A 144,179-nucleotide genomic window follows, 5' to 3' on the forward strand; every position below is an offset into this window, starting at 1 on the left:
ACTAGTATTTAATACAGAGCAGGCCAATCTGAAGCTGCCTGCCTACTTAAGTATGCAGCAAAATACATTCCCCCCGCTCCATCCCCTACAACTCTCTGCTTCACTGTGGCTGAACGGATTCCGGGACACTTCTCTACGTAACTGCAAAACTGACTACACAGACACTGACATTCATATTATACACACAAAAACCAGAACAACACTTGCTTGTCTTAATAAGTCGAGGGTCATTTCTATAGAACTAGGATTGCCACATTTCAAACAGTGGCAAAGTTGTTGAGCTATTTTTATATGGAATCAGCAAAAATGGCACTGCTGACATGGACAGCTATACATCTGGATTTCCCCAGACATTTGTCCAATTTCTGCCCAGACACTGCTGCCGACTGCAGTATTCCGGACATATGGCAACTCTAGTAGAACATAGGCCTTGTTTTGAATAAGACCAGCCTTTCCCAGCTTGATGTCCTCTAGGCATTTTGAACTACAGCTCCCATCAAACGCAGCCAACATTGCCATTGGTCAGGGATGATGGCAGTACTGGTGTACGGTCAGTAGACTAAGGGGACTAGGCTAGACCCCTAAATGTTCCCCTGGCGCCTCCTTCCCAAAGCCCGGGAAACTTCTGCCTGGCTTACGGAGGGAAGCGATGCTCATGCACATAATGTCACACATGTGCCCCGCTTTCCATTGCCTCGTAAGCTGGTGGCTCTGGCCCTAATTGCTCCCCTACAAAAAAATTCACCACATGCCACCAGAAGGGAGTTATAGGCTAAAACATTAGAAGGGGTCAGGTTAGAGATGGCCATGGGCATAGCCAGAGGGGGGCAGGGGGGCAGCTGCTACCCCTCTAAATCAAGTAAGTAAATAAAAAATACTTAGCTGACCAATTGTATCACAGTTCTGCCCCTGCCCAACAAAAGTCCTGCCTCCCCCAACATAAATCCTATGGAGATGGCTGAAGAAAATGATGCACACTAGCAGAAAAGAATCTGTTTTTATTCTGAATCTGAAACTCAATTGCCTCCAATGGAAAGAATGCTAATCCAAGATCCAGCTAGAGAAGAGCATTTTCGTAGGTTTGCTTAAAAGATGAATTTGTGGTGACATCTTAAGGTCAATGTTGTCTTCTCTAGGCTAAGCATTTATGCTAAGTCTCATAGGTTCGCTCCTGCCTCATTTTTTTTTTGTTTTTGTTTACCAGCACAGAGACCTTGTGTGTGGTGGTTTTAAACAATCCTACTCTCGAGAAGCTATGAAACATTTACTTGATGCTCAGGGAGAGAATACCTTCAATATCTCCAGAAATTTTATCCACCTTATCCTTGGGATGGCTCAAGTTTAAGTTAGTTGAACTTGGGTCCCACTGAAATAGCTACTTACGACTCATTTCCTGTTGATTTCAGTGAGACCTGAGTGCAATTCACCAACTTTCCTAACCTGTACACACTCACTTGGGTGTACATCCCATTTGAATGTACTTCTGATTAGACATTTATGTGTGGTATTGCACTACTAGTCTTGATCAAATCACCTGTGATCTAAGAAAGGTTGTCCACTGCTATTGACCCCATCTCTGTGAAGCCCAAGATCTAGAGATCTCTGCAACAGTGTGTCCTCTCTTTGTTCATCCTATGTACACTTACCTGGGAGTATGCATCACTCAACTAAAGGTGACTTGCTTACGTGAGTAAACATGCACAGGATTAGGCAGCAAGTATCACAGCAGCTAGGGACGCAGGTGGCACTGTGGGTTAAACCACAGAGCCTAGGACTTGCCGATCAGAAGGTTGGTGGTTTGAATCCCCATGACAGGGTGAGCTCCCGTTGCTCGGTCCCTGCTCCTGCCAACCTAGCAGTTCAAAAGCACGTCAAAGTGCAAGTAGATAAATAGGTACCGCTCCGGCAGGAAGGTAAACGGTGTTTCCGTGCGCTGCTCTGGTTTGCCAGAAGCGGCTTAGTCATGCTGGCCACATGACCCAGAAGCTGTACGCCGGCTCCCTCGGCCACTAAAGCAAGATGAGCGCCGCAACCCCAGAGTCGGTCACGACTGGACCTAATGGTCAGGGGTCCCTTTACCTTTACTATCACAGCAGCTATAGGCTAATTCAGCCACTGGTTTTATTTATATACCATTTCACCCCAGTAAACAGCAATGTGCTTGAAGTTATTCACATAATTCCAGTTTATTTCTCTAATCAGAACTAGTGTCCGAAAAATCCGCATTTTCTGATTCTGAACTTCTTTGTACAGGTAATTTTGTCCCTCAACTCTGTGTTATTTCACTTGATGCATGAGATGGGGAGAATCTGAGACAAGTGAGCAGCAAGAAGAATCCAAGGAGCAACATGCCAGGCATACTCATAAAGTGGACCAAAATACCCGGGTCTTTTGTGTCAGGCCCCAGATCTCTGTCCCTTTCCCCTATTTTCTTAAAAAGCTTTTGTGGCTATATGCACTGCCGGGTGCAGTGCTGATGAGACCCCCCCCCCCCAACATCTTAACTGAGTCAGTGGCACATATATTAGCACATGCAAATGTTATGTAAATTCATGTCATGGGCCCGTGCCCACAGCTCTTTAAGCACCCAGCACCTCCCCAGCGCCGCAGCAAGTTGCAAGTGCTTTTCCATAATCACGATCCAAGAGGGTTGCTTGTTTAACAATCCAGTCAAATGAAGCTGCAATTCTATCATCGCTAACATTAATCTATACTTGAAATCTGGGATCTTAAAGAGATTTATAGTACAATGAACTGTCTGCAACAGTATTATTATTATTAAATCTGCTGAAAGAAGTGTTCCACTAATCCTTCTGAAAAAGAAAATATTTCACTTTTTAAAAAAAAATCCCCACATTTCCCCACATATATATAGCATGTTTACTTGCAAGTAAGCCTCACTGTGTTCCAAGTGTGCGTGCAGGATTATAAGTAAGAGCACTAGTACATAGTACTGAGCTATTTCATTTCACACGAGAACCATTTAACATGCCATTCCCTCACCGGTCACTAAAAACAGGGCCCTGTTCCTGAGATTATAAGGTATCGTACCTATAATCACTAACCATCTTTTTACAGGGAGATTGGGTCAAGGCTGAAACACAGAGGAGAAGATTTGCACCTCCACTATTGCCAATCCCTGAGTTTAACAGCAGGTGTCATGTCTGCACAGGTTTCTGTCGCACAGCAGAGGAATTGTTCCCCGTGGCAATTCGTTTTTAGCGTGCAAACGTGGCAATGCCTGCTCTCACAGCCCTGGCCATGCGAAAGGCAGATACCATTAAACGAGAGGCAAAGAAGTCTTTAGAACGGAGGGGCTCTGGAGCATGTAAGCTCCCAACCAAGTGAATTACTGCAGGCAGTGTATATGAAATCATTATATAAGGTGGCATGGCTACATCACGGTGGCACTGCAGTTGAAGGCATTTGTGTTTCCCTTACTCCTCTGAATAAATTCAGATGACAGCCCCATTTCATTTCTTCATTCACTTTGGAGGCCAGATGGCATTAGAATCATTTACTTCACCTTGTTGTGTTTAATTACTACAATCAACACACTATTTTCCAAATTAATCATAACAAAGTAATTTCATTAGTAACACAGCAGGCTGTTGAATTATTAGCATCATAACAGTTTGCAAACAATTAAACTTTATTTGAACCTTAAAAATTTGCAGCGTGGAACATTACTGTAAGATCTAATGGTGGCAGAGTACAAACCCACAGTACAGAGCAAATAATCAAGCAAAATGCTGCATAAAATATGACTTACAAAACAGCTCTCTTAGTATTCCAAGGAACGCAAAGGAAATATAAGTAAACAATGAGAACAAAGCAATTAGCATATATTGCAACGTTTTCTTCTGTTTGAGACACATTAATGGGGGATTCTCCCCCCTAAAAAGGTTGTGGTATTTGTCAAGATTTCAGAGCAAACATTTCACCCCTTTTATTTTGCTGGGTTATTCCAAGGCATGTCTACTTAAACAGTTGGATGCAGTACCTTTGAAATATCTTCATTTGCAATGTGCGTGTGTGTTTGCTAAATATATCACTTTATACTGAATGGGGGGGGGAAGGTTATGGAAATAATAAAACTGCTGCTGTCTATATTCTCCTATCAATAGGAAAAATTGTTTGAAGATCTGTCATTCATCAGCTGGCTAAGGACTCCCTCTCCTGGATTTACATGAAAAGGGGAAGGGAGTCCTCCAAATATTTTAAGTCGCAAAAGATTCATCTGAGCGTGATGGTGGGGGATGGGTTTTCCCAGAAGCCCAATATGCTGTGAAAGTCTACTGCCATCTACTGGCAAACACTGGCAATACAGAGAAGTCTATTTCTCCCCCTTAGATCAGTGCTAAGCAGCACTGATGTAATTTCTGGTTTGTTTGACTAGCACTGCTTCTCTGGGATTTAAGCCAGCTCCTCCACTAACCTGAAGAAGTCTTTAGTCCTTTGGACTGGATTGGAAGACAGTGCTTTGGCTTGTAAAGCAGACATGTTTGAATGCTCCCCCTCCCCCAGCAGGAAAATATCACAAGAGAGCTGCATCCAGAAAAACAGCACATGTCTACTTAGAAGTAAGCCCCTTTGAGTTCAGTGTGGGACTTGCTCCCTCATATGTGAGTGTAGCAAAGCGTACCAAGTTAATCACGTTTAGGTCTCAATTAGCTACTAACTTGTGAACATTCGTTTCAGTGGGAGCATTTTTTGCTTCTTTTTGGAACGATTTTTTGCTTCTTTTTGGAACATTGCAAACATGTTCAGGAGCGACAGCACACACATCTTTTTCATGGTTTCGCAGGAGCTGCTCCCTGCCCCCGCATGGCTCACACTCTCAGTTGGTTTTATGATATGTCTCAGTGACATGTTGGTAGATCATTACACAATCCCTCTATTACGCATGTCCTGGTTTTCTGAGGATCATCTATAGGACTCACCGAGGAAATGTGAAGACAACAGAACCAGAAAGAGGAAGAAAAGATGGTAATCCCCCCCCCTCTAAAAAAAAAGAGGAAAAGCAAAGATTCACAATACTCAGGGTTGCTGTTGGGGGTTGTTGTTAAAAACTCTACAAAGGCACTGCATCTGGCGCAAGGATATGTAAGAATGTATCCTAGAAAGTGCAACATAAAGCATCTATAATCGAAGACTGCTATATAGATAGACATATATAATTTCACATCATATATAATTTGCTACCACAGTGTCGTCGACTTTTGCATTTTAAAAGAATGTGAAAGTAATAAAAAATGTAAAATACCACTAAAGTAAAATGTACCGTTAGGAAAAAGAAAGAAACCAGAGGAATATTTCACATCCAAGACCCTTTGCTGTGTATAAAACGCAGAAGCTTAATTTTTGGAGATGTCTTCTGCGTCCCTTGTGTTGAGATGAATGTGAGACGAATATTTCACATCCAAGACCCTTTGCTGTGTATAAAACGCAGAAGCTTAATTTTTGGAGATGTCTTCTGCGTCCCTTGTGTTGAGATGAATGTGAGACGGTCCAGAATCTCTTGTAGATTTCCCTGACATTCATTTCAGCTGCAGCTGCTCAGGATACATATTCTGTGTGTGATGCCCGTTTTGCAAAAGTATAACAAATGACTGAACGCAACAGTTTTTAAAAATAACTCCAATGCAAAATAATTTGAGTCCTACGATAAGCAGAGATTTTCTTTTTAAAAAGTTTTGCTTAACTTATACGTCAGCACTCACAATAAACATTAAATATAAAAATACAGCATTAGAATCAATATGTAGAAGTGCAATATATTAGGGTTAATGCTCTTGCTAAAATCTAGGCACCTGCAGATTTGCATTGGCATACTTCTATGCCTGGCTTCCCGTAATTTGTAGAATCCACCTAATCAGAAAGAAAGAAAGAAAGAAAGAAAGAAAGAAAGAAAGAAAGAAAGAAGCCCACAGTTAATGCGTAAGAAAATACTCACACCACTTTGAAATGAATGGCAATCCTTGAATACTATACCTAACACCAGTGAATTAGTTTCCCCCATGGATGTGGATGAGCACACGCAAAACTGCACAAACAGTCACCACCGATCTAGACTACAAAAACTAAAGGTAAGAAGACGCAGACAGAATGCTGTGTTTGTTCTGCATCGTTTATCTGCAGCGTTCAGAATTTAAAAGAAAAGATGGGGGCAGGGCCTTAATAAAATTCACAAGCCCCACCTTCCCCAATTTTAGCCAGATTGTGCCCATTACAGACTTCTAAAAACCATAGATCAAGTCAGACACAAAAGGTAAGGGGGCTAGGTCACCTTGCTCTACTTATTTCCTCTAGGAACATAAATTCTGTCCATCCGTTGTATTGCTTGGCCAACAGTAGCCATCGATGGCAAGCTGGGAATCACCCTATAAAAGCTCTTGTGGCAACTATCCCACCAATGCAGAATAACTTCCCTACATGGGGCCATCTGATTGGCTGCATTTGCTGTATCACGGAGTGAAACCCAGAGCTGAATTAATTTAAAATGGCAGAGTCCAGGAATAATCAGGAGCTGTTTTGCCTTGGGATAATAATAATATAAAGAGGAGAAACATTCACAGACAAGTGGTATTTGCGATTTGAAGCAAGCCATGACCCCCAGGCAGCGTTAGCATTACTGGTGATGTAAAGAAATCCTAGGAAGCAGCACTTTCTGTTCTCTGAGTGGCCTGAAACCCATTCATATAAGATCATTCCTATAATATGGCATTTGGAAACATGGAAGCACCCTGACGGTATCATCATCATCATCAGGCTGTTGTGTATACGGAATGTGGCTAACAGAGCTTGCCATAATGGGAATTCTAAAGCAAAAGAATGATAATTTTAAAAATCACTTTGACTGGATCACGCTCAGAATTTGCCTTAAGATAGTTTCAGGGGGTATACAGACATCCCATTAATTGAGCCACTATTTGCTGCACCCCCCCCCCCCCCGGTGCAGCAGCAGCACCCCCCCCCCCCAGTTTTTGTACTACAACTCTCTTCAGCCACAGCCAGGCCTGCAGCAGTATCTAGGCTACCACCTGATATCATAAAGCCCCCTTGTCCCCCTGTCCCATCCTGGAAGCAGTTTTGTGCTCCTGGGTATGATATTGTTACAACTAAAAATATTAACACTAGTTCCTCTGAGAAGAAGTGGGGAATAGAATTATGATTACTGTTATGGTTACCATTATTAGAATTAAAGTTTACTAAATTTACAGGTGATGCTTCTTCCTCTGTTTAAAAAGGGAAGCTCTGTGGAAAATAAGAAGAAGGACAAGACTGGGTAGTGAATCAAGTGTTCAGTTTACTGGTCTGTATGCCACTTATGTTGTGGCAGCAAGAGCCTCATCCTGCAGAAAGAAAATCCATTGTGACTCCTGCTTCAACATTCCATCTGTGGGCACCCTCAAAAAATTGAGGCTGAAATATGGTGAGTCACCCGGGAAGGATGGGACGCATCGTGGAAGACGTATTTCCTCCCATTATACAATAGTTTATTTTATTTCACTTAAAACTACACTACGGGTCCATTTTTTATTTTGTTTTATTTGCTGCAGTCTTTATTAACAGAACTCCAGCGAAGATTCCTGGAAAAGAAATCTGTATGAAACAGAGAGCAAGGAACATATAAGCCATTACAGAAGATTGAATTAAAATGTACTTACCCGGGCCTCTCAAATATCATACATCTCCATTATGTAGGCTCTAGGCACCAAGCCAATGGTTCCTTTCATTTCTCCTACCCACCAGCCAAATCTACCGTACTCCTAATTGAAAACAATATGCAATATTAACCTTTAGTCTGATATAAATGCAATAGAGTTTTTGCATGTGACTCCTTAGGTTTCCTCCTTATATACAGTTACAAAAGCATGAATGGAAAATTAAAACATTAAGGAATTGCGTGTGTGTGTGTTTCTGAAGCACTTGAAATGCAGTTAAGCAAAACAGGAAATTACATTTTTAAAGACTATCTGTTACTATGTCCTAGAGAGAGAGACAGCGAGAAAGAGAGACGAGAGAAATACTAACTACCTATAGCAAGACAAAATTCACTCAATGAGCAATACAGAATGTGATTGTACTAATGTCTTGTTTTGTAGAGTTTGTATATACGTCTAGTTGTTGTTTTTAACAGTAATATCCAAACCATGCAGTCTTCATTGGCCTTATTTCATTCCTGGTTACCCACTTGGCTTTTCCTCAGTTAATGGTTCCCCTTGAACTTGCTGGTTTTGCCTGCTTTGCTCCCCCCCCCCCCGCCCCGCTAGTTTGACGGAGAAATAAACCAACGATCTCTGGCTCAGCATTACGTCTAGATCATTTCACGCCAAACACATCACGATCTGGAGCGAAGGTTTGTTCTTGGCTTACTAACTGTGGTTTGAACAAAACTTACTAAAAACCCAGGATTGGATGGACACAATACTAACCAAGAGATCATGGTTTGTGTCTCCCACACTCAAACGGGGAGCAGCAAAGTGAGCAAGATCAAGAAATCATTAACTGTGGTTTACTGTATTGTGTGAACTGGGCCATTGTGTGTTGTGTGTTTTGGTTTGGTATTATCACTGGTATACTTCTTCTTCTTCTTCTTCTTCTTCTTCTTCCTCCTCCTCCTCCTCTTCTTCTTCTTCTTTTGCATTACGGGTCATGAGGCTCATGCGGTGAATTCCCCTAGAATCAGGGAGCCTTACTCTGCCTTCTTTTTACATTCTTTCATCCAAAACCATATCAACAGCTGACATTTGAAAACTAATACTTTATAATAAGGTATGGAGATCAGCTGGGAGCCATTCAGTAACGCAGTCTTAAGCTGTAAAGAACCTTGGTTAGTTAAGTTCACATATATGCCAAGTTAAGTTGACGTAGAGGGGCGATGCTCCCCACACACAGCCTCCATCCCTTCTCAGAATTCACCATTGCTTTATGCGGAAAATTCTATCACAGTTCTCATATGCCTGACAGGTGACTAATGCATTTTGGTTTGAAATTTGCTTAGGCGTAGCGAGATAAATCTGGAACAAAACAAGTATATGATAGTTTAAGGAAATAATATTTTCCAAAAGCAATACCAAGTAAGAGCATTGTGGGATCCAAATTTAATTTCTGTCCCTCTGAGGTAAATATTGTTAAGATCAATCCTAACAGCAGCTCAATAACTTCCAGCTGCTGAAATTGCCCCTTCGTACGCTGCGTGGAGCAGGCAGCAGTATGAAAACAGAGAGCTCATTCCAAAATCAGGCTGACAGTGACCACATGAGGGAAGAGGAAAGCCGAAACACAGAGAGACTTTGATATAGGAGAGTGCGTCAACCTTCTGCTGCAAATGTAGAGAATTTCTGCAGAATAAAGCAAGCTGTTTTCTTCCTGAATCTAAGCATTGGTGGCATTCTGAATGGATTCCGGCATGTATGTGAGATGCAAATTTTACCTGTCCTTTTCTACAGATTATATAAAAAGGATAAAAATTATACCCAACCCTTACAGGGATTTCTTCAACAATCTGGTTCACTCATGCCATATATATTATCCCCAAAGTCCATATACTCCCCACCCCAACTCATCCATCTCTCATAAATGCACGTCTCCCAGTCACTTCCACCCATGAGCCTGGATTGTGCTGTTCAAACAATCCAAACTACACCTTGCTTCCTGAAATATGCCACACTTTTTTTTTCCATTTTCAAAGGGCTTCTCCTTAATTTATAATTTGACATTAACTGTTTAGTGTGAAAGCAGAGGAACAACTTCTGCAGGATTTGTCAAGTCTGAATCTGTCAAGATATGGTCCTGGTGCCTCTTTTTAAATTTAAAAATTTAGATGTGGAGGGGGGAGGAATCAATGAAATCAAGGCTATTAATGGCTACTCAGGTCGGTGGGTAGAGTCCAGTGCTCAGATTCTGCTTTAGGGCTTCTTATGGACATCTGTTTGGCCACTGTGGGAAGAGCATGTTGGAACAGATGGGCCATTGGACTGACCCAGCAGGATCTTCCTTTACTCTCAGATAAAAAGATGTATTCTGGCTAGGATGTGGTTATACAGGATGTTTTACACGTTTTACACATAAGTGTAAGTGTGTGTATGGTTGTGTGTGCATGCATGCGAGCCCACACAGTAATACCCTAACATAAACAAGATGGCAGAGTTTTCATGATGGACCCAATCTTTTATTTTATGCCTAACTTTGCCTGGATGTTAAAAACAAATACGCTAAGCACGTTAATTTAACTGAGCACCTACAACGAGAAGCATGGCCAGGCTCTGCTTCGGAAGCCCTGCACCTTCAGGGGAACAAGAGAAGACCCAAGGCAGAAGTGGGATTTCGCTTTTACCCATTGGAGTGAATGATGCTGGTTCATCAGCGCATACAGCAACCAGGCCAACAACTCTCCTGCTGCAGTTTCGAAACGATTGTTCTGGGGCCAAAACCCTTAAAGGCAAAGAGGAGCTTTGCCGCCTCACCAGGGGTTCAGATGTTCCAGCTGTGTGTGTGTGTTTAATAAACACATGTTTCATCCCACATTAGGCTGCTTAAATATACAATCCATGTCCCTGCAGACTTAAAGAGCGAGCAATCACTCACAGTGCCAGCCCTCACCTGTGCGGTAGGGAATGGTGCCAAGAAAGCTTTCCCAAAAAATAAGAGAAAGAGGAGAAAGTCGGGAGGGGGGACCACTTTCTGAACACTAGCCGTAGAAATCGTTCATAGATGGGGCAGGGAGCAAAACAACGTGAGGTTTGCGGAAGGCTGCTTTAGTTAAGTGATCATTAAAGGCTTTTACGACTAATGGCAGAGAATAAAAGCAGTCTCCTAAATTACAGAATGGAAATATCCCATGCAGACATTTCAGGAACTTGGAAATAACACATATTTTGCAGTGGTTGGGCGAAAAGAAGGCTGCTTCAGAAGAATCCAATTAAATTAAATTTAAAACCAAATTTCTCCTCCTTTTTGAAAACAATTTCTAGCTGCTAGGAATATACAGTTTAATGCACTTGCGTGAAGCTAAACTTGAAGATGAAGTGGCTGGTGATGTAACAGTCTAGTAAGCTAATTTATGGATTGGCTGCAGACATCGGCCCAGGAAGAGGCAGAAGCCTGCAACCCAGATGCTTTTATTTTATCATTACTATTCTTGGTATGAGCCTCACGAGCAACATGAATCCCAATTAGAGCATTTGTAGTATAAGCAAGTAGGAATGAAAACACAGGCCCCGCTTGATTGGGAACGCCATATTTTAACCTTCGGCTGGAGTCGTTATTGCAGAGACCTCTTTCTAACCGGTTAATGTATTTACATCTCTCTCTCTTTTTTTAAAGAGTGCTTCTGACTTTCATATGCACACAAAAACCAATTTGATCCTGCTCTTAGAGCTCTGTTACAGATACATTACTTACAAGTGACTCTAAAGGTAATTGATTCGGGCTACTCTGAGAGTCATATATGCTAGTTATTGAACTAGCACGCACATATGGAATAAAAAAGCCTTAACATTCACCTCCAGGGAAAATATAAGCATTAGGGTAATTCATATATTCTAGGTTCCTTGAAAACCAACAAGCTGCCATGCATTTTGATTCACGGCTTGGGGGTCCTGCGTAAGTGGAAAAGCACATACGCTTGTGCAAGGCAGCCTCTCCTTGTTCCCCTGTGCCACACATCCCACTGTGAGGGTCTGTCATGGGCAGGGGAATGCAGTGATGGTGAGCCAGCAAAGCTCTGTTGCACAATCAGAGATCAGCTCAATCTACTCCGGATTCAGCCATTTATTATTTGTACATCAACTCAGCAAACAGCAAAATATGACTGATTGCATTATATCATAATGCAGGTAAGACGCATGTAGCCACTCCTTCATAACTAAATGCTAGGAGACAAAATAATTTATGCTATGGAACAGCTCCATCTCATTCAGGAGATTGCAAAGATTCTTGCAACACTGCCAACAGCAACGCTCTGTTCATTACTGGGAGGTCTCTCGAATTTAAAAGCCAGTCTTTATCCTACAGCCAGTGAATGACAGCATCAATCAGCAAATTATTTAATATTTGTGGGGAAACAGCACCGTGAGAGCCTGTTGTGTAAGCTGCTTATTTATACCTTATTCAGGTACGAATAAGCCTACTATCTGGTATTCCTCAGCATATGTAGGTGGAGTGTATATTCTTCCCACCAGCTCCAGCTTGGGCAATTGACTCCACTTCAGAGAGACTGATAAAATAATGAAGAGTCCTTTAATCTGCAGGAAACCATTCCAGTCAATTTATAAGAAATATTGCATTCCTTTGTAGGATGTGTAATTATTTTCTATTAATCATGCGCTATAAAGCTACATGATGTGGTTATTCTGTTATCGCTAGGAAGAGGCCTGCAGTCAGCTCCTGACAATGTTAGGTAATTATGAACACAAAGCTTCTTTCTCTTTCTGTAGAAATGCTATCAAGATCCAGGAGCACTGTAATGCTTTATTGTATGAAAATAACACTCGGAAGAAATTAAAGAGCCACATAATGAATGGCTTAAAGGCAAATGTGTGCATGGCCGGGAGACAAGGAGGGAGGGAGGGAAGGCAGAAAAAAATACTTTAAAATTTTGTGGAAGGAAAACTAAGGCACAACCAGCAGTGACATTTTCAAAATAAGCCATGCACCCAAATTTCGTCTGGAACTATTAGCTATCCTTCCTGAAGCACTTAATGCAAGTATCTGGCTACCTGAAATTATAGCTGTGAGTCAGAACACAGTTACAACTGCTTAAATCTCAGTGACATATATATATTGGTTTATTTAAAGATCAGTTTATTTCTACACCTGCGGCTCAGCCCAAAAAAAGGTTCCCAGAGCAGCTCACAAAGATCAGTAATCTGTAAGCCCTTGCTTATCATTAGACAGAAGACAGAAGGGAAGGATTGGGAGGAAAGCAAATTTAGGCCCTGGATCTTAAGTACAACCTTCTACCTGGAATGGAAACAGTTCAAAAGAAGGAGGAGGAGTCAAAAGTTGTTGGTCTTTGGGCAGAGCCAATAGGATGATCCTGCTTCCCTCCTCTTGCTCAGCTGCTGCCCAATGGAAAACAGCTGATGCAAGTGACAAGGAAGTTTTTAGCTGGCTTAATTTCGTGTAGGATTTTGCCGCAAACTTCAGTACAATCAGAATCTCGCTAATATAACAGAACTAAATAAACAAGCAACACTAACGATAAAGTAGTTTTAAAAAAAGAAATGGCATGTGCTTTTTTAGTATAATAGAAATTGCAGGTTTTCTACAATTACCACCAAAAAAAAAAGGTTCACGTGGATGAATATAGGAAGATTTACGTAGCAACTCTTTAACATAAAACTAAAATGTGCACTAGGCAACAGAGACCCTGATCTTACGAAGGTTACCCAAGTAGATAAAATGAATTGAGTATCTTTGGAGAATTTGTCCCGGACGCACAAAATCCCATCATTTGCCTTCATAATATGAATTTCCAGAGCCTTCTCTCTGCAGGCAGGTGCGAGGGTGTGTATAAGGCAACTCAACAGCAAAATGCAGAACACGACATTTTATGTTACTAAGTTGCTGAAGTCACAAGTAGCTTAAGTTAATATACTCAGTTTGTGATTCAAACTATACTGTGGTTTGAAATGCATGGGAAAAGAGCTGCTGGGTGGACAGCCCTGACTTCCAGCCAAGGCATTGGTTTAGATTGCCTTTTCAAACTGTCTAACTCTTTGATGCTGTGACTCAAAGAGCTCATCAAAAGCCTTTTGATTATACAACCCTCTCACACCCTGTAACACCTGAGTATGAACTTGCCCATCAAAAACTTCCTAAACTTGAGAAGTCCATGCCAGAAAACAGGGGTTCTGGTCTTTCCTTCTCCTTGTTTTGTAAACTTTCTACTTTAAACTCTTCTACTTGCTTTCTACTTCTAAGCATGCATCTCTGGTGGTACAGAGGACTGCTAAACAGTAGCGTACCAGACACAGTGAGTTTGAATGGAATCTAAATGACTAAGCTTGAGATTGAAGCGATTTACAGCTATGATTCAAACTCATACAGGAGCCCCGGAAAAGTTGGTTGCTCTATTATTATTATTATTATTATTATTATTATTATTATTATTAAGAGCAGCGGAAACAGAGAGATCGCAACAACACAATTCAATCACTCCGTGGCTGAGTGGCACTGAAGTTTTAAACCAGGTCCAAGAGAAACCCTGTCCACTGACATGCACTAGATTCTGTGCTGAACTATTTTGATACAAAGTCATCCCAAGTCTAGATTGGATTTAGTAAAGCAACACATTAAGATCAACTCTAAGTATCTTTTTACAGTTTATAGAAGTATCTTTCTGCAACGTGTGATTTGTACACAGTTGTTTTTAACCAAGTTTCAAACCAGCAGTCAGTTCAATAGCACAGAAATATCAAATATTATCTATGTATTTATCTAAAAAAATGTTGATGAAATACATAACCTACAGATATATTCCAGAGTAAGTGGATAATGGGCATTATGCCTGCTATTATACAATACAAACCTGGATTTCTAGCTCTGATATAACTGGAAGTGAAAGACTGTAAACTATTTTAATAGATTTTTGTTTGCTTGCTGGACAAAGTTGCTGGTTAAGAGAAGGGTTTTGTTTTTCCCTAAAACTACTTTGGTCATTACTGTGTACTTCTACTACTAAAAACAGGAAGACAATGTTGAGCATATTTTTCGTTTATAAGCAAAAGCTCCAAAAAGATGTTCAAGCAGAGTTGATCCTATACTTCATTTTTTAAGGATAGCTAGCCTTGTGGTACATGGACATGTGCTGAATTAGAAACAGGAAATAAGCAGCAATAATAATTTCTGAACTACGGCACACATCATCCCAGTAAATGTTATTGATTGCTCTGAAAATAGGAGTGTATAAGTCTGGGTTGGCAGAATATCTGGCTATAAGGCTAGAATAAGGCTATATTCTGCCTGAATCCAGATTTGTGTTATAAAAAGAATAAGGAGGGGCCTGCTAATATACTTGACATAATCATTTGCACCTGGCACATAAAATTATGCCGTTCTACAATATGAAATTATCTCATAGCAAGATAGCGCACACCATCCTTACTGCATAATGTGGGCCACAGTGTCCCTAACAAAGGCTTGGAGCAAAATGAAGACTTGTACATTTCTATCAAAAGTTTATGTTTGAAGATGAAGAGTCCATGCTGCAGGTATTTTGGAGCATGCAGCTTGTGAAAAGAACAACAGGATCTGCTACTAAGCAATCTTTTTCTAAATGAAAAGATTTTTATTCCTAAAACGATGTTCTTTTAGGGTCCCCAAAACCTACATTGTAATTTATATTCCTATTTTAAACCTGGTTTTAAAATTTAGCCAAAAGTAGGGGAGAAAGATTCCTTTAAAAAAAAAAAAAAGGTTAGTTACAATATTTCAAAAGTGAATACTGATCCTCCCCCCTTGTTAGAATCCTCAGTACTGTAAACAACAAATTACATTATGGAGGTAGGAAACCACCTGAAGATTTCTTTTTTCTTGCATAAAAGTCAGGATAAAGCAAACACAAAGTATTAACTAACAACACAACACTTTATGGTACTGGGCATGAGATCAGAAACGTATGGGAGTCTGCGTGCAGTCAGAATGCTCCTATATAATATTGCTATTAAGTTTAAAATCAAAAAGATGATGGGGAAGGAGGAGACTATAACCCTGCGAACTTTACACATATAGGAAATATATGTGAAAACACAGAATATAAACCTCTGTAGTACTAAAAAGCATTTAAGACCAGTCTTGTGCCCAGTTGCAGTTGCCACTGTTTGCAATAAGATATGAACAAGATGCACAAACAAGAGGAAAAGTTGAAGTGTGTGATCCGTTTCGAAACCTACATAAGATCCTACTGTTTCCATACTTAAAGTGAAGTTGTTTCCAAATATTTCTTTAAGGGAAGGGAGGAATTTGTCAAGACATGGTTAGGAAAAATCATTTTGTTGATCATATTTTAGGAACAACACCCACCCACAAGGATGTTACTGGCAGAAGCACCAAAGGTATGTTTCAGCTCGTTTCATAACTGGCCTTGCTGTTATTTAAATTTCCTCTGCTGAAATGCTTTCTGCCTTCACAAGTACTTTATCTTTCAGCTCACATTGCATTCTTCCCACAACATATAATACTTACCTTTAATTCCTTATCAGCAGAGTAAGATTTCCTGAGGATTAATGTCAAGGGGGGCTGATATACGATCAGAAAGTAATAAGCAATAGCTGAGATCAAGCCAAAGTTGAAATTTATGACACCATTTTGGAACTGCAGACATTAATGTCTCCCAACACCTGCATCTCTCATTTTCAACCACTAGATGGTGTAAAAAAATGTTTCTTTAAAAAACAAAAAACTGCCAAAGAATCATCCAAGTGCCATAAAACTGAAGCACCAATTTAGAGGGTTAAGAAGTATTTGTTCAAATCCTTCAGCTTAAGCTGTTGTGGATTATATTTTACTGTGTTTATATTCTTAACAAACCCTTTGTCTGGCTGGTAACAGTCAGTTAGACCTTGAACAGTAGAGGCAGATTATTCCCTAGAGTTTTACTTTCCAAAGTCCCTGAATTCAGTGCTGACTAGAGACCTCACTTTGCTGAAATAGCAGCAGTCAACAGCCAAAAGCGTGTTGAATTTTCATCAAATTTCTTTGGAAAATTGGAGGGGCAAATTCTGAACATAAAACTTTCATAGATCGGGAGCAGCTACAACTGATCAAAACCAAGGTGTAAACTTTTTCAGCAAGGGGCCGGTCCACTGTCCCTCAGACCATGTGGGGGGCCAGACTATATTTTGGAGAAATAAATGAACAGATTCCTATGCCCCACAAATAACCCAGAGATGTATTTTAAATGAAAGCATATATTCTACTCATGTAAAAACACCAGGCAGGCCCCACAAATAACCCAGAGATGCATTTTAAATAAAAGGACACATTCTACTCATGTAAAAACACCAGGCAGGCCCCACAAATAACCCAGAGATGCATTTTAAATAAAAGGACACATTCTACTCATGTAAAAACACACTGGTTCCCAGACCGTCCGCAGGCTGGATTTAGAAAGCGATTGGGCTGGATCTGGCCCCCGGGCCTTAGTTTGCCTACCCATGGTGTAGAAAATAGATAGATGATACATAGGTAGGTAGGTAGGTAGGTAGGTAGATGAATCAAGATACTACATAGGATTGAAGGGAAAGAGAAGGCATGTTTGCTCCACCTTGTGTTTCTTTGCAAAGTGGAATGCTTTCAGTTCTGCATCAAATGAACCACGAATTTGACTGGTGAAAATCAAGATGCAATTCCTTGTAGGAATGTTTTAAGAGCTGTAGCTGTTTAACATGTTAGTTAACACACTTAAGAGAAAAGTACAGTAAGATGGTGCTATAAAATAAAAGTGTAAGGCTGCAATTGTGCACCGTTTCTTGGGAATAAGCTCTGTTGGAATACAATGCAGAATACATCCAGAAAAGCATGGACAGGATTACAGAGCACGGCCACACACCTGGAAGCTAGCTACTGCATTTAACAAAGCAAAAAGAGTGGATTAGATATGCCAGGTCTGGATTTTGGGGAGCTAAATTCCGGCCGTGCCAAGGACTTAGCAGGTGTGCCTGGGAAAGAACAGTTCCCCATCTGTAAAATGGGAATAAGGATGACCTAAGAGTCGGACACGACTATACGACTAAACAACAACAACAACTCTCATAGTGTTCTGAGGGCAGCTGTGCAACAGAGATATTGCAGATCATTATTAATAAGTTATTTTGTTACATCAGTAACAAAGCAGAAGAGGTACACTTAGTTCTAATGAAACACATCTATTTAATTAGAAATCCTTTGCACTTTACAGGCGTGGGAAAGGCATGGTAGGGTTGCCACTTTTGTTCTGGCAAAATACAGGACAGGACAGGGCGGGGCAAGGCGGGGCGGTTGGGAGGCAATTTTTTTTTTCATCTGGTGCTGAAGTGACTTCAAAGCAATCCATTACAATATACTGCAGCCTATCACAATGGCCCCTCTGGAATCTGTCTGTCTGTCTGTCTGTCCCTCTCTCACACACACAAATTTGTAAATCTGTCTGTGCTTGGCTACCCAGAGCTTAAATACATGACCTTTCACATACCCTTTCAAAAACATGCATTTGGAGAGGTTCCCTAACCTGGGGTGGGAGAGAGAGAGAGAGAGAGAGAGAGAGAGAACCTGAAATACAGGACAAAACTTTATCAATACAGGATGTAACATTTTACATTGAAATATGGGACAATCCTGTATTATACAGGAAGAGGTGGCAACCCTAGCAAGAGTATGCTATGAATATTGGCTTGCCAGTTCTACAGACAGCAAGGATGGGGTCAAGAAGCAATTGCTCAAAGTATCGCCAGGTGTCCAGGCCACAGCCATGGCTCATTGTCAGGGTTGCCCCTCTAGTTTCTGCAGAGCAAGAACTGAACATTTTCTGGAAAGGGGGTCTGCTCATTTGTGGAGGAATTGAGGGGGGAAACGACTCTTACGTGAGACTAACTGCATAATTCCGTACACGGCTCAAAAATAAAGTCCTGTTCTGTTTGCAACTTAGAGGCGCTGTTACAGTGATCTACTTTCCAGAATAGTTAAATGTTGCAAGAACGAAATATTAGTTTGATGCATACTGACGTTAATTCTGCCTCCTTCAGTAAATGCAGGGGGGAAATTGCACTTTTGCAGAGTGATTAACAGAAAAGAGAGGGAGGGGAAGCAATGTATGGAAAGTCAACTGAATCTGTAAACACACACACACACACACAGCCGCTGGTTACTGCTCTGATATGAAAACAATTCCAAAAATTCCGAGTTCAGCACATGCAAGAACTGCCAAGGAAGAGGATGTAACTTGTACGCACACAGGAGTTGACAAAGCTAACTTTTACATGCAATTAAGTGCATTGTCTCCGAGGGAAGCAGAGATAAACATGCTTTAAAGACAATTCCTGTTGCACAATACCACTTCAGATGTGATTACATTCCATTGACAAAATAATTAATGGGCAAGGAACTTCTGACGGAACGTGAAGGATGTAAAGGAAATGCCAATTTCCCGACACTCTTGAAAACTGCACGCTTTTTTTCTTTTCTTTTTTCTTTACTTCAGCTATCTCCTTGTACCTATCTATTCTCGGTAGGATACAGTACCTTGCTGAGAATGTAGATAGCGTCTCCACGTTTGAATGTCAGCTCATCAGGAACATCACCGGTACAGTCCCACATACCTTGATAGAAATTAGCATAATCGGTTTTTTTACTGCCTGGGGAAGGAAGAGGTGAATACATTAGATTTGTCAGCATATGTGATCTGGGGTTTTGTTATCAAGGTTACAAATACACCACCGCTCAAAAAACCCCAAAGATCGACCGAGAAACATTTTCCAACTTTCTTTTCTGTCGTAGGAAACCACCCCTTCGTCTCGTAAGTACTACAGCAAGAATGAAAAACAAGTTCCATTTCTTGCAGTCGTCAAACATGTAGTCACATTTATTTATCTTTTTTTAAAAAACAAGTTATTGCCATGGAGTTGCACATCACAGATCTGCTACTTTATTTCACGCAAGCAGCTATGAGTTTTCCCATAGAATAGGGGTAAGATGGCTGCTGACATTAAGAAAACCTGTGACAACAGGGCAAAACAAGCACTTTGCAGCTCTCCATGTCTTTCTCCTGAAAAAGACAAACTTCCCCTCTGAAAACTTCTCCCTTTTTTGAGGGCTAAAGCTGAAATATTGTCACGTCGGTAGAGCCAACCTTGCTGAAGTTGCATTTTAAAAAAATATTTGTGTCAGCACCAGCTTAGGACATTAAGTTCCGGCTAAATATGCAACACACACCACAGCCGTAAACTCATCCTTCTAAGAACATAAGCACAATGAATGTGCTGCGTTCAAACTGCCATACAGACCATTAACTGATTGATTATTTTAGCACTGTTTGCTCTGTAATGCCACCATAACACAGTAATAAATGCTTTGTCATATGCTTGCCATACAGAGAAGCACTTACTGGAGCACAGAAATTCCATGCGGTTGAAATACTTGGGAAGCTTCTGTGAACACAGGAAGCTATTTCCTGTTTGCGATTCTGTAAGAAGCGCATCGGCCGAGTTTAACACAGCAAGAATGCAAGAAGCCCCGATGAGGCAAGCAGGGAACATTATGCTCACAAGACCCACAACAGATGCGAGTGTGCTAATAATCTGCATCTTTCAATTCAGAGATAAGCACTCCAGATTTAATCGGATTAAGGGAACGCTGTCTTCATTTTGTTACAGATGCAACAAAACTGCCATACTGAGAATCACGAAAGCGATCCAGCGACACTTTCAAGAACTCAAAAATCATTATTTATATCCCTCCACATACAATTGTGTATAATTAATGGTTATCACATCTGTAAAAAAAGCCTCGCCAAATGTAAGCTGCGCACTGCATTTCAGAAAGCGGCGCCGTTTTCTAATCATGACGGTGATCTACATTTAATCCCCTCCAGTATTAAGATGTCATAATAATATCTTCCAATGCTACATTCAGCTCAGCTCATGGAAAGTCATAGGCAGATGTTTCCCTGATCTGCATTCGACTCGAGGCAGCATTTCCATTTTCATCACGTGGCCTGAATTCTAAACAGAACCGGCTTAACTTCTGTTGTAAAACGCTAGAGGGCACTCAGGGCGGCAGTCTGCACAGTGAGTGGGATTGTGCATGCACCACTTATTTTTAGCCATTTCTTTTTTCCTCCCCCCACCCCCATAAGCAATTTGCTTGTTCTGTGTTAAATACCTATATCATATTTCATTAGGATATTTTAATAGCTTATAAATGTAGAGGGGGGGGGGAGAAATCTGATTTGTGGAATGTAGTTCCTATTCCCCGCCTCGCCAAAATCGTAAAATAAGAGTCTTAAAAATAAGGTGGTTGGGCTTGATAACGCCTGCATTTATTATCTTGCATTTAATCATTCCCAACAGGGTTCTAGAGCTGCTACAATATGCCGTTGCTTTCTACACAAAATGTCTCACAGCGATGCACACTTGCAAAAGCGTACATACAAATTAACATTGAAAAGATTAAACAACACCAGTAACTAAAAATGCTCAAGCTAAAATATTTTAAGAAGGGAGAATCCTATCCTACTATAATAAGGTGAACACCAATACAGATAAGGGTATATCTGTATTGATAGGTAATGAACAAGGGGTTTGATATCGAGATCAATATCAACTAGTTCTTATCTGAAATCAGAATACAGAATCATAGACTCATAGAACTGGAAGGGACCCTGAGAGTCATCCAGTCCAATTAAATGTAAACTTGGCTCCATGAATGTAACAATATTATTAACTGTGGCTTTATCATTTTGAAATTTTTATTATTTTAAATTTGTTCTGCCCTTTATGATGATTTAAGGTGATTTTGGATACAGCCGTCGAATGCTTAATAATGATTATTTTTTTAAAAAATATCTTTTTTATCTTCAACATCGTATCCTTCTGTACAGAGATTGCAAGGCATTTACCTACTAAGAATGCAAAAAATTGCTCTCAGTAAATTGAATTCTGACAGAGAGTTAGAATTCAGTGCCAAAACCGAAGACCAAGCAGGCAAAGCTGCTGTACAGTTATTTGGATTACAGACTCAACGTTAACAGGATTTGACAGTCAAAACCTATGCTTGTCTACTCAGGAGGGCCAGAGTTCAGTGAGAATTACTCCCAGAGAAGTGTGTACAGGATCGCAACCTTAGATATGAAAATAAGGTACGTGAAGAAACAACTTTTCCCCGCATGCCTATCTAAAAGCCACATTTGTCCATGAGGGGACTGTAGCACAAGTAAGGAATTGCTTGTGATCAACACATGATGCCTGGTTGTTCAAGCCACACAGGTATACAAATAGAAAACTCTATATATATTATTGTTGGAAGGTGGGGGTAGTTTTAATGTGAAAAACATCTTACATTCTTAAGTAAGGTTAGAACAAGTTCATGTCATGTGATCCATAGTAAGGCCGAAATATTCTTTTCCAATTCACGACCCTACATAACAAACAAACTTCTAGCATTACATGTTTAACCGTCCAGAGAGGATCAGAGGTCACTGCCGTACTAAAGTGTTAGAACCATTGCTTGAAATGAATTTCACATCAGGGAATAATTATTATGGTTCTTTATTTCAAGGATATTGTATGAAACGTACTTATATTTATAGGTTCGCTCATAAAAATTTAAGACCATGCTAACAAAGGAAAACAGTAATAATTCACGATGGGGGCAGGTCACTTTTTCAGCAAAGAGACTGCTGGAAACATGAACTACGTTGTCTATTATTTATGTGCAATAGCCGTCATTTGCATAGAATTTGCATGACTGTCAGGGCACAGCTGTTGCAGAAACTGCCACTCTGGGACAACTGTACAATTTCTGACGTGGGAGTTAAAAGCTCGGAGGATGCTTTGTAAGTTACAATCACTTTGGAAAGATTAAAGTTTCAACTCCTTAAAGACTTAGCAAGTGGGGGGAAATGGTTTGCCCCCATATATACACAAAGAGACTTGTGAGGAAGAGCTAAAAGCATTGTGGAGGGTAGTTGGTGAGGAAAAGGCAAGGGGAGTTCATGACCGAAGTTAATAAAATTATGTATAGTGAGGAGGGAGGGGAGAAGACTTTTTCATCCTCTCTCATAACTAGAGCAGAACCTGAAGCCAGAAAATGAAATGAACAGCAGGTTTAGGACAGGCAAGAGAAAGTCATCACTCGGACATCACACTAAACCATAGTTTAGCATGAAAATAATGAACCATGGAATATGCTCCTCTGCTGTGCCTACAAGATGTTCACTATCGATTTAGATTAACCCTAGCTTGTTGTGTTGCCTGAACCTGACAAATGGTGCTTAATCTTAACTATGGTTTGTTAAAAACAAGCCAACTTCAAACCATGGTTTATGAAGGTAGCTTGTCTAATCAAACAATAACATTAACCACAGCTTTTAGTGTTTGGAAAATAAGATGAACTGACGCTTACTTGGGCGAAGCATTATCTAGACCTATTTCAATCTGGGTAACACCACAGGAAGACTATCACTTTTATGCCCCGTTGCTGGAAGCTACTGTGGGAAACAAGATCTTGGATTAGGCTTTGATCTGATCCTGCAGGCTTTCTAATGTGAACAAAGAAAAGGTAATTTGGCCACATGTTGCAACAAATATGTGTTAATCCCATCCTTTCCCACTGTCAAATCCCTTTGGACTGTTCCCAGCGCTATAGTTCATGTCAGCAAAACCCAAATGTAAAGAAGAAATCCTAAAAGGTTCTCAAAATAATCCAACTGCAAGGAATAGATTGCATTCAAGTTTGGGCCTACTACACATGCCAGAACCTTTAAAATTCTTCAACTTCGTGGGTTCTAGAAACAAACTTGTAACTTTAGAACTTGATAACTTTATCAGGATTCATTTGAACAAACATCCTGAACGTTGCATACAGAGCCTAGAAGTTAAGAGGCAATTGTGGTATGGCAGTTTCCCAGCACAGCCTTCATGTGAAAGGGATGGCATTTTATTATTAAACTGATTTGTGTTCAAAGTTTACTAAGGCTCTAATCCCTAGGAGTCCAGGCATCTGACCACTGGGCCCATCCAACTCAATATTGTCTACACAACTCAATATCGTCCACCCTGATTGGTAGCAGCTCTGCAGGGTTTCAGGGAGGAGTCTTTCCCAGCCCAACTTGAAGATGCACCTTTACCAGGGAGTAAGCCCTGTCGAACATGTTGTGACTTCCTTATGAGTAAACATGCATAGGAGAGGCTACAGTTTTAGAAAAGATTCTGGCACTCGCTTTATAATGGCTGAGAAACGGGGCTGGCCTACATCGCATTAATTTGGGAACGTGTCTATTTACTGGAAAGCTTCCGTGATCCCGTTGCCAAGGTTACGCTGAGAATTATTATTTTTTTAATGCTTGTTTTGTAGTGGTCCACTCTGACAGCAACATCTGATGACTCACCCCCTTGTTTCCTGTGCACGGCAAACCCAAACCCAAACTGTCTACAACAACCTGCTCAGATAGCTTCCTGTGAGAGGCCGGAAATCAGGCCTGTTTCCTCTCCACACACTATATGAGGAAGGGCACAGCCAAGACGCTTCCTGAACACACTCCTCGTCCACCCTTTCTGTGACAGCCGTGGAAGAATGATGTGGAGGAATATGACGAGAAAGATAACCCTAGGGCTCATTCCTTTGTAGGGCCCAGCTGCAACACTGAGCCACTTGCTCAGCTGGTGTCTGGGGTGTAAAGAACTGTCCTGATAAGGGACAAGCTCTGGTTTTCGAAGTTAAAAACAACACGGAGCTCAAAGTGGCAAGAGAGTGAGCTCCCAAAGTAGAGGTTAAGTTGATTTTTAAGAGCGGCAAAGAAGGCTGCTCCTAACCCAAAGGCTTCCTATGCTGTGTCCAGTCCCCACCCTGCTCTCCCAAGTGTAGTGCTAATTTGCACGGGGCAAGTTGCCAAGGCACAGCAGAGAGAGGCCATTCTTCACAGCCCTTCATGTCCTTTTCTGATTTTTTTATGCTGCCGTCACTTTTCCATTCTGCTGTCACCGAGCACCAGCATTTCTTAGCCCAGTTCATTTGCTTTCTGTGGTATAATCATATGCAATGAAGATATGCATGGCCAACATTTAAACAGGCTGCAGATCAATTAGTGGTCTTAAGTTTATCTGATTTTTATCAAAGAAGACAGAGCTGCGGGTCGATTGTCAGAGCCTGTGTCAAGATGACCTTTTCAGAGACGTCTACATTGCTGGTCCCCTGGGCAACTTGTTGTCCCCTGTTAGTCTCTGAATGACAGAAGTCTGTTCTGCTCAAGCACAAAGTATACACAGATGTCTATATTACATTCTTATAGGTTTGACAGGAACTGCATGTTGTATCTATAAACTGTCCTTTAGCAGTGACACTTCCTCAATGATGATAAGCTAATTTATGCAGCTAAATCTCCTTTGTGAAGAAATGAAAGCTAATTGAGTCATTACAAAGTAATTCAGGAAGGAATACCTTGTATAAATTGGCTTACTTTATAAATCCTTCTCAAGCGATTTTCATGCATCCTAAATGGTGCTATTCAGATTCCGCCCCCCCCCCCTTTCTCCTGCCATAAGAAATCAGTTAAACTTTCAGAAACTTCAAGGCTTTTATCTGTGCCGAGGGCTGGGATGGGCGAGAGGCAAACACCGAAAAGTAAACGTAAAGCAATGGAGGCAAAACACAGGCTGGGAATCCAAAAGGTACCTGAAGGATTGCTAAGGTTCTCTTGGCTCGGTTTCCTTGACTCTTCAGCCTTCACTGGCACTTTGGCCGGTGCTTCTTCTTCTTCTGCAGACACAAGCAATACGTTGAACAAACATGTTAGTCTACAGGAATTATAGCCCACGACAGTTTAGAAAATACAGAGTGTGGCTGAGGCGGCGTAAATTTTGTCTGTCAAGGAGGCCACAAAGTCAGCACACACAGCAGGGTTGAAATGTGGTCAAGCACTTGGATGTCCCTCTTAAAAACAAACACCCCAGTTTTGAACTAGAAATATAACTCGAGTGCCTTTAGATCCAATCCTTCTCCTCCGAAGCAAAGAGAAGGCGACTTGAAGAGTCATTATCACTGGTTGGCTTCTCTAGTTCCAGCGCTGACACAGGTTTTTGATGTAATGAAGCTCCCCACAAGGCGATACTTCTCACATCGTTTTCACAACGCCACCATATTGCTGTTAAGTTCGCTTTCATACCAGTGAAAGCTAGTAGCATATCAAGGCAGTGCTGTGCCAAGCCATTTTTCCAGAAGCAGAGCTCACATAGCATCCTCTGCACTGAGGGAAACCAATTCAGTGGACCAATTCAGACACTCATTCCTGACCCTTCTCAATTCCCCACACTGCCACGGCCCCATTGTGCTCCCTGAAGGAAGTTGTTATATGGCAGGGCCTATCCCGCATCAAGGAGACAGGCTTGAAAATCACAGTTCTCCCTGATAAAATCTAAGGTATCGCCATATGCAACAAGGTTCACCACATAAAGAGTATGCAATTAAGTCAACAAGAGCTAACATTTTCATTTCAAAAGGGAAAGCCTAAAAGCTTAATGGGCTCCAAGAAAACAAAAAACAAAGCAAAAGCGGTTGAAACTAATTTACTCTTTTTTGTGCCACTGATTCATACATTGTCAAAGCAATTTAGCTGCTGCTAAACTATGGCCACATTCACACCATTTTAAGCATTTTAGTCTATTTAACACAGCCCGATTGATTAAACATAACCACAGCAGAAATCCTAGAACTCAGAAAACAAAGCAGCAAGTATTCTGACCAAATTATAATTATAATTATAATTATAATTATAATTTATTATTTCTACCCCGCCCATCCAGCTGGGTCTCCCCAGCCACTCTGGGCAGCTTCCAACAGGTTAAAAATACATTAAAACATCAGTTATTAAAAACTTCCCTAAACATGGCTGCATCTTTACACCAAGCCTGAAACTCAATAAGGAAGGAGCCAACCATACCTTTAGGATGGTTTTGGCCAATGTGGTCCCCAGATGATGTTGTTGAACTCCAGCTCCCATCAGCCACAGCCAATATGGCCAATGCTCAAGGAAAAAGGAAGTGGTAGTCCAACAAAATCTGGGGACACTGTGGCTGCTCTTGCATAAGCCTCAGCCTGGCATCCCAGGAGCAATGTGCACATACCACACCACATACCTAATGCTTCAGGGGTAAGAAGACCCCATCGTTCAGAAGTACCCCAATTACTTCAGATCACAAGGCTGCTTTAACTATCACTACAACCTCTGCACCCAGATTCATTTTGTTGAACCCTACGTACCCAACCACAGTTACCAGACACTGTCTCATGACACAACCCTACTCCTGGATTAACAGAGGATTAAAAAAAAAAAGTAAAGTAAATTGGGTGACAGCATGTTGTTGACTTCTCATTTCAAACTGATGAATAGAGATTTTTAGCAGCCATGAGACCACTCATCTATTTAGACATGTTTCACACTTGTCAAATGCATGCAAGGCAGAGTACCAGTTCATAATACCTGCTCCACAACACCCCAAAAAGAAGAAGAAGAGGAGGAGGAGTTTGGATTTGATATCCCGCTTTATCACTACCCGAAGGAGTCTCAAAGCAGCTAACATTCTCCTTTCCCTTCCTCCCCCACAACAAACACTCTGTGAGGTGGAGTGGGGCTGAGAGACTTCAAAGAAGTGTGAGCAGCCCAAGGTCACCCAGCAGATGTATGTGGAGGAGCGGAGAAGCAAACCCGGTTCCCCAGATTACGAATCTACCGCTCTTAACCACTACACCACACTGGCTCTCAAGAGGCTTGTTATGTGCTGCTTACCCACAGAAAGCAGCAATTGTAGTTTGGATGTTAAGGGCACAGATTACTCAACATAGCAGCTTTGTAGATCTCAATTCCACTATCCAACGTAGACAGATTTTATGTTGGCACAAGACTCCACAAGAAAGCCAGAATGGGTAGATTTGTTATGGAAACCATATTTAGACTGACATAGCACATTCAAGGTTCAGCTGGGGCCAATATGTTGTCCTGGGATTTGGAAATAAACCCACTTGCAATTGCCGTTCGGCCACAAAGCTCACCGGGTGGCCAAGGGCAAGAGAACAACTAGATAAGGATTTTGTACAGATAAAATGACATCACTTCATACAAGGGAAAGTGCTAGGGGAATGCTGACAAGTGGATACAGTTTCCTTTTACCACACATTTTAGAAGGCTAAGTAAGAACACAAAGACAAGAAAAGAAATGTCTTTCTATATACTGTTAGGGGCACCAGGAGGCACTCTCATCCTATGGCTTATATCCAAGGAACAAACATGCCCTGTTAGTTATCTCTCCTTTCCACTGGGTATCACTGTTCCTAATTATGTTACACTGCATAAGCATCTGTTAATATGCAGCACACTGGAGGGAAAAAGCTTTTCCTAATAAACCCTATAAAACTATTCTACTGCGGTATCAAGGCCAACAGTTCTCACCAGCTTTAAGTTTCTCCAGAACTGGAGAGGGTAAAAACTTTTACAATATTTGAATTTAACTAAGGAGACTAGTGTTTCAAAAATGCTGATCTAGCCCTCTCTTCCACTGCCCCAATTCACCCGTAGTAGTAGTAGTAGTAGTAATAATAATAATAATAATAATAATAATAATAATAATAATAATTTATTATTTATACCCTGCCCATCTGGCTGAGTTTCCCCAGCCACTCTGGGCGGCTTCCAATCAAGTGTTAAAAATAATACAGCATTAAATATTAAAAAACTTCCCTAAAAAGGGCTGCCTTCAGATGTCTTTTAAAGATAAGATAGCTACTTATTTCCTTCACATCTGAAGGGAGGGTGTTCCACAGGACGGGCGCCACTACCGAGAAGGCCCTCTGCCTAGTTCTCTGTAACCTCACTTCTCACAGTGAGGGAACCACCAGAAGGTCCTCGGAGCTGGACCTCAGTGTCTGGGCTGAACGATGGGGGTGGAGACACTCCTTCAGGTATACAGGACTGAGGCCGTTTAGGATTTTAAAGGTCAACACCAACACTTTGAATTGTGTTCGGAAACGTACTGGGAGCCAATGCAGATCTCTCAGAACCGGTGTTATGTGGTCCCGGCGGCCACTCCCAGTCACCAGTCTAGCTGCCACATTCTGGATTAATTGCAGTTTCAAGGTTACCTTCTAAGGTAGCCCCACGTAGAGCGCATTGCAGTAGTCCAAGCGGGAGATAACTAGAGCATGCACCACTCTGGCAAGACAGTCCGCAGGCAGGTAGGGTCTCAGCCTGCGTACCAGCAACTTTTAAACAAATTAGTGCAGATTTCTCAGATGTTAGATTCCAACTCGCCTCGTCCCTGCCAGAATGGTCAAAAATCAGGGATGATATGAGCTCAACATCCTGGGGGGGTCCCCTTCCCTGACATAGATGGTGATTTTCAGTTCAACACAAGGAACTGTAGATGACTACATAAAGGACAACAGGTCTCTTCCTATCTTATGAGAAAAATTATATGATCTAAATTTTGATAGAGGCCAGCAGATCACGGACTATGTTGCTTTTTTTCATCAGATGCATGAAGCCCATCTTCCTGGGTACACTACAGTAGTTATAAACAGGGGAGCAAAACTGCCATGAAAGACAAGTAGAAATATCTTGTGACTATGGATGGAGAAAGAATTTGTTTGGTTCACTTTTTGCAATAGACTAAACCCAATCTCAAACTCCAGAATTTGCTTGCAGATTGGAATGTAGCTCCCAGCTGGATTGCAGACTTTTCCAGATTTTGCAATGCATTTTTGGCAGACCAAACAGGTATTTTATTTATTTAGTGCATAAACTGTATATACCACTTGGCTGTAGAAAAGAACTCAGAGTGGTATACAAGATGCATATTTTACTGGTGAATGTGCTGAGAAGCATCTACTTCATGCAAAAAGTGTGCACAAAATGCATATAATGGAACTGAATGACTAGAATGCTACAAATACAGTTAACTGAAATAAAAAGCAAAAATCATATCAGGTAGTTGTTGTTTTGTTAATGTCCCAAGTTAGCTTTCTAGAGCGTACTTCTGTCACGAGATCAGTTATGCCCAAGATAAAGATGTATTTGAAGTAAGCAATTCAGTTTAGATTCCCGTCAAAAGCTCAAGTATTCATTACTAAGATACCTCCATAAGCCCTTATTAATAACATGGCTAATCACAAACAAGCACTATATTGTGCTATGCTAGCTAAGAGACACCATGTCATTGCACAATATTAATTAATACCTTAGATAACAACAGTTTGTGGGTTAATATATTCTACTCAATACTTTTAGCAACAGTAAACACAAACAGCTGAGCTATGCAGTAAAATCCATCAAGCAACACAGATGGTTATAAGGTTTTCATTATGTGGTTTCCATAGCAATCATCTTGCAAATCTGGAAGATCCTTGCAAATAAGCAGCTTGTATTTACATGCCTTTCAGCCGCACTGTGGAAGTCTTCTACACATAGAGTTGCTATTCCAATCGCATTAGAAGGGTCATTGGGATAAATTTTGATCAGCCACTACTACTGCTGATTTTTAAGACAATTTGCCTTTGTAAGAAAAATGCATTGGTCAATAATTTCATGCCTGTAGTGTATAAAGGTGCATTTTTATTTTTATTTGAAAGCTCAGTGTCATCTCAGCCACTTTAAGAAGTACTCAATTTTTTGTTTCAAAACTGATCATACTAGAGAAGGGAGAGCCTTCTCGGGAGTGGCACCCCAGCTTTGGAACTCCCTCCGCTCTGAGATACAGCTGGCACAGATGTTGCTGAGTTAAAGATCTGGTAATTTGTCCAGATTCTGCTTTGCTGGAGCTCTGGGTAGGGCCTGAGAACAGAAGAGTGACCAAGACTGCCTCTCTCGTGTCCTCATTGAACAAACTGTTTGCATGGGCAACACTTCCAAGAGCCCATTCTCCTCAGCTAACTGCAAAGATTTCTGGGGGTGCGGTGGGGGGAAGCAGACAAGTGCTACCTTGGTAAATAAGTACAAAACCTTCTAAATTACACAAAGGGTGATACAACAGGACACACCTAAATCTATTTTATGTCAGGTCCAATGCAACAGCAGCTATTTCATAGCTGCAGTTAAAAATATTGTGCTTGTTTACTCTCAAGTTGTAATTTTCTGGATGGCTGTTATGACAAATGGCTATTGGAAAAGTGCTTTTGCTCATCCTGTAAAAGAGTTGTAGAGGATATTATCATCACCGTATCAGTAGCTTTTTACAAAAAATAAAGTGTCAAAGCAACTAAACAGGATAAAATACTACAGATAAAAGCAAAAAACAGAATATTTAAAGCAATGAATAATGCAATGTAACTAAAATGCTCATCCAATAACATAATAATGAGGAGGAATCCAATTCACTCCATTAAAAGATTAGTACCACCATAGAGGCCATATTAGTTAGCCAAGGCCTAAATGAATAGAAATCTCTTAGTCTGGTGCCAAAAACCCAGCCTGTTTTCCTCAGGAGAGCATTCTACATTGTTCACTATATCAATGTCCTTTTTATAAAGATCCTCATAACAAATATTTCTCACACCTACCGAGTTTCTGTATTTTTTGCTCTTTGACCATGAAAACTATGTTGCTTTGCAATTATACCTCATTTGCATTGGAAGGCAGTTTATGAAGGACTAAATTTGCGGTTCACATCCAATGCTCTTGATGTTATGTTATGTTATGGCTAAACAAATACAAACTATTGCCCACAAGAAAGCCAGAGTCTCCTCATCCTTCCCTAATTTCCAAGGTAATAAAATACTTCCCCAATATTTCAGACATTGATTTCCCCTCTAAGGAAAATTAAATTACATATATAAATATGTAACATTAAACCACCATTTAGAATTAAGTTTCACTGCCACTCTTGTTTTGTAGATAAATTAACAAAAATTTAATCCTGTTAGTGTAAATAGATTTGAGAGTCCACTTAGTTATGTGTGTGTATGTACCGTATATGTATGTGTATATATCAAACACATAAACATCTACACAACATTTTTTTGGTGTGTTCTGATTTAAGTGGGATTATTTCTAGGCTTGCCTACTCTAACTGTTCAGAAACCAATGGTTTTATTTTGTGTACCTATGTAAAAGGGACATTAAATCTTATCATCTTGTTTTAAAAAGGCCCTGAACGTGTTAGAGTTATAAATCTAGACACACACACACACTTATGGTTCTCTGTCTCTTTCATTTCCAAGGGGTAAAGAGGGCGAGTGTGTGGCAAAACGTAGGAGGCTCAGGAAACACTAAACTTCAGAGTGACTGCCACAGCTCTCTGTGGGTGGCCAGAGATCTGCAACATTTCCATGGACAACTTAGACCATCAGCAGGCATGGTTAGTCTCAACTCCTGCTGGCTTCGCAGGGTGGCACATCTTTTGAAAAAGCAATCAGCGGGGCTTTGAATAAAGCATTTCCTGGCACTTCCTGAAATGATTTCCCCCTGTAAGACAATAATTTGGTCCTACATAAGGAAAGCAGAGTTAATTAAACAAAGTCAAGAATAAGGTGACTGCTGAGAGAGGTCAGATGGGGTGGGTGGGTTGGATTAAAATAAGAAAAAAAATAAAGAAGAGGAAACCTGCCATGTAGTAATTATTTACCCATGAAACAGCTTTACGTAAAATGCCTTTGTTCAGTTCTTCTATGTTGTATACACTTGAAGAAAGAAAGCACCCATAAAATTAAGTCAAAGCAAACACCTGTTCTTTGAGCACACTACCCCTCTCCTCGTTTAATGCAAAAAAGTCAGAGAAGCAAATTCATGAAAAATGAAGTTAGTCTTGACCTTACTACTTTCAGAAGACATCTCAACATTTGCAGCAGCTTTTAAGAAATCTTGTAGAACTCATTATTTTATGCTGAACATCTCAAGAGTTAAAGTGAACACTCATGTGAAAAATGTGAATTAAGCCAAAGAAAAAACACATTGAAGTCCCTTTGGTTCCGATGATACAGGGAGGGAAGCAGCATTTTTTAACTTCCTTATTCAAAAGTAAAATCATGTTAATAGCTTATAGTGAGCTCATGCCAAACAATTACAGTGGTACCTTGGTTTACGAACTTAAATACATTATTATTAAATACAAACTTAATACATTCTTAAACTAAAGCATTCTTAAACCAAGGCGTGCTTTCCTATAGCAGCGGGAGACTCAATTTACAAATGAAACACACTCAACATGTTCTGCTTCCAAGGCAAAGTTCACAAACCAAATCACCTACTTCCGGGTTTGCAGCATTCTTAATCCAAGTTGTTCATAAACTAAGCTGTTCTTAAACCAAGGTACCACTGTAGTCTGTAGCAGTCTGTTGCAGCAAGCAACAAATTCTTGTGGCACCTTAAAGTCTTAACTAATTTATTGTGGCATTAGTCTAAAGCAGCAGGAGGAAGATGTACGCTCACACAAAATGGAAAACAGTTGCCTCTGTTATTGTTGGTGTGGACAACAAAATACATTCTGAGGTAAACAAGGAAGTTAGAAGAGAGAATATATACTTATTGAAGCATACGGACAATTGGAAAGACCTGAGGCAACAGGTCTTTGCCTCAACTCTTTTTGAGCATCCTTATCAACACCTTCTGCTAGAGACAGACCAGCAATACTGAGATGAATAAAGAATGGCTCCTGACTGAGTTCTAGAAAGACCACACATGGAAACAGATCAAGACACAAAAAACTGGAGATACCACAAGTAACACCGGGGACTCTCTGCTAACATGCACACAAATCCTAATCTAAACACTTCCTAAATCAATAGGGACCATAAACGCTTAACTTCAGAGGGCTATGGAATTGCCTGAATGGCAAAAGGCAATTAAGCAGATCTCTGAATCATTGTTAAAAGAAGTTCCAAAATGCCTGCATGTAATGGCCGATTCTAGTACTATGGATACTTTCAGACACTTTTTAAAAGCACATGATGCTTAGCTGTAGTACAGGTTGGGTTTTGATTTGACCTTTATAATGCCCTCTTGAGATAACTCCCTCTAACTTATTAGCTTCATCAGCTAAAGGTCATGAACACAGGGGTGATTATATGCACACAATTATAATGGAGAATGTGGCGTAACAGCTTGTAATGAAACCTTAAAAGCAAACTTCTTTTTACACATTACGGAGATTTAAACAGCATTTTTCACAGGAATAAATAACATCACGTACAACCAAATCTCCACAAGGACCTACTTGGTCAAAGACTTGCATAGACTTTGCTCAGTTCAGATTGTGGCGATAATAGATAAGATTGGTCATTCCACAAGGTGAACACACACAACATTTTCCTAAGCAGATTTCCTAAGCACTTAGTGTGTTTGGGTAATGTTTTGTTCTTGCTGATATTTCCCACTTAGGTCAGTTATCTGAGTTACAAACCAAAAAGTCATTTTCATACATGCTTGGTCAGTCTCTGGCTGCAAACACACTTTACATTCAAAGCACATCCCATCAAGAAAACAAAGAATCATGGGTACTGCAGCATGTTAGGAGTGTTGGGAGTTGTAGCTCTGTAAACTAGAGTTCCCAGATTGTTTGGGGGGGGGGTTGCAAAAAAAAATTAAATAGTTCAGCCAAGAAGCTGCCTTATTCATATATTGCATTGGAGAAAATTTCAGTTCTACCATCCAATCTGAACAAAGGTTCCTATATCATGATTTCACCTTTATAGATTCCATTACAGGGTCAGTATTCAGAGAACTGTGAAAACTAATTCTGCAAGTCTAAAGTGAGCTCTTGCACTTGTTTCCTTCCAACTGCAGCTTTGTCTCCTGTAGTCAATGCCACATGGCAAATCGCTCTGGAAGCTGACGCAACACTCTCAAGCAGTTTGTGACATGGCATAGAGATGGGCAATTCAGTCTTGTTGTTTTAACACTCGTTGATCCAGTGCAACACCTTTGGTGAGCCTAAGCAGGTCTTTGGATACTAGCCCAGGATATGCAAGCACAGCGTAGTCATTCTCCTTCTTGCTTCCTAGAATGCCTCCAGCTCATATTCCATATACCACTGGCTCCCAGTGCTTGGCATTTCAGCCAAATCTATATGGCATGATCAAAACTGGCAGCCGCAATTGCTGGATGCGCTGCCAAGCATTCCTTCTTGGGACTCAGTCCATTCACAAATCAGAAATGCAAACAGCATACGGCATATGTGCCAGGCTTCTGCATTTGTTAGGCTCATGGCGAGAGGAACCATTGATTTTTCATACAGATAGATGAATTCCCTACTGGATGCCTGCCAAACCGCAAACTATAAAGAGTCCGCCATCTCAGTAATGTTTTGCCTCAACTCTAAACTAACTTTGGCCCAACTTCTCAAACATCTGTTTCCCTTGATGCTTGGCATTTGCAATCCACACTCCTAATGTGTAGACGAAGCGCCTGCAAATGTGGACTTCTGTGTGCACTTTACTGCAAGGCAGAGTATAAATAAACGAGAAGGTTCTGTGAGTGGTGGGACTCCACACACACACACACACACACACACACACACACTGCAGCCCTTGTACCTGCAAGTAATCAGTGTGTTGGCACAAACAGATTGGCACCTCTCCAAAATGGCATTTAAAATAGCGGACATCAAGCAGGTGGAAACCGTAAGGCAAAAGGAGGAACAAAATGGCTCTTATTAATTTTAACTGCTCCTCTCACAAACAGCTACTCCCAAAGATTTATGACCAGCGATTTTTCACATGTTTAGAATCACCTGGGTCAAGCCCATATGTTTCGATTTTTTAAAGTGTTTTGAAACCCTGACAGAAGACGGCATTCTACCTTGGACCTGCAAAGAACACAAGACACTGGAAGTCAAAACCCCTTTTAACTGAAATGCATTCTACAGGTTCAAAACAAAACGGCATGAATCCAATGGATCCATAAAGAAACAAGACGTATATAAAATGTAGTTCAAAATGTTAGGGTTAACTCCTTTAACCGCTGGGTGTCATTCACGCATGGCAACACAAAGCAAAGCACAAAAAGTTCTGCTTCACTATAAACTGAAAACAAACTTATTCACCCCAGTGTGTTTTGTGTCTGCACATCATACCTTATACACAGATTTGCAGTGATTTAGAAATGTTTGCTCACCAAGTAGTTCAACAGATTTACATTATGAACTATAAACTTCATTCTAAAATACAGCTAATGAATTACAAGGGTAAATAGTTTTCATAAATAAATGGCCAAGCGTGCACACACGTACACACAAAAGCCTGCAATAAAAAGTTGCCCTACTTTAAGAACAATTTGTCATATACAATATTCTGTGCCTTAAGCATAATATTAGCAGAATGAAGCAGAAACTAATCATGTCATGTGACATCTCCCATGCATATCTATCGGGAGGTAGGAATCTTGATTTAAGAGTCATTCATGAAAACTAAATATCTCTAATTGTGACAAATATGACTTGGCAACACAGATAGCATCAGAATGAGCCACTGTACCTCCTACTTTGTGAATAATTTGTGGGTTTAGAACACTGAATTTTGTTTCCTGTTCTTTGGGTAGATTCCTTTCTGAATTCAGGGGAGAGAGGGGGAGAGAGAAACCCAAAGCAAGTTGTTTCAGTGTGACTTACTACAGTAAAGGAAACACAATGCAGTTTTTTGGAATGGTTCCACAGGAAAGGTCTGGTTCCCAGATGTTTCTCTCCTAGCCACTTTAGCCATTTTAAGCAACTAATGTTTATGCATTCCCTGCATAGACAGCACAGGGACCAGAGATTCAACCAGAGATATCATTTGCCATACTTTCATTCAGTGTCAATATAATTAGACACCGCTGCCATTTTCTGCCTGCTTGAAATTGGCATCACCACGTCCTACAAATTAGCTTGTTCCCCCCTCCCCCATCTGTATTAAAAGAGTCTAGTTTATAAACTAGCTAAAAGTTGACTCATACAACAGAAGCAAAAAGTAAGAATACATAATAGACAGCAAAAGAGCTGTTGGCCAACACTCGACAATAATTTCAGTCTAAATTCTTCTGCAACCCAGTCTTGTGATCCCCATCTGAACCCACATACCAAGAACATATGCTTGCACTATACCAGCCCTGTTGTGGAGGCAAGACACATATTCACAGAAAAGGGGTATCTTTTCTTTCTCTTACAGCACAAGTTCAGATATCTGCCAAGTGGCTGCTGCCACTTTAAAACATGCCACTCTTTGTGGTGGAGCAAAAATTGCACTGCTGTGTTATTAGGTAGCGGCTATTCCCCTTCAGACTATTTCCAGCACTTGAAAAGCCATTAGCTTAATCTAACCCTTTTTGTGTTTACTATCCCCTAGAAAGGCACTTAGCAATTTCCTTCCCAGCGGATCCCTTAAGCTGCCTCCCCTCCACAGACATACAAAAGAAAAAAACCTGAAGCAGAGAGCTTCTAAAATATCAGGTGTACATTCTCATTCCTCCATGCATGCATACTGAAAGACATGGCAAGTGGTGATGCCGCTATCCGCAGAGAGCTCAACAACAGAAGTGGACTGTGGTGGTTTTAAGGCTTCGGGTATGGCAGTGTTGAGTATGCTAATCTAGATGGGCCCATGGTCTGATTCAGTACAGGGCGGTATCCTATCTTAATCATTTATTAATTTTATGCATCACCCTTCTGCCCCATGGACCCCAGGGCTTAGTACTATGGCTTCGAGAACACTCTGTGGGGCTAGCTTTTTCGGCGACAGCTCTGTTCAAGGTGCTCTTTCATGTGCCTCCTGTCACTCATATTTGTCACCTTCTGCCCTCCAGTGTTTTGTTTAGGTAAGGTGCTAACTGTACCCATGCAACAGATCTCCGATGTGGGTTTTCTCATTGGTTTAAAGCAAGAGTGGGGCAACTTTTTGGCTCCATGGGCCACATCATGAGCAGGATTGGCCTCACAGCCAAATCTGACAGGTCAGTAGGGTTGCCCACCTGCCAAAATCCCCTCTGCAGCTTTGCAAAGTGACCTTTGAACAAGCCTCTCTCCCCTTTAAAGGGAGACTGGTTCAAAGAGCATTTTGCTCGGTTTCTCCTTTAAATGGGTGAGAAGCAGCATGGGTGCACCCCACCCACTTAAAGGAAAATAGATTAAATTCTGCTGCCTAGGCTGTGCAAAAGTCTGATATTCTGGAGCACTAATGTTCAAGTTTAAGACTGTTTTGTTGCATTGCTTCTTAATCACAAGACAGCTTTGCTTGCATATGGAGAAATATTCTATTTTGGGCACATAGTGTGCCAAAGCTATTCATGAATAAACAAAGTGTTGTTAATGTGTAACATGAAGCCAGCTGTCAAAAATGTAGTCAACAGTGAAAAGGCTTCAATATAAGGAAAATTACTTTTGTCTCTCTAGAATGACAAGATTCTCCAACTTGGGATTCTCCCCCCCTCAATAAAACAGCCAAATTCTGTCACACAGCATTCACATCATATTGGTTTTACAAATCTATAGTGTCAAAAATGTTTTCGCGTTGGTCCATTCGAAGCAGTAAAAAGGATGACTGATCAGAACGAGTAATAAGCAATCTTATTTTAATAGGAAGCAAATGTGTGGGAATATGATGCTTGGTCGTTTCTATTTTTTTACGGTTCTTTCAAAAGTTGAACTGCATGCTTATGAAGAAACCTCTCTTTTTATTGTGCAAGGGGATCGCTTTCAAAAATTACAGGAAATAAGTATTACCAAAATGCTTTAAAATGATAAAAAGCTAAATGGTGTTAATTTGAACATTAAAATGCTCATCTGCAGACAAAAGCTGCTTACGCAGGGTTCTTCCCCCTAACCATTCAGAGGTCATGCAGAATGGCCACGAGTAGCTCACCTTGTTGCTCCTCCCCATAGTGGTGTTGCTCTAGTTTCTGGTTGCTCTAGGAACAACACTGCTTTGGGAAAGGGCTGCTGCAACATCCTCCCACATGGCCTGGGGAGGTCAACTGAGCAGCACATGGCAGCTCCCATGCATCAGTAAAAATGCAAATAGGGAGACCAGAATCCTGAAAAAGTTTCACACAACAACTGTGTATGCAGTGTTAAGTAGCTAGATTCCGTTTTAAAAGGGAAAAGCTTAAAGCTATCCTGCTGTTTTGGGGCAGAAATAAGGAATTGTATTGGGAAAGCAATGTGCTCCTTGTTCAGGCTATTAATAATTGGGGTGGGGGTGGAGGATAACAAGCCACTATTACTCAGCCTAACCCACCTCACAGGGGATGCGGGTGGTGCTGTGGTCTAAACCACTGAGCCTCTTGGGCTTGCTGATCAGAAGGTCGGCAGTTCGAATCCCCACGACGGGGTGAGCTCCCGTTGCTCGGTCCCAGCTCCTGCCAACCTAGCAGTTTGAAAGCACTCTAGTGCAAGTAGATAAATAGGCACTGCTCTGGTGGGAAGGTAAACGGCATTTCAGTGTGCTGCTCTAGTTTTGGTGTTCCGTTGCACCAGAAGCGGCTGTCGTGCTGGCCACATGACCCGGAAAAACTGTCTGAGGACAAACGCTGGCTCCCTCGGCCTGTAAAGCGAGATGAGCACCACAACCCCAGAGTCGTCTGCGACTAGACTTAACTGTCAGGGGTCCTTTACCTTTTTAACCCACCTCACAGTGTTATTGTAAGGGTGAACTGGAATGGGGGGGCCTATGCAACCATGAGCTCCTTGGACAATAGCCAGGATATTAATGTAATAAGAAATAGATCAGCAATGGATAGCTCAGTTGGTTAGAGCATGGTGTTGATAATGTCAACAAGGTTGCAGGTTCGATCCCCGTAAGGGACAGCTGCGTATTCCTGCATTGCAGGGGGGGTGGATGAGATGATCCTCAGGGTCCCTTCTAACTTGTATGTTTCTATTATTCTAAGATACGTCACAAAGGTTTTTTGGATACTACAAAAAGCACAAAAAATGTGGTTTATTGTATCACAAGTTAGGAAAAGCTACTTTTTTTCAGGGGGTAGGATGATTATGCCATTGCATCACTTGGCAGCAAGATGCTCTGGAGCCAAACACGCTTATGGACTGAAGCTGCAAATGTCACAGGTTTTATTACATTTGTGACTGATACCAAAGTCCAATTATTGCTGACATTTGGGGTTTGGGGCTGAAATCTTGCAAAGGTCAGTGTGAACAGTGAAGTAATACTCCCTTGGAACATTTCTTAAAAGGAAAGCTGAACGGGACTCCCCCAGGCACAGAGCAGCTTATGATGGCTACTCTGTGTATTACTTAGCAAAACCCAGGACAAAAGCGATAGGATATAATCTGCAACAAATGGGGCAATTATTGTATTATCTGAACAAGCAGCTTAAATTATACATGCTGGGAGAAGGGCAAATCTTGGGACGATCGCCGCAAGTAGAAAATCAAATCTGAGTCTGTGCTGTGTTTTACAGTTTAATTGTAATGCCTTTTATTCAACATTTAAACAGAACATTGAGTGCTTTAGGTGGAAGAGATGCTTTTAAGTACACCTAGGGGGCTTTAACATGCCTGGTGTAATGTTCTCCCTTTAAAAGACAGACACCTCGCCCCACCCAAAACTCCCGTCTCAATATGCAACATTACAGTTTGTTTCTAAAAGTTCTATCCCAAAACAGGTTTGCTGTGTAAACGTGGGGTGGGGCTGCCGTTCAAAAAGGGAAGGAATCCATTTGGCATGGCCAATGTTCCCTCGGATGCATTGAATAAGTTGCACGGTTCTTTGAATCCAGGCCAAAACAAGCTACGTTGGGTCAAGACTGGAGTCTGTGCTTCAATATTCAATTTCTTTGCAAGCCTTTTAACCCAGCGTAATTCAATTCCACCCAAGAGAATGTCCTTTTAACTTTCCTTAACAAAACGTAAGAACATCAGAAGAGCCTTCTGGATCAGGCCAGTGGTTCATCTTGTTCAGCCTCACCGTGGCCAAACAGATGCTTAAGAGAAGCCTGCAAAGCAAGGCCTAAGCACAACAGGACTCTGCCCACCTGCAATTCCCAGCAACTGGAATATGGCATCTGACAGTGGAGGTATGACATGGCCGTTGTGGCTCTCAGCTGCTGATAACCTTAATCCTCTTTGGATTTGTTGAATCTTCTTCTGAAGACATTCAAGTTAGTGGCCATCACTGTCTCCTGTGGGAGCGAGTTCTATCATTTAACTATGTGCTGCATGAAATAGCACATTGTTTCACTCTGCCCTGAATCTACCAATATTCAGCTTCATTGGATGCCTACGAGTTCTAGCACTATATAAGAGATGGAGAAGAACTTTTCTCTATCCACTTTCTCTATGCTGTGTATAATTTTGTAAATGTCTATCATGTCACCTCTTTCTCTAAACTAAAAAAAATACCCAAATGCTGCAGTCTTTCCTCCTAGGGGAGCGGCGCCAACTCGTTGCTTGTTTTACCCTAAATCAGCCTTTCTCAACCTGTTGTTGAACTACAACTCCCATCACCCCTAGCTAGCAAGGCCAGAGCTCAGGGATGATGGGAGTTGTAGTCCAACAACATCTGGGGACCCACAGGTTGAGAACCGCTGCCCTAACTGGAACTGGGCACACTTTGTACTTTATGAGATGTTAAGCAGAGGAAACTCAGCTGACTGCAGGTACACCTACTCTGTGGAGGAAGCAAATGCCTGCCCACAAAGCAAAACCTGGAAGGGAATGAAATTATGCCTCCTAATTCTCTAAAAACTGAGAAAAGGCTCAGAGCAGCCCAAATGCAGTCTGCTTACAAATTACTGGTGTTAGTCCAAGTGAGCTCAAGGGAACTCTGGAATGCGACTTTGGCTGAGAAGCAGAGGCAGCCCAGAATCCTGGTGCTGTTGAGAATAATATTAGTCAACTGCAATAAATTTACAGTTACCAGAAAATAAATTAGTCATCTTCCCCCTTGTAAAACCAGATTTATGGCGCAAGGTATCAATAGATTAGTCTCCCTTATCCAATAAACAGCTCCTTACTTAGCAAGAGAATTGCAACACAATCCTATGCAAGTCTATTCAGAAGTCCCATTGAGTTCTGTGGGATTTACTCCCAGGTCAATGTGTACAGGACTGAGGTCTTATCAATCTACAAGACAAGCTAAAGATTTTAATGAAGCAACAAATTGGTACTATGCATCAGTCTGAAACTATTCTGCTCTATTCAAGGGAAAAAAATTGTTTCTACAGAACATCCTGGTATTATTAGAAAGAACCATAATATCTGGGAAATGTGGCACAACTTTGAGTTCTCTCTAGTGCTGAGTACCCATGTTTAAAAAATGAACTGAAAGATTCCCCCACCTCCTTGTTTTGGCAGGAGGCTGTCTTTGAAATTATACTCCATTCTCAGCCAAGCTTGGTGCAGATGTACAACTTAGCTGTGATGAAGGTGACAGGGAGAGTGCCATTATGCAAAAAATAATGATGGCCCTTTTTACCTTTTACCTGGGTTAAGTGGGCCAATACTCATTGCTTTAAACCTACGGTACTTTAAACAGCTAGTGAAGTTCAAAAGTAATGTGTACAGGACAACAGCATGGTCAATTATAGTAGAAGGGTGAGACTAAAGGGACCAAGTCATAATTAAATTAATGTCAATATGGATGCTAGGATCAAATATTAGGAAGAACTTCCTGGTGGTCCAAGCTGTTTGACAGTGGAACAGTCTGCCTTAGAAGGCGCTGTACCCTTGGTTAGAAGTTTTTGAGGCATATGGCTACCTATCAAGGGTGCTGTAGTAGTGAGTTTCCTGCGCTGGCAAGGATTTGGTTGGACTAGATGACCTTTCGAGGTCATTCTATGATTCTGCAGGAGAGGCAGATGCAAAACACTTGCCACCACAAATAAATCACAAGAACTGCAGTAGTGATTGGACAATTGAGGAAAGACAGGGCAAATGCCCCTGTGAGGAACGGGTACTAATAGTAATGGAAAATCATGTCCAAAAAACATGGAGTAAATTTGCACCTGATGTTTGACAGCACCAGCCCAAATTGCTTACATTTGGGTAAATTTTATTCAGTCTTGAAGCTTGTTGAATGTAATGTGGTATATGTAAAATACTGTGTATTTTTTCACATCTACTTCCATAACTGATCAGGAATTTACTTTAATAAATCTGCCTCCCATTATACCTGGCATTTCTTTATTTTTTCACACCTAGTTTTGTAAATTGGACCTAATACTCCTCCTGTTAGGCGAACAGCTGGCATTAACTTTTCAAACTTTGCGCAGTCTCTTAAGTGATCCATATCATGTCAATGAATAGTTTAATATCTGTCTTACTCGGCAATACTGGAGGGAAAGGATCAGTGCTCAACCCATATCCTACTGGATAGCATGACTTAATTATGCCTTCTTTAGATATTTTTCAAAGTTTAAACATTCCAAAACAGTCCCAAAGCTTCATATTACCCAACAGCTCTTTCCTTTCAAACTGTGCATTATTGCATTGTGGTCAGTGGTGAGAATTCTGGGCTCTGCCTTTCTTGAAACTTTCCTCAAAATGATCTTAATAATTGATACATTCCAACCATTGGGTAGATTTCAAATTTGCAACATTCCCTGTGTTGTTGTTGTTGTTAATTGAATTTATATTCTGTCCTATACCCGGGGGTCTGTTTGAGATTTGTTACTGTTTCTCATTAACCAAGTTTTAAAATGAGCTTACATAGCAGCACACCGCTTGATACACCTGCTGATAAAAAGTCTACAATAGTTTTCAGTCTGTGTCTTTCCTTATACACTGAACTTATTTTGGTTCCCTAGAAAATATAGCTGTAATATCTGAAACACATCAGATGGAAGTAATTTATATTTACCAACTTACCTTCTGATAGCATTCTATTATTCTAGAGCAGGCATGGCCAAACTTGGCCCACCAGATGTTTTGAGACTACAGTCCCCATCATCCCTGACCACTGGTCCTGTTAGCTAGGGATGATGGGAGTTGTAGTCCCAGAACATCTGGAGGGCCAAGTTTTGCCAAGCCTGTTCTAGAGCTATACCCCACTCTCCCCATTACATTTACAGTAATAAGTGTTGCAGCTCTCTATATTCAAGATCTCTTTAAACCGCAGCAAGGCGGACACCTCATTTCCATTTATTTACATCCCTACAGACCCTGCCCTGCCACTTTCTTCTTACTGGAGTGAAGTTCAGCACTAGGTGCCAAAAGGAAGGTTTGAATGAGATTTACATCTGGACGTCAAGATGCAGAAAAAACTTTTCCGTAACTGAAAAATCCAGAGAAGAAATCATGGCACGATCAGATTCATGCTGGGTGCAATTAGAAAAAAAGTCAAGCCAAACCCCACAAGTACCTTTGTTGACAGCTCCTCTCTACAACCCCAGAAATCAAACCAAAACACACACACACATCCTGTGTTTATATGCAGGGATTTTGAGATCATATATGAGGGAACAGCTGATAAAAACAGAGAGTGTGAAGAAAAATGGTTAATGCAAGTGACACAGCGAATAAAGTGGGGAGGAATGAGTGACTGCGTTGGTGAGACAAAGCTGTAAGGCACGTCAACGTTTTAATTAAAAAATTATGTAGCAGAGATGATGCTAATGAGCCAATAATCTCAAGAGACCATTTCTACAATTCCTGTCTAGTTTCAATGCCCTTATTAGCCCAAAGTGAATAGTTCTTTTTTTAAACCTAGTAAAAAAACAACCCCACCATACTTCTTTAAATACCACAAGTGTCTGGCATTAATCATGGAAGACCATGTGGAACTGAGGCTGACACACTATGACTCACCTAAGACCAGACAGTTGAGCTTGGTTCAGGTCTGCCATAGCCAAGAACTATCTGCTAGAATCAATTCTTTCCACCAACCCCTTCTGTCCCTTCAGAGCTCTACATGGCATCTCCACTATGCAACCCAGGCTCTCCCCATCCCAATACCTGGAAGTTCTTCATAAATATCTTCGTCTGGCTCTGTGCTTGGTTGTTGAGAAGGAACGCCACTTTCCTCAATGTCATCATATTCTTCTTCATCCTCCTCAAGAATATCTGCAGATCCCATGTCTGTTTAGAAGAATGCAAGAGCTATTCAACAGGTACCCACACAGTGAACTCAGCCACAAGGAATGCGAAAGAAAAGCAAAATAATTCTGACGCTTCCATTTTAAATCCAAGGAAATTCAATGCCCCAGTTCTAGCTTATTAAGAGACGCCTCTGAAATGCAGATGTGACTGTTTTTATTTAGCTAGCACCAACTGAATAAAAACAGGCACATCTCTATTTCAGTGGAATTTAACTCAGTAGCATGTCCTCAGCTTATTACTATGTATATTTCTTAGGAAACAAGTCCAGCCGAGTCTACAATAACTTATACCCAAGTGCACAAAGGATTCCTTATTCACACTCACACAGAAAGCTGAAATCAGGAAACGTGTTACACAAAAATGGCCACAATGAAATGCCAAGATCAATAAACAGAAAATCTATTAGAAAGCGGTAACGATTGAAATTCCAACATGCACTGTAAACAAAGGCTCTTTTCAACAACTGGCTTACCTCGTATTGCGTGTCTCAACGTCTTCACCCATTCCACAGCTTCCTTGGAAGTAGCAGCTGTAAACTGTTCAAAAAGTTGATTTTACTAGTAGGAATCATGAGCATAAAAATACAGCCAGCACAATATCAGTAATGAAAAGAAAGTAACATTCTTGTCACTTCTTCAAGGCACCATTAGCAATTCTTTACATGTCTTCTGGTACTTTTCTTGCAAGGATGCTTCTTATAATGTACAGTTAATTTTGACAAATTTACGTAATTGAAGCAGAGGATGATGGATTTGGAACTCTGATCAGCAGCTGGCAGCTGTGCAGGAAAAAAAAGCTGCTTCTCTTCATCAATGTCAAAAGCAGGACTGATGAACAAAATTCGCCCTTGACAATTAGAAGACACCCATGAATTTCTTTAGACTGCTGGGTACAGTTTTCTTAAAAATGTTCTTGTCAGATTCCAACACAGTACCTGACAACTTAATTAACTGCCTTTCAACTGCAATCTCAGATATTTAAAACTTATTAAACTTACATTCCACACTGATGCCTAGCTGATAGATCTTGAATCACATAGCTGATATGTGCCTTTAACTTAGATTTCCTTCCCCGTCCTCTAAGCAATACAAGATATGTTTAACATTTGGGGGTTTTATATATATAATATTTACATTATTATTCATCCAAGCGCAGACCTATTAGATAATAGATATTTAAATAAAAGCTGTGGAATGGAACAGCAGATAAAAATGGTATATTGGTTGTTCTTATCCAAAAAGATAGTATAATGTTTAATCTATTCATATACATATATATGAATGAATGTACAAGGTAAGCAAATCAAGAGTTACTTTTTCTTGAACATGTCGGGAGTTGTTTTATTGAAACGTTAATGTCTTCATAACTGGAACAGTAACAGTTTTTATCAATTTAATTTCAAGATGACATAAGAAGTCCAACCTGATAAATGCGTTTATCAGGAGCAGCGATTTCAAAACAGCAATCTTTCTTTCCATCCTTCCGAAGGGTATTATTCATTCTGACGGTGTAGCCATCTATAGCAAATTCACCTTTCTGTTGTTTGTCTGTCGTAGATAAAAAGCAAAGATAGAACTTCATTTGCAACGCTGAACGTGAATGGCACGGCAGGTTATCATTTATTCAGATTTTGTATTCCATTTCATGAATATTCGAGAGAATAGGTTAGACGTTATTAGCCGAATGGTTTAGGTGATGCTATAAGTGATTAAAAAAAAGAGAAAAACCTCTCCTTTAAAGAGAAGGTACAAACAAAGCACATTTTTATGAAAGCTGCCTACAGAATCCCCCAGGATGATACTTACAGATGGTCACATTTAGTGAGAAGTACATGCAATGATTTCTGTACCCAGGGAGAACCAAGAACTGGAACATGGAACTTGCAAGACAAGTGCATCATAAATCAGTGTCTCTTTCTGGTTCAGTAGCCACTGGAAAAATATGTCCAGTGAAGAAGAACTTACTGATCTCCTTGGTACATCTGCCCCACTATTGCATCTCAAAAAAGAAGAAGTGAACTTCAGAGGCTGTTAACAACAACTGTAAAAAGGGGTTCTTCACCTACTGACCAATGTGAAGGAATCTAAAGGAGCCTACAAAATGCTCAGCTTATTCTGACTTCTTCTGAAACAACCCAAAAGCCAAGTAGCAGCATACACAACCATTTCAAGATAAAGGTACCCTCAGGACAAACAGAAAATTGGTTTGGAGACCTCTTTGCATAGCCTTCTTAACATATTAAGCTATGGTCTGGGGGAAAGGGTGAACACTAAACAGGGTTGAAGTATACTGATGACCCTGCTATTTAGACAAAAGCAAATCAAGCTAGGAAACTTCTGAAATAGCTCTCACAAATTTGATTACCTATCAGTATAATGTTCAGGGCCTACACGTGCAAAGTACACTGGGGAGAAACAAAGAAGCATTGTGCACATTATTCTAAGCCAAACCATGGCTTAGCACAAACATGCAAGCTGCTAACGAGATTGAGGCCACATTATACACCTATGAGGTAAGCCAGCCCATGGTTTAGCACATTGTCCAAACCCACCTAAGCTTACAGTTGGTCCTGCTCTAGACAAACCATGAGCTCTGGCCAACATTTGTTCCATGGCTTACCACTTGTGGCTTTTCAAACCAAACCATTGCTAAGCTCAGAGCAGCCCTGCAGCAGCAGGACCAAGGAAGGAGAAATGCAGCAGGGATCTCTCTAGGAACCTCTGCATTTGCACTAAGTCATGGACTGGCTTAGCATTACAATACTAACCACTTCAATGAGTGAACTAGTACGTTTCCGAGCACAATTCAAAGTGTTGGTGCTGACCTTTAAAGCCCTAAACGGCCTAGGCCCAGTATACCTGAAGGAGCGTCTCCACCCCCATCATTCTGCCTGGACACTGAGGTCCAGCTCCGAGGCCCTCACTGCAAGAAGCGACGTTGCAGGGAACCAGGCAGACAGTCTTCTCAGTAGTGGCACCTGCCCTGTGGAATGCCCTCCCATCAGATGTCAAAGAAATAAACAACTATATGACATTTAGAAGACACCTGAAGGCAGCCCTGTTTATGGAGGTTTTTAGTGACTGATGTTTTAATCTTTTTAAACTTTTGTTGGAAGCCGCCCAGAGTGGCTGGGGAAACCCAGCCAGATAGGCGGGGTAGAAATAAATAAATAAATAAATAAATAAATAAATAAATACCAATATACATAAGCTAACTGTCCTGCATTTTGCAACAACACCATGCAAACCATTCCTGGGTCTAAATAATCAAAAGGAAAACATTTTAACATGCATCAGGAAATAAATAATCTCCATTAAACTTGTGGCATGCCCGTGTTGTACTAGCTCCAATTGACTAGAGGAATAGTTAGAACTGTTCTTCCGCTATAATTCACCAGCAAGTTTCCATGAGATCTAATGCCTGCTGCCAAATCCTCAATATCCCCCTTTTCTTTAAAATCAGCACATTTCTAGACCACTTATGAGGGTTCTGATCATACCTTTTAAAATGTGCAAAGTCTCACTTCCGGGTTAGCGCGATCCGATTAATGGCGGATTCCCTCCGAGCTCCGGAGGGAATCGGCTCCATTGCAGACGGGTCTTACCGCGACGGCGACGCGGGGACCCTTAGAAACCGCAGGCGCGGAAGCCTGCGGACCTGGTGACTCGGCGGGCACCTAAAGCGCCCCCCCGACCCACGAAGAGCCTTTTTAAAGGCTGCGGAGAGGGTACGGGGAGCGGCGTGGTGCTGTGAGTAGACCGCTACTGCAGTGGAGCGAAGCCGCGAGCCATGGCCGGAGACCGCTGACTTTCTTCCCTGAAATTTGGACTTTAACTAATCCGTGAGTAGATTGGAATTTGGACTCAAAAAAAACTTTATCCTTGAATTCGGTACGATCGGGGGATGTGCTAAAGGGAAGTCCGCACCCCCCTGCCTACAGAAAATTTAAAGCAAAGATCGGAGAACTAAGGTGGAGAGTTCTTTCTTTGGTGTTTTGCAAAAGATAATATCTGTGAATTTGACAGAAGAAGATTTGCGCTGGAGAGTAAGAGTGGATTTTTAGAAGTTTTTGTTTGAACCTCCCCAGACCCGGGGGTGTCCTTTATGTGAGCTGGAGAAGAAGGAACGAGGAGTTTGACAGCTGTCAAAGGAGCTGTCAAACGGGCAGCGAAAGTTAAAAACTTTATTACTTAATACTTTTTGGACTTAATTTGTTACATTTGAACTAAAGTGGTTGGAAACAAAGTAGGGAAATAACAAAGTAAAGGATTATTGGAAAAGACTATTAAGTAACTAGAATCCCCCTAGGGGAAACATTGAAATATTACAATGGCGGCAGATGGAAAATTACAGGCAGAGTTAGAAAGAATGTTTTTTCTTGTGGGAAAACTGCAGGAGCAGACCACGGTCATGAGTAAACAACTCATAACCTTGAACTCTAAAATAAATGACTCTGCTGTAGGCACAATGGACTTGACTGGGGAAAAATCTGCAGCTGAATCAGAAGAGATAGTTTTGGAACAGGGGGAGTGTGAGCAAGGGCCAGTACAGATGGAGACTACCAACCACAAGCCTACATTGTTAGAATACAAAGAAGAAGAAGACCCTTGGACTACAAATCTGCGAAAGATGTGAAAGAGGAGGGAGGAAGCCCCTGGATCATCTGGAATATTTGAATTTAAAAGAAATAAGAAATATGACTGGGGCTTCCTATTTGAGTATGGATTGGTTGATTTTCTGCAGCAGCTGATGTCAAGTACTTTGGATGGAAGAAATTCTGATGAGACCGAGCTGGAACTTCCTCGAAACCTGAGGACCAATGAGGAGGGCTACCAACAAGATTTGCAAAGAGGGACTGACAAGGACTTAAAGGCCTCAGATGTGAGGAATCCAGGCTAAAAACTGTTGTTGTGGATGTGGAGACATTTGGAAGGGACAGAAACCGGGGGGGGGGGGAGGAGAACTTGTTTTTAAATCTTTATGACTTTTGTGTTTGACTATTATGACCTATTTTTTAAGATTAAAGGGAAATTCGTGGAAGGAACTCGAGTCGACCTTAGAAAAGGCTTTAATATTTATAAGAAAATTGGATAAGTAAAATCTGGCCAAGTAAATGGTTTTTTAAAAATATATATATATATATATACAATAATAATATGCAAAGGATGAGAGATATGAATTTGCTGAGTTAATTTAATTGAACTAGGATGTATGAAGGGGGGTGGGGGGAGGTCAAGAACTGGGGTTAGGAAAGTAAGGTTATGAAACTTTATACGTGTTGTCTTTGTCTATGTGTGTGTATGTGTGTCTTGATAAAATGTGAAAATTTAATTAAAAAATTTATTAAAAAAAAATGTGCAAAGTCTTATAAAGCTCTAAACTGCCACTCGTTCACGCAAATTCTGCAAATGCTCACATATCTATTTCAGAATAAAACCGCAAAATGGTCAATAATATAGGCGAAAGAGTGCCTATATTCTTGACTTGAATAATTTACGTTGAGCATAGAATCCAAAGTCTGTTAGTGGAGATTATTATCAGCCTAAGGCATAACTGAACTAGATTGAAGAAGTAGCAAATGTGGCACAGCAGGTCTGTATCAGGGAGGATTACAGATTATATCTCAGACTAAGGTGGCAAGGAGAGAATTTTGCTGCCTAGGAGGTGAACGGACATATAGGACAGCTCTTCACAATAGAGGAAGGCCGAAGAGTTGACCATTCCATTTCTAGAAATGATAACCTGGGATGCCATTAATATAACGTGAGAAAATAAACCAGGGCCTGCTATATATATCTCCTCTTGCAAGAACTAAGAATCATTTAACAAAATAGGCAGCAATTTTTTAATAAGTTGTCAATAGGTTTTTCCCCACACAATCAAAACCCCATTGTATGTAGCCAGGGGATGTCACTAGGGTAAACTGCATAGCTAAATTCAAAGTAAACTAAACACAAAGAGGGTTAGATAAAGTCATGAGTGACAGGGTCACCAGTGGCTACCAGACTAGATGGCTAAGGAATACAAACATGCTCAGTCACCCCAAATACCTACAAGTACAAGAAGCTGGAAGGAATGAGGAAAGTTGCCCTGTGACTTCTCTTACATTTCCTCAGACATACCGTATTTTTCGCCCTATAGGACGCACTTTTCCCCCTCCAAAAATGAAGGGGAAATGTGTGTGCGTCCTATGGGGCGAATGCAGGCTTTCACTGAAGCCTGGAGAGCGAGAGGCGTCAGTGAGTACCGACCCCTCTTGCTCTCCAGGCTTCAGGAAGCTATCCGCAAGCCTTGCAAGCCCGGCGGGAGGTCCCGCGGGCTCGCAAGGCTTGCGAGCAGCAGCCTGCAGCCGAAAAGCTCAGGGGACAGCGGGGAGGCGGAGCGCCGCCACCCCGCTATTCCCCGACGTGATCTGGAGGCTGGCGGGGGGGAGAAGCAAGCTTGCTTCTCCCCCCCCCTCTGCCAGCCCCACAAGCTCGCGGGATAGCGGGGAGGCGGAGCGCCACCACCCCGCTATTCCCCGACCTGATCTGGAGGCTGGCGGGGGGGAGAAGCAAGCTTGCTTCTCCCCATCGCCAGCCCTCAAGCTCGGGGGACAGCGGGGCAAGCCGCTGCCCCACGGAGGCTAGAGAGGCTGTCCCTGAAGGCAGAAGAGGGAGACGGAGCACTCTGTCTCCCTCTTCTAGCTTGGGGATGGCTGTGCAAACCTGGGGGGGAAATAAAATTTTTTTCCTTGATTTCCCCCCAAAAAAACTAGGTGCGTCCTATGGGCCGGTGCGTCATATAGTGCGAAAAATATGGTAAATGGTGCTGCCTACTACCAGAAACAGCTGTTTTGTCCTTAAGGTAAGAGCATCTACTGGCAGGCACCCGATAGAGCTAAACTTGGTTTACTGGCAACGGTATCCACATACAAAGCACACTCAGCCTTCTTACAGAAGTTCATTGATAGGTAAGAAGGTAAAGGACCCCTGGACGGTCAAGTCCAGTCAAAGGTGACTATGGGGTTGTGGCGCTGATCTCGCTTTTAGGCCAAGGGAGCTGGTGTTTGTCCACAGACAGCTTTCCGGGTTATGTGGCCAGCATGACTAAACCGCTTCTGGCCCAAAGGAACACTGAAACGGAAACCAGAGTGCACGGAAACGCCATATACCTTCCTGCCGCAATGGTACCTATTTATCTACTTGCACTGGCGTGCTTTCGAACTGCTAGGTTGGCAGGAGCTGGGACAGAGCAGAAGAAGCTCACCCCATCACGGGGATTCGAACCGCCAACCTTTTGATTGGCATGCCCAAGAGGCTCAGTGTTTAGATCACAGCGCCACCCCTATCCCTAAAGTTCATCGATAATACATTGGACATGAAGCAAAACTCAAAGCAATTATTATCTACAAAACCTTCATGGCATGCCTGGAAAACGTTCAGGAAAGGGCTCTTTTCCTTTCCAATGGATATAATTTATTTATATTTTGCAGAGGGCTGCAACATCGCAATATATCAACAGCTAAACATCATGATAAACTGATATATCTCAGTGTCTGAAATAAGAATGGAGCTATGGAGAGGCACCTGCTGGTTTTGTGTGTGTGTGTGTGTTTTTGCATTGTGATTTTTGCATAGCGCATGTGCGTGCACACACACATCATGATTTGCGACATATTGCCAGGTCAAAAATTATGAAACCAATATCACGCTATGGACTTCAAACTGGTTTTGGATGATATAGCACCCAGCCCTGTGACAGATCTCCCCTCCATCTATGTGTGAGCGAAGAAACAGCAATTTTGAACAAAGACACACACACAGAGGAGAGAAAGCATATTTGCATGCAAACTCTTGCTTCAGGATAAGAACAGAAATCGTGCTCTGGCGGTGCAGCAGCAGCAGGGGGCCCCATTAGCTAAAGTGGTGCTTCAGGTTAAGAACAGTTTCAGGTTAAGAACAGACCTCCAGAACAAATTAAGTACTTAACCCGACTGTATTTCCTAACTATTAGCTCCATTGACAAAACATCTACTAGTCAATCTGGACCATTAACAACAAAACGTATGGCCAGCCAGCAGCTATAACAATAATTACTTGTAAACAACAGAATTAAATGGTGCTACTAACATTCTTACAATGGCCTTTGAAAACAAATTTCGCAATCATACTGCCTTCCTAATAAGACTCACAGTGGAATCCTAGTAAAGATTCATCTTCAAGCTGCAAGTAGTTCCAATTCAGCCGAGAATCATTAGAAATTCAAAAAGCAGTTAACCATTTTCTGTAATAAAAAGTTCAGTAGATCTGGGTTCTTTTCTACCTCAAGGGAAACTGCGATGCTATAATTATGAATCAAATTTATTTTTCTGCCTCTGAATTCAGCCCTAAACATTTTTTAACAGGCAGTACTGTAAGGGCATTCTCCGAAACACCTGCTGCAGATAGAAGGGAAATGGACCTGTGCTGAAACAAGGGAATGTCTTTCACTTTTCATGGTAGCATCAGTCACTAGTTTGAGCCTTCTTAATTGTTTTTCTTTAGTCTTATTTGAACTCTGCTTATGTCACAAGGCAACCTCAATGAGGAGGACAGATCTACCGGTCATGCCTAAATAACATGAGTTCTCTGCCATGTATGGTTGTTAAAAAACAGATTTCCTTAACTTCACACTCTAAACTGTCTGCTCACACAGTGCTTCTGCAATTAGTGCCACTGCAGTTGTTAAAAACATCCTTGAGCTAAAGGATGTTTGCCAAGTGCCAGATTTGGTATTTCCTGAATGAGACTTCTGCACCAGAGACACAAAGAGTGTTAGCATAGCAAACATCTCAGAAAAGGAACAGCTGGCCTTTAATATTAATTAATTTGATGTTTACACTGCACACACACAGATGTGCGCACACACATTTCTGGAGGTGTCCCCTTCATCAAATCTATGTCTAAACACACAACAGAACTCCTAGAAGACAACACTCCTTTCCCATGTATGTTTAGTTTGCTGTGTATATCAGTCCACTGTGGGTATATAACTACAGTAAGCCTCTCGCACAGCTATATGCAAAAATGCCCATTCTCAGATTTTTGTAGTAATCTAGAAGCAGGATGTATTGGTGTGCATACTAATGTCAGCTTTTGGGGTGGCCTTAATTTTGCAGCACACCTCATGACATATCTATGAAGAGTCTCTCTCTCCCTCAAACTTTTGTATAGCAAGTAGTGTGTCTTGGTGTACAAGTAACTTCTTGGGTTGTTTTCAAGCAACAACCATTTGGAGGCACACTCCCCAATAATTTCAACAACATGTGTACCAAGTACAGTGGTACCTCAGGTTAAGTACTTAATTCGTTCCGGAGGTCTGTTCTTAACCTGAAACTGTTCTTAACCTGAGGTACCACTTTAGCTAATGGGGCCTCCTGCAGCCGCATGATTTCTATTCTCATCCTGAAGCAAAGTTCTTAACCCGAGGTACTATTTCTGGGTTAGCGGAGTCTGTAACCTGAAGCGTATGTAAGCCGAGGTACCACTGTATGCTCAAAGCAGTGGGGTGGCAGTTCCTGGGCACACTGGCCATTTTGTACATGTGAAAACCACAGATAAAGCCAGCAAGAAAATGCTGGCAACAGGCTACAATGGAGACAGGTGGTTCTTGAGCCCTGTCTATAAAGTCCTGGCTGCCGTTATTAGTTATTAAGAAAGGAATTCGTGAGATGCAGGAGGAATTGCAGGAGACTGAAGTACTTGGAAGAGAGCCAGGGAGCACTAGATAGCCCAGTGGGCACTGCTCACTTTTGTGAAAGTTGCCAGTGTGCACATGCCAACTCATAAATGAGAACTGCCTCCAGTTTTTTAACTACTGCAACCAACCATCTTTCATCCGACTTCTCTGAAATTCAGAAAACATCTGCCCCTCACCCAAGAGATCTTCTCTACAAAATTTCACAATTATAGGACAAACCACTTTTGGAAGGGGCTATATAATAAACAGGAATTTGTAATTTTAACATGAAATGAAATACATCCTAAGTATAGAGGTGTTCCCACAATGCAAACTGTTCTGCCTTGCAAATTCAAGATTGTCATTAATTCCATCTGGAAGTAAATTGAGACAAGAAGATGGTAAACAGGTACGAAACTTCAAAACCACTTACGGAGGGGAGGAGAGAAGAAGAAACAACAAAGGAAACTAAGTGGGGATAATGCTAAGGCATCTTGAAAACTGATCAAAGTTTTTTTGGGGGGAGGACCTATCTGAAATTCCAAAGGAAAGAACAGAAGAGATAACGACAACATATAGCAGATACAGTACATTCATGCCATCTGGAAATGCAGAGACAAAGGCCATGAATGTTGCACGTGAATCCGGAATGCCTCAAAACAACAGGGAGACCCTAGAGGTCTGCAAACAGTCAACCGCATTGCACTGGATTCTAAGATAAACCACAAATTTTTACAATACCTTTGTCACTTCCATAATAGTAGAAGACTGTTGGAGTCAGAGCACACCACCGCTTTTGCCACTCAAAGCCAAGAAAGCTGTGGTCTGCAATTAACACAATCTATATTAGATGGGCATTCTACACAAAATTCAGTAACACACTTCATAGCTGTTTCCATTACAGATTTTCTTTTTCAAGGATGGAACTGACTTCTCAATTAAAAAGCAGAAATGTAATATTGGAACAAAAAATTTTAAGCAGTGTAAATAAACAGTAATATAGGCTTTATTTCTACTGTATTTTTTGTTAGTCAAAATAAGGGTATATAGGTAAATATATGTGCTAGTATGATTTTTTTGTGTTTGTGGAGGGGAGGGGAGAGAGAGAGAGGGAGAGAGGGAGAGAGGGAGAGAGGGAGAGAGGGAGAGAGGGAGAGAGAGAGAGAGAGAGAGATTTTCCTAGGACTTTCCCCCTTTCCTTGAAGTATCAGTAGGTGGTTGAAGAATGGCAAAACTTTAGACAAGGAAAAACTAGCTATTTTTCAACTTCCAGCATAGTGAGTTAACAGTTCCAAGTACATCCTACCAAACCTTTCTTGATCTTTAAACACTGGCCCAGCTCAGTCTTGCTTTACAGCAATCTTGTATGATGGAGGGACTACAATGCATCCCCTTCAGAAGTCTAAAATTTGAAGAGGCAGGTTACGCAAATTTGTGCATCTTCATATCATTTCCAACTTAAATTTTGCTTCTGCAGCTTGTAAGGTCTTAAATCCATAAGGGTGTGGGGGGGGGACTCTTTTCTTAAAAGAACTGCATCCAGCAGTTCAGTCTACAGAATTATGCTTAATCCTCTCTGCACTTCAAGGTGTTTAGCAATACCTACTGAATTTGGGAGTTAGTCTAGCTACAACAGGGAATGTAATTCTTACAATATATAATTGTGTTTCTTCAAATTAATGGGTTCTGTCTTATATGATATCATTCCCTTTAATTGTTGTCTAGAATAGATCACATGCTGTTTCAGACACAGATTTATAAAAATATTTAAAGATGTGCCCAGCAAAGAGCAGGGGTGCCAACTTGAATAAAATATTGAAGGGACCCAGATAGGCCCTGCCCTGCATAATTGACAAGGCACACACACCCCATTTGAATGGCAATGCCTATTCATGGCCCCTAGGAGTTGGCTCCTATGGGAAAGAGCATAGGAATCTCTTAGGACTGGCTAAAATTCTCACTGTGACCTGGCATCCCACCCCCACCCTCACTGTAAGACTTCACAGCCCATGCTGGTTCTTGAAAGTCGTGAGCTGTGGGAAAAGGGAGAAGGAAAGAGAGGATTGCGATGATCCAAAACAGCACATTCAGTCCCATGTTGACTGCAGTGCCCCACATCTTCATGCTGTTCATCAAATTCCACCCATTTTTAAAGGTCTCTTTATAGCACTCTCAAACTTTTCAGGACTCTCCAAAGAACGCCACTCATTTCGTGGCTTTAGTCTTCTGAATACTTCTTGCTATTCCACTAGCTAAGAGTTCTTCCCACCTGTGCTACCAGTGACAGCAGTTGCAATGGGGAGCAGGAGAGAGAAGCCATAATTTAACTTTTCCAAAGCTGCTTACCTTTTCTGCGTTTTTCCAGGTACCCAGATTTTAAAACACACTGAAGGTCTTGCGCTGCAACTGGTAGGAACTGATTCCCTGAAAAAAAGAGAAAAAGTAGTGGGTAGTATTTTTAAAAAGCATTGGCAAATCGTTATCAAACAGGGGGAAATATAACCACTAGTTATTAGTGAATGTTCAGTATATTTGTAGACATGGATCAGTCCCACTTTTAAGCCAAGATGGTGGGGCTTATAAGTGTGAAATTGTTGTATTCCATTCCCTCTTCCAGGCAGCCCTCCTTCTGTGGCTTGGGAGTAATTTCCTGTGTTTTAGGAGGAGAGACACTTGGTTAGGAGCACTCTACTTTCCTCAAGCAGCAGTGCAATTGCAGGAGACAGCATTCATAACACCAGTTCCAAAAATAGCCTAGAACAGATACTAGTTACTACACAGATTGGTGAAGTAAAGAGTGCATCTGAGCATGCCTGTCTTTTACTATAACCAAGGTCCACAAATATAAAATTAAGCACATCCCCAAGTCTTATCAACAACTGGGGTGCATCCTATACTGATGTTTAATTTTAGAGACAGTGGGCATTTTTCTTGCTTCAGAAAAAATATGTAAAACATCCTTTCATAGAGTGTTTTCACTCAGCATTATTTTAGGAAAAAATATTTCAAAAGGAATAAAAAAAAAAGCTTATGAATAGCACCAAATTAGGGAAGATTTAAGCAATCAATTAATTGACACCGATTTTTCCCCCATCATGACAGCTTTAAATAATAGTCCTTTGAAGATTTGTTACATAAGTAACATTAATTACACCTTAAGATTTAAGATAACATACACTATGAATAATTCTTGACATCTTTTATTAGTACTTAAAATCATCTTTCCTATACCAGGCATTGATGGACACCTGCCAGTTGTCAATTTATACCACTAGGGTGCTCCAGTAGTCAGCAGAATTGAGACAGAACTCTTGAAAGCACACATTTCCCCTCATTTTTTTTTTAAGCTTTACCATTTTACCATTGGTTGCCTCTTTGCTACACTTCAACAAATACTGCAAATAATTAAACAGTAATTAATTTTCTCCCTTTAGTTCCCATATGCTCCTTTTTCTACATCACAGTAGTTAAGAGAGGCATTGCATGGATTTTAAAGGATCAGATGGAGTGCAATTGCAAAGCAGGCAATTACCCAACTGTCAGCAAATTACAATGATCACCAAGAGCTCTTGGCATCCAGATCCAGGTTGGCATTGGGCAACATGAATAATCATTTCCCAGCATGACACTCTAGGCAATCATGTCATTCACAGCATTGTCTGCATGCTTTTGGGTTACTGGAGAGAAATTTCATCATCAACATGGAAAAGACTGGGGGAGTCTCTGGTTATGTCATCTGGCAAAGAGAGCAAGGACTTCTTTGCACAATCTGCTTAAATCAAACCTCATGGCTTCTTGTTTCCAAGGCATTGTAACAGTGCTGCTACAGCAGGCTAGCCATATATTCAAGCTGGTACTGCCATAATACATTACCTTTCATATCTTCTTTCCTTAACCCCCCCCAATGAAAAAGTACAATATTTCCGCCCTTCTACTATGAGGCGCAAGTTGAATAACTTCCCACAGTTATGAACCATTAACACCTTTTTGCTGAATACTGCCAATAACAACAAAGTTTCATTTGTGTATTGGTAATGCACTATTTATTTTGACAGGGTTCCACAAGTGGCTAAGCTTTTCCGAGTGGCCATGCACATAAGTAGTCAAATGACTGGTTGCATTTTTATTTATTTTTTGTGCTAGCCAAAGGCCACTGCAACATCCGAAGAAGGAAGAAGGGGGGGGGGGGACAGCAGTCGCTACATTTGCAGTAAAACCATGATCAAATCCACCAAAATTTCTTGTTATCCAGAATAAGAAGTAATTCTCAAATAAAATGTGCGAGTTAGATCTCAGAGCCTCTTTTGCAACTGACCGCTAGTCCATCCAGTTCTTTCCTCCTAATCTTCCTAGCTGCCGGGGCATAGAGAGCCACCTTATAAGTCACAGAGTCATCAGTATCACTCAGCAGCCATTTCACCCTGCAAATGAGGACGGTAAATTTCTCCTTCATCCCTACCCGTCAGGTAGCAAAAATTGTCTGGTCTGAGATTACTTTCATCAACATATGACTCCTTCTGCTCTTTTAAAGGCTGGTTGTGGGCTCTCTCCTTGTTTAAATGAGGATCAAATGAAAGCAAAGTAAGTCTTCCTTCATCAAATGTACTGTAAAGAAAGGGAAATAAGCAAGGATTGTGTTTTTCCCGTTTCCCATTTGCAACTTTTGTGACATACCTCGGGATGCGAATGGGATCCGTTCCGGAGTCCCGTTCGCTTCCCGAAGCAAACGTAACCCGTGTCCGCGTGTCGCGTTTCGGCGCGTCCGTGTATGTGCATGACATCATTTTGAGCGTCTGCGCAACCCGGAAATATTCATCCCAAAGCGTATTTATCCCAAGGTATGACTGTACTACAATACTTTCTGAAGGCTCAGGGCAGGTCACAGCATAAACATACAAAATACATAATAAAAACAAGAACAGAAGAAGTCAATAAACCCCTCTCTGATGACACATTTAAAAGGACATAGAATATTAATTAGCCAAAGGCCTGGTTGAAGATTTTTATTTTATTTTTTTGCCTGACGCCTATAGATGTTTAATGAAGGGCCCAGGCGAGCCTCCCCAGGGAGAGCATTCCACACACAGAGCTTTTAAAACACGTGATGTCCAACAGCTAAATCTTATAGGAGTCCATTTTCCCCTTCTTAAATAATCATATCCTTTGTAAAGCAAATATATACTCATTTGCCATGCTGCTTTAAAATGGTTGGTTCTGGGGCGAAAGTGCATGGCAGTGTTTTATCTGGACTGTGTAGCCCAAATGCCAACTTTAGTTGAATATAAATATGACGCCTCAAAAGGGGGACTTGTAGCAGCTGACAATCTTAAATCTAGCATGGCTAGAGGATAAAAAAATAATATGTCTGTAAGCTCCTATAATACCCACGACAAACTCATTAATATGAACGATGTTTGCTTCACAAGGCACACTATACACAGCACAAGGGATGCCGTCTTCATTTTGAGAAGCAAATCAGTAATCAATATTTGTAGAAGCAAGCTAATCCTTTGTAAAATCACTGGTTTAGTGATTGAAGAGTTTGCTCCATCTACACAGTTAATCCCTCTTCATCTGTTTGAGCCCTCTATTTATTTCAGCCACTTACAATGGTAGCTGTGTCAGATTAATACATCTCCACATGCTAAACATGCCTTGACAACTGACAAAAGCTTACTACTGTCAGGATAATCTCTACAAACACGGGGATTTTTCTTAGCGAGCCAGAAGGCAACATCCAGAAATCAAATGTTTGCAAAGGGTCTTAACTTCAAGTGACATGGCCTGCTCCCACATCACCAGTTACAGTAGCCACCTTACCACTGAATCTTTTTCTAGCCCTCGTGGACATTTTTTCTTTAAACTGGAAAGATGTGAAACTGCTTAAGTCATAGGAAGATTTTTTATTTTTTACCAAAGCAAATACTTCATATAAGAGATGAGCCTCCAGATGAACTCTCATCAATCCCAACCTCTCCAGCCATTCCATTTGGAGGTGATGGGAGTTATCTGGAGGGCAACACATAGATGACTGGTTTACGGCATGTAAAAAACTTTTTAACTATGCATGTCAGGGGGTTGGAGTAGATGACCCTCGGGATCCCTTCCAACTTGGCTATTCTATGATTCGATTGAGGGACAACCTTAAAAAGAAAAGAACAATAACCAAAATTAAACTAAAATCCTGAAAGTTTGCCACCAACAGAATTCATGCAAATGATGCCTACAACATTTGACCTACTTCTTTTCCTTGAGAAACCTGGCATGGCAAAAGTTATTTCAAGATAATGGCACTTGTTCTAGATTAAAGATTGCCCTGTAAAACAAAACAGCATAAACTCCTGAGCTGAGGATGGACCCTAAGGGAAGAGGCTGCAAACTGTCACAAAAAGGAAGCAAACCAATAATTCCTGCAAAACAAAAATGCATTGCAAATTCATTCAAGAGTCGAAAACCATGTCAGATTAAAGCAAACACATTAGGTCAGTGTTTCTCAAACTTGGGTCCCCAACTGTCAGTGGACTACAACTCCCATCATCCCTTGCTAGCAGGACAGGGATGATGGGATAATGTAGGCCAACAACAGCTGGGGACCAAAGTTTGAGAAACACTGCTTGGGGATTGTATGTTACCAAGGTGCAGTGAACACATTGCACAGTCTCACATACTGCATAGTGCTTGCTTACAAATGAGCTTTCATGCTTGTACACTTTCCCTTGGTCCTCCAGCCCTAACCTTCCTCCTCTGCAGGTGTGGAACATCTCATGTGGGTGTCCACGGTTGGAAGAGTGGCCAGTCAGCACAACAACCCTCTGATTTCCTGGTGTGCTTTCATTTGGGCTACAGAGATTGGCATAGGTGAGATGAGCACACAAGACTGAGGGCAGGCAGCCATTGGGGCTCTCTACATCACGAAGTGACACACCTGCGAGTCTGAACCCTCCTCTGAAACCTAGAGTTCTTTTCCTCGGTTTTTGGAAAGAACTTCGTTGCATGATGTGAATGAGGTTGCAGGGAGTAAAAGCAAAGTTTATCATCATTACAGATCTATAAATATTGCTGTTGGGGTGTGTGTGTGATTTGGGGGGGGCTTCTTTCTCCCCCCTTCACATTTTTACACAAATCTCTCTCCCAGATTACAACCAGAAGCAGCTCACCCAGTGAGGCGAAGATGTACTCATAGCTCCTTGCAGCAGGAGCACCACTGTCACTCACCACCTCATGAGACACTATGGGCTCTGCCCCAATGCTAGAACAGAAAAGTGGAGTAGAGCAACAAAGGAGAATGGTGAAATCCTGAGACAAATACCTGAGGTACCTCAGATTGCTAATTATCCTAACAGGGATGGCTAATCTGTGGGTCTCACTATGTTACTGGCCTCCAACTCCCATCAGCTTGAGCCAGAACAGTCAGTCAGACCTGTATTCCAACAACATCTGGGAGGACCACAGATTGGCCACCTCTCCCTTGTTCTAGAAGATTCTCTTCTTTCACCCAAAATATCCCACCATTTACACAAATGACCTCAACTCTAATAACAAAAATGGGCACTGTTAAGGAAGTGGAAGCAACTGACAAACAATGTGTAGCCCGCACAGCAATTGTATGTTATTTGAGCAGCCTTGTCCCTGGCGTTCCTCAGGAATTCTAAGAAACACCCCCCCCCCAAAAAAAAAAAATGGTTGCAGTTTTGAAAAGTTCAATCTGCCATCTTGATTCAAAATGGCACCCGATAGTAACCAAACACAGATGAAAACCTGCTCCTTACTCTCAGGAGCCATCGCGTGAAATTTAGTTACACTATCTGAAGAAATGTCCAAAAGTATAGCAAACAGACAAGTTTCCAAGATATATAGTACATATACACACACACACACAGAGAGAGAGAGAGAGAGAGAGAGAGAGAGTTAGTTTTACTATTTTCACATGAATACAAGCAACAAGTAGAAGATTAAGAAAAATGTTAAAAGACTAGCAAGGTTTATTCTGTGACTTGGAGAAACATAAGGTGCCCATAAAATGTGTGTTCCATCTCCTTTTAACATGACTCCTATATAAGGGAGTTTCAGTCTTGCTGATGACTTATGGGTTTTTACATAGCTCTACCAGACAGATGTTCATGCTTAAGGCCTGGCTGTAAGACGGAAAGAGGGGAAACAGCTGGAATGAGCAGCAAGCACCAGCAAGCCAAGTGACAAAAGAGAATGCTGAAATCCTGAGGCAAACCGCAAGCAAGAGGAAAACACCATCTGAAGGATTGTTTGAAGGTGCCTGCTATTCTAGAAATTTATCTCTTCCCCTCGTCCATCCAAGTTACACAAGCATTCACACCTGCCTCCTCCTCTTCTAATAAAACTGGCCATTAGAAATGCCGAAGCGGGAATATCTATGTTTCCCCCTTCTGGTTCGCTGTTTCCATATGGCGATAAGGATATGAAACAGAACCCAGCACATGAAACCATGTCCAAAGCCTTCATGAAAAACAAACAGTTTACACATTAAAAGAACTTGCTCAAGTTAGTATCAAGAGAAATATGCAGAATGAATGCTGGACGCCATATACCCTGGCAACATTTAACAACATTACATGTGCCAACAGCATGGAAAAGATGAGCATCCTTTTCAGCTCCTGGGAGATTGCTAAATGCTGCATATATTTTTATATCCCCCCTCTCCCCTTGTGCAAGCAGAAGGAACACAAAATATTTGTTTAATATGCACAGATACTCAGGATCCCCATTCTGAGCAAAGTATGAACTTCGTACTAATTGCAAGCAGGTTTTTTATATTCTTCAGTACACTAGTTTTTGGTACATAACTATATTTAAGTACCAAATAAGAATATTGCTAACGTTTCAAAGCCATCATTAACTGGCCTTCCCCAGGTCCTACTGTTGTACCGATGTTTGCCATCCTGATGCACCTGAAACTTTCTCAATCTTCTAATAAGGATCAGAAGTGAAGTCACCTGTTGGTCCTAGTCCAACATCCTGTTCCCACAGTGGCTAACCACATGCCTATGGGGTGCCCCAAAGAAGGACCTGAGTGCAGCAACCCTCTGGCCAGTTGTGACCCCCAGCAAATAGCCATCCAAGTTGGTGGCCATTGCAACATCTTCTGGAAGCAAACTGCCACAATCTTATGATTGCATCTCAGCAGAGTTGGAAGGGACCCCGTGGATCATCTAGTCCAGGGGTCAGCAACCTTTTTCAGCTGTGGGCTGGTCCACCGTCCCTCAGACCATGTGGTGGACCGGATTATAATTTGAAAAAATATATGAACGAATTCCTATGCCCCACAAATAACCCAGAGGTGCATTTTGAAGAAAAGGACACATTCTACTCACGTAAAAACACGCTGATTACCGGACCGTACGCAGGCTGAATTGAGAAGGCGATTGGGCCTGATCCTGCCCCCGGGCCTTAGGTTGCCTACCCCTGTTCTAGTCCAACTCCCTGCAATGCATGCATATGCACCCACATGGCGATCAAACCAATGACCTTGGCGTCAAAAATAAGATAAAAAAAGAATGATAAATGCAAACATGGTTGAGCAGGGATTCAAAGCCGAAAGCACCACCTATTGCACACTATTCACTATTTAGACTGCTCAGAAGTAAGTCTACTGATTTCAGTGGGACTAACTCCCAGCTAAGTAGGATGGCAGCCTTAATCACGTATAACTTTCCCTGAATATGTGCCCACTAAACAGAACCATTTAATATCCATTTCAGTGGTTCGTAGTCAGGTATTCTTTTCCTCAGTGTCAGGACTTCTTATGCAAAAGTTGGCACTTGAATTTTCTGGCTTTTGTATTCTTTCCACACCTCTTCTTTCCCTTTTGTTTCATGTGCGTGAAACTATAAGCTGTTGTTTGAATTTGAAAACTGCCGTAAGTGCATTGGAAGAAAGGCAATATATAAATATAAAGAAAGAAAGAAAAAGAACAAGCAGTGTGAGAAGTTCTTGCTTCCCAGATCCCCAAAGGACCTCGGAAGAAACCCGATAAGCACTTTCCCCCTTGTCAATCAAGAAAAAAATCTGGCTGACTAAGCGGTTTTTGTGCTTTTCCACTTACCACCTCTGCAAGATGCCATAAGGCAGAGAATCCTGGGTTAAAAGGACAGAATTCCATTTTTATGAATGGAAACTAAGGGGGGGGGCAGAGTTACCTAACTCAAAATAGGCAAACAACTGTACAGTCCTCCTTTCCTTTCACACAACAGACAAAGGCCAAACACGTTTTCTAAAAGTGGCAACATATACATTATCAAAATAAAATATTCCCAAGGCTCGATTACTGCACGTTCAGAGTTAAGCAAAGAGGTGTTTTTTTTACTGAGTGAACTAAAGCAAATTCATCATTCTCTAGGCAAAGGAGGGAAATTCTAGCAAGATGCAGCCCTTGAAACTAGCACTAAAATTAGCAGATACTAAAGGCATAATTAGATGACCACTTACAAGACAGCAGTTTCGTTGTACTGAATAGGAGAATACCACTATGTGCAATATGCAATATGACCCTTCAGAGTCGTTTATGCTATAATTTGCTGCTCCATATCGCCGTACATTTTATTAAACTCTCAAAATGCTTCATTTTTTTGCCCAAAGATCAAAATGCATTTGCATTATTTATCTATTCCCCATCCCCCACACAAAGCATCCACACTTTCTGGGCTTTTTTTCCCATTTTTTTTCATTTTCTCAGCAAAATAATAACTCTTTGGACCTTGCAGGCAGCCAAGTATCAGGCTTTAACCATCTGTCAACTGGCTTGGATTCAGCAAGCATGCTCCCATAGTTTGGGCTCTAATTGTGTTTAATGCTGCACTAATTATTTCAATGGGGAATAATCTTGTACAGTCAAAGTTGACTCATTTTATAAACTGGAAGCTCCTCAGCTATAAATTGGCAGGTCTCATCCTTCATTTCTCCTAAGCGTTGTGCCAAGGGGGAATAAGTATATGGTTGCTCTGTGACCAAATGTCATGTGCTGGGCAGAAACATTGATCCTGGCTATTAATCACTCCACAAGCCCTCCCAGTAATCAAAGGGCACAGCTGCAGTGATATATGACCAATGTCAAAGCAGAAAGCCCTTTACAAGACTGCATGCCTACCAGCTGATGGCCAGTATGTAGTACAGTGTGCACACTAGCCAGCCCAAAATGCCCAGGCTAATTAATCACCACCTCTAACTGTTCATACTATCATTAAACACCTTTATTGGCTGAATTATCTGAGGATTCTTACCCCGTAATTGCTTAGGTCTGGAAGCTATGAACCTTCTCACCTGGATACACAGAGCTGACTATTACCTGCTCTGGACCACCCCCTGGCCTTTCATTCTCTCCTCGGAAGAGTTTGCTGACCCAGCAGTGAACCAGTGACGAGGAGAAAATTGGATACCTTTCCAACCGATCTTAGGATGGTTCAGTTTATTGGGAGAACTAAATAATGCCGGGGAGGTGGGGACGGGGGGGGGGGGAATAATTGGATGAGCTTTAAAAATCTACTCATTGGGACTTCTATTCTCAGGGGGCATGAATGCCAAGTGCAGAAGTCAGAGGTGCCAACTTAAATTAAATATCGTGGGGGCCCAGGTAAGCCCTGCCCCACATAACTGATCACATGACGCAGTGCACACACACTATTTGAATGGGCATTCCCATCATCTTTGTGGGGGCCCAGCACCCTCAGATATTTTATTGTGGGGGCCAAAGCCCCCACTGCCCTTAGGAGTTGACTACATTTTTTAAAACCTGAAAGCCAAAGAAATGAAGATTACAACGAATGCATCGATTCAGGCCAGAATCTGTCTGCCAGAACCAACTCAAGGCATCAGCACCAGCACTAAAGACTAAATGACTCCGCAATGCTGGTTATCACTTGCTGCAGATCTGGAGAAGGGCTGTAGCTCAGTGGTAGAGCATCAGGTCCAATCCCTGTTATATCCAGAAAGGAATGGTAGAGGACCCTGACTGAAACCCTGGAGAGCTACTGTCAATCAGTCCGGATGATACTGAGTCAAATGGACTCAATGGTTTGACTCAGTATAGGGCAGCTACCTGGCCCAACATTTACAGAGTTAAAAATACTGGATTCTTTTCATAACATCTCCCTTTGAATGCACTTGGGTTTATATGGAGCAACCACTAGTTCCATTTTAGAAGACATAAAGAAAATTGTGACAACCCAATAATTTGAAACCCATGGTTCTTATTCATTTCCTGTTACGTGATTCTTGACAACTAGCAAAAAGTTGAGTTTCGCCAAACGAATCAATTCAGTTTTGAATGAATCACAACGTGCAGCTCCTTGTGAAACCAATATTCAGGACACCGGTTATGGATACCTTAAGAGCCACGGTAATCAATGAAGAGACTGTTTTGGAAGCAAACAACAGGTGGAGGCAAACAGCATTCTGGAAAGAGTTGAAGGCATTACCATAGATGTGTCATTGCTTGTGGTATACACACTTATTGCTATGGCCCCACTATCATCTCTGGTCAAAATAGAACACACATAAATTGTTTTTCAAAAACTTGCCTGGCCAAAAAAAATGATGTGCTTGCATACCATGGTCAATGATGCTTGCTCCATTCTACATAAATATTGTCTCTCTACAAACAGCTTGCAGTAAAAGAGGAACCCCAAAAATATTGTATGGGATTAGAACTGATTAGTCAAAGAATGCCAATAAAGGCAATACACTCATACCTTAGTTGTTGAACGCCACCTTGGTACTCGTATGTTGCGGCTCCCAAACAATCGAAACCCGGAAGTGAGTGTTCCAGTTTTTGAACCTTTTCTTAGAAGCCAAACATCTGATGTGGCTTCCGCTATTGTTTCCAGGATGCCTGCGCAATCAGAAGCTGTGCCTTGGTTTCTGCACATTTTGGAAGTCAGATAGACTTCCAGAATGCATTCTATTTGAAAACCAAGGTATGACTGTACAGAACTGTAACTGCACTGGCAGAGACTCTCCTCCCTGGAAGAGAGGGGAGTGGTTGTGGGCGGGAGCCCGAGCTCCACCCCTAGCAGGGGGCGTTAGCCCCTGCCTCCCCCATTCACCTGCTGGCGCCCACACCCATCGGCAGGCACCCAACCAGGTGCCTCCAAGGGGGTGTTTACAGCAGCCTATATGCTGCGGCACCAGCCCCTCCTCGGCCTCATTTCCTCTCCGTCGTCCCGTCGCGAGGGCTAGGTGTGGCCATCGCCTATGCCTTCAATTTTTGGGTATTCCGTTAAAGGAATCCAGCGGTCGTGTACTCTGTCCGATGCCTGCTTGGCGGGAGGCCATGGCACGACCCTCGGTGACATCAGGGGAGAGCCTATAGTTGGATTAGCATCAACAGGCTCCACCTACTGGTGAATAAACCCCCTTGTTTTAGACATCCAATGCCTAAGCCAATACCTTTCCACTGCTGTAATCAATAAGGTTGTGGCCTTTTCTTGCCCATTAACCTTATATCACGTGTCCTTGTGTATTCTTTCCACATTGCGGGGGTCGGGTCCTCGAACCACAATAAGGGTTGAGCTTTTCTTCTGCTCAAATCCAATGTACTGAGCTGGAGTGAGAGCAGGCCACAATGTTATGGAATAACCACATTCAAACACAGATTTTGGCACTGCAGACAAGGATTTTTAACAGACTGACACCATTGTCGGGGAAGGGGGAAATATGATGGTGAAATGAGGATCCACAGCACTGTCCCTTCTCAAACCCTGCAGTGTAGAAAGTGGCAGCACTTTATTTTCCCCTTGTTGACATTAGAAGGGGCAAAGCTGACATTAGAAGGGGCTCAGAGAGAAGTAAACCAGGCCTACTGTGGGGTAAAGGTAGACCGGAAGTTACAAGAAAGGAAGTAGCACATATACATACTGTGCCTACCATTCATGAACCCAAAGCCCAAAATGTGGAGAACCACTGGCCTGTGACCCAGTTGTGGCCCACAGCGCACTGAAATCACAGAACTATAGAGTTGGAAGGGACCCAGAGAGTCATCTAATCCAAACCCCTGCAGTGCAGGAATCTCAGCTAAAGCATCCATGGCAGATGGCCATCCAACCTTTGCTTAAAAACCTCCAAGGAAGGAGAGTCCACAATCTCCCAAGGGAGGCCGTTCCACTGTCAATCAGAGCTGCAATTAATTGATTAGTGTGTTGTGTAGTGTAGTCCCCCTCCCTTTTAATGCACTTTTGCTGCTTCTGTCTTCCTTTCTAGGCAGCAATTCAATAGGTTAAGCCATTTCTGGTATGAAAATACAATTATGGAAAAAACTTCATCATGACCGTACTCTCTATTGTGTTATGCCATGCCCCGCAAGGCAGCCATTTTGTGACTGGCACTCCCGAGCACTCTCTAGAAATTCAAAATGTGCCCCTTGGTTGAAAAAGGCTGGTGACTCCCTGGGTCTAAACTTACTGGCAAGGCAAAACTTACTCCGGGAAGAGCTGACCCAAGACATTTTGGCACCTATGGCAGATCCCAAAATGGCGTCCTATTCCCTGCCAGGGAAGAAGGGGTCAGATAATAATAATAATAATAATAATAATAATAATAATAATAATAATTTATAATTTATACCCCACCCATCTGGCTGGGTTTCCCCAGCCACTCTGGGCGGCTACCAAAAGAATAAAAAAGTGATAAAATATCAAACATTAAAAGCTTCCCTAAACAGGGCTGCCTTCAGATGTCTTCTAAAAGTCAGATAGTTGTTTATTTTCTTGACTTCTGATGGGAGGGCATTCCACAGGGTGGGCGCCACTGCCAAAAGGCCCTCTGCCTGGTTCCCTATAACCTCAGTTCTAGCAATGAGGGAACCGCCAGAAGGCCCTTGGAGCTGGACCTCAGTGTTTGGACTGAACGATGGGGGTGGAAATGCTCCTTCAGGTATACCAGGCTGAGGCTGTTTTGGGCTTTAAAGGACAGCATCAACACTTTGAATTGTGCTCAGGAATGTACTGGGAGCCAATGTAGGTCTTTCAGGACTGGTGTTATATGGTCCCAGTATCCAGGTTATTGAGCAAAGGGCTTTCCCATTTACTGCTTCCTGGTGCTTTTAACTGGAGAGGCCAGAGGTTAAACCATAGACTCCTGGAATGTACAGCATGTGCTCTATAGGTACGTTCATTTCAGGCATGAATTTTACCCGCGATCCTTGACATTTAAAGCATCTCTTCTAAGTACCAGGAGCATGAGGAAACTTAGTATGGGGAGCAGGGGGCGAGATGAAACTTTCCCCAACAATTTGTAGGTATCGAGAAAAGATTTCAGAACCTCAAACTTTAATGAAAGCTGAAAATTACTTTTCGGCAATCTGACAGAGAATTCGAAGAAGAATTTTTTTTAGATAAATTACCTGGCGACAAAAAGTGCTTTGAGATCTTCGCACCCAAAGTAGGAAGTGCTTTTAAGACAATTAAATTATTTCGCTTCGGGCTCTGTCTTTTCAATTTGAGCTAATGACACCATTTAAGGATGGTCCATTTAACTGAGGGTCTTTTGCGAGGCAGACAGACAGAAGGCAATCTGGAAGTGTTTGGTAGGATTTTTCCATATTTCAGAATTTAATACTGAAAGGTTTCCATCAAATTCTCCCATTCAAACATTCATCACCAGAATGAAAGTATAATCTCACAAGATAAATGTGTGGCGGGTTTTAAAGAAGTTTCTCCCACAATTTTTTTTTTTTCTTCCCTCAAAAAGGAATCAATTTCATCCTAATGGCAATTATGCCACTGTGGAATAATAACAGTATCAAGTTGGCTCAGTCTTTCCTCCTGCCTCTAGAGTGCGCCCAAATCACTCCTATTACTTCTGGCTTCAAGACCAAATTTCCTGTTTCTACTCTATCAACATGTATATTAGTTTAGAGTTTCTAAAAGGAAGAGACTGCCAGTCCTGTGCCAGGCATTTACCATAGGATACATACCCTCCAACATTTCTCGGATGAAAATAGTAATAATATTCAATAATACTAATTTAATAATAATAATAATAATACTTTTACTATTTATACCCCGCCCATCTGACTGGGTCGCCCCAGTCACTGTGGGCAGCTTCTAATATATATAAAAACAGAATAAAACATTAAACATTTAAAAAACCTTCCCTATATAGACATACCTTGGAAGTGGAACAGAATCCGTTCCGGAAGTCTATTTGACTTCCAAAACGCTGAACTTCCAAGGCACGGCTTCTGATTGGCTGCAGGAGCATCCCACAGCCAATCGGAAGCCATGCCGGACATTCGTCTTCCAAAAATCATTTGAAAACCGGAACAATCGCTTCTGGTTTTCAATTATTCGGGAGCCGAAATGTTTGAGTTTACAGGCATTTGGCTTCCGAGGTTCCACTGTACAAGACTGCCTTCAGGCGGCTCAGGGGTCGGATAACTCCATAGCCTCCAACATTTCTCCAATGTAAACAGGGATGCCCTAAGGAAAAGCAGGACATTCTGGGATCGAATCAGAAAACAGGACTGCTTCTGTAAATCCAGCACTGTCCTGGGAAAATAAGGACACTTGGAGGGTCTGAGGACAGTGACAATCGTATGCTTCTTCAAAGCACTTGTGTTGCATCTGCTCTTCTGATTATCCGGGAATCCAAACAGACGCATCATCACCAGGGTGTTTCGCATCCACACACAGTGCAGTGGAAAACCTAAGCCCCATGTGCCCTGTTCCCAAATGTTGTCCCTTGCTTCAGAGCACAACAGCCCTGCTCTGAAATGCATAAAGAGCTCCACCGTCCGTTAAGGTTTATGTACTTGCTTTTTTCCCCCTACCTGCAAACACCACAGTGTTCCTTTCTTGTAACTGCTGAGGAGAAACAAGCATACGTAGCAATTTCATGAGCACATCGCACCACCCACAGCATTGCGAATACAACAGAGCAGCTATTAAGCAGAAGTCCAGATTAACATGAAAGAGAAGATGAGGTGTTTTCTCCTGTCAGCAGTGGGAGAGCCCTGCTGCTAGTATGTGCCGCACTACATCATTGCCAGCATCTGCCTGCTCATGTAAAAACATGAAAGTTGCTGATTCTGAGGCAGGCTGAAATTAAAATGTGTTTCTCCCCCACCACACACACACACACAATTCACCAATACCTCCAACTGCATCATGGCTCCAGTCTGGTCTCGATTCAACTTGATTAACGCTTGGCGTTTTCACTTTGCAGTGATTAAAAAAATAGGTTTGCTCAGGATGCAAGAACTCTTATTTAAAACACCACAGACGATGCAGTTCCAGGTGTCATGCAATTACTATTGGGATGTGCCAAATTTGTTGTTGTTGTTTATAGAACACCGGGTAAAACAGAAAAATCGGAAGTGCATATACGTACACACAGAAGGCAAGGAGCCATTGCAGTATAGCGGTTTAAGAGTGCTGGACTAGGAGCTGGAAGACCAGGGTTCAAATCCCTACTCAGATATGAAGCTCACTGAGTGAATTTGGGCCAGTCACTGGCTCTTATCGTAGGCCTACCTTATAGGATTTGTTGTGAGAATAAAATAGGAGGGGTGCAAAGCATGAATGCCACCTTGAGCTCCTTGAAGGAAAGGTAAGAAATAAATCAAATAAACAAATGAATAACCACCTGCAGATATGGCCACGGCTGTTTAAAGGAAAGCCAGTCCCACCCTCCGACATAGCATGGCCTCAGAGGGTATTCAGTAATGTAAACTGCTACTTTTCTGCGTTGCACTACTTTCAAACGTGGCACAGTTTGCTCCTCGGTCTACAAGCAATCCCAATACCATTTGGGGCTCTTGGATGCTCCTGATTCCGCCTTGTACAGCTAGTGCCACATCCTCGTAGCACATTCAGTAGCTTCAGAGTCTTTGGTGGTTGCCATCAAAATGTACAGAAGTGCTTAAAGGGATCACAAGTTACAAAATAAGTGAAAACCTCAAGGTTAATGACAATTACAAAAATACAGCAGGGAGCTCCTTAGGATGAACGTGATCGAACACCATTCGCATGAGAACATAATGTGATTTTGCTGAAGGAGATACCAAGAGCCACCCAAATCTGCCTTCTCCAACCTCACACCGTCCAGATGTTTTGGAATGCAGCTCCCATCAGCCCCGGACATCTGCAGGGCACCAGGTTAGCAAGGCTGACCTAGTACATCATCCTGTCTTCAACAGCCAGCCAGAGGCCTCTGGGAACTAACAAGATGATTGTGAGTATGATAGCAGTTCCCTGTTTGTCCACACCATCTGGCATTCAGAAATATGGTGCCTCCGTTTATGGAGTCTTCATTTAGTTATCATAGCTAATAGCTGTTGATAGACCCACCCTCCATGAACGTATCTAACCCTTTTTGATGTCATCTAAGCCAGTGGCCATCACCACATATTGTGGTAATGAATGCCATAAGTCAATTATGTGTTGTGTGACAAGTGCTTCCTTTTTCTCAGTCCTAAACCTTCTGCCAACTGACTTCATTAAATGGTGCTGAATTCTAGCATTGTGTGAGAGACTCCAATTTCTTACCAAACATTTTCTTCACAGCACTCGTTGTTTCATATAATTTTGACTATGCTTTCCCTTATTTTACTTTTTTAAAAATACGAACTAAAAAAGGTCCAAATGCCTTTCCTCGAAGGAGACCGGTATGCAAATAAAAACCAGATGGCATTAATGGAAGTCAGCAGAACAGAGCAGAAAAGTGATTCCTGACATAAAAATAACCACAAAAGAATATATAAGAGCATTGCAAAGGTTTACAATAGGCGTACCAGTCCACCTACCTGGATGGATTGAACAATGACATTTTGCATAAGGAACTATAACTTGTCCCAGCCAAGTGGAATTTTATTATTTATTATGACATTTATATCCTTTTCTTACTTTGGTGAAATTCAACACCCAACTCAAGTGTTTTCATGGGTTGCTATTTTAACTTCATATTAAAGTCTTGAAAATTAAAAAAATAAGATTAAAAAAACCAGTACTAACTTGGAAGCATAATTGTAAAATTCTATTGTGTGTTATATAAACTAGTGACATGCCCACCAATCAGCAGGAGGGGTGGTGCTTGCAGTACGGTCCAGCTTGCCATTTTAGAAAATGGATTTTCCAAACGGCAGAGCGATAGGACTGGTCAAATGCTGTCAAAAAGCAATTCTGCTACTCAAGAGACTTTCTCTTATTACTTTTCCCTAGGGGGTGGGTCAAAAGAGGCGCATGCCTTATACACACACACACACACACACACACACGTGTCTCCAACAGCCACTGAACTTACTAGGAGTTCACCATGCTGTTTCCGTTTTATATCTCCAGGCAAGGCTAGACTGCCTTCCCCAGAGGAGCCATCCTTTCCTCCATTTTGCTCTCCCTGTCACCCAGTAGCTTCTCTGCTCATCTCCAGATAAACCCAGTGGCTATTCTGTTTCAGACGGCATTTGGGGACGCAGGAGGAAGGTGAGCTAATCTCACTAAAGCTGTCATAATAAATGGAATGAAATATGCGTTAGAAAGCTCTGCCTTTGAAGGTCTGGAAACAACAAGAGGCCTCATGAACACACCTGTATACATGTTTGTGCATGCCTACCCAGACAGCCACCTCTCTCACAGCAACACTGTTCAAATGTCTGAAGAAAGGCCCAGGATTTGCTCCCCTGGCACAGATAGTCAGCACTGTCAAAACTGACAGTGCTGACTATGTTGGCACTGTGCAAGAAGTGGTTCCCGATTCAGTGCTAGGAAGGATGTTTGAGGTCCCAGAAACTGTACACAGACCCCTTTTCCTCCCACATGTGGTTCATAATCCAAAAGATGGTGCATTAATGCAGTTCTGCCGATGTATCATCCTTGTTCATTCAGGGAAACTGTCCTCTGAAGAGAACATAACAAACATCTGAAATCAGAAATCTTCAGTTATTTTTGCTCGCAAAAGACAAGGTGGGTTATCTTATGCAGCCTGAAAACAATACAAAAGGAATTTCCAAGATGGAACAGAGTGCGCTTAGGACGCTGTTCAGAAAATCAAGTTTTACTGATTGTTAATGAAACTGAAAAGTCTAATTAGCAAGACTGGGGGATTTAACCTCAGCATTTTGGCCAAACACCAAGTTGGTTAATTACATCTTCCTAGCCAAAAAAAACCCCTTTGTCACTTTAATTAGATAGGCTATTCCTCATTTCCTGGCTTTAAAATGTTCTCGTGGGTTCACAGTACCACTGCGACAGCTTCCTAAGTTCTACCCAAGAGGCAGCTGCGTTTGATGTTAACACAATGATAATATATCTAGATCACAGATTATATCCTAGGAAGCACTTCAAAATATTAGTATCGTGTTAACTGTGTTGTATTAAAATACTCTGAAGAAATAACTCACTAAAACACATACAACTACCCACATTCCACAAAGCGAAACCTAATTGGTGCCCAAGTGCATATGTGGGAACCCCTCAAAGGAAAAGTTCTTTTGTGAATCAGAGAAGCAGGGAGGCGGGGGAAGCTTCTCTGAATTATGCTATGTAAGCTCCTTTCAAAGAGGCAGAAAAAAAATCAACCAGCTAATTTTCACTTCAGCATACAGTAATAGCACTTCAGTTTTAATACTGCATTGTTATAACTATAAACAAAGATGGGGGGGGGAACCTTTCACATTGTTGACTAGCAAATAATTTTACACGCCATTAAAATGCTATGATCTATGCATCTCTTACCGGTATTCAAAGTCTAGCATGACAGTTCTCATTTTCTTTTTAGAAAAATTAGTAAAGCTGAAATAGTTCACATCAATGCTAAAATATATGTCAGAAATACATGTAAAGCTAGTGAGATGCGCCTAACTTTCTACCGTGCAAAAATAAAACCGACTAGCTGCATAATCCTGCTCAGTTGAGTTCAATAGGATTTTACTCCCAGATACGTGCATTGCAGACTATATCAGCTCCATACCGTGTGTGTGTGGGTTTGTGTTACCCTACAAAGGGGTTTGGAAATACACCAGTCCTCTTTAGCCAAATCAAGACGTCTGTATTAGTGATGTACTCTGATAACAATTCCAATAAATTAGTATTTTAAGTGGACTCTTATATATTTAATCCTGTCTTTATTCCTGTGGCTGCAATTTGTTTTCACTGTTTTTAATACGGAATTTTAAATTGTAATCTGCCCTGCGAGCTGCTGGTGAAGGAGGAGCAATAAACAAAATAATAATATTTACAAATGGTTTCATGTAGCGCAAAACTCCTGTCAGATATTGCAGAGCCATTGTAATGTACAGAATTACTTTACTATTTTAACTTTGGAAATCTTAAACATTTTTTAAAAATACACTGGGGTGTGTTCTATAGATTCCTAAATTTTCAATACTAAAATCTAAAATCAAATATTCAAGTCCTATAGTAAAAGTAATAATCTCTCCCTTACCAATCCCTTTTAAATATGACAACAATATGAATATACACCCCATGTGACAATGCGCTCCTTGTTCTGTTATAATCGAATTATTAAGAAAAATCACAGTGGCCGAAAAGAAAATTCTTCCAAAAAATTTGACTATGAATACACCGAAAGTCAGAACACAGCTGAGGAGTGAAGAAAGCCATAAAGCTATAAAAACCAGTGTGCGATTTCCTGGTCTGGCTTGTTGAGGTCATAAAACTCAAAGCGTCTTTCCCAAACCCTCTTCACTCAGTTGTGCCTTAACTATTTGGGTTATAAATACTTTTCATCTCCTGACACGTTTTTTTCCCAGAGGCTCCATTTCCTGTGGAAATTGTAAATTCTTTACATATTACCATAATAACCAAACACATAGATGCAGTATTATTATGGTCAAAGAGAACTGAAGTGCTACGCGAGATAACACACATGGGTATTAAAAGCCTTATTGTGAGTGGGAAAGGTTAATATCTGAGAAAAGCTGTTTCAAACTGTGATGAGAACACATCATTTTGACTTTGCCGGTAAAACATAGCGCGTTATAAACTCGGCAGCTAGAAACATACGACCTCAACGCTCTGTCTGCAAACATCTTCACCCCAACCATTTTTTTTCAGCAACAATGCAACCACTAGAAATCTACAAAGGACAAATACAAAATTGGTTGTAGACTCTTATGGAACAACTAAGGCATCGTTTGCCTGTCAGGAAACAATAAAGCATTATTCCACCATCACAAAAAAGGGGGTTTGGGGGGGGGTGGGAGGGAGAAAGACCCATTGGAGACAGTATAGTTCTGTCGGTTGTGCAAATGTGCAGTTGCTAAGAGGCAAATATGCCCCTTGTAATCAAATAGCCCAGCTCAGCACTGCTGCTGGCTTGGGGCGAAAAGCAAATTCCACCAGCCACAAACTTAGAAACAGTCTTGAATTATTTGTTGCTGACCGCTGGCTGAACTCTGTCCTGATGAGCATCATCACCATTAGCCACTTCTCAGTGTATTCCATCACCCAATGGCAACAGCAGCATGCTACAGCTCAGGCTACGAGAAATTGATCAAACAGGGTAATGAGACTATTTCTTCACGGAGGTTATTTTAAATGAATATAAATATTTTCTTTCTACATAATTTGCCACAAAAGGTCACCGAGCTCCCTGTGATTCTAAAGAAAAATGCGGCAGAATTTCCTATCTCCGCGTTTGAGTGAAACAAACCATTTCCGTGGATTTTCCTTTTTCTTTTCTTTTTTTAATGGACGGTGGCATAAATCTTAATGGTCTGGCAGCATCCTATACAATTGATTAGAGGAAGCATTTAAGCTGCACGTTTTAGTTACAGCTGAAAAGATATGATGCAATTTCAGAAAGGATGTATAACCAATCACGACTTGCTGATTATAAACCTTCCACAGAGGGACGTTGTTGTTTTTTGCTGAACAGCCTAAACTTTAATGCACACAAATTGAACACATGGGCTGGGATCCAAATAGCCTTGCACAATGTTGCATATATGTACTCCCTTTTCCTGCTGCAGCCCCTCCAAAAGCTGCTCCGGTGAGGCCATATGGGACCATATTGAGAATCAGCAACCCTTCCACACACAAGCTGGATCCACACAGGGCTGCTTTCCATTGATGCATGAGAAGGTTTGGATCCCAGTACCGTCATTAGGCTGAACGCACCTAGAATATCCAAGGACAGGTTAGCGGTTTTCTATGGGATCCCTTCTTCATAATGAATTTTGCATCCCTGCTACTGAATGCGAGTTTAATTCACTTACCGTCCAGGTCCATTTTAAGCTTTGGCAGGCAAGCTGCAAAGTGAAGGCAAAATCCTTCTTCCAAGTCTTGAGTGTAATTCTCAAGTATGATTTTTCAGCAGTGTCTCTCTGCAGAATTACCATTAAATATTGCACATAATCAGAGTGCTTCACCGACTGCAGCAAGGAAATACACGCAGTGACGAAATATATCCGAATGAAAGCTGTTGCTTAGGGTTTAAGGAATAGCGTTAAGCGTAGCCTATAATGAAACCTACCCTTTCATTAAGTGCTTTGATAAAACAGATACAGTATCGGGATTCACACCCCCCCCCCCCAAATACTGGCATAATTTTAGAAGAGGAAATAACAATGAAGAATTTGAATGAAGAGAGAGACTATACTTTTATAGTACATGCAAGCTGTATTGTGCTTTATAATTCCAATTCTTGAAAATTATCTAATGCATATATATTAATGGGAGGATGCACCAGCTAAGGCACAGATGGCTAACCTCCACATTATTGGGAGCCGGTCTATTTCTTAAGGGGCCAGAAATCCTTCATAGGTTGCCAGGCTCTAGAGCAGGCATAGGCAAACTCCGGCCCTCCAGATGTTTGGGACTACAATTCCCATCATCCCTGGCCACTGCTCGTGTTAGCTAGGGATGGTGGGTATTGTAATCCCAAACATCTGGAGGGCCGGAGTTTGCCTATGCCTGCTCTAGAGGTATTGGCTATCTGCTTTGTGAGCACATGCACACAGGTAAATTTGGGGCACCATGTGTAGACTACACTGAGCTCTTCAATAGACAATCTTCTGCAAGTACCCCAACTTCTGTAGGAGACAGCTACTACCAGAAAGAGGGCAACTTTGTGTTGCTCCCAAATTCTCCCTATCTTATTGTTTCTCAGCTGCTTTAAAATACCTTTTCTAAAAGGTATTGTTCTGTGCTGCTTTTGTGATCTTGTAGCCTTTCTGTGTCTTACGTTTTGTTTCTTATGTATGTGCATTGCTGCAGCGTAGCGGAGGCAGTTTTCCCACTTCACCACTTCTTTGCTTGAAATGTGACCAGGAGGCCCCATTAATGTCTTCCTGTACATGCCCTCTAAAAGCAATGCTCAGCTCAGGCAGAATTACACCACAGTTTCACTGTATGTTTAGGAAACTTAACAAATCAGGATTAACGCTGACTGCAGTTAAGTGTTATGTCCCTCATCCATTACAGAAATTTTCAGTATCTGGAGCATCACTGTCTACCGATGCAAAATGAACACATAGACTATAAAAAGTATTCTCCAGAATGATCAAGCATAGTTTCCATTATCAGTATAGATAACTCCAGAAGGGTTAATTTCTCTGCTGAAGCATCAGAATAATTGTGGAACCTGAACTTCTTAGAAGCAAACTACAGGCAAACAATATAATATCCTCCCAAAATGTCTCCAGTACAGTACTGAATTCTCAACGTGTCCACAAGTGGGATGAAAAGTGCATACAATTACCAATTAAAATCAATAGTACAGGAAAATTAGCAGCCACTAGCAGAAGAACTCTAATCAACTGCCTAGCCATTTGACAAAGTCCATTGCAACAGCAAAGGAGCCATCACAACTTCAAGTGCCAATGAGCCAGATGGCATTACTGGAAAAATTATGCCCACAGACTGGCAGCCTGATCCTGTGATCACTGCCCAAGGGAAGTAGTAATGAAAACAATGAATAGTTAGATGTGATAGAGTAAATCAATTATCACCAACTCTCTGCAGCCTCCCCCCCCCCCAAGATTACTTTAGAAACTTCTTTCTCCTAACTATCAAGCACCTGGTTAGGTGATCAGGTTCTCATCCATTCTGATGACAAGTTAACTGCCAATGGAAATGGAATAGAATGAGATATAATGTTTTTTTGTGATTGACAATGCAGCATCTCCTAATTTGGTAGCTGGCAATTATTGGGATTAGTTAAATGTATTTCTAAGCACTGCCATGAAAAGCTTCCTACAGGCATTGGAAATATGTGCACCGTGAAGCTGCATTTTGTGCTCTACTCGTTTGGCAAGAAATCACTGAGAAAACTCAAAAGCAAGCATGGAAGTTTAAAGGCAAGAGCTTCTGCATTATGGCTTTGGAGACAAGGCCTGTAGCCTCCCCTAGCCTCCCTGTAGCCTCCCTCGCAAGACAATTGGGGGGGGGTTAATATCCTACTGGGGCCAATGGGAACCTTGTTCAAGCATAATTGCCCTATGGGGGAACGATCTCGTTGAGATCACAGTTTAACCCTCCTCCAACGCTAAAATCTCAAAGAAGATTCTCCTCCACTCCAATAGGAGGCTTTTAAAAATCCCAATTCCTATGGCAGAGAAAGGGATACAGTGGTACCTCGCAAGACGAAATTAATTTGTTCTGCGAGTTTTTTCGTCTTGCGATTTTTTCTTTTCTTTTTTTTATGATAATTTTTATTATTATACATTTTATAAATTTCCCTCCAATTCTTCGTTCAATCCCGCATACAACAAATCATAGTTATTTTTTTGACTTCCTTCAACGTCTCTGACAATCATCCGTAGTTACACCTTTAATACACATTCCCTTCTTTCGTATTGCCATTTTTCCTCCTTACTCCTATTATTTCTCATAAACAATACTTATTTTCTTTTTTTACAGTGCCTCTTTAAATTCCGCTAGCGTTGTATTCACACCACATATATTTTTCAGATAATCCACAAATTTCCCCCAGTCTTCGATGAACTTTTGATCTTTAGTATATCTAATTTTCCCAGTTAATTTGTCCAGTTCTGCATAGTCTATCATTTTTAGTCTCCATTCTTCTATCGTCGGTATTTCCTCTTGTTTCCACTTCTGAGCCAACAGGATTCTGGCTGCCGTTACCGCATACTGGAAAAGCTTACAGTCCTTTCTTCTGATGTCCTTTCCTACCATACCTAAAAGAAAAGCTTCGGGTTTTTTCACAAAAGTATATCTTAACATTTTTTTCAACTCATTATATATCATTTCCCAAAAACTTTTCACTTTCTTACATTCCCACCACTGATGAAAGAATGTCCCTTCCTTGTCTTTACACTTCCAACATTTGTTATCAACCTTATACATCTTTGCTAATTTTACAGGTGTCATATACCATCTATAAAACATTTTCATCACATTCTCCTTCAGTGTAATACATGCTGTAAATTTTAAATGCTCTTTCCACAGTTTTTCCCAATCTTCAAATTGAATATTGTACCCAAAATCCTTTGCCCACTGTATCATTACCGATTTGACCTCTTCATCTTTCGTATTCCATTCCAGCAATATCTTATACATTTTTGACAGAATTTTATACTCATTATTTATAATGTCCTTTTGGAATCGTCTTGCGATTTTTTCGTCTTGCAAAGCACGGATTTTGGAAAAGCTTCAAAAATCACCAAAGTCTTCAAAAATCTGAAAAAAGGCTACCACACCGCGTGCTATGAGTTGCTCCTTGAAGTCAAGTCGCAACTGCACCCCCTGAATGCACGGTTTTAAGAAAAAGGAAACAAACTTGCAAGACAAAGGAAACAAACTTGCAATATGTTTTCGTCTTGCGAAGCAAGCCCATAGGGAAATTCGTCTTGCGAAGCAACTCAAAAAACGAAAAACTCTTTCGTCTTGCAAGTTTTTCGTCTTACGAGGCATTCGTCTTGCGAGGTACCACTGTATGTCAGCAATCTCTGTGTATGAACAGATGACCATGAAAGCAAGTGAATTTGCACTTTTAGCTTTGGTCTCATATGCTACTAATACGTGACTCCTGGAAGTTTAGCTGTAATAGAATGAGGCCCTCAAGCTGGAAAAAGTTCCCCACGCACAGTGACCCAGCATGCAGAAAGCTATTTCATTGCACAGCTTAAACCACCTAAACTTTTCATAAGAATATAAAAGCAGCCCGGCTGGATGAGGCCGTAGGACCATCTGATCCAGCATTCTGTTATCACAATGGCCAGTCAGATGTCAATGGGATGCCCACAAGCAACCTACACAATTAAGGCTGAAATACTATCTGAAGCAGAAAAGGGAACACTAGACAAGTGTGACACCCTTTCTCCATTACTTTTCCAAGAAACAAGACATGATGCCCAGTGTTGTTTCTGAGTCTCTTTCCCAACTTCTTGCAAAAAGCAAAAAGCCAAGCAAAGGTAATACCACTGCTTCCCTGAAACATCACTCGCTTTAAGACATTTTTTAGTATGTCAGACAAGGCTGGTCACAGGTTCTACCACTCGCATGCTGCTATAAAGCCCATAGCCAACTATTTACAATGAAACATGATGGCCTTGCTGGGGCTGCAAAGGAAACCGAGAAGCGGTGCAGTGTGATGCATCGAAGTGAAATACAAACGAAGGGTTCAGAAGCAATGAAAGATGTCTCAAACAACTGAAGTGTAAAATTTAGCAGACTATGAGGAGGAGGATTTGGCCAACAATGGCCAAAAGGGTACTGCCAGGGAACTGCCATCAGGGCCGGAGGGAGAGAGCGGGCTCCGGAGGGGTCCCAGAGAGCGTCCTGGGATGGGGAAAGGCAGCCCATCTTCTGGGGAAAAGAATCAGCGTAGCACCAGTGGAGAAGGGGGGCAGATGGGGGAATCGGCGAGGCGGTCCCATGACTCCTTGCCGGGGACCAGCGGGGAGAGTAAGGGTCCTCCGCTGCCTACACCCTCCTTGCGCAGAAGGCTTCCGCGCAGGGAGAGTAGGAGGAGACTAGGCGTCAAAGAGCTCAAAGAAGTTCAAGAAACGTCCACTGACGGATTCTGCCAGCGATTGAGACAGCCACGGGTGAGTGGCTGTCCGGACAGAAAAGGTTCACTCAGGCAACCCAGCCAGGTGTTGCACTGGTTTACGCACGAGCAACCCCTAGAACCAATACAGGTACGGAACATGTTTTTACCCTTAGAAGCTTGGCGATACAAAGCAGAAGGAAAACTCTGGAGAAGTCATAAATGCAAGGTGGCTGCAAGCCAGTATAGATCCTTGATGGCAAGAAAAAAGGATGGCAAAAAAGTGTTCGTGAAAACAAGTTACAATCTAATAGGGGTCAAAAGTTCCACAAAGCAAATAGTGAACTAGGAATCAACCCAGTACACCTTCATCAACAGTGCTGTAGAACACAGTCCTAAACCTGAATTGTGCTTTATTATGATTACAACTCCTACAGGACTGAGAACCTGTGGCTGTCCATTAGCTCAGTGCAAGTAAGGGTAGTTGGCACCCTAGGAGAACTCTGAGTCACTGCCCCTCTTCCCTCTTATTATTAGCCTCTGCACATGGTAAGAAAAAGGATACTTTCCGCTTGTCCCACATCCTCTACAGCAGGCATCCCCAACCTGCCGCCCTCCAGATGTTTTGGCCTACAACTCCCATGATCCCTAGCTAACAGGACCAGTGGTCAGGGATGATGGGAATTGTAGTCCAAAAATCTGAAGGGCCGAAGGTTGAGGAAGCCTGCTCTAGAGGAGCTGGGGTTCATCTCAGATTAAGTCAAGGTGCGGGGGAGAAAGTCAATACAGTGGTATCTCGGGTTACATACGCCTCAGGTTACATACGCTTCAGGTTACACACTCTGCTAACCCAGAAATAGTGCTTCAGGTTAACAACTTTGCTTCAGGATAAGAACAGAAATCGGACTCTGGCGGCGCGGCAGCAGCAGGAGGCCCCATTAGCTAAAGTGGTGCTTCAGGTTTAGAACAGTTTCAGGTTAAGAATGGACCTCTGGAACGAATTAAGTACTTAACCCGAGGTACCACTGTATAAAGGAGATAGCTATACTCAGCATCAATTCCTGCAAGTGCAGAAGCAGGAAGGAAAGGGTGCTACAATCATGAAACCTGCTACTAGTTATTGTTATTATTTATTAAATTTGTATACCACTCGATGCCCATACATAGTTGTAACTGTAGTGTATGCATGCATTTCTCTGTGCAGTCATCGGCACACATATGACTGAGTTGAGCTTAGACCAGCTTGCATGTAAGAGAAAAGTTTGCCGTGTAAAACTGCTGCAGTTTTTCTCTGTTTAAAGATAAAATGATCCCGGTTATAAATCTGTAGATGTGTTTGCATTTCGATATTTTTTTTGGGGGGGGGGAGAAGAGGGGAAATAGCACGTCTCTTTTCAAGAAAACAGCAATGCTAACAATGTATTGCAAATAAAACCACACCCCTTAGCTTTTCTGATTTCCAAGTATATCAAAGGAATGGTTATAGCACCATCAAGTCAAGGTCTATTCCTCACCACAGACGTATTAAGAAAAACAACGAACGCGCAACACTGTTGTACTATACAAGATCCTGTCATTTGTTTTGCAAGAAACCCGGTCGTCAATAAGTGGTTTGTTTGTTTTTTTTAAAAAAAATCCTATTCAAAAATCAATTATCTGGAGTCTTTTGTATAGAGAAGTACCACACCTTTCAGACAACTGGTATTAATGAGCAGGCATGACTATAGAATCTCCATCCGTTTTTCTGACAAAGCGGCAACTACTCCAGCCTCTCATTGAAATTCCATTAATCTGGTGCAGCCGGCTCCAGTGTGAAAATCAAAACTCCATCTAACCCTTTATCAGTTCACAATAACCTACCAGTGAACTCTGCCTGTTAGCATATAGCAAGTTATGATTTGGCTATCAATCAGGCTGCGAGCCAATAAAATAAAGGCCGGCCAGGAACAGGGTGTCTGGCGAGAATTCTGCATCTTGCTTTCTTCCGAGGCATGTTCCCTGGCAATTCTTTTCACCTTCCCCTCATCTTGCTGAAACTCTTTCTCTAAGGTGTCTGGGACTCTGCAGGCTTCTCCTCCCGTGCAATTTAATTGCTGCCGGCAATCAAGACAGAGCATCACTGAAGTGCGCTTGAATTTCATTAGAAGATATAACTTATGCCACTTTACTACAGTACCTAATAAACCATAAAAGAAACCCAAACACATATGGCTGGAGGGAATAACTGGAAAATTAGGTGGCCATTGGGGAATGGGATGAACTTTTGAACCAAGGAAACGGTGGGGTGGGGGATATTTGTTAGAAAACAAAGTGGGGGTGGGCTTGAGGAGGCAGACTTTAAATACATATAGAGATATGGAGGGGGCAGTGTTGATATTTTCAAGCCGTACAGAAATTTATCGACATAATAAAACAAACACATGTTTATAGCTTATATAATCAATCAACGTTTGGATCCCGAGTTCATGCCGAACACTTGGCGACAACCGAAAGGACAAAACAACTTCATCAGATTTGACAAAAAGGCCTTTTGATGACCTGGGCTAACTTAGTTATACTGTAGTTACTGTTAAAAATAATTACCTTCTTTCTAATTAATGCACACTGTTAGTCAAAGGTCAGACAAAAAGGCAGGATTTTTTTCCAATGCGACAATGTACCTACAGTCCTGCAAGCAGATTTTTGCTACACATTCTCACTTATCTTTCGACAAAGCCCCAAAGTCAAATCAAAAGTTGATTTATTTATTTTTAAAAACTTGAAAATGGTGCTTTAATTCTTTAGGTGTGCAATAATTACTGAGTGTAGTGGTTTCCATTTAAATGGAGAAAAACAATTTACTGGGACATATAGCAATTTCATTCTTCTCAATAAGTGTTCTTGCAATATTAACACCCATTTCTGAATCTGAATATTTTAGGTGTGCATGGAGATACTGAAACAAAGTTTGTGCATTTAAAAACACTGAATGCCAACAAAAGCACAAACAACTGAAACAAGTCTGAAGAGAAACAATGGGCTCAATTTGGTGGAAGTTGACCTTAAATGTAACTCCTTTCTCTGTACACAGAAGCCTTCGCGATCTGCTGGCTACGTAGAGATTAACACAGATTTGCTTATTTTAACTTACGGAGCGGATATCAAAATGTCTGACATAGAGCAAAGCGAACACAATTCGCACCAGAGAAGAATAAATCTGATATATTTAACCGAGAGACAAACTGCAAAATTCATAATTGCTTAGTTTGTATATCACAGCAAACCATAGTCTGAAATTATGGTTTAACTTGAATGAGCAGCATGCTAGTGTACACTGCTCAAATGCACCTGCTACACATCCTCCCCCAGCTGTGAAACAAACCATGGAGCAGCTGCCTTAGCATTACAAACTGATCAGCGCTTACACTTAGTTTCTCTCCAACCCCCCCTCCAAAAAAACCCCACCAACCTGAGCAGAAACCAAAACTAAAATAGCCACTCCACAACCGGTTGCCCAGACTAGGAAAGGAAGGAGCAAAGGGGGTGTTGCGTCTTTACTTTTCATTTAATAACCGATAATGTTTTTAATGTCTGATTCACCTTTGGATGGTGACGTACATCACCCTGAATTTTTATTTTTTAACTGAAAGACGGCATAAAAAAAAATCAAAAATAAATAAATAAAATCAGCAACAAAGTTGGAAACTTCTCCAACAGATGACCCGCACATTAATATCGGTGGTACTTAATACTTGAGCAGCAGCACCGTCAAATTTGGTTTTGCAAACAAAAACGGTTGTCCATTTTTAAACAAGCAAGAAAACATTTCTCGCAACCCCTTCATTATGCCCAGTGTGCAATAAGCCATAGGCAGAAAACACAGCTGCATATTTTGTTACAATATAAACCACTTCTGTCTTTGTGCCGTTTAATGCCAGGGGGAGAGGGGGGAGAGATTCATCTAAAAATTGCATAGAATCTGTTTTGCCAACAAATATAAAAGGGGCAGTCAAAAGCTAAAGGTTATTTTATTGCTCGTTTTTCCTTTACTGTAGCGCAAGTTGAATTCCGCAGAAGAGAACTCCAATTGCAGAGTTCTATAAATGTAAAGATCCTGTTTTCTGAATCAGTTGTTAGAATGTTCATCACTTATGCACATATTTGACTTATCCCTGTTCTGCAATAGATATAATTTTATACCTCATAAAAGCAATATATGTTTCCAAAGGGAATAATCTGAAAAACATAAAATGTGGAGTAGCATGTTGCAGGGAAGCATTATTTTCAAACAGCAATTGAGTTGGAGCCACACAGTTTGATCATCATATGACAGAAAGGAAGAAAAAGTTGCTCGCTTCCAAGTCTAAAATTCGGAACAACTAATTAGTATACACTGTTATGTGCATGCAAATTGTGATCTATTAACACTGTCAACTAGCAGAAAGAGATAGCTGCAAACAGTGATGCAATGATCCCCATAGAACATTCACTTGTTCTTATCTTCAAAAATGTAAGAATGATTAAAATTTGATATATAATAAACTTGGACGGGGGGGGGGAGTACTGTTCAAATGTAAGCACCAAAAATTGTTTGATCGAGAAACGTCAGTACATTAACAGGAGGACACACCATAAGAACAATTAATTTAATATTTTATGAACTCGCTCGGTTTCAAGTGTGCCACATGCAAAAAACAAAAATCCATCAAATGAATTCTCTTTCATTATTTATACACTAAATAAAACAAGTACAATAAAATTAAGGAAGAATCTGATGCTGAATTAAGAAGAGATTTGTCCTAAACAAAAGAAATCTGAGTGTTATGAGTTGCTGATTCATTTGTGGGAGGGCAGGGAGGAAAAACCAAGAGATCTGTTTTGGTTACTGAAACAAACAAGCAAGTGTGCATTTTTTAAAAATCCCACTGTATCTTATTTTTAGCCACTAGAGAGAGCTCTTCAGTTCCTTAAGGGTCTTGTGAAGGTAAGGAACAAGACCCACATGGTTCGCTGCTCATCTGTTTCCCAAGAATTGCACCAGCTCAGAGACACTGGCGGCCAACAAAACTCCCAAATCACTGTGATTATGGTACCTTGAGACAAAGAGAACCACTTACCATCAGAGGGGCTTTCATCCTCTTTATCACAGCGGTCAGATGCTACAGAGATATTGTCAGGAGGCACAGGGCAAGGGCCTTCACGCTCTTCCCCATCTTCAAGTTCTCCTGCACAAACCAAAATATTTATCAGGAGTTAAAACAGGCTCCTTTCAGTTTAATTATACACATATTCATCACGAGCTGAATTTCAAAGTAAAGCATGACCAAAAAAAACCCCAACTGGATCCAACAGTAAGCTTTCCCCTCGATCCAAGTTACCTCAGAAGCATAGTTGAGATCAAAGTTACAGTAAGGAACAGGGGTGCCAACTTGAATAAAAATGGAAAATGGGGGAGGGGGAACCAGATAAGCCTCACCCCACAAAATTAATCACAAGATGTGGTACACATACACCATTTGAATGACAATGCCCAACAACTTGGGGGGGGGCTCAAATATTTACTGGAGGGGGCAATAGGATTTGGCTCCTATGGTAAGGTTACCAGATTTTTTCCAATGAATCCGGGGACACTTTTCAACTTCAGTCGGAATGATAGGATTTCGTAAGGGGACTGATTTGTAAATCTGGGGGCTGTCCCTGGGAAACGGGGACGTCTGGTAACCTTATCCTATGGTAAAGAATGAGAAAGAAGAGTTGGATCCAAAGTAAAGTTAGCTGAGCTTAAAATCATAAAATGTGATGTTCGAATCATGGCTAGGTAAAGGTAAAGGTACCCCTGCCCATACGGGCCAGTCTTGACAGACTCTGGGGTTGTGTGCCCATCTCACTTAAGAGGCCAGGGGCCAGCGCTGTCCGGAGACACTTCCGGGTCACGTGGCCAGCGTGACATCGCTGCTCTGGCGAGCCAGAGCCGCACACGGAAACGCCGTTTACCTTCCCGCTGGTAAGCGGTCCCTATTTATCTACTTGCACCCGGAGGTGCTTTCGAACTGCTAGGTTGGCAGGCGCTGGGACCGAGCAGCGGGAGCGCACCCCGCCGCAGGGATTCGAACTGCCGACCTTTCGATCGGCAAGTCCTAGGCGCTGAGGCTTTAACCCACAGCGCCACCTGCGTCCCCCCGAATCATGGCTAACATTCCATTAATTTAAGTTGAAATCCCCACTCAGCCATGAAATTCACTGGGTAACCTGGGGCCAGTCACTTTCTCTACCTCACAGGGTTGTAAAGATAAAATGGGGAGGAGGGCAATAGCTCTGTACGCCACCTTGAGCTCCTTGAAGGAAAGGAGATATAAATGCAAAAATAAACTCAACTTTACTCTGGATCCAACATGAAGTGTTTGAATGAGGAACGGCTTGTCAGCACTATCTAGCTACAGATTCCATTAACTACCATAATATCCCTTCCAGCAGAAACCCAATGCAATAATTCATTTATTAACTGGGGGGCGGGGGGGGGAGGGCCATGTTTTATTAGCTACACAGCAATATGTGCTTAAACGTAACATTTGATTTAGTGCTTTCTCTGACCATTCCAGCATAACAGCCACGCAACGCTGACATGCCATTGGTTGCACAATGTAGTCAGGTTTCCCTGTAGTAAACATTCGTTTGCTGCGGCAGCAAATCTTGGGCCATGTGTGGCATGACATACTTGTGACATGAACGCTTCATCACCCATCCACCTGCCAGTTCAACCTATATCTATCATGCCATCACTCCACTTTTCAGCAGCCTTGCGGTAAGGTAAATGCCACATGCCAAACTCAGCATAGATCCACTCAACACATGCACTCACATAACACCCGCTTGGTCATATGAATGGGCCCTTTAGCCTCTGCCGCTTGTCAAATCCATGGCTACTTGAACATTCGCTTCACAGTGTTGATTTGCAACAATAACCAACTAAAGTGTGTTGCACTGAGCCCTATTACTATTAGGAGCAGAGAGGTTACACAAGGGATTAAAAAAACTTCTCTTCAGATGTTGTAAAATAAATGTAAAATGCCCTCTGTGAAATATTCGCCTCCTAAAGCATTTTTTTTTAGGAAGGGCAGAACACAAAATAATAATTAGTGTCCAAATTCCACAGCAATTTAAATCCCGCACAACTGCTATTTGTCTAGCTCACCTTGTGCTTCCCCAAAAGCTACAACTCCCAGGGCTTCTTTGTAATCTGGATGTGTCTTAGCTGAATCCTCCACAATATACAGAATCAAAATAATTGCAACTATTTCTGGCTAACGCATGAGTGCGCCTTCTGAGTATCTTTCAGGCCCTAGAACGCTGATGAAAGCAACATTTACAGCTTACAGAAAGAACAGAATATCCCCATGTGTTTGAAAAATGCAGTCTCGTTAATTCAAAATCTCTAAACTGAAGTTTCAAAGTGTTTCTTACATACATTATAATACTCTATGAATTTGAATCATTAAGGAATGATGAAAACAGGAAAGATAAAGTAACAGAGGTTTGCTCAACCTCATTTTGTCACAGAGTTGTGAACACAGACCACAGCCAGCATGGAATCACAGAAACCTCTCTGTCGTCAATGGGAGGCAAGCCAAGTAAAGGCCAGATCACATGGCAATTTCTTTCTAATTTTAAGGTCCACCAGCAGGGATCCACAAATCCCCATCCCCATAGGCAATCATTCGTACCTACGGGACCGCTTCTCCCGGTTTGCCCCACAGAGGACCTTAAGGTCCATAAATAGCAACACCCTAGTGGTCCCGGACCCTAAGGAAGTTAGATTGGCTTCAACCAGAGCCAGGGCCTTTTCAACTCTGGCTCCGGCCTGGTGGAACGCTCTGCCTCATGAGACCAGGGCCCTGCAGGATCCGATTTCTTTCCGCAGGGCCTGTAAGATAGAGTTGTTCCACCTGGCCTTTAGCTTGGAGCCAATTTGATTACCTCCCCCTCTTTCTGCATTTTAATATTTTAATGCTTTAATATTTTAATGTTGTATTTTAATCTTGTTTTTAAGTTGTATTCATTCAACTTGTTTTTATTATTGCTTGTGAGCTGCCCTGAGCCCGGCCTTGGCTGGGGAGGGCGGGGAATAAATAATAATAATAATAATAATAATAATAATAATAATAATAATAATAATAATAATTCTCCTCCACTACTGATAAATTACTTAAGGAAGGGATCTCTGTACTAGATCATGAAGACCAATGATAAGGGCTGGCAGCCACAGAACTTTAGGAAGAGGGAAAGTGCAACAGCCTCACTTTGTGTTGCTAGAGTCTCACAACACTGACTCTAGTCACGACCAGCTGCAGCCCAAACTCCAGTCTTTCTGGTGACTATCCTAGGAAGTGTGCATGCATATGTAATAAATGTGTGTGCATATGTAATTAATATCAATATTCAAAATATATTTGAATAAAGTCTTCAAGCCACATTACATGCACTTTGCTGATGCCCCCAGAATCAAATATTCCAACTTAATACTTTGGGGTGGGGAGTCAAAAATTTTACACAGCACATAAAATTAACACAGAGCAGTTCTTATGTCTTGTATACTAAATATGTCAAAGATTATTATTAATAATAATTTATTTATACCCCACTCATCCAGCTGGGTTTCCCCAGCCACTCTGGGCAGCTCCCAACAGATTAAAAGCAGAATAAAACATCAAATATTAAAAACTTCCCTAAACAGGTCCCAATCAAATTATTAGAGCATTGGAACAATGTCCATCTAGCCCACATGACGGACACCATGCCAGCCCACAGTGTTGTACTGCCATGCCACTCAACAGCTAAGGGATACCAAGGGAGAACTGAAAGGAATGACATGGGAGGATGGGGTAGAAAAAGAAGGGACCGAAAGAGGGACAACAAGCTAAAATAATGAGGAGGACACCCATCCTTTCCCTGGTGGCTACTTCCTCATATTCTTGGAGGAATAGCAACAGCAACTGGGCTCAGAATCCAGCTCTCCCCTCCAGCTCCTGCAGCTGACATGAGAGACTTGGTTCAGAGTGCTGCTCTCCTGCTCCTCCAGTACATTGGTAGTAGTAGTACCTCTCCTTTAAATCAGAACCAGTGAAGGCGGTGAAGGTCCTGTGTGAGTGCCTGGAGGCATTTGGAGGATGGATGTCGGCTAACAGATTGAGGTTGAATCCTGACAAGACAGAAGTACTGTTTTGGGGGGACAGGGGGCGGGTGGGGGTGGGGGATTCCCTGGTCCTGAATGGGGTAACTGTGCCCCTGAAGGACCAGGTGTGCAGCCTGGGAGTCATTTTGGACTCACAGCTGTCCATGGAGGCACAGGTTAATTCTGTGTCCAGGGCAGCTGTCTACCAGCTCCACCTGGTACGCAGGCTAAGACCCTACCTGCCCGCGGACTGTCTTGCCAGAGTGGTGCATGCTCTAGTTATCTCCCGCTTGGACTACTGCAATGCGCTCTACATGGGGCTACCTTTGAAGGTGACCCGGAAACTGCAATTAATCCAGAATGCGGCAGCTAGACTGGTGACTGGGGGCGGCCGCCGGGACCACATAACACCGGTTCTGAGAGATCTGCATTGGCTCCCAGTACATTTCTGAGCACAATTCAAAGTGTTGGTGCTGACATTTAAAGCCCTAAACGGCCTCGGTCCTGTATACCTAAAAGTGCGTCTCCACCCCCATCGTTTAGCCCGGACACTGAGATCCAGCGCCGAGGGCCTTCTGGCAGTTCCCTCATTGCGAGAAGCGAGGTTACAGAGAACCAGGCAGAGCGCCTTCTCGGTAGTGGCACCCACCCTGTGGAACACCCTCCCTTCAGATGTGTAGGAAATAAGTAGCTATCTTACCTTTAAAAGACATCTGAAGGCAGCCCTGTTCAGGGAAGTTTTTAATATTTAATGCTGTACTGTTTTTAACACTTGATTGGGAGCCGCCCAGAGTGGTTGGGGAAACTCAGCCAGATGGGCGGGGTATAAATAATAAATTATTGTTGCTGTTGTTGTTGTTGTTATAGAACCATCCACAAAGAAAGAGGCGAGAGTCCTTCCATTTCAGCCTGCTGGCTTCTCCATTTCACCTGCTGTTCTTCCCTACCAGAAACCTCGTCCATTACCCCACTTTTCTGCGCCTTCCCCCATCATGGCGCCTCTTATGCATCTCTCCCAGGGGGATGAGATTCTGGCAGCGTCCTTCGTGGGAGGCGGAGCCCAGCGTGAAAGCGCAAGTCTGAGATATGGGAAGCACAAGGTTGTGCTACAAGATTGGCGATGGAAAGGGCCACTCCTACCCTAGGAGTTGAAGATAATGGTTGGAGGTTAACCCGAGCCAAAACTGTGGACTCCCAACTATCAACAAAGTTTATTTCTTTTTCATTTCCATGTGATAACGCAAATGGTCATATGGAACTAGTTTTCCCTTCCCTCCCTCTCATTGATGGGAACCAACAGTGGCAGAGAACTCTTGATTTCATGCCCTGCTTGTGGTCTTCCCAGAGGGATCCAGTTATCCACCGTGGGAAGCAGGATGCTTGACTAGATGGGCCTTTGGCCTGATCCAGCCAAGCTCTTCTCACGGTCCTCATTTGGAAGTTGTATACATACTGGAGAGTTTGGATTCGGCACAGAATTTTATTATATGTTTTATGGAGAGCAGACGCATCCCTGGTTACATTTCTCAATGTTGTGAGGAAAGTAGCACGAGGAATATATTTTTTAAAAAGTACTCAAAGCCTCCAAGATTTGTGGAAAGGCATTAAAAAGCACCAGATGTCTATATCTGCTAAGTCTGTCCATTTAAAAAGCCAACGTTAAGTGGGCTGCTTCCTCCTCAAAAGATTTAGACAAGATATACAGCATACTTAAAACTAAACCAAACATACCAATGCACTCTTTCATGCAACAAAAAGAAATGGGCTTTTCCTTTAACAACAAAAAAAAGGTGTTATAAGAGCCAAACAAGGAGTTCATGTGATGAAGGATGCAACGCAGTTCACTTTAACATGTCCAAATTTCCTCTTTAAAAAACAAAAACAAAACTCGTGTTACATACACACACACACACACACACACACTCATAGGCCTAGCCCTACGGCCAACACTCTACAGCTTGTCAAAGGGAACCACATTTGAAACAATAAATGCTGTGCCTTCGTTCGGTCAGAGAAGTCACACTTGAGCTTCTCACCCAATAATAATAATAATAATAGTCCCCTTGACAGGTGCCTTGTGTCTACTAGCATACCTGGGAGGGGGAAGGAAATCAATAAAGCAAAGCGTTCAGTTGGTATCTATGTAATAGAAAACTAAACTACAAAGGAACAATAAGCATCAGGTAAATGTATCCAATACAATTTGCAGGCATAATTGAAAGCATTACAGCCTAATCAGACATCTAAAAGCAAGGCATGTTCAAACGAAATGTCTATAGACTCATTAGCGGGCAGCCATTCCATTATAATCATGCATAATGTCAGCGATGCCTTGAGCCTGTGCCAATGACAACAGCATAAATTTTGCATCTCATTTCTGCAGTCATAAAATTAATGATCAGTTTAAAAATACTTCTTTATAAAAAGTTATTACACAAAGAAAAAGCACGAATGTGTCCCTGTGACATAGCCAGGAGGATAATTAAGAGACTAATGCTCATTAATATGGTTTCCCCAGAACAACCTTTGATTTATCCTAGAACTTTAAAAAAAAGTTTCATTAATTAAACACATTTAATGGTTACCGGAAAAAATACACTGTTCGTATTTTCTTTCATCTGTGATTTAATCACTTATGTTTTGAGGGTAGGATGCTTTAATTTTCTCACAAAATGACACACAGTACCTGACCCTTCTTTATTAAATAGCATCTTTTTTCATTTATAGTATTATTTGCTTATTGATCCTAGCAGATAATGGTGTTGCACTAAATACGGGAAGCTAGTCACTTAACTCCATTGTTAATGGAATTCCCAGTTATCGCAATAAAGATGTCAGATTGACTTTGCATCAGCTTCATATCAAGGAATCGGTATTTTATAGTATCTTATATGTTTTCTAACACAAGTGAACTTTCTTCCGCCTATGCCCTCCACAACAAGCGGAGTGTTTTGACATCATCAATATTTCCTTCTGTCACGAAACCTGCAATAAAGGAGCCATCAACATATATTTCAGTCAATACGTTTGAAGCAAACTGTTGCTGCTCTGAGAACCCACCCCGCCTCTCAAATCCCTAGACATATGTACAGTGTTCACTATCTAACGAACCCATGCTCCCAAATTGCTCAGAGTTCCATCTCTAAAAAGTCTCTTCTTCTTCTGCTATATCACATTCCATTAGGAATTAAGCTGATCGTTTATCCCACAACCAAACACCTTCTGCAGTGCTCTTAGCCAATTAACCAGTTGTGTATCTAATCATATACATTTTAGACCCTTTAGTTCCTAATTTCATTTCTTTTTTTAAAAAAAGTATTTCTGCTATTTTAAAAACAAATAGCTATATAGTGGTACCTCGGGTTACATATGCTTCAGGTTACAGACTCCACTAACCCAGAAATAGTACCTCAGGTTAAGAACTTTGCTTCAGGATGAGAACAGAAATCGTGCTCCGGCGGCGCGGCGGCAAAGTGGTGCTTCAGGTTAAGAGCAGTTTCAGGTTAAGAACGGACCTCCAGAACAAATTAAGTACTTAACCCGAGGTACCACTATACTATCCTACTCCACTCATTTGTGGTGCTTTGGCCTGTATATTATTTAGATGTGTTCCCCACAAAGGGGAAGTCCAGGTTTTGAACTCAAGGAGCAATTCCCTTACTACCAATAACAGTAAATGAGCGTGTGAGTATATATGGATGTATGAAGCTCCTTACAGAGAGTAATGATTGTTGGCCCATCTTGCCCAGCAAGGACATTGTTAGACGGGCAGTGCAAGCCTTGGGTCTTCTGCAGAGCACCCGGGATACCCTGCTTTTAAACCATAATTTCCCTAGTTATCACCATTATCTGGTAGGAGGTGACTGGGTGTGTCATAAGGTAGAGTGCTGATGAATCCCCAGCCACTCATTGTCTTAATTTGCCCAGAGGCTTATGCCCAGACGCCTTCAAGTACAGAACAAGTACAGGGGGTGCTAGTAGTGCAGTGGAGGGTGTTGTTGTTGTTTATTAAATTGCTGTTATTTATTAAATTTCTATACCACCCTTCATCCAAGGATCACAGGGCAGTTTACAATACAGTCGTACCTTCGAAGTCAGACGGAATCTGTTCCGGAAGTGCGTTTGACTTCCAAAACGCTCAGAAGCCAAAGCGCAGCTTCTGATTGGCTGCAAGAAACTCCTGCAGCCAATCGGAAGCCCCGTCACATCTTCGGGTCCCAAAGAACATTTGCAAACCGGAACACCCACTTCTGGGTTTGCGGTGTTCGGAAGGCAAAACGACCAAGGTACGAAATACAATATGGTTCGTACAAAAATACAAACCATGGTAACAAACAAAAGCAATAAGCCCGACACACACAGTTTAAAAGGCCACAAACTGTTTAATTAGCCAAAGGCCTGGAAGAAGAGGAATCTTGTTGCCTGGTGCCTAAAGATCTGTAATGAAGGCGCCAGGCGAGCTTCCCTGGGGAGAGTATTCCACAAATGGGACACCACCAGAGAAAATGCCTGTTCTCATGTCACCGCCCTCTGGACCTCTCACAGAGGAAGCACACAAAGAAGGGCCTCAGATGATGATCACAGTGTCCCGATCGGTTCATATGGAGAGGCGGTCCTTGTGGTATTTCGGTCCTGAGCCAGTTCTTGCTATATGGAAACGAACCGAAAGCCCCACTCTCATACAGAACTTGCATCTATGCTTCTATGGACTAGGATCAATTTTAAATAATTTGCTCATTAGTATTTGTTATGCAATATTGATTTTACTCTTTTTTTTTTTCCTTTTAAAAAGCGCTGTGCTTGAACCAGGCAAAATAGTATTTTACCCATAGTAAAGTTAGGGTTTTTAATGTGGTGCTTTTATCTTTTCCGTTTCCAAATTCTGCCATCGTTGCAGTCCTGCACTGGGAACTGGCAGTAACTTTTGTGTGGATGTTATGCGCGCTTGTAAACAAAAAACACATTTTCTGTTTCAGGTATGTGCCGCTTACAATACTGGCACCAATCCATGCTAAACATTTCTATTTGCAAGCTGCCCTGAACATACCCCTGTTGAAGGCTGGCATACAAATGCTAAAAATAAAATAAACTCTTACTATGTCCTGGCTAGGATCCCCATGTTATTGCAGGTTAGCAGAGAACCTACTGTAGTTTCATATACTTTTTTTTTTTTTTTTTTTTTACACTTCATGCTGTGACCCTCATGCTAGCATTCACAGTCAGCAGGTCATGACCTCATGAATTAGCATCGTGAAAATAGGGCCATTTCAAATTCAGAACAGGCCACTGTAGCAGCCTGCTTTTAATGAAACCATAAAGGTCTGTTTCAATACATGCACTAGGCGATTATAGGCAAACCCCGAGTTTCCCATTTCATCATTTCAGATCTTGTTCCCACATATAAAAAACTAAAAGTACAATACTGGCAAATGCAAGAAGCAATTTCTTTTGCTTAACACCAACACCAGTCAGGGAAACAAAACCTGCATTAATATGTTTGTGCTATATCACAAACTTCTAGACAATAAAGAATTTCTATTTTGAACATATTCAATTTCTGCTGAAACGTCCATTTAAAACTTGGGGTTCATTTAAAGAGCTTGGGGTTCACGTAAGAAAGGCAATATTAATTAATTTCTAAAGGAAGCAGTGCTTTTTTAAAGTTTGGAATGTAATGATTAGTTTGGTTGTTCTTGTAGTGCTGTGTCTTTTCCTGTTTTTAACAACACAAAAAGTTCACAAAAGGAAAATCCTGCAAGCTGTCCTCTTTTTCTTCCAGCAGGGGGAGCTAGCATCCTCATCCATGAAAAAGTCAACATGCACACACAGTGTGAACTCTGGACCCTTGAATTTTGGGATTTTAAATTGTACAACAGTACATTGAATAAAACCGGAGACCGGTTTAAAAGCCTACCAGTGAGCAAGATTTCTATGCCACGTGCAAATGAGTAGTCATATCCTTACCTCTTTCAGGAAAGTCTTGTGGGTAGCTGCAGAAGAGGAAGTGGGGGATGGGAAAGAAAGGATAATGTAAGTATTTGGAAAGTCTTAAGGCTACTTATTTTAAAAACAAGAACAAATACAACAGACAGAAAAACCAACAAGAGACACTGAATATTTTAACGCTAAGTGAAACTATCAAGGGAGTATTTTACTAGCTTCAAGATGCCCTTCAAGATATTAAATTAAAGGTTTGCACGTTTTACACAATTTGCATGTTTACAGGAGCAAACAGAGACTGTATCTGGTTGGGATGCATGCAATCTCCAACTTTAAGATCAATATATTAATCTGGAAAACTGATAGGTGTTTAAGTACAGCTCTGCAAAATACCTATTGACAGATAAGAAAGATTAGGTAAATCCAATGAACAAGAAAATCAATTAAGTTAAACTTGGCAAGAACATTTTGAACGCAAAAGAGTGAAGGTGCAAGTATCGGTAAAACTGATGAAATACAAAGAAGGAGCAAAAGAAAACAAGAACAGAAAATTCCATTAAGCCACTTATGTGAGCGGAGAACAAGGCCAGGAGGAGTAAGCCCATGTGGTGCCCCTCCAGATGTTGCCAGACTACAACTCCCATCAGCCTCAGCTAGCATAGCCAATGGTCAGGGATTATGCGAGCCGTAGTCCAACATCAGTGCAACATCTGTAATGTAACATCTGAAATGCAACATGCAACAATCTGGATGGAAGAGTAATGAGTAAGGGAGCTTCAGAACTGATTTAATTTCTGTGATCTTCTGAAGCCTCAATATGCACTGCTTATAAACCAGGGTGTTTATATTGCTGATATAGCTAAAAAAATAAAATTAATGCCCGAAGCACCAAGAACTTGTGGCTGTTGTTACTGCAACAAGCAGCCTGTGGAGGTCCACAGTGGTTTGGTACTCACATGGGGCACTGCCTGTTCAAGATGCATTTGATCATCTTAGATTTCAAATCATGCCCACAGGATATCTGACCAGTAAATCCTTTAACAGGCCAAAAAATATTTGCATACGCGGATCAGGCAGTGCTTTTTGTTCTGGGGGGATGCAGATTATGTGAATCTAAGTTTGGTCTCATTGAGGGCCAGTATTTCAATATGAGTAGGAAAATGAGAGTACAGTGGTACCTCGGGTTAAGTACTTAATTCGTTCCAGAGGTCTGTTCTTAACCTGAAACTGTTCTTAACCTGAAGCACCACTTTAGCTAACGGGGCCTCCCGCTGCTGCTGCGCCACCGGAGCACAATTTCTGTTCTCATCCTGAAGCAAAGTTCTTAACCTGAGGTACTATTTCTGAGTTAGTAGAGTCTGTAACCTGAAGCATATGTAACCTGAAGCGTATGTAACACGAGGTACCACTGTACCACTAAACATTTTTTTAGAAAAAAAGCAGAGATCAGGACAGATCAAAACACTACACACTAAATCCAGTATTGCCCTTTATACAATTCGCTGAGGGATAAATTCCCAATTCATTTCAAGGGGGGGGGGGGTCACATTTCCATGAGATGAGGTCAAAATTAGATGGCTGTTGGCTGGTGTAGACAAGTTTGTTACCTGCAGGGGAGCTTTATATGCACTAGCAATGAGCAAGTTATGGGCCACTTTTTTTAGCCAGAACACACACACACATAGTGGGGGGGGGGGGGGAGAGAGAAAGAGAGAGAGAGAGAGAGAGAGAGAGAGAGAGAGAGAGAGAGAGAAACACACAAGATTTGGGAAACTTTACTGCTCTAATTGCTTGCAACTCTGAAAACTGATATGTTTTAACTTACCATCTGATTGTCTTATGGGCTTGTGCATTTTTGTGTGTGATATGTTTTCTAACAGCAACTGACTATAAACAATAACAATCTGACTGATTTAATATGGGGGATAGTTCAGTTGGTTAGACTAGAGCACAGCGCTAATAATGCCAGCTTTGCAGGCTCATTCCCTTTTATATAGGACAGCTGCAGATTCCTGAATTGCATTGGGCAGAGTATCTTCCAACCCTACAATTCCATGATTCTATGATCTCTGTGTCCTCACTTCAGTCCTTGAGGAGTGTTGGCTCTGGCTTGTAATTAAGCAATTAAAACATGCTTACCAGTGCTAAATGTTACACTGGCTGCAACTCATCAAAAATATGACTTCTCTTTGCTAAAGTATTATATGCACAGACAAATCTTTCACAGCAACTTACACTGACAAATTATATTCAGAAGAATCACTGCACAGATCCGCAAGAATCTCTCTATTGCCCAGTTCACACAACCATTTCTCCAGGCCACCATAAAGAATTATGTGGAGTCAGTAAGCAAGGTTTACATGTGTAAACTAGCCCTGCAGGAATAGTACAAAGTAGGTCAAAGTTTTCTGTACAGAGCAAGTTCATTTCAAATGCCGATCTGTTTACACAGAAACCACAGCAATTTCACTCCATTCTTCTGCAGTTCTTCATTTTCCATGAAACAATTATTCACAGGTTGGGTAGCATGCCATGATTTCTCTTATTAGGTAAATAATCTGTCTGGGTCAACCAACAGCTCTGGTATTTCTAAGTTCAGAGACTGGGTGCACCGATTCGGCAGCATGCTGGTCTCTGTAAGTCCACAAAGCTGACAAGCACTGGCAGAAGACCATGATAAGCTATTCCATCCAGACTGCAGACTTCCTACACTGAACCTCAGAGTTGTCGGAGGGGGGGGGGGGAGATTGCAATGCTGGAAACACAGGCCACTGCTATTTAGATGTGCATTTGCATTCTAGTTTAAGAAATTGAAAGGCACATTCCTTTCACATTTTCCCATCTCTCTTTTTTTTATGCAAACAAAATGCCACGCTCTGAGATGCCAAAGAAATGCAAACAACCCAACCACATGGACAAACAACTGCAAGGAAAGACCCCCCAAAAAATCCTCAAAAGAACCCAAGAGGGACAGAAATGCTTCACTCTTATTACTCATCAGGACGGAAAGCCATAAAAAGGTAGTGCAGTTCTTTCCTTTTCCCAGTACAGACTTGTATTTTAACAACTCACCTGCTAGCCACAGGCAACTAGGAATTCCATACAGGTGAGTGAACAAGCCTGTTGGAGTGAGATGGATCTCACCATCGGTCCTCTGCCTGTCTGCTTGGTTTCCATGCTAGCTGCGAAGGAAGAAAAGCCTCCACAATCAGTACAGAAACACAGCTGGAGGGGAGGTTGTCCTCCTCCTCCATCACTCTGCTTAGTGGAAGGCAGCTTTCCTTTTTTTTTTTTAACTAACCTACTGAGAAGCAGCAGCCTGTGTTTCTGGCCTGGCTGCAGAACAAAAGACTCTTCTGTGCCGAACTTTTCACAACAAGCAAGACACAACCACGTCGCAGTAGCCTGGCCACATGGCATGTCCCAAGCCGGACCAGCATAATCGAAACCATTTAAATGGCAAGGATCTGGAATTTATAGGCCATGCTCACACATAATGGTGAGCCAAAGTTTCTGGCTAATCATGGTTTATTGTGATGAGCCCTGACCACGTGATCATGATCTGAGGCTCTTCTTTGTGTGCTCCCACTATAGGAGTTTCAGAGGGTGGCAACATAAGAATGGGTGTTTCAGGCCTGGCACCATTTTTATCTTTTTTCATGCATGAATCTGGGCTTTACGACCTTAATTTGAAGGATAGTACTGCAGCTTATTTTAGCGGGGAAGGATCAGTAATTGTATTTTTAGGTTTTTATCGGTTGTTCTTAACTGGTTTTAAGGTATACAGCTTTGGGTTACTCTCAGTGCCAGATTTAGGTTTGATGAGGCCCTAAGCTACTGAAGGTAATGGGGCCCTTTATGTGTCCAGCTGTCCTTTGTCAACAGCAAATTGTCATTGTTTTTTGTGTTGAATATATGCTATGGTAATTTATGGACCTAATAGGTATCTAAAGCTATTTGCACATGCAGAATATAGGCACCTTATATATAGAAATGAGCAAACCAGTGATATTTTAAGGAGCAGGCTAGCAGGTGGGGCCCATTACTTACATCATAGGAGCCTACACAACATAAAATACTGTTGCTGTATGTAGGTTTTATTTTATTTGTTTTTTATCTTATCTTTTGGAAATGTACATCCAGGGGTTTTTTTCCTTTACATTTTTGGGGGGAAGCTATAGCTTGTTTAGCTTATATGAAAATCCTGCACTGGTTACTCTGTGAGAAAAGCGAGTCACAAATATAGGAAGTAATAATAAGAATTGTAAGAGAGCAACATGATACTGAACTGTACTTGATTGCTCCCACTTAGCTCCTGGCATGGCACAAGCAGGAGGGGGCGGGGAACCAGGAAGCCTTGGCTTGCTGCTCTCTAACAAGTCACTATCCATAAGCCAACAACAAACCATGGTTTATAGCTGGCTAGCAACCATGGCTTGATAGAGAGCAACAAACCATGAGCCAGAGGAGTGAAGATGGAGGAATGAAGAGGGAATTACTCAGCAGCATGCACTAGTATTCCACTCATTCACAACAAACCATGATGATCCAGAAATTCTGGCTTACAGTTCTAACTAAACACTGCCATTGGGTGCCCTCTTTCGGCCTCAGTTTTTCCACTGTTAAAACAAGAAAAAATAATAATGATAGGTTTGATGCAGGGATAATTCACTTTCTGCACTAAATGCACAGCATACATGCATAATTGCTTACTTGGACTTGATGTCTTTTATCTTCTTAATCAGAGCATCCCTCTTTTCCTTTGCTCTTTTGGATAAATTCTCTCCTTTTAGGGTATCCAATATAAATGTGTCGACATCTAAATCATGAAAGAATAAAAGGAGAGAGAGATGAGTCAAAAGAAGAAATGATAATTCTCAGAAGATAAATACCTCTATTATGGCTTTTTTCATAAGGCAATAATATCCAAACTATCTAATGGAATTACTTTATCAGTCCCAGGCATAATATAATTGAAAGATATTTCAAACTCTAAATTGGATAGATTTGTTCACTGCTGTGCTTATGCTTAGCACAGCAAATGCTGTTTTGACACTTGCCATCATTAAATGAACAAGAACCCAACAAGTTTTAATAAACTGTCAAAGTGTGTAAAATATATATACACCCCATTACTTGAGAAATAAAAGCTAGAAGACAATAAACTGTTCTAATGCATATATGATTGAGCAAGATCAAACATCATTTGGCACTTTCATTAACAAAAGCCCATTTTCAGAAGTGACCGTAGACTTATGATATCTTCCTCTGGGTTAAAGCTGGTCCCAATTTTGAAAGCATGTGGGTAAAAGTGTCACGTTAAAACTAGTAAATAATCTCAAAGACATCAACAGTATAATTCTATGTACAGAAGATATGACACTAGAAAACTTAATATTTGAAAAATGAACCTATATTTTAAGTTTCACTAGATTTCGATCATTAAAAACATGGAAATAACATTTAACTTCACACGTAGAACAAACTATGCACTTTACATTTTTGCTTTTTTTGGTTTTGTAATCCCCTTTTGCAAATGATTAAATACCCTCCAACATCTAAATGCTTTGTAGTATTTTACTATGAGAACTGGGGAAGGGGGGTTGCTCTGAGGGTGGAGAGGTCAGCATACAAACAAGTCCCCTTAGGAAGGACAACCATTTAGCACAGTAAGAGGAAATTTGGAAAAATATGTTGAAAAATGGGCAAAGCAGCTTGTGAAATTAGCTGTAGTTTTATTTATTTGTGTTATGCCCCCCCACACACACTCACATATTGAGGAAAGTGGTCTCAAGTGGGGCGGGGTGGAATCAAAATTTAAATCCCACCTGACTAGTTGGAATGGCAGGGGGGAATTAGAATGGTTTTGAGGAAACTGAGCACCACTTTCTTAAATGCAAAAACATAAACCCAAGTTTACATACTCTTAGATGTACCCATTTAAGTTTCCCTGACAGGTAACTGGAAGGAAAGCCAGAAGGACAAGATAACCAGGCCCACTGTTAATTAAAAAAGAAGCTAATTGAGCAGCAAGTATATAAAAAATACCCCATGCCATTTTTATTACAGATCTGACACTTACATCAAATTTATAGCAAAGACAATTGAACTATGTTTCAGATACTGTAGGCTATTTCAAGAATGTCAGTGGTCTCCTTTCCTTTCTCTCTCTCACTCTCTTAACTTCAATGTATCTAGCCTCATTTCAATACTGTTTTAATAGATGGTAATTGCAAAGGTAATCAGCTTAAATGATATCCACATAATGGTTATGTCTTATTCAGTTATCCAGAATCCGTCTGTGATGAACATTCATTTCACTAATGTTCAGAATGGAAATGAAGCACTATAAGAATTCAATCTTTATGTCCGAGAACTAAATGTAGAAAATATCATATTCTACCTTGGCTAGATGGCCTTAACGGAGAGCATGGGCATAAGAAATAAGGAGGGTGGTTACCATTCTTTTAATTATGGTCCCTAAATCAGTTTTATATGATCAGATGGATCATCCATATTCAAGATCCGCAACCTTGCCAACCTTCTCATTTTGTAAAACTTACTCTTCCTCCCCCCAAAAAACTTTTGACCACTGTCTTGAAAGTAAACTGGCACATGACAATATAGAAGTTGACCATCCCTGATCTAACCATATAGGTTTGCCAAAGAATATATACAACTGTACTCACTGACACAACACAACAGAGAGTTCGGCAAGATCAGTGAACAGGGCTTCCTGGCTTGGGTTGTTGGACTACAATTCCCATCATCCCTGACCACTGATCCTGCTAGCTAGGAATGGTGGGAGTTGTAGTTTAACAACAGCTGGAGACCCAAGTTTGGGAAACCCTGTACGAGATGTTCCTTGGGATCCCTTCAAACTCTATCATTCTATGATTCTATTATTCTAAGACTGCTTTGAAGATTAATAAGCAAATCCTAAATGAGAACTATTCAAACCTATGTAATTCAATTCCAAATAATGTGCTTTTGTACAAACACTAGTATGTTGTAACTTGTCTTTGAACTTTGGGTGAGGGGTGGTATATTAATTTAGATGAAGATTATGATTATGATTATGATTATAGCCCTTGGAGCAGTTATGCAAAAGTAGATGATAGTGGTTATTTCTTCAGTAAAGTCTCAAAGACCAGATACATGCAAGCCCTTCATGTGGGTGCACTGATGTACGCAAAATTAGTTGAGGTGCAGAAGACAAGACGAGGCTCACAAGCCATCCCACTACCTGCAAGACTTCCTTGGAAGTCCAAAAGCATGTGCTATCTAATCTCTATTCTTACTGCAAACACTTCACTGAAGCGCTACAATCTGACTTATTCTGCTAAATATTTAAGACTCTCTTTCTTTCCCCATCCTCACTAGCCCTGACCCGTTCACTTTTCTCACAACTATTTTAGGCAAGAATCCGTATGGGCATATCCAAGGCACCGTCGTCACTGAACAAATGCTTAAAAGTTGCAGTTGTCCAACCTGGAGAAATCTGGTCCAACAGCCTAATGGCCTATCATCCAGAAGGGTTACAATATACTACAACCCCACAAAAACTAGCCCTGGAACAAAGAGACTGGAGGCTTGTTTGCAGTCACTTATCACCAGCACCCCTTAACTTCTTTCAGCTTCTGATTTATCAAGAAGAAACTAATCCACTAATATGTCATTACATCTTGGGTTAATATGTCATGTAAACAAGGCCAGAGTCAGCAGCTGTACATAGAAAGTCCAGGAGAGGTGCCCATTACCTCAGGGCTGGGCATTGTTCTTTCAATCTTTTTCATATTGATAGAAGCTGCCCCAGCAAGTCAGAAACAGATATCCCAAAGAACCAGAGCGTAACGTTCTGCCTAGTGGAAGATGAGCAGAAGAAACTCCAAAACATTGGTTTTCTTATGTCTTTAAAACCAGCAGGAAGTGCCTTCCTGGCCAGATCCATTTGGCAGCTGCCCTGCAATCCAAAAAGTTGCCACCTAAGCATATTTTTAGGAGTTAAAAAGAGTTTTCAGGACTCTTTTTAATTCAGATCAACCAACAAAATAATAGCTGGATGGAATATAAATATAAAAAACCAAAAATGCATAACACAGTAACAAACAAAAACAATAACACATACCCCACACACAGTTTTAAAAGTGGTAGATTAGCCACGGGCCAGGGAGGAGAGGAATGTTTTTGTCTGACAAGCCTCTCTGTGGAGAACATTCACAAACAGGGAACCACCGCAGAAAAGGCCCCCAGAAATGAACTGGCAGCCAGCCCAGTACTGGTGTTATATGCTTAAACTGTCTTGCCCAGTGAGCAACCAGGCCACTGAACTCTGCATCAGCTGAACTTTTTTATACTGTCTTCAGAGGTAGCCCCACATATAACATACTGCAGTAATCCAAACGAGAGGTTATCAGAGCATAGACAACACAAGTTAGGCTATCCCTGTCCAGATAGAGGCACAATGGGCCACCAGTGGAAGCTGAGGAAGGCACTCCGCACCACTGAGGCCACCTGAGCCTGAGGCGACAGCAGTGGGTCCAAAAGTACCAAGCTGCGTACCCACTCCTTCAGAGGGAGTGTAACTTCATCAAGAGCAGGCAACCTCTCGCCCATGTGTAACTGCAGTCTCATTTTTAAGCAGCTGAGATTAAAGATGTATTTCTTGGTGTTTTATTTTCACCTTGTAAAATAGATTCCCTTTCTCTAGTCCAGGCATCCCCAAACTCGGCCCTCCAGATGTTTTGGACTATACCTCCCATCATTCCTAGCTAACAGGACCAGTGGTCAGGGATGATGGGAATTGTATTCCCAAAACATCTGGAGGGCCGAGTTTGGGGATGCCTGCTCTAGTCTTAGGAATGTATATATGCATGCATAAAGGCACGTTTGGCAAACCCTCACCGTGATCAACTCCCGCCTGGGAAACCTATGTCCCCACTGTGGAAGGACGTGTGGATCCACACGTCACTTACAGACTCACTGTTTAGACCGTGTTCATGGAAGCTAATCTTACTCGGCTACGAGCGATCGCCAAAGAAGAAGCTATGTAGGTGGTTGATGTGAGACCCTGCATTTGTAAGCTTATGCTGCAATAAGTTAATTAGACTTTAATTAAGGTACTTACAGGACCATTTGTCTTTGTATTCCTGCTCACTCTGAAAGAGGTTATTTAAACAAGTTGACTCTTAACCCCATACATATTTACACAGAAAGTCCCACTGAGTTCAACAGACTGTCCATTCAGGTAAATGGGTATAAAATTGTATCATTAGGAATTGGGGAGGGGGACACAGGTTCTTCATCCCAGGCAAAAAAAAAATCACAAACACAAAAAGGCCACTGCTTGGGACAGGAGAAATTGGGAGTTTATTCCAAAGTTTCTTGAAAGGGAGTAAAAGAAGAACTTCATTGCGGAAGTTGTAGGTTACCAGTCACAAGATGCATTTGTCAAGATAAGCGATGCAAATTTCAACAAGGAAGAGACATTCAGAGTGTATATTGGGCGACACAGGAAATGCAGCATAGATAGTACAGAACTGTTCTCCCATTTGTCAGATGCATCAAAATGTAAGCAAATAAGTGGACTTCATAGGCCTCTTTCATTTGGTTAAAGAGGAAGCTTCTACATTTTGGACTTCTCCATTTAGTTCACTCCACCACCCTGCAGATTGTGATATGGGGGTGGGGGGGTCAGGAAGCTGGCTGGACACATTGAAGCACTTTCGTTCCTCAAATAAACACTCTTAACTATGCTTTGCAGTGCTTTTTTTCTGGGCGGACGCAGGGGTATGCATACCCCTAAACATTTTGTGAATCTTTGTACTTTTGTCCATTTACTACCTTTATTTTACGTGATTTGAACTATAAAGTGGTGGCTTTCTTGAGTCAAAACGAGAGTAGCTCTAAACATTTTTTTAAGAAAAAAGCACTGTATATTTGTATATGCATAATTTAACAATTTGCCCAACAGCTTCCAACCTGTTCCTCCCTTGCCCAGGAGGCTTTTCTAGCAAAACTCCTGCATGATATTATTACCTACAGTTCTCCCATTTTCTTTTCTCTCCCCTAGCTGGAAAACTCTATTCCCAATAAGTTTTTCTTTTCCCCTATCCGGCTTACAGAGCACCAGTCCCATCTTCCTGCCACATCGCCCCCTCCCCGAGACTTCCCTCACCCTCCTCCCTGTAACTCCACTTCACTCTACCCTTCGTCCCAGAGAAACTTCTACCGCAGCCGCAAACCCGCGCTGAATCTTTCTCAGGCGCGCGGGGCATCCTTACCTGCAAGGAGGCTGCTGACCTCCTCGGGGATGGCGGGGGAGCCGTGCATGATGTGCCAGGTGGTCGCGCGCGAGAGGCAGCTGTTCGGCAGCTCCGTCAGGGAAAGACAACGGCCCCGCCCACTTTGCCCGGCTCCGGGAAGTTCAGTCAAGGAAGCCACAGGCGGCAAGGCGGAGGGCGTGGCTACACTACTCTAACCCAGGGATGCCCCCGCCTATTAGGTCGGTCTGCGCATGCTCATTCAGCCGTCCGCTTGTGTTACACTCAGTCACGACTTCCTCCTCTGCTATGGACGCGCCTTGTGCGTCCGGGAAAGCGCCGGGGGGGGGGGGACGTGACCCTCAGCCGATGCCGGGCGCCATTTTAAAAGAGGGCAAAACCCATTCCCGCAGGTGTTGGGGTTAAGTCCCGAGCATTCCAAAATCAAAAATGGCGCCTTAAGCGCCTCGGCGCTATTGGACAGAGCGCTCGGAATAGGACACGCGGGAAGCGTCTGCTGCGGTTGGCTGAGCGTGGCGTTGTTTTTGTTTCGTTGACACTTTCGGCCGCCATTTCCCTTTCCCATCCCGCCTGGGTCACGACCCCGGACTCTAGGCAGGGAGATGCGTTTACACTGCCGTGCTGGGGGATTTCCTGGGTAAAAAAATGAACCGAGAAGAGAATCCTGAGGCTCCTTTTCCCTTATTTTGCTTCCAAGCAGAATTTTTAGAGTTGTTTTTCCACACCACTGTCATTCTGCTAAAAAAACTTACTTTGCACACAAAATAAAACTGCTTTCGTTGGATTCTCTTAGAACGAAACATGTATATATATATGCTGTGCTTGGCATCCATCTGTCTCAAGAGACAATGGAGTATGCCTCAGGGGTGAAGTCCAACTGCTGCACTAGCAGCACCAAAGTAACCTCCCTGGAGTGCAAGCCCCGGCAGTGAGTATGGAGGTCCTGGGCTGCGCAGAACATTGTGTTTGGCATCAGCTGGGCTGTAGGAGTTGCACAAAGGAGGTGTGCAAGGCGCCATCCAACCAACTTAGGGACTCCACTCCAGATTTGTGTAGGGTTTACGCCTTAGCCTTTCCATTTCTCAAAGATATCACACAAGGCAGCAGATGTTTAGGATCAGAGTAAACCTTTACAAAGATTTAAAAACTATGAGATCATTGAGTCTAGAAGTGAAGTCACCTCTTTGGTGGAAGAAGACCTACAGCTTATGTTTTGCATTTTAAAAAACCAGGCCTTTACCCTAAGTATCCACAATTTAAAAGAACCAACTAATGGGACTGGAGAATGCTTGACACCTTGAGTGTCCTTGGTAGCAAGACAGGAATGGATGACTCAGTATGAAGAAGCCTTTGGCAGCAGGAGATAGGGGTTTTCAGCCTGAATAAGCCCATTATTCAATTATTTGGCACTTAGGTGGTGCTTTATATTGGAAGTCCTAGTCCAAAAGATCTGAAGGGTATCAGTTTTGGGGGAGGCTGATCTAGAGGTCCACAGTTCTCTGCCTTGGGTATAATAGGTCCTGTGGTGGGAGAGAGGTGACAGGGTGGATTTAGCTGGACAGGATTTTGAGAGGGAAAACGGTTGGCAGAAAGGATTAACTATTTCCCACATCATTCATTCTGATGGCAGTCTCCAGCAGCTTTTTTATAATTATAATATATAAAAAAAATAAACCCTTGGGAAGGAAGTTATGTGAAAACCCCATGTAACATGCAGTTTGGCACAGTAATGAAAATCAAAGTTCTTCACTTCATGGGTTATACCCTAGTATCTCTTCCACTTTTTATCTTTAATTAGACAGGAAAGCTATTTTAGATAGCAGTAGTATTTTATTATCCATTTTATTGCTGGCTTAACCAACATTCAAGCAGTTAAGTAACTGGCCCGTATAATGTCATACAATAATGGTAGCTGTGGGTTATAGTGATTTTATATTTGCGTTAATTGTTAATAAATGCCTATTCTTTCTGCCTAGGGAATATTTCTATTGTGTTTGTGTCTCCCTCCAATTGTTATAATGGCTATTAATGCGTACTTTAGGTTATACATTTCCATCAAAAGACTCTGGAAACACACTGTATGTACATAATAGACTAACAAGGAAATGGTATCCATTCCAGTGACTTTGACCTTTGGGGCTAATCTTAATCCCACTTTATTCTTTTAGTTTAATTTACTGTTTGGTCTCTCCTCAGAAACCAATTTAGGGTGTCACTTGAACTAACAAATACTATTTATATTGAAATTACTTTCCCTGTTGACATTATTATAACTGTTAGCTGCATGAGAGAAGGTGATCTGAAGTCAATTGAAAATACTCCAATAAAAAGCGAGCACGTTGTCTTAAATGGTTTGTGGATCACGGCCCAACAACTCCAACAACAATGCAGTCAAGCTAAAATGGAGCGAGTTAAAAGAACTATATTGCCATGAAAGTTCATGAAAACAAATTGGCTTAAATCCATTAAGTCTCTCTTAACTCGCTGGTAGATTAGCAGCCTCCAAATAGCTCCTAACACATTAGCACCTTTCAGCTGGGGAAAACTAATAAGCATACAATTCCCATCTGGCAATCTGAGGTGCTTTGAGATTTGCGCTGTGGTGTATTCTCTGATTCTCTGTCCTGTCACTTTCGGGTTTTGGTCTGTAGGCAGCAGCTGTGGGAAAGACTCTTGACAGCACAGCCTTGTCACTTGCATATTCACCAATGAATACACAATGTGGCAACTCCTTAGCTCAGGAATGGGTAACCTTTGGCCCTCCAAATGTTGCACTACAATTCCCATCATCCCCCACTATTGACTGTGGGGTGCAGGCATCTGAGAGGTCATAGGTTTCCCATCCCGTTCAACCTATGAGAATTTATGCTTGTGTTTTTGCATTACTACTACAGGAGTGCCTGGTGTGCTCTGGTCCATGGGGTCATGAAGAGTCGGACACGACTGAACGACTAAACAACAACACCCATGTGTTGCATGAGCATAGCTATACAAAGGTGGTGGGGTTAGTCTTGGCAGTGTGGATAACGTTGCTCTTTGAGTCATCGCTCTCTGTTCACATCTGACTTGTGTAGGGATGATCGCGGAGTGGGGAGTAGAGGGGTCCGGAGGGAGCACCCCCCCACACAGACAAGCCACAGCTGAACATCGTTCCCTCTGTCTAACCTTTTGCGGTCTCAGTAAGTCTGTGGTGCCCTGTCTGTAACCTTTGTCTCTGAGACCTTTTGTATCCTTCGTCATACACTGTGCAAGGGGAAAATGACACGGTGGAAACAGGTGCCAAAATAACTTTGTACCACCCCATGATCTCGGAACCAGAAGATGTGTAAAGGTCACAGCCCAAAATGTATCTGCCTGGTTTACATATTTGTCTCAATAAAAGGAGGCTCCACAGGGCTGGCCGGCAGCTTGCTTTCAGCTCACCTGTGCGCAGCTCACCTGCATTATCAACTCCTGCCTCATGTCCATCACTTCAGACTTGTGTATGGCCGCTACCTTAGCTCGTTTCCCAGCATGCTTTGCTGTACTGCTACAGCACCACAATTTTCTGTCTTCCCCAAATGTCACTTGTAATGCCACTTCTCACAGCGCAGGTACCCATAGAATTTGGTTCAGCTGTACATTTTCTCTCAGTCTTCCACCCTGACGGTTGAACCCAATGCCCACTTTAAGACTGTTATGCAAATAAAAATAAAAGTCTGGATCATGCTTTTTCTCCTCTTGACAACATATATGAAAAACACTCAAGGGGACAGATATTCTGTCCCTATTTCCTTAAACATATTTCCTAAAGTTCTTTTTTTAGAAATAGAATACCAGAGGGAGAGATGGTTTCTGTGATTTGAATTCTTTTGGCTTAAACCACGTAGGCAGAACACAATTTTTCAACAAGCCTGGAGAAGTCTAGATGTAAGGAGATATCGCCTTCTAAATAAAGTAATGCTAGGTGGGAGGAGGAATCCTTAAAGATGTGTATATTTGCATCTGTTAAGAAATAAACTTTTGTTCTTAAAAATGTGATGTCAAAGGTTGGAGCAATTACTAGAGCCAAATCTATCTGCTATCTTTTAGAGTTCAAATCTTAGAAGCCTAAGTGGAGTCCAAAATTGCACATTGTTATTTTAGTTTTGCATAATAGGACAGAGCAATCCACTGATCCACGTGCATCTTGCAAAACTTGCGGAATTCAAGAATTACCTAACTTTTCCTTGTATTTTGTATAGCACATTTCGTTCAATGGCAAGAGGAAGATCTATCTGAATTTCCTTACAACAGATTAAGAAAGAAGTGAAGTCCTGCTACTTATGTTGTATTTTCTACCAATACAAGGCTATAACCCACATTTGTCATACTCAGAGTTACTCCATTGAAATTAATAGATGTGACTAACATAGATCTGTTAATTTCAATGGGGCTACCTATTCTACTAGTGGTGTAGTGGTTAGAATGTTGGACTAAGACCTGGGCAGACTGGGGTTCAAATCTCCACCCAGCCATCACTTTGGACCACTCATTGTCTCTGGTGACCTCCAAATTTTGTGGGGTTTATCACAAGCCTGCTCACCCAGGATTGGAATTAGTTGTGTAATGAACTATCTTTTAGCAGCCCTGTTTTCAAAATATATTTATACCTCCAATTTATCTTAATTGTGTAATAGCTTCTGAAGCTGTCTGACTTTCTGCCAACTATTTTGTCTGTTCTTTTTCCTTGTTATCTAATGACTTGGAAACTAATGTATGTAATTATTTAGCATTGCCTCCAGGTAAGATTCTTTCCTCTGCCAACCATGAGGTTTTTTTATAGGCTTTAATAATCATGGCTTACACAAATTCTGCCTTGCAGGCGTAAATTAAAACAAAAGAAGCAAAATGTTCCAAATCATGAAATCTTCACCTGTGTTTTAAATTACGTCCCCTCACCTATCACATATACCTGCCTATGGTACATTCAGCTAAAAATTGAAGGGCCAAATACACTGAAGAAAAGGGCTATTGCTCCTTCTGCTAGGAGCTGGCAGAAGTGGGGTAAACATTACACAAATCTGGAGTGTTGTCCCTAAGGCAGTTGGATGGCGCTTTGCACACCTCCTTCCTGCAACTCCTGCAGCCGAGCTGGTGCCAAACCTATTGCTCTGCTTTCCTTTGGACCACATCAATGAGGCTGGGGGGGGGTCTTGTTGTTTGGGCAGCCCAGGCCCGCCATGCACACTGCCTAGACTTGTGTCCTGGGAAAGTGACTTCGGTGCTGCTAATGCAGCGGTTTGACTTCACCCCCAGAGGCATACTCCATTGTCTCTTGAGACAGATGGATGCCGCCGACAACAACCTGGAGTGGTTCACAGCATTAAAGCCCCAAGAGGGTCTTGTTGCTTCTCCCATAGCCACAGCCTTAGCTCCCAGCTTCCCAGTCTTCATTCTGCCATCTTCTACATTCTAGCTTACATAACTACCAGCTGGTTGAGGGAAGGGGAACCACCCATTTGCTGTCTGCCACAGAGCCACTTCCTTTGTTATCTTAATGGCCCATACTTAGAGGCCTTTGACCTCACCAGGAAGCTAGCCTGGCTATTCCAGGAATTGAATCTGTGCTGGATCCAGGAATCAGAAGGGTCTCAGGCATCAGCCTATCCACCCCCAAATGCATAACAATATAAAGGGCTCTTGTAGAGCAGAGGGCAGAGGTCTCTGCTCCACACACATTAGCAGCATATCCATTTTGAGCCTTCTGTAAATAAAAATTGGATTGCAGGATTTAGAGGCTGCTTCAAAACCATTACAACACTCTTAAAGGACCTCGCCCCCCCTCGCCCCCCAGTATGTATGGGATTTTACCAGCATAGCATGGGGGGATTTCAGAAAAGTGGCAAAATGTCTGGGATTTGGGGGGTGATTTTGAATATTTGAACAACCTTCCTCAATTTAGTATTCTTTTTATGGGGGAGGGGCTCTTTTCCCTTTTCATTTCCTACTCTCAAATATGCTTGCTGTTAGCAGTAATACATAAAGATGCCATCATAAAAATTCAAATGAACCAGGAGTTCAAACTGTGTGGATCCAGTGCTCTCACTGGGCGCATGCGAATGCAGACCTTGAGACCCTCACAAATAGAATTCTGCTTAGAGTGCAAGAGATGCGGGAAGAATGTTCTAGACATTTTTCTGCTTGTAAGGGTGACACCATTATGTGCCCTCTTTTGAATGATGCTCCGCTATATAAAATATCGTGCTGAACAAGGTATATTTTTTTGCTTCCTACAGACCACGCATCCATTCCTGTTTTATCAAAGCATGGTGTGTGATTGAACTTCACCTCAGAGAACAGCTTAAGCTACAAATTATTACTTTGTGAAATTGGGGGAAGCTTGGCAAAACTCTACATGCAAATTTAGCCTTATTTATAAACTCTCTAATGGGATGTCACGTGTTTTACAGTGAGACTGTTCAATTAATAAAAGAGCTTTCCTCAGCACCTATTTTCTGAAGCAGTGTCCATATGCTATAGTCTAAAAGGCTAAAGGTTTTCAAACACATTTACTGACAGCCTGCTGAGCAAAAACAAACACTTGCCAAAACTAATATTTTGCCACTTTTTCTGCAGGCTCTTAAATTTTTATTGAAAGTTGAATATGAAATGTGATAATTCATCCTTATTTATTTGGTCAAAGTTTGTGAGGAGATTGTGTGATTTCTACTTTTTTTGCGCATTCATTCATTGTGATTTGTTTGCAAGGAGGTTATACAAGGTTATGCAATATGCAAGGTTATATATGCAGGGAGGTTATACAAGGTCACATCAAGCATGTTTTTATCCACATTTTCAAGTGCATTTTCTCAACACTTTTCTTACTGCAAATAGTCCAATTTGGGCGAGTAAGAGGGTGTTGTTGCACTAGAGCACCAAATCTAGCTTTAATTGCACAGCCTGAATTTCTCAGGATGTGGCTGAATCCAGTTCTATGTCCTATTACTTCAATAACCTCACTGCAAGTTTATGGTCTGTATCCCCCAAATCCATAGCAATCTGTCAAGGAGCTGTCCGGCAAGTATAGGTCACCCACAGGACAGGAAAGAACTTGGGACATGGAATGCAATTAGCTTTTATTCACAGAAAGTAAACAACACAGCAGAGTTCCTCTGTCTCATCTTACCTAGCTGAAGACGTAGCTGGGACTGACCACTGGCCCTGCCTTCCCCCTCTAGCCTCTCACTCTGGATCTCACTCAAGCAGATGCAGACTGTGGCAAGGGGCTACACTTCTTTTTTGGGGACCTGTCTGGCCCGTTGCTCAGCAACATGCAGGACTCTTCTCAAGTGGGGTGTCAGGAGAAGAGGAGAGCCAGCAGGACTGGGACTGTCTAGCTGTTGGGCAGCTGAGGCAACCTCTGACTCCTCTCTGTCTGAGTCCATGCTCACATTAACTCTCTAAGCACTCAGCCCTGTCCTAGAAGGATCTCCTTTTTTAAACCCCCTTTGATGACTCAACTCTCCTGCACCTAGCAACTCCCATCTTGTCCCTTCTGCAGACTGGTCCCCCATGTCCCACCACCATTTTCCTGGGTCTAAGTCATCTTCTGCGTCATCCCTGGGGGGCTCTTGGGTGGATGGTGCCCACCACTCTTCCTTGTCCAGCCAGACCCTGACACAAACTTTCACCATAGCTATCTTCACGTACATTCATATACATAGGCATGAAATTAACTCTCTGTATTGTTCTACCCAAGATATACTTTCGAGTCTTGTGAATTTCACAGTGGAGTCCTGTGTGTTTGCCTGACAATAAATACATGATGATTGGTCTTGAGAGGGGAAAGATATCTCTGGAAGCCAATTTCCAGTCCTGTGTAACTTTTGCAGTACCTCTGTTGCATCTGTTTCTCTAACAAAATCATATGACTGTTTGTGGAAGGAAAACACTCACAAAAGGGGTTATTCGGTTCACAGAAGCTTGTTCTGTCCACAGAATGACTGCATTGGATCCTGCTCAATGTCAGAAAACAACTGTATTTTTCTATTAACATAATAATATGTATTCTAAGTGCTTGGAAGCTAGGGTTTATAAGGAAGAAAATACAAAAGAAATTAAATTGTGGTCTAAAGCAGTGCTGATTGAAAGGGCAGCCTGCGAGCTTAGTCTAGCTCCGATGCTATTTCCTCAGGAGGGTCCATTGGCAACTGTTTAATTTAAAGGGATTGAGCACAGCGTTCCAGAATTGTGAAACTCTTTTTGATAAATAGAGCTGGCTTTATGATCAAGGCTAGCCATTGATGAAGAGGTCAGTTTGTATAACAAAATGTGCTCCTGGGCCCTGGACCAGTATCTGGAGGATACTGGCCCATGAGGATGGAAAAGGTGGCCAACTCTGCTCTAAAGTGCAATTGCAACTAATAGACAGACTAAAGCTTCAAACACTTCATTGTGGTGCTACATCTATCACAATCCAGTATGGCACCAAGTTTATCATTTCAATTATTTGTAATGAAAGCATATTACTTTCAGTATTGCTTTCAATATTGCTTTCAAGTTTAGTGCCAGTCTGTCATGGGGCCCAAAGTCAAATTTTTCAACATTTCCCGTCATTCATTCATTACATTAATTAATGTAAATGCAACTCCCATGCCCTGAAGCCAGATCTCCCTCTAAAGGAAGGCAATGGCAGATTTCCCATTGACCTCAGTGGAAGCAGGTTTAGGTCCATAATTCTCATATATATTATTCTTTAAAGAGGCATAATCAGAAATGTTCCATTATGTGTGAAGTATTACATGTGGCTGTACAGCACAATAACCATAATTAATTGCATTAATGGTGCAGATATTGTTCTGCTAATTAATTTCTATGTTCCTGCTCTGAAGGAGGAAGGCAGAGTACCTCCTTGTGAATTCTGTAACTCTGGAAGGAGAGAAATGTGACGAGAACCAGCTCGCCATCCGTAAATAATCAGTCTCACGCCAAGATGGGTTGAAGAAGTCTGGCCGCAGCTCTCCTTAGAAGCTGCTGCTGCCCCAACCTTTATTGTGTGTCCACGAAAAGATACAAATTCAAGGAGAGAGCTTTGCCTCAGTCAGCAGATAAAAGACAATACAATAAATTAGTCTCATGTTCTCACACCAGACCACGCAGTTGATCATGTTATACTACGTGGACCAATCATTTGGGACAGCACGAGCTATTCACGCGTTGATCATGCTCCAAGCAATGCTTTCTGCGATGAAATCATCTTGCAATAATGAACTTTTGCCCATGCTCTTATGGACAAATGACCATATTCCCACAGAAAGGTGGGTAATATTTCGATTCAATTTCCTCTGTTTTGCTAGCTTAGTATTTTGTGATACACTGATCTATGGGTGTACAAATGCAAGAGAAGCAGGGCCGGCTCTATCATTAGGCAGAATGAAATAACTATCTCAGGCGGCAGATGCTGGGGAGAGGCAGCAGCTACAGCTCCCTGTCTTTTCTTCCTGGGCACACCAACTATACCTTCATTTGAAGGACAGACAGGACGGCGCGTACTGCATGGACAATCCCCACCCCAAAAATTGCCCTCAGGTGTGGGAGAACAGGACCCCATTGAAGATTCAACTTCCAGTCCAGTCAGTGTCTTCACACAGAAGGGTGGGCATGTCGCCTTGTCCTTCACTGCAGGCAGCAAAATCTCTTGAACAAGCTCTGAATTGAAGATATTAAGTTTGCAAAGGAGAAGGGAGACACACAAAATAAGTGTTCTGCTATTTTGTACTCTTTCCTATATCAGCGATTATTAAAACTTTTTATATTTCAGACCACTATTCTGAGAAAGGGGAAACCTTCTCTGGAGGTTTTTAAGCAGAGTTTGGGTGGCCATCTGTCATGGATGCTTTAGCTGAGTTTCCTGCATTGCAGGGGGCTGGACTAGATGATCCTTGAGGTCCCTTCCAACTCCATAATTCTATGGCTCTGTGTGTGTGTGTGTGTGTGTGAGAGAGAGAGAGAGAGAGAGTGAGTGTGTGTGTGCGCATGCATATGCATTGTACCACTAAAGACATTTATCAGTCAAGACACTCGCAGGAACAGGTGTTTAATTCTCCATTCAATACTACATGCCTTCAGAATTTTTAATCTATTGTTTCTGGTTGAGAAGCATCATATATGAAATATTATCTCCTTCTATGGGAATGCATGCTGAAATCAACATAGTGGCACATGTGCAAACTGATGCCTTATTTGCATTCTGACATCGTTTAACCCAGGAGTGGGGAACATTTTCTGCTGGGTGCGGGGGCCACATGCTAGTGGTGGGCAGGGCAAGAGGCAAAAGTGGGTGGAACAATGAATAAATTGTACCTTTATGCAGAAGGCCAGTTTCTACACACAAACCTCTCTGCCCTCTATCCAGGCATGCAGAAGCATTATCAGAATTCAGTGACACACAGGCAAAAACACTTCGGGAGGGTGCAAAGCAGGGCTCGAGAGAGGTGTGCATGGATAAATAAAGGTAAAGGTAAAGGACCCCTGGATGGTTAAATCCACTCAAAGGTGACTATGGGGTGCGGCACTCATCTTGCTTTTCAGGCCAAGGGAGCCGGTGTTTGTCCATAGACAGCTTTCCAGGTCATGTGGCCAGCATGACTAAACTGCTTCTGATGCAACAGAACATCGTGACAGAAACCAGAGCGCAGGAAAACATAGTTTACCTGCCTGCCACAGCAGTATCTATTTCTCTACTTGCACTGGCATGCTTTCGAACTGCTAGGTTGGCAGGAGCTGGGACAGAGCAATAGGACCTCACCCTGTCATGGGGATTCGAATCGCCGACCTTCTGATCAGCAAGCCCAAGAGGCTCAGTGGTTTAGGACACATCCTGGAGGACCGCATTCAGCCTCCAGGTGTGAAGTTCCCCTGCCCTGGTTTAAGAGAGCAGTGTGATGTAGGATGTAAACTTGGAGTGCTGTCCTTCAGTTTACGACACCTAGGCCAAAAATGGCTTTGGGGTGAGCTGTTTCTCCTGAGCCGAAGCTCCTGATAAATGAAAGAGGAATATCACCATCAGAGTTGTCCTAAGGTTAAAGGATATAACTCTTATCAAGAACTTCGTACACAGAAGTGCTAAAGATAACGATGCAAGCAATCTTGCGGAAATAATTAATAAATAAAACCAACAAGTGAAGCAGGGCAAGTAAACTTGTTCCGAGCTGCTTGATCAGCATGTTTTCAGACTGGCAATAATAATATTTTTTCCCTGGAAAGACATATTTCATGCAAGGGGCTCAGGACATTTAAGTAATTAAACCACTCATATTTCTGTGAACTATGTGTTCATTAGGATTAGCATTTACAAATGCATGTCAGGAATAGGTTTGGCAGCTGCAGTCACCCCCCTCCCACACACGCACGCTGCAATACTCTGATACGAAAAGCTGCATCTAGTGACGAATGAGCCCATTCCATATTAGCCATTTTGTACTGAGAGTTGCCATGTCCAGTGGGAATGGGGGAGAGACAGAAGGATTCTGTGTGAGGGGGTGAAAGGCTGAGGGGCTGTAACTCAGAAGGTTGCTTGCAGAAGCTTCCGGGTTCAGTCTCTGGCATTTTCAGGTAGGGACGGGGAGGACTCCTATTTAAAACCTGAAGGGTTGCCACCAGTCTGCGTAGATTCAGAATGGGGAACTTGTGGCCCTCCAGACCGGTGTTTCCCAAACTTGGGTTTCCAGCTGTTGTTGGACTACAATTCCCATCATCCCTGACTACTGATCCTGCTAGCTAGTGATGATGGGAGTTGTAGTCCAATAACAGCTGAAGACTCAAGTTTGGGAAACTCTGCTCCAGTTGTTTCTGGTCCACAGCTCCCACCATTGCAGGACCAGGCGTCGGTTTCCCTATACTCCAACCCATACAAATAAGAGACCAATGAGGCTGCTTTTTGGGGGTCAAAACAGGCCACAACTTTATTGAATGCAAATGAAAGAGGGTTGGCTTGGGCATGGGGCAATCAAAATACTTCCAGCCTGCCTGCAGGAAGTGACGCATGGTCAGTCCAGATGGGGGTTCCTAAGACTTACATCACATAGGGTGACCCCCCACAGGGACCACTGTCTGGGGGAGTGCCTTTGGCCCTGGCCCCACCTGGCCCCATGGACATGACCACTCCCCCCAGATCCTTTAACAGGATACTCCAGCGTTTGAAGGGGAAGGCAGAGACTACAGCCTCCCCTCCATCCAAAACAAAGGATTGCCCCAATGCCCAACCCAGTGGTGACAATTGCTATGAGGTAGGCAAAACCACCAGGTCGGTGCCAATTAGCCCAATGGGCAAACTCCTACCCAGCCCCTTAAAGAACAGCGATCACAGTAGCCACAGCAAAGTCATTGACTATCAGCTTAAACAGAGGGTGGGTGGGCAGGGGAAAACCCGGAGACCCAATTTTGGAAACTCTGCTCCAGATGTTTCTTTTCCACAGCTCCCACCATTCTTGCCTTTGGTCATGCTGGCTGGGGCCAGCGACTTCTAGAGAATCCCAGGTGTCCCACCCCCGGACACTGTTGAGGCATGTATACCAGTCGTCTAAGGCAGCTTCCTTTGTTCAGGAGATATTCCCTTGTACCCCAGCAAAGGTGTTTGGTGTAATCTACCGGCTTGTATTTGTTACCTAAGGAGAACTGTGTGACTTTCTCAATTTGTTATGCTGTTCTTCCCACTTAAGAAAAAAAATGGAATGCTTCTCCAAACTGAGATCTAAGCTCATGGCAAATGGTTCAGACATCTCTTTTTCTTTAATTAAATTGCATACAAACAAAACAACGTGGAAATAAGAAAGTCCCGCTCTCTCAGGCTTAGTTTTCCACCTGCAGAATGGGCATATTCATCCTGTACTTCAGAACACTGTTGTCCGAATGAATAAGAAAACAATGTTATAAAATGTTACCAAGCAGATAAATAAAACTTAACATATACTTAGAACACAGCTGTCAAATAACACTACAGTTTTAAGTATACCAGATTATTATTTACATCTATCTTTACAAGCCATATGAAGATATATGTTGCATTACTGCACACAAAAAAAGCTCATTTACTTCCATTGCTTCTCTCTTTGCTGACCAAACGAAAGCCCAAACCATTATGTATAATGGTGCTATCATCATAGATTTATGAGAGAAGTAAATAATCCCTTTTGACTGATTTAAGGTTCCATGTACTCAGGCTAAATGCTCTCCCTTTAACCAGATGTTATTTTTCTCAGGCCCAAGTGACATTGTCGTACAGCCACTCCCCAATTCCGCACTGCTTAATTAAAAAAGAAAGTAACACAACATAAGCATTTTATCCAGATAGCTAAAAATTTATTGAGACAAATGTTTGCCCTGCATTTCACATCCTGCATTGGTATCAGTCCAGTTTGCATTCGGGCTGTGTACACACTAACCCACTTGTAGCATAAAAACATAGTTTTTCTCAATCCAGAATCATTCATGCTCACCTCTTCAAAATGCTGCTTTCAATCTAGATTGATTCCAGATCCTGTTGTCCACAAAGCTGGGTGTGGTTCCTTGCTATGCATTTGCAAACTCTCCCCTTGATTAGGCTATCCATGCCTTTTCTTCCCTGCACCTGCCCCAGGTGAGTGAAGAAGGAGGAGATAAATGGTTTCTTGGTATACACTCACCAACAATGTCAATGGGCAGGAGTGGATAATTTTAAAGAAATTTTTTAGTTTCCTGTTAATAACATTGCTTTGAATGTGTACATTATATTTGACTGTATTCAGTATTGTTTTATTCTGGATTGTTTTACTGGATGTTTTAATGTGTTATAAACCACTTTGAGATCCCCCCCCCTTAAAAATATAAAGCAGTCTAGAAACGAAATGAAAAATAATAATAATATACACTTAAGCTTTGCACAGAATTATCACAGACTTTACTTATTGCATATTATGATGATTTGACCCCAGTGTTTACAGTTACACACCCACACCCACACACACACACACACACACACACCCTGATTTATACTCATGTGCATATCTGCCAGTTGAGGATAACACACCATGCATCTAAGGAAACAGTCTCCACTTCATGGAAGTTTATGCCACAATAAAACGGCTAGTCTTTCAAGTGTCACAAAACTCTCTGTTGTTCTTTCTGCAACAGACTAGCACAGCTACCCCTCTGGAAGTCATTTAGAGTCATGTTTCATTTCACGTTAGAATGTATACACATGTAATATCAAGTAGCAAGTTGTTGTTTCTCAAAGGCTTAGCCACACAGGAATATATAAATGTGAGTATTTTAGCCTCTGGAAATAGGGGAAGATGCAGGGGCTAAATGTCAGATTAATATTTTCCAGCTTAGGCAGTTCATAGGCCTTAAATCTGCTTGCAGATTCTAAAACAAATGTTTACTCAGCCATCCTTTAAAAACATTTTTTTTTTCTTATTTGATAAAAATGGGGGTTGGGGAGCTTGAACAGCCATAATTCATCTTTCCTGATAAAGGTGGGTGGGGTGTTTTGCTTGACGTCTGCAATGCTACCTTCACAGTCCTTCATACCTGTCTGTTCCTGTCTGCTTTTATCCACTGACTGTATTGAGCACCTGATTTCTCATAGCCATTTTACAAGTTGGAGTATGTGAAGGATGACAGGGCAGTAAAGCCTATTCATAGAAGTCCATTTCACATAAATATGAGCTGAGACTATCCACTCCGTTTGGTATACTTCATTCTTCTGGAACAGACACGGGGAAACATGTTTTGTTTTTTAAATTGCTGGCACACATCTTGCAAAAACTGCCGTAAGTGCCAGTACAAAATGGCTGCCGTGGGCAGCAAAAAAAAAATAATAAAAAATCCATCTCCTTTTTTCTTCATGCTATTCACCCTCCATAGTTCTTAAATTGCTTTTGGGTTTCTCTGTCATAGGGTATTCCTGGGTGGATGATTTTAAGGTTCAGACACATTGATACAGTGTCTACTACAGTGGTACCTCGGGTTAAGTACTTAATTCATTCCGGAGGTCAGTTCTTAACCTGAAACTGTTCTTAACCTGAAGCACCACTTTAGCTAATGGGACCTCCTGCTGCTGCTGCGCTGCCGCTGCATGATTTCTGTTCTCATCCTGAAGCAAAGTTCTTAACCTGAGGTAATATTTCTGGGTTAGCGGAATCTGTAACCTGAAGTGTATGTAACCCGAGGTACCACTGTATCTGCAAACCTCAGAGAGACAGCGGAGATCACTGCCAGTTCAAAGGTCAGGCTGAGAACTGGCAAGATTACCAGCAAACCCAATCCCAACAGTAAAACAGTAACTTGGTGCAAACTCCTGATGCTACTTGGAATCTAAGTGACACTTTCCATTAACCGCTGCTGGTGCCAATCATATTGCTCTGCTTTCCTTTGGACCACATCAGCAAGCCCAAGAAGGGGGTCTTGTTGTTTGGGCAGCCCAGAACGTCCATACGCACTGCTCAGACTTGTGCCCTGGGGAATTCACTTTGGTGCTGCTAGTACAGCGGTTTGACTTCACCCCTTGAGGCATACTCCATAGTCTCTCAAGACAGACGGAGGCCAACAACAACAAAAACATCAATTCTTCAGTTGATTTTTAACTGTATTTTTACTGTTTCTCACAACCCTTAGTGCTCTGTTTTGTTTTGATGTGTGCTGCTTTGAGGTCCATTTTGATTAAAAGCAGTGTAAAAAGGTAAAGGGACCCCTGACCATTAGGTCCAGTTGTGGCCGACTCTTCATTGGCCGAGGGAGCTGGCGTACAACTTCCGGATCATGTGGCCAGCATGACTAAGCTGCTTCTGGTGAACCAGAGCAGCACATGGAAATGCTATTTACCTTCCCGCTGGAGCGGTACCTATTTATCTACTTGCACTTTGACATGCTTTCGAACTGCTAGGTTGGCAGGAGCAGGGACCGAGCAATGGGAGCTCATCCCGTTGTGGGGATTAGAACCGCCGACCTTTTGATCGGCAAGTCCTAGGCTTTGTGGTTTAACCCACAACGCCATCTGCGTCCCAAAAGCAGTGTACAAGAATGCAAAACAAATAAATGCCCACTGAAATTTTCACACATACTCATGAGTAAGTGTATTCAGCACCAAGATGGTGCTGAACACACTTTCTCTCCAGCCTTTTCTTCCCCATACTCATTTACATCAATGCCATTGAGCAGAAACTAAAAGGGTTTCTTGAAATACATTGCCATGTCTACAGATGATTTCAATTTATACGGCTATCTTTTTAAAATTCCAGAAGCACTGACAACAAAATATAGTAAGGGTCAAAGAAAGTAGACCGCATTCTTATGATCCTTATGATCCTCAGACGTGCAAATTTTTTCTAACAGCACAGAGTGTGTTTCGCAGGAGATATTTATGGTTCTTTTCAATGGAATTAGGACCTGATGAATTGTAGCATTATACTAGAAACACAGCTGTGATATATGTGGATGTGTGTGTGTTAGGCTGTACTGTACAAGGGATACCACTTCAAAACATAAAAATTTTACTGACATCTTTCTCATACATTCGACGTTCACAACCCACAAATGCCCATGCTGTAAATTTGCAAGTCACATTAATGTGGCAGTAAAATTTAGTGATCTGAAAGCTGCACTTGTAAAATATTTATGAATCCAAATGATTGTCACTGGGAGAAACTGTTCAGTCAGCTCCCTTGCCCAGCACATTCTATCCTTGCCTGGGCTCTCCCTCCACAGGTTATTATAGCTCAGCAAGTCCACAGCATGACGAAGGCACAATATTAGGCCAGAAAATTCAAAGAACAAGCCGTTGTTTTAGAGCAGAGCTTTCCCAACTTTTAACGTTCGTGATACAGTTTTTAAACATGCATCATTTTACAACACAGTAATTCAGTTTTACCAGCAAACCATGTGGGAATGTTCAGGGGTGCAGGAGAGGATATATTGTGAGATTATATCCTAATCCAACTTGTGCTAACAAGTTCCCAAAATATCAGCAGAGTTTATAGGCATTCCCCTATAAGTTCGCAACGGTAACGCTTGCACAGGTTCGCTAGAACCTCTATAATAATTACTCTGGTAATTTCCCCTTTGTTCCCTCTTAAAATACAAGACACGACGCAGTCTTTATAAAAGTATAAAAGAGTTTACTCACGTTCTGTTCACAGTATGATCCCAGAAGGCAGACAGCTTTAAAAGGTTACATACATTCAGAATCTATCTTATAGTAAGATAGTCCCGTCCTCCTCTCTTGGCTGAGAGCCAAGAGAGCATCCTTAGATGTTTCCTCATCGAAGGAAGATGGCCGAGAGAGAGAGTGGCTGCCGGCCCTGTGCTTTTATCATTACCTTTTATCATTACCTGCACAGGTGAGGCTACACCCACCTCTGGTCACATGCGGAGGAAGTCCGTCCCCAGGAAGTTTACCTGCTTGCTGGACCAACATCCCTCCCCATGTTCTAACATGTACACTCTAGGAATGTTGTCATTGACTGCTCCTGTGTTTACATCCCACATACCACTTCTCAGGCAATACAACATTACACAAAGCTTAAACAACTTTATTCAACCACCCAGAGTCCCAGCTTGACACGTAGATTCTGGAAACTCTCTCTTGGTAAGGGTTTCGTCAGGATGTCAGCAGTCATCTCATTGGTGCTGCAGTAGGATAGTTCCACAAGTCCATCCTGGATCATCTGGCATATGTAGTGGTACTTAACCCCAATGTGTTTTGTTCTGGCCAGGAACTTCTCACTCTAGGAATGTTGTCATTGACTGCTCCTGTGTTTACATCCCACAAACCAGACATTCAGCAAACCCCTTTCTAGCCCCGGGAGGGAGCGTTCGTGCAGCTGTCTCCACCAAGTGTAGGATTCATTAGCTGAGATTCGGTATCTGAGTGTTTCTCGTTTGAGTTGGTTGATTTGGTTCCCTTCATTTCTGTTTAGAGTGCTTCTCCATAATTGCCTTAGATCTAGTTTTCCACGTACTTCTTTACATGCCCCCTGAGTTCAACGCACCCCTTCTGTCACCTTTGACTTAACCTTGCGCTGAGACGAAGGCTAGAGCTGTAGCCCTATATAAACTTACCAAGCAGCCCCTCCCACAACTAAATAAATGGGCCTTACTTCTGAGAAAACATGCATCAAATTGTTCTGCACATGCATATAATTGCATTTGAAATATTCCATTATCTATGCTTTGCCAACAAAGGTCCGTATAGTAAAAGCTATGGTTTTCCCAGTAGTGATGTATGGAAGTGAGTGCTGGACCATAAAGAAGGCTGATCGCTGAAGAACTGATGCTTTTAAATTATGGTGCTGGAGGAGACTCTTGAGAGTCCCATGGACTGCAAGAAGATCAAACCTATCCATTCTGAAGGAAATCAGCCCTGAGTGCTCACTGGAAGGACAGATCGTGAAGCTGAGGCTCCAATACTTTGGCCACCTCATGAGAAGAGAAGACTCCCTGGAAAAGACCCTGATGTTGGGAAAGATGGAGGGCACAAGGAGAAGGGGACGACAGAGGACGAGATGGTTGGATGGTGTTCTCGAAGCTACCAGCATGAGTTTGACCAAACTGCAGGAGGCAGTGGAAGACAGGAGTGCCTGGCGTGCTCTGGTCCATGGGGTCACAAAGAGTCGGACACAACTAAACAACAACAACAACAACAACAACAATGCTCACCCCCCATTTACTTTTCCTCCTCTGTACTCTTCCCCAACTTAGTGTCCTCTAGATGTTTTGGGCTACAACTCACCTCATCTTTCACCATGGAACATGCTGGCTGGATGAATATTGTTTGGTTGCTCTATTATCTCACCCAACAGTTGAATCTCCAAAAGTAAACAACATTTAAGAAGGGGGCAAACTTCCCACATTAACCACATTGAAAGCTGGTCTTCTGCATTCCCCCCAAGTTCACAGTCTATCACATCAACAGGACAGTTTTCTCTGCTGGCCTCTCTGTCTTTCTAAATGCCTCTGCAGAAAATGTTGTTAATTTATAAAGGACTGGAATGAGACGACACAAAGGTACAAATCTTATTTTTATGAGATTGTTCCCTCTGGACAGATCCATAAGGCTGAGCTACAGTGCAAGCATCCCTAATAAAGAAGAGAGAAGATGTGCCTTTCAAACAGCACTCAATATGGGTTAACCACTATAGAGCTTAGTGGAAATAATTCTAATGGTGTGTCTATGCTGTTCATCTCACACGATAATGTACCTGGCACAACTTGCTTGGTTTCTTAACGCTAAACTGGGGAGCTCAGAAATCAGGTGCTTATTTTGCTGTGGTGTCTCTTGATGCTCCGTAATGGTTGCTTGAAAAATGTTTAGATGATTCCCCTCCCCCCCCCCCCGCTTCTCAAGATCAAAACATGTTTTGTTATTTGGTGACCAAATTGGATTGCGACCAGGTGGAGAGGGATTACCCTCCGTCCTCTCAAATTTCTATTAGCTCCAAGAGACTGTTTCCATTGACACCACCGGAAGCTTCACTCCTGGGTCAAAGGGTGCTTCCAGGCTATCGCTATTTTTGGGTGGGGTTCAATCACATACATGCAGATTAAGGTTGTGTGTGATGGCCTGGGAATCCGATTCAGAGGCTGAACCGGAGGAATCCCAGCCTGCACGGGAGTCCCCGCCTCCAGGGCCGGCTGAGCTGGGGCAGGGCCTTGATTCTGAAGCGCCTGCACCTGTGCCAGATCCTCAGGAGCAGGCACCAGGTGAATCCACTCTGGCTCTGGAGGTGGTTGAGGACTCAGTGCCTACAGGTGAGTCTCCCCCTGGGCCCAGTAACCCTTCAGCCTCTCCTGAACTGCAGAGGCTCAGGGCAGAGAGGCGAAGGGAACTGGTTTCTCCCAGGAGGAGTGCTCGCCTTAAGGCCAGGAGAGGCGGGTCTCCTGGGGGCCGGGACCGCCCCTGGCCTCAGAGAAGATAAAGGCCAGTCAGCCCGGTCCCAGGTTGTGGGAGCAACGTCGTTGAAGAGCTGTTTTGGCCAGCATCCAGTCCTGTTCCCCCAGAGTTCCTGTCCTTGCCTGGCTTCTCACTGTGGGCCCCGCTTTGCCCGTGGAGGACTGCCTGCCGACCCTCAACTCAGGTCCTGGACCTTGCCCCACGGTAACCTCCCCCCTGGACCAGCACATTGTTCCATTCTAGTCGATTGGATTATCTTGCACAATGAACCCGGTTCTCCAAAAAAGAAAGAAAGAAAGAAAGAAAGAAAGAAAGAAAGAAAGAAAGAAAGAAAGAAAAAGACAATAAGGAAAATACACTCCAGTATGGGATAGCACTTCCTTTGATGTAACATCATTTAACGCCCCTGCCCTGCAAACAAATCAGAACGAATATTCACTAAAGGGACAGTGTTATCTATTCCCTCTGCAAACCAATCAGGGTGAAATAAACAGGTAATCTGAAAGCAGAGGAGTCAACTCCTAGGGACCGAGGTACCTTCAGTCCCCCCATAAAATATTTGAGGGGGCCACGCCACCCCCAAAGATTATGGGCATTGCCATTCAAATTGTGTGCATGTGCTGCATCTTATGATCAATTATGTAGGGTGGGGATTACCTTGCCCCTCCCCCAATATGGCCGGTGTGGTGTAGTGGTTAAGAGCGGTAGACTCGTAATCTGGTGAACTGGGTTCGCGTCTCCGCTCCTCCACATGCAGCTGCTAGGTGACCTTGGGTTAGTCACACTTCTCTGAAGTCTCTCAGCCCCACTCACCTCACAGAGTGTTTGTTGTGCGGGACAGGAGGAAGGGAAAGGAGAATGTTAGCTGCTTTGAGACTCCTTCAGGTAGAGATAAAGCGGGATATCAAATCCAAATCTTCTTCTTCTTCTTCTTCTTCTTCTTCTTCTTCTTCTTCTTCAAGTTGACACCCCTGTCTGAAAGTGCCTTAAAATATCAAAAAGGCCTGTCTTCCTTGTGTCCCACAGCACATCAGATCCATGACCACCTGCTTATAGGCAATTAAATATTTTGGGTTGTATCCAGACTGAGCTAGTTACAATTACATCCCATTGATTTCAATGGGATCTAAGTTCAATTAACTTAAAGCACAATCCTTTGCATGTGCACTCACAACTAAGCCCTATGGAGATCAATGTAATGATCTCTGGCAAGCAAGCATGCCCCAATAAGAAGTAATGACTCCCAGCAAGTTTATGTACGTCTGTTTACCAAAAAAAAAAACCCAGAGCCCGGCTTCTTGCCTGCTCACATTTACATTTGTTGGTCAGTCTGAAGTTTCGCCCCTCCCACAGCAGGGAAGATGCCAGACTCCCACCTTTCTCGCCTTGCCCTTCCTTTGCCATCTGATTTCATCCAAATGCCTAGAACAGGGATTGAAAGGCTGACATCCCATCTCCTCCCCACTCTCACTCGACACAGTCTCAGACCTCTGCTTATCTGCTGATTGCCTAGCAACACTCTGGCTGCCTTCCAACTCTTCCTCTTCTTAGGAGCTAATAGAGTCTTCCCCATGAATTGGGGTTGGACAACACTTTCTTGATTCTGTCAGCCAATTCTCACCCGCAGAGTTGATCCCTCGTTCACTTAGTTCAGTCTCTGAGTCTAACTCATCCCCTGTGCTCTGGGGGGGCCACGTTCCTGACAATCAATGAGACTAACTCCTAAAATGTGTTTTGGACTGTAGTCTTAGGATTCAACCCATGGTGTCCACCCCTGATAAGGGCATGATGCAGGAAAAAGTACTCAAAGTGAAAACAATGGAATGAGACTTGGCCACCACTAGCTCAGCTTAATCCTTGTTTATTTAAAGTAATTTCTGGACTGCTTTTCAGTTAAAAATAAATCCGAGGGTTGTTTACAACAATGAAAGAGGAGCAATCACTGTATCAATAAAAGACAACAATAAAACAGGGGGGAATCACAATTAGAATACTAAGGTCATTGAAAGCTGGCATAAATGTTGGGAAATGCTTCTGCAAAAAGATATATATTTTTGGTCAATGACAGAAACAGGTGGAATATCATTTCAAAGTTTGTCCCAGGTACGGAGAAGGCCCATTTCTGTGTCCCCACAAGATGCTTTCTCCCCCAAAAAATTAGGGATTGAGCATTCTGCATGGTGGAAAGCCTTAGATTGTGTGTGTATTTTCTAATACTTATCACTCACTGACAGTGCTTGGATCTGCAGAGTGTGTGACCATCACAAAATCTAAACAGTAGCTCCTCTGCAAGGCTTCATTTTAAAGTGCCATCTGGGGTGAATTAGGCTGCTATTCAGACCGTGGTGCTTCTGCAGATGGCGAGGTGTAAATGTGTTTTACAGGAATGGTAGATTATGTTCTCGTGATGTCTGCCGCTTTTATTAGGCGCTGAAGCACCAGAATTCCAGAAAACACAAGGAATGACAAAAAAAGAAGAAAAGAAAATGCCTTCTGAGCTTAAATTACAGCCACATCTAACGAACGGAGAGGTGCTTTCATTTTACCGGGGCATTTCTTTTCAACTCCTGCAGGTTACGTGGGCCCCATGATCATAACAGTAAGCATAAGCTCCAAAGGTATCCCAAGAGATATCATTAGTCACATATTACATCCTTTTCTAATTTGTACACTTACTTGGTTGCAAGGTTTCACAGGACTGCTGAAACCTCCAGAATTTCACGATTCCCTCAGCAATCTACAATAGCCCCTTAGTCTGAACGACATGTATTATTTCCTCGGCGAACATGTGATGCAGGCGGGTTACTAAAAGATTTATGATAAGGAAGCTGAGAAGTTTTATTTCCAACCTAATTGAATACATCATTGCTTTGTGTTCTAAAAAGGGTGCATTGATGTATGGCACCCTCTCCATGCCCTGCGCTCGGGTCGCCTGCTGAAAGAAAGCTTTACTCCATGACAGAATGCAGATTTTGATAGGAAAGTTATGGGTGCTAAGAAGTGTGCTTCAGAAGCGGGATTACAATGTGTAAATCACAACACAGAATAACTCTTACAGCGACGGAAGAATTTCATTTAAAACAACGCCAGCATTTTTTACGGGTGAAAACCTGTCTGAGTGGCAACGCGAAAGACTCTCAGGCTGAAACTAGGCATGATTATGTTAGACCCACTTGTAAGTTGCAAATAGGGTGGCCTGGTTATCAGGGCTAAAGGAGCACAGAGCTTTCCCCCTCCTTAGCTCACCTCTGGCAGCCTGATGTCCTAACTCCAATATTTGGAGCAAGCCCAGATTGGGGGCAGAGCGTCTGGAGCAACAGACTGAGGCTGTGTACACATTACTACCTGGAAACACAGCGAGGTTGTTCCCTCTTGCTGCATTTCAAATCACACTTGTACTTTGGCGTACATATCAGTACGGTTGGATGAGTCTTTCAAGTCACCCTGTTTGTCCACACCAGTGGGCAGAGAGGGTGTGTGGATGCCTTCATATGGTTTACATTTTCAAATTGGATTGACACTTGTTTAGAGGAAAACCCATCAAAACACAGTGTTTCTTAAGAAACTATGGGATAGAGGTGAATTGTGGGCAATGTTGTGTGTGCATTCACAGACCAGCGGGGAGGAAAGGAAGGCACAGGAAGATGGAGGAGTCAGCTCCCCAAACCCCTTAAATCAGACACCACCACCTCTTTCTCCCATTAAGACAGACCCAGGTTTAAACTCTGTCGTATCTGTATTATGATCCCCTATGTAAATGTGACAAGGTGCCAGAGATTCTTTTACACATCCACAGCTATTTCTATTGCATATCAGTAGAAGGGGAAATGTAATTTGCAGACACCGATCCTTTTTACAGATGACTATTTTGAAATAGATATTTGGATTCACTACAGTGAAGGACGGGTAATAAGAAGCAGGAAAGGAGGAGACGGCTAAAGCAGCTTGCATATCAAGAAAAGATAATTACCGCCTTTCTCTGAATTAGAAATGAACGTCACTTGACAACGAATGACTTTAATGTACACGCATGGATATATATATTCGGATTTCCCTTCGGAACAAAAACTGCCTTTTAAATTCTTCTCAGTCAAGTTTGGCGTGACAAACTTGTTTGATGGGCATTGGGGACCTAAAGCAAGCTTCCAGGGGAAAAGGAACCATCACTCATGCTTCATTGGATTTCTATGACAGAATGATCAAATTCTGCAGAACCTGGCATAAGCACATCATTATCAAGCCCCTGCTCGAGCATTTCTTAACCGATCACGGAGACTGAGGTCCTTGGTGGCTCCTGTTTTCTGGCACTGTTTGTAGTTATTTGACCTTTTCTCGGTGGATAATCCACACAAAAAGCCCTAATTACTTCCCCAGCTTTGAGCAGTCCGGCGGTGTGAATAATCAATGACACTGATTTAGGAATTGCACAATCAGACACTATGGTGTTTAAAGCACATTTTTTTTTTCATTGACCTGCCACAGACATAGGACAATAGCAAGCAGGAAAGCTGCTGCTGTAATCACAAGCTGACCAGGTGACCTTGAGGGTCGGACACTGATTATTGGGCCCTTGTTTCAGGCAATGTCATTATACGGAACATATTTTTGATTTTAAGATGGCTCATCAGATGTCAAGGCAGAGAAATCGGATATTGGTGGGGGTGGGGTGGGGATAATAATAATAAAAGGCATGGGTGCCGGAGCCATCTGGTAACAAGTATTTGCCAATGGTAACACAATGGTGCTGCAAGAAACACTTCAGGAAGGTTTGTTTTGCTTTAACTTTGAGTGGAAGACAACTCCCACTCTGTTCCTTTCTTTAAAGCAGATTGTAATAACCAAATTAAAACCATTGCAATAACTGTGTTTAATTTCTCTGTGCCAAATGCTTTGCAAGTCTTTTTCATTTATCCTCACAGCAACCCTCAGACTGATGTTAGGCTGAGGAATTTGCCAAAAGCTGCCCAGGGACTCTCGCGGTCAAGCATTTTATTATGTATATAATTAAACCTGGGATTTTGATAGAGCAATGCAAGTCAGGAAGCAGGTTTCCTGCAGACAAGTTTGACAGTTAGCTGAGCAGTCTTCGTTGCTAAGACCAGACAGAGAGTTCCCAGCTTTTCTTTTCCTCCCCTCATATCTAAATCACTTTTGTCATTAACTACAGAGGTAAAAGTTCACAGGTATCGGAACCTGTCGTGCTAGTTCTGGTCTTGAATTGCCCTGGACTTGGCAGGAATGGACAGCAGCAGCTTCTGAATCATGAGGTTCATCGAAAAGGGCACTTGCCTTGGGGAAGGTTTCCAGAAGCAGTTTTTCTATCTTGAATAGAAAATTTCCCTTCAACGATAGGGGTTTATATTCTTGGTGAAGGTATCTCTTCCAATCTCTTTTGCAAAAGACCTTTGTTTTTAAGTGCAAGGTTTTGCACGTAACTATCACAGGGAGCAGTGGCACAGAACACGAGGCCTGGAGGCTGAATGCAGCCTGCCAAACCTTTCTCTGTGTCTCTCGGGACTCTCTCCAAGTCATGTTCCCCACCAGCCCTTCTCCCCACACTCCTTGAGCGCTTCTGCCCGGCTAAAATGTTTCCTTGAAATGTGACATACCCTCCAACATTTCTCCAATGAAAATAGGGAAGTCCTATTTAATAATAATAATAATAATAATAATAATAATAATAATACCCTGCCCACCTGGCTGGGTTGCCCCAGCCACTCTGGGAGGCTTCCAACATGTATAAAGGTAAAGGTAAAGGGACCCCTGACCATTAGGTCCAGTTGTGACCGACTCTGGGGTTGCGGTGCTCATCTCGCTTTATTGGCCGAGGGAGCCGGCATACAGCTTCTGGGTCATGTGGCCAGCATGACTAAGTCACTTCTGGCGAACCAGAGCAGTGCACGGAAACACTGTTTACCTTCCCGCCGGAGCAGTACCTATTTATCTACTTGCACTTTGACGTGGTTTCGAACTGCTAGGTTGGCAGGAATCCAACATGTATAAAAACATAAGAAAACATTAAATATAAAAAACCTTCCCTATACAGGGCTGCCTTCGGATGTCTTCTAAAGGCTGTATAGTTACTTATCTCCTTGGTTCGCATAGTGAGGACGGCAACAGAATTTGATGAAGCAGAACCCAATGGAGAGGCGAAGCAAGAAACCTGACAAAGGAACAAACAAGGTAGTACCTCAGGTGCAGGCTGCTTAAATGGCCAGAGGGCGGATCCAATAGAAGCCTTCCCACTCCATTGGCTCCGCCCCTTGGCACAGCCCAAGTTCCAGCCCGCATCCCCATTTGCCAAAGCAGGGTGCAGGCCAGGATCTGGCTCCTGATTGGTGGTGGGAACTTATGCACCCCAACCCCCCTACCAGGAAGGGCACCAAGCCATGGTTCCATCGTGGGTGCCCCAGTGGAGCCTCTGCCATCCTGCAACACCGCCGCACCGAAAGGGGTGAGCAGATTTATCTCCTTGGTTCCGGGGGGGGGGGGTCCACACTCCAGACCCTCCAACATTTCTTGGATGAAAATAGAGAGATCTTAAGGAAAAGTAGGGACGCAGGTGGCGCTGTGGGTTAAAGCCTCAGTGCCTAGGGCTTGCCGATCGAAAGGTCGGCGGTTCGAATCCCTGTGGCAGGGTGCGCTCCCGCTGCTCGGTCCCAGCGCCTGCCAACCTAGCAGTTCGAAAGCACCTCCGGGTGCAAGTAGATAAATAGGGACCGCTTACCAGTGGGAAGGTAAACGGCGTTTCCGTGTGCGACTCTGGCTCGCCAGAGCAGCGATGTCACGCTGGCCACGTGACCCGGAAGTGTCTCCGGACAGCGCTGGCCCCTGGCCTCTTAAGTGAGATGGGCGCACAACCCCAGAGTCTGTCAAGACTGGCCCGTACGGGCAGGGGTACCTTTACCTTTACCTTTTTAAGGAAAAGTAGGACATTCCGGGATCAAATCAGAAACCAGAACGGCTTCAGTAAATCCAGAACTGTTCCTGGAAAATAAGGGCACTTGAAGGGTCTTCAAAGGAGCCCAAAGTTGCTTCTTTGTGATGTGGCCAAATGGAAGACGTGTCACCAAAAAAGTGGAAACAGGTTTGCATGGAAGCTGCATGTGCCAATTTATATCTACAGCTGCAGATCTGGAATTCATTGCTATCCAAATACAGTTCTTCTCATCGCGAGGAAGACTCTCACCCAACTGACCTGTGTGCCTGCTCAGTTGGCTGTTCAGAAGCTTCCAGGCCCCTGCTCTCCCCTCTTCTGACTCTTTTATCTTTAAAGCCAGACTTCAATAGAGAACTGTCCTCTGCTGTGATACTGCCTCTTGGTTGCCTGAATAAAGGTGAGGGTGTAGCAGTCTCAGACTTGCATGGTTGGAATGCATCCCATTCTGCAAAGTCACCTCCATGGCTCTGACCACTTGTGCCTCTGGCCCCACCCAAAAGGTTGCCCACAAAGGAATGCAGCTCTTGGGCTGAAAAAGCCCGCCCCAAACATGGAGGTTATTTGTGCCACCCAAATCCCTTGCTACTGTAATGCCTTGCAGATATCTGGCTGCAATTGCACTGGATTCTCCCAGTATTCCCTTCTCCTTGTCAAGGATATGAGCGTAGATTTTCTTTTTCCTTCACAGAACATAATGCAGTATCTTGCAGTCAGCACACAACAAACAAATAAATACAGTGTGTGTGTGTGTGTGTGTGTGTGTGTGTGTGTGCGTACACGCGCATGTGATGCTGTGAAAAATGAGGAAAGGGAACCAAAGAGCATAATTCAAGCAAAAATAACCCTTTGGGAGATAATACATTTTGGGGGGAAATTGTGGAGCAAGATTTAAAGGTCTCTAACCAGCTATAGTTTGATGCTACTCTCAGGAGGCAAATAATCTAATTTTTTAGTTATCTTGGTGCACCATGTGAGCCATATTTCTAAGATAAAGACATTAGTCCCCGAAGTATTCACTCTCTTTAATGTGATATTTTCCTCTAATTTTGAACAAAGGCCTTTTCACTATCAAGAATGCAAAGAGAGACATGCATTGAGCTATGTTTTAGAGCTTCTACATTCTCTGTAGGGTTTCAGGAAAGTGACACTCCTTTCCATACTTTATCTTCCACGATTCCCCCAAGGCTCCTGTGTGTCCTACAGAAAATGGCAATCGATCTTGCGCAAGAGCAATCGAGATAGAAATTAACTTGAGCTCAGTTCAAAAGTTATGCTTCGATTTGTCAGCTGAGAGCTTCCTTCCTGTCCCGTCACTGAACCCCCTGGAAAAGGGATCATAAACTCTATGAAAGTAGGAGCTGGTTGGGTAAAAACACATGGGAATAGTGCACTTATCATGACTGCCATGCCAAGGGCCAAACTAAGCAATGAGGATTTGGAAACACTTGACCCAGACCCATAAGCCCCCTGCCCACTGTCCTGTGAGGTGTGTGGCCTGGAGAGAGTTTGGTCCCCTGTCCTGAGGTTTCCCCATCCTTGATATAGGTCCTGCCTGAAGATGCTTAGGCAAATTTGTTTCCTTGTATCCAAAAGCTGTGCCTAGATCTTGTCATATTTGCTAGAGCCAATATGTCAGCTGGGTAGCTCAGCTGGTTGGAGCGTGGTGCTGATAACACCAAGGTTGCAGGCTTGATCCGGCTGCATATTCCTGCATTACAGTGGGTTGGACCAGTTGGTCCTTCCATATGGTTCTATGATACTTGGAGCAGTGCAGAAATCAAATGTCAAAATTCTCCACAGAAAACATGGGCTGGCATTTCACCCAATTTATCCAGAGAGAGGATAAGTTCTCCAAAAGCTTTTCTGGGCTGGGGGCTCACCATTAACAGAGGCAGTAGTCTCAGCATCCCTTCCCAGTAGGTCTTGTCCAAAAGAAGCAGTTGTGAGGACTGAAGGCCTTCCCACCACTCTTGAAGTCTCCTCCTCCCCCAAGCAGTTCCTTCCCACTCATTGCTCCATCTTCTTAATTTTGCTGCGTGTTCTGGGAGATCAGTGGGCAGGGGATTTGGCTGTAGCAGGAGGGGGAGACTCCCTGGATTCTTCTGCAACCTGGCTCCCAGAGCCATCTTTAGCATAGGCGGCGCCGGGGTGCAAAAAACTGCCCAATGCCCCCAATTTTTTGAGCAACTCTCTCCCATGCTTCTGCGGGTGGAGGGAGGAGAGCATTTCCTGCAGAGGCTTGCGAGGGAAGCTGCGTGCCTCGTGTGAGCAGCATGCGTCCATTGCGTGGGCCTCTCAAAGGCCCGCCAATCCCAGGCATGCAGGAGGGCGGAGCCGGCCAGCTGCCTCAGCGCCCGCAGCAGAAAAGCCTGCAGCACTCCAACGGGCTCTGCTCTGCTTGGCAGCAGCTGTCGGCTGGCCTGGCTCTTCAATCCCTGGAAATCTCGGCCCCGGACTCTTGGCATGGCGCCCCTGAGAGACTCGCGCCCGGGTGCCCCGCACCCTTAGCACCTATGGGTAAGCTGGCCCTGCTGCCTCCACTCTGCCTCTTCCCCCTCCCCCACCTCTCCTGCCTCTGAGTCTGAATTGCCCTCTGCCCCAGCCTCTTCCTGCTCACTAAACCCTGTTGCTTCTTCCGCTTCTGACACCTCCTCTTCCCAGGTGACCACTCATCATCATCCCACCACCAATCCCCTGACACTGAGCTTCTTCCCCTGGGGGTTCCCTTGGGGTTTCCTCAGCTGATGCCTCCCATCACTCCTCTGTATCCAGCCAGTCCATGACATCAATTTATGGCTAAACTTATACAGACACTTATCTGAGAGTAAGTCCCATTGAACTTAATGTATGTGTGTTTGTGTACACACACACAATTGTGCTGCACATTACCTGTTGCTCCGATCCTTTAAGCATTCTGCTGTGATCACAGCAGTAGAAGTTAAAATCTAGCAGTTAAAGATGTATGGGGCATACGAAGAGGTCACTTTGGGTTCTTGAAGAATTCATCAGAAGCACTTTTGTTAAGCAGAGTGGCGTGGGTGAATTGGATGCAGTTTGCAGCACTAGGATTTTTTGAGGGGCTCCAACTGCCCCCAGTTGTTTTTTATCAAATATTTTTCTATGCTAAAAAAAGTGGGACTCTCTTGTTCTTTAAACAGAAAGTACACAAAATGCATTAAAAAAAAATAACTTAGTAGGAATGAATCAGCACTTCATTTGGCTGAGTGAACCCACTTTGACTACCCTAGTGTTACTACTCCAACAGTGCAATCCTGCACAGGTCTACTCAGAAGTAAGCTCCATTGAGTTCAATGGGACGTATTCCCAGGTCAGTGTGTATAGAATTGTTGCCTGAATCAAACAGGAGTATTTTGAGCATTATATAAAAATGATTTATTTAAGCCCACCCTCCCCCAAGGCTCTGTCTCACACAGCTGGCAAGTTTTGCTTCCTTACACTGGCAAAACCGAATCGAGAAGTCTGTCTTTGTATATCACTTTGGGGAAATTGTATCTAAACACTTCACTGTCACATGCAATATTGTTATTCCTACTCGAGAGATAAGATATTGCAGAGAAGGGTGTTTACACTGTGGTGCAGATTGGAATCAGACTGTTGATTCTAGTATCAACTTCCATGTAAAGTGGTGCATCACATGAGCAGTATGTGCCAGATCAAACAAGCAGCTAACAGTTCCTAATGTAAATATGTAATACACAGCACACTCTCTCAATCGAGTGGGTTGTTGAGCCAAGACTGTAGAAGTCTCTGAGATGCATTTGGCTGGGAGCAGGCAGTCTAACACTGACAAGCTGTCTCAGCTCAAACTATACAGTACTAAGTATGGTGCTTTTAACTTCCACCGTCTGGGCTTAAAGAAAGTAACCTTCCAAAGGTATATGTAAAAAACAGACTAAACGAGATTATGTTTTCTTCAAAGAGATTAGACACATCTTGTTTTGTTTCTGGATCATGATACTCAGTTTTATTTCACTTTTCGTCTCGGTGGCGAGAGAAGTATGACATCTGTTGACAGACAAATTGGTACTGGTGGCTTATGATTAACAGCTAAAAACTCTTTACACTGAAATGTTAGTACCTTGTAGATTTATCAAACAACCCCCCACAGAATCCTTTCAGACAATATTTTTATTTCAGTGAAGGTAGACATCTTTTAAATGCACTCATATGATTTTAGAAGCATAAAATCCATTGCGTTGTCAGTACTGTCTGAAATGTATAAAACTGCTTTGGGAAAGTCCATAAAGAAGTCTCTCTGTGTATATTTAATATACTACAATAACCTGGGCTTTTTTTCTTACCAGACTGTAGTTATCTTTTTAAAACATTTTCATCGCAGAAAAGATCACATCAGGATTTGAGAGGCAGCTCCCAAGTCACTTTTGTGCAGTTACAGTCTCATTTTTACTTATTTAGGCCATGTTTTTGTCTATCTAAAAGACAAAACAGTAGAAACAAAATGTCACCATGGTTGAGACAATGGCTTTGCGCCACTTGTCCATCCACAATGCACTTGGTGTGTAGAAGGCCCTAGGTTCATTCCCTAGCATTGGCAGATGGGGCTGGGAGATGATCCATCTGAAATCCTGAAGATGTTGCATTAAAGCAAGTGTTATTCCACACATTCCACTGAATTTTTCTGTCACTTTCCTTCTTGCAAAAAGCCTGATCTTAGGGGGAAGTTGGCTTGTTGCACAAAGCATTCCAATCAAATTACCGGTAATGTGATTTTTGAAAAACTAATTGTCTGTCATATTTTACATGAAAAAGGTTGAAGAGCTGAGGCTTCTGTTGTTGGAGAAATGTTTGAGATTGTTAGAGAGTTGTAAAAACTTCTATACAGACCAATAAAAACACAGTCAATCATATTAGTCTAATCACAATGAGATATGAATACCTAGCCAGCTCTCTTTTAAGTATCTAGCACGCAAGTAGCTTTGATATTTTTATGACACATGTCAGGTTTTCAGGGAGAGACTGCTTTATTAGCTTCTTAATTGACTGTACCTTCAGCTTTTGCCAAGAGATGAGAATGGCACTGTGGCGTTTGCCCGTTCTTTTGGAAATGTCTGTACAGGGGGAGAGAAAGGGTTAATAGGTAGACCAATAGAAAAGTGCAGAGGTGGAGCCTACCTGTTTTTAAAAGGCTTAGCCAGAGGTTTAGACAGTTGGGAAAAAGCAGTTGGAAGACAGATGGAAATAGAGAGACAGTGCAGTTGGTTCTTGTGTGAGGGAAGGTAGAAGAGTTAGAGTGAGTTAGAGACAGAATAAAATAAACTAAGAGGGTAACGGGTAACCGCATTTCGAATGCATTTAAAGTTTAGTTGTGTTTGCAATAAACTACAATCTTTGTTATTAACTTGAGAACCCGATTGAGACTAAGTGTTTTACCGGGGAGAACCTGGTTGGTGGCAACGGATTAGTGGTGTACAGGTCAATTGTCCGTGAGATGACCGGGGGCTCCATACGAACACCACAGGCACAAACAAACACAGATTTCTTCAATCAACAGACACAGTTTGAATCTAGTGGAAACATCATCCTATTTTATGTCCAAAGGGAAAAAAATGAATAATTTCATCAATAGCCAATTGAGTAATTGGCTATTGATGAAATTATTCATATATCTTTTTCTGTACCATGGCCTGGTGCCATTTCAGATAGAGAAGCAAGATCTAACTATCACAATTTGTGCACTTGCACGGGGGCTTCTGCTCTATCTCTTTATTTGAGTAGCCATATGTCCTCCTTGACAGAGGTCTGGCTTAAAGATAAAAGAGTCAGAAGAGGGGAGAGCAGGGGCCTGGAAGCTGCCCATCAACAGTTAGCTTCTGAACAGCCGACTGAGCAGGCACACAGGTCAGTTGGGTGAGAGTCTTCCTCGCTATGAGAATAATTGTATTTCTAAAGCAATGAATTCCAAATCTGCAGCTATAGATATAAATTGGTACATGCAGCGTCAATGCATCCTGTGTCCTCTTTTTTGGTGACATGTCTTCCTTTTGGCCACATCACAAAGAAGCAACTTTGAGCTCCTTTGAAGACCCTCCAAGTGCCCTTATTTTCCAGGGACAGTCCTGGATTTACAGAAGCTGTCCTGATTTCTGATTTGATCTCAGAATGTCCCACTTTTCCTTAGGGTGTCCCTATTTTCATCAGAAAAATGTTGGAGGGTATGATAGGATGTCCTTATTTTCACTGGAGAAATGTTGGAGGGTATGGAGTTATGTGAGCCCCTGAGCCACGGAGGTAAGTAACTACAGTCATACCTCAGAAGTTGAACAGAATCTGTTCCAGAAGTCCATTTGACTGCTAAAACGTTCGACTTCCAAAGCGTGGCTTCTGATTGGCTGCAGGAAGCTCCACAGAAGCCCCATTGGGCATTCAACTTCTGAAAGAATGTTTGATAACCGGAACACTCACTTCTGGTTTTCAGTCATTTGGGAGCCGAAACGTTCGACTTCTAAGGTGTTCGGGAGCTGAGGTACAACAGTATACAACTTTCAGAAGACATCTGAAGGCAGCCCTGTGCAGGGAAGGTTTTTTTTTTTTACTGTTTACTGTTTTATTATGTTTTTATATATGTTGGAAGCAGCCCAGAGTGGTTGGGGCAACCTAGTCAGATGGGCAGAGCATAAATATTATTATTATTAAATAGGATGTCCCTATTTTCATCTGAGAAATGGACAGTATGCTTTTGACATCACTTTATTGTGCATTGATGATTATCTGAGTGCCATGGTACCAAGAGCACATCAAAACAGCAGCAGAACATTTCTAGCATGAAAAATGTTATGATATTTGCTGGCAGCTGTGGATTGCTACTTATGCCATGTGATCACTTTGAACGTTTTGAGGGTTGAAATCAGCTTTAATGTGGGTGCATGAGCGACCACCCCAATACTGTTAAGAGCTCAAATTATCCTGAATGCACAATACAAAGGATTCCTCAAGGGGCTCCTCAAATAAACTTGAGGCACTGGCATTTGTCACTGGCCCTGAATTAGTTTAGGGTTCCAAGAAAAGAAGGTGCAACTTCTACACCAACACGGCAGAAGAAGTCTAGCCTTAACAAAAGGAAATACTATAGAGAACAAGTGCTAATAAAGACACAAGGGTACATCAAACAGATGTCTTTTCCACATGGAAAAAGTGATTCAGATTTTTCATGTTTGATGTATATGATAAGCAAAAAAGAATATTTGACACTACACTGACAGTGTAAATAACCCTTTGATAAGATACAGCTGTAGTTACTTATTTTTACTGTGAAAGCTTGTGCACACGTTGGCTGAAATCCTACATCTTGTAACCCTTGCGTAAGTCCTGTTGAAGTGAACACAAATTACCTGCACAGGACTGATGATAAACTGAATCACTGCAATGCACTTTATGTGGAGCTGCTGTTCAGGTTGACCTGGAAACTGCAGCTAATACAGAATATGGAGGCTTGACTGCTCGTTGTAATCCACATGGAGAAGGATAGAGCATTACGATGGATCAAGTCCACCCGCATGTCAAACTTCTTCCAGCTGATGGGTCTTTTAACCACATCATTCATCTATACTTTGGGGGTGGGGACTGAAAAATATTCAGATAATGAAGTCCAGAACTTTATGCTATAATTAACTTTGGGGAAAATACTGTTCTGTCCCACAGGAAGTGGGAATGATACCGAGGCCAAGTATATGAGTCTCAGAGTTCCCATGCTCCTGGTAAGCCAGACAGAACTGGGAATGAGCACAGATTGACACTGCAAACTTATACAGTGGTACCTTGGGTTACATACGCTTCAGGTTACATATGCTTCAGGTTACAGACTCCGCTAAATAGTGCTTCAGGTTAAGAACTTTGCTTCAGGATGAGAACAGAACTAGTGCTCCGGTGGCCCCATTAGCTAAAGTGGTGCTTCAGGTTAAGAACAGTTTCAGGTTAAGTACGGACCTCCGGAACAAATTAAGTACTTAACCTGCGGTACCACTGTATGGCACTTTTAATTCCGTTTAGCTGTCATGGCTTCCCCAGGAAAACACAGGGAGCACTAGTTTGGTAAAGAGGCTGATAATTCCATAAGATGCTTACAGGACGGCAATTCCCAGGATTCTCTGGGGCAAGGCAATGATGGCTAAACTGAGACTGTGGTATGACTGTGCCCTGAGTGTTGGAAGATAGAAGTTTTTTTGTTTTTTGTTTTATTGTAAGAAAGCCCCAGTTCTTGAATTATGGGTTAAAAAAAAAAAAGCAAATAGATCATTGCTCAGACTTTTTCTCTTTCTGGATAATATAAAACAAATGCAAAAGAGGAAATGGAGATCACTCCTAGAACAGTGTGGAATCCTGGTTCTCATAGGCTCCCCTGTAATGTTAGCAACTGATGAAACAAGAACCCTATGTGTTTAGAAAGCAGACTGAGGGTTAACTGAGGTTTCCATGGTAATATTCATCTGAAATAATTGTACTTGGCGGAATTTTCATGGTAGAAAACTGACAGAGCACTGAATGGAAAGGTGCCTTCACAACCCATTGTCTCAGCCTCCACTTTGGAGCATTCCCGCCCCCCCCCCGCCCCCCGGTTGTTAATTATGTTGTTTATCCTGGTCCAGATTCCTGGATCACAGAAGTGGATACAGATGGGGTTAAAACTAGGTGGGGCAATATCAAAACATAGCACTATAAATAGCAATGCAGTATGCAAATCCTCTACCATTGTACTTATACAGTCTAACGCATAATTCTGGTGTCCTAGGTGTTTCTTCCATTTAGATCAGGGGTCGGCAAGGTTTACCTTGCCTGGGCCAGTTCACTCCAGCAAGATCCCTCTGTGGGCCGGATCGCGTGCACGCAATTTCTGGCATCTGCATCTGCGCAGAAGCAATTTCTCGCACCGCAGAAGCGAGTCCCCATACCACACTATGCTGGTTTAGCGCAGCGCATGGGGACTTGCCAAATGGGTAGCTCGGTTCGGGGCAGCTCATGGGCCACTTGTGGCCCATGGGCCATAGGTTGCCAACCCCTGATTTAGATCTATGAAACAAAATTCCAGTTCTTCATCACAAATATCATATGAGATTGCAGTTAAATGGCCAATCAGATGTTATGAGGCTGGAGTTAGAAGGTTAACAGAATTATTTCCATGTTTTTTTTCTGGTTATAAAACCTTTATGTAAAAAATGGCTAAGATTCTTCCAAGTACTCCTCCTCCTCCTCCTCCTCCTCCTCCTCTTCTTCTTCTTTATTAAATTTGTAATATCCCCTACCCCCACAGGTCTCAAGGTGGTTACAACATAAATTCACAATATAAAAAAACATAAAATACATAATAAAAACAAAAACAACCCAATAAATCCCCCCTCCCTACACATTTTAAAAGAGCATTGGGTGTCAATCAGCCAAAAGCCTGGTTAAAGAGAAACATTTTTGCCTGGCGTCTAAAGGGCGTCAGCTGAACTTCCATGGGGAGGGCATTCCACAAATGAGGAGCCACTGCAGAAAAGGCCCATTCTCGTGTTGCCAGCCTCCGGACCTCTCCTGGAGGAGGCACACGAGGAAGAGCCTCAGAAGATGATCTCAGGGTCCAGAGAGGTTCATATAGAGAGAGGCAGTCCTTGAGGTACTCTGA

General features: G+C 42.2%; 1 protein-coding gene and 2 long non-coding RNA genes across 3 annotated transcripts; all 3 read right to left on the minus strand.

Annotated features, from left to right (window-relative positions):
• Nucleotides 1-3,634: 3,634 nt before the first annotated feature.
• Nucleotides 3,635-107,882, minus strand: SKAP2 (src kinase associated phosphoprotein 2). The gene is made up of 13 exons (XM_079948082.1): nucleotides 107,712-107,882; nucleotides 102,142-102,247; nucleotides 97,453-97,478; nucleotides 87,437-87,544; nucleotides 56,751-56,828; nucleotides 55,146-55,229; nucleotides 46,128-46,252; nucleotides 45,178-45,241; nucleotides 44,562-44,684; nucleotides 25,375-25,458; nucleotides 19,228-19,340; nucleotides 7,671-7,772; nucleotides 3,635-5,871 (listed from the first exon to the last, which is right to left on the minus strand). The coding sequence occupies exons 1-12, from the start codon at nucleotides 107,758-107,760 to the stop codon at nucleotides 7,680-7,682; spliced, it is 1,053 nt and encodes a 350-aa protein (XP_079804208.1). The 5' UTR covers nucleotides 107,761-107,882; the 3' UTR covers nucleotides 3,635-5,871; nucleotides 7,671-7,679.
• LOC307199398 lies at nucleotides 58,610-61,588 on the minus strand. Its single transcript, XR_013831970.1, has 3 exons — nucleotides 61,562-61,588; nucleotides 60,646-60,720; nucleotides 58,610-59,009 (listed from the first exon to the last, which is right to left on the minus strand). It is a non-coding gene; the product is annotated as an uncharacterized lncRNA (long non-coding RNA).
• Nucleotides 107,883-121,077: 13,195 nt separating the features above from the next.
• LOC307199936 lies at nucleotides 121,078-129,060 on the minus strand. The gene is made up of 3 exons (XR_013832274.1): nucleotides 128,976-129,060; nucleotides 122,241-122,415; nucleotides 121,078-121,299 (listed from the first exon to the last, which is right to left on the minus strand). It is a non-coding gene; the product is annotated as an uncharacterized lncRNA (long non-coding RNA).
• Between the last annotated feature and the right edge of the window lie 15,119 nt (nucleotides 129,061-144,179).

The sequence above is a fragment of the Podarcis cretensis genome (genome assembly GCF_951804945.1).
Source record: "Podarcis cretensis genome assembly, chromosome: 12".
NCBI lineage: Eukaryota > Metazoa > Chordata > Lepidosauria > Squamata > Lacertidae > Podarcis > Podarcis cretensis.

What these genes read in the sequence shown, in the direction of transcription:
- SKAP2 (XM_079948082.1), bottom strand. Translation starts at nt 107,760, where the DNA reads ATGCACGGCTCCCCCGCCATCCCCGAGGAGGTCAGCAGCCTCCTTGCA. An exon ending in GGATGAAAGCCCCTCTGATG is followed by an intron (nt 56,829 to 87,436) that starts GTAAGTGGTTCT and finishes TCTTTTTTTCAG; the next exon opens with GGAATCAGTTCCTACCAGTT. An exon ending in CCTGGAAAAACGCAGAAAAG is followed by an intron (nt 55,230 to 56,750) that starts GTAAGCAGCTTT and finishes TGTTAATTGCAG; the next exon opens with ACCACAGCTTTCTTGGCTTT.